This window comes from Microcebus murinus, chromosome 4 (genome assembly GCF_040939455.1).
Source record: "Microcebus murinus isolate Inina chromosome 4, M.murinus_Inina_mat1.0, whole genome shotgun sequence".
Lineage (NCBI taxonomy): Eukaryota > Metazoa > Chordata > Mammalia > Primates > Cheirogaleidae > Microcebus > Microcebus murinus.
In genome coordinates, this window is record NC_134107.1 from 108,759,200 (window position 1) to 108,900,413 (window position 141,214).

A 141,214-nucleotide genomic window follows, 5' to 3' on the forward strand; every position below is an offset into this window, starting at 1 on the left:
GGTGCCGCTGCTCCGCCCTGGGTGCCGCTCCGCTCCGCCCTGGGTGCCGCTGCTCCGCCCTGGGTGCCGCTGCTCCGCCCTGGGTGCCGCTCCGCTCCGCCCTGGGTGCCGCTGCTCCGCCCTGGGTGCCGCCCCGCTCCGCCCTGGGTGCCGCTCCGCTCCGCCCTGGGTGCCGCTGCTCCGCCCTGGGTGCCGCCCCGCTCCGCCCTGGGTGCCGCCCCGCTCCGCCCTGGGTGCCGCTCCGCTCCGCCCTGGGTGCCGCTGCTCCGCCCTGGCAACTCTCACTCTTTTACCAAGGCGCTGGGAAGCCCCAGCTCTCCGGGGACCCTGTGTGCCTCGCCTGGACTTCCATGGGCCCTGTGGAATCTGTACTTTAGCGTCTACGCGTGGTATTCAACCATACCTGCTTAGCTTGGAGCCCTGCCGGCCCCCGCGGGCGCGCCGGAGGTGGGGACCCACGGTGCGCGGAGACGGGGTCGCCCCCCCTTCCGCCACTCGCTCGCCTTTCCGTGCCGGCTGGCGGTTGACACCCAGTTTAGGAAACACAACGATCCTCCTGCTTTACTTCCAAGGGCTGAAAAGCATCTGCGCCAAGACTGGTGGGCGGGACACCCCCGCGGGGCGGACCTCTGCGGACCTGCCGCCCGGAGCCGTCTGCTGCGGGCTCCGACCCTGCCGTGGGCTGCAGCCCCTGCCCCGGGCCCCGTCCCCGTCCCCGTCCCCGTCCCCGTCCCCCGTCCCCGTCCCCCGTCCCCGTCCCCGTCCCCAGGCCCCCGTCCCCGTCCCCCGTCCCCGTCCCCGTCCCCCGTCCCCCGTCCCCGTCCCCGTCCCCCGTCCCCGTCCCCCGTCCCCCGTCCCCCGTCCCCGTCCCCGTCCCCCGTCCCCGTCCCCCGTCCCCGTCCCCCGCTCCCGCCCCCGCCCCCAGGCCCCACCCCGGGCCCCGAGCCCCGCCCCCGCCCCGGGCCCCGCCCCGCCCCCGCCCCCGCACGGGCCCCGCCCCCGCCCCGGGCTCCAGACACCGGAGCGCAGACCTGGAGCGCCGGCCCGCTGCGTCGGGGGCTGCGGAGGGCGCCGGAGCAGCGCTGGACCTGGGACCTCGGCTCCTCACTCGGCTCCTCGCCTCGCCAAGATGGGCTCCCCGCCCTTCCTCAGGTGACATCCGCCTTCCGGGCTCCGCTGTCCTCATGCCCCTCCTCGGCTCCTGCTCGCCCTAGGTGTACCTGGAGCGCCCTAGACTTTCCCCTGGGTTCTGTTGGCCAGCCCGTCATCGACAGGTATTTATTGCGACGAGTATTTATTGTCTCCAGGCCCTGGGGACATTAGGATTGGGACACCCTCCTGCTGAGACTCTCCTCATCAATATGCCTTCTCTCCCCCAAGCTCTCTCCTGCAGATGCCTTCGTTCCCGCCACCCTGCTGAGGGGCTGTCGATGGAACCCGACGGAATAAATCAGGGCTGTGGATGCAGAGGAGGCGCTCAGATGGACGCTGGGTCCTTCCGGAGCCTGGTGGTGGCCGTGCTCCCACCTGTCACTGAGCCTCTTCTCCTTCTCCTTTCTGAGGACCTCGTCCCCTGGCGCTCAGCGCTGTCCTGCTCCTGTCTGTCCCCAGCCTCCAGTTCTGACCGAGGAGGACTGCAGGATAGCCCAGGATTGCAGGACAGCCTGGCAGCGGCGGCCTTAGGCCGGCCTAGGAGAAGACCCCTTCCCCCCAAGACCTTCCTGGCCTTGTGGCCGGCTGAGGGCAGTGCCTCCCCCTCTCACTGCCTCCCATTTCTCCTTTCAGCCAGTGTCTCTCCTGGAAGAGAATCGTCGGCGTCTTTTTCCTGCCATTTATCTTACCTGGTTTTGCTCCTTGGCATAAAGAGGACCTTGTACCTGGAAGGTTACATCAGCTCCAGTCCAGGTTTGCTTGAGTGGGGAAGGGGAAAGCAATGTTGCAAGTGTGCACAGAACATGTCCTGCTAACAAGAACTTCCTGTTCTGGTAAGATTTCAACTGTCCACTTTCTCTCTCTTTCTTCCTCTCTCCCTCTCCCTCCAGGTTTAATTGGTCTCATTTGACCCCGCTGGAGCTAAAGGACAGATCTGTGGGACTTCAAACTGAAAGCACTGGTCAGGGCAGGCCACACTTCACCCTGGAGGGGCACAAGTTCCTGATCTTTGGGGGCTCCATCCACTATTTCCGGGTGCCCAGGGAGTACTGGAGGGACCGTTTGCTGAAGCTGAAGGCCTGTGGCTTCAACACTGTCACCACGTGAGTGCTGGTTCTTCACGCTCCATGACCTTGGTACCCTACAGGGGCTCCTACCATTGGCATCCTGGCTCAGAACCGGAGCTCTGGTTTGGGGACCCAGCGTGAGGATTCACCTTCTAAGTAGTTTTTCTAGCACATGCCTTTTATGCTTAAGTGTCCAGCTGCCACTTACGCCTCATACTTAGTTTTCTCTGTGATCAAAGCCTTGGAGAAGGGCTAGTGGGAGAAATATAAAGGGAGCAGGCAATTTCCTCAGGAATCTCTCTGTCTAACGGGCAGTACTGGGAGCCCTTAAGGGCACTCAGTTCAGTGGCGTAAACCCAAGGCATACTTACTGATAAATGCATACTTACAGATGCACACGTTTTAAAACAATTCTTATTTTTGTATATAGAGATGGACATGTAGAGGGATAATAGCAATATCAAAAACTGAACATGTAATGAAATACCAGTATCACTAAAATGAAGTATAGTGGCATAAAGAAAGTGAACACTGTGGGTTAATGAGTAAGATCATAGGGATTTAGTGTCAGGTAGATCTGGCCTTCAGTCCCGGCTTTGCCTCTAACCATCATGTCTAGGCCCTGGGTTCTCATCTGTGAGTGGGCAGAATAAGAATTGCCTCAAGCCAGGCTCGGGGGCATATGCCTATAGTCCCAGTTACTCAACTGACTAAAGCAGGAGAATCCCTTGAGCCTAGGAGTTTGAGATCAGCCTGAGCAACATTGCAAGACGCTGTCTCTTTAAAAAAAATAGCCTCATAGGGTTGTGTTGCTTAAAGAAAATAAAACCTTTATCTTATTTATATGAAAAAATGCCTGTCACAATACCTGGCACACATATATACTCAATAATGGTGGCAAAAAGAAATACAAACCCAGTTTAGTCTATCAGAAGAATTGAGCATAAATTTAACATGAGCATAAATTTAACATGACTATGTATACAAGGTAATGTGTATTTAGAATTTCAAAGTGCAGGCACTTACTAAGCCTTTTCACAAATCCCTTAATCCTCATGGCTGTCCTGTGAGATGGATAGTGCAGTTCCCACTGTGCGGGGGAAACTGAGCCCGCAGGGGTAATCACTTGCTCAGGAGCATGTGGGCTGTCTGAGTGCGGGCGGTGCAAGCAGTGTGGCTGCAGAGCCCACAGCCCACACTACGGTAATTCCCTTCCTGGTGTGACCTCCTCCAGGCGTGGCCACGTAGACATGGGCATGGAGGTGACTGATGTTACACATTGAACAAAGGCTCCAGTCAAATAAAAACCATGCCCAAAGCCAAAATCACATTTGAATTAGGAACAGTGGAGTTCCCTTCCTAACGAACATACTCCAGAAAAATCTTGAAACTCAAAAAAACTGGGAGTTATATACACTTAAAAGTTATGTATCATATTATATACTTGGGCCATATTTTCTATTTTCTTAACATTATCATTTTTAAGTCATTTAAAATAACTAAATTGTAGCTTTGTTAATCTCTATCTTTTGGTTTATATTTCAAAATTTCTGAGTTATGTATAATTTCCTTTCTTCTAATTTATTTAATTTAGTACCTTCTCATCCTCATTCTCTTCCTCTTCCCTCTTCTTCTTGTTTTCCGAGTTGAATATTTAGCTTTCTTTCTTTCCAGTCTTCTCTGTTTTCTAATATATTCATTCAGAGATATGACTATTCCTATAAATATTGCTTTGGTTATATATCCCACAGCTTTTGCTATATAATGCTTTAAATGTCATTTAGTTTCAAATATTTACTAATTTTTGTTGTAGTTTCCTCTTTGACCCATAAGCTATTTGGGAATATACTTTCTTATTTATTTATTTTAATTTTTGCTAATTTTAACTGTATTTTTTTTAAATTTTTCTTATTTCTGACAAAAGAAGGAATGCAATTAACTGTATTTTTAAATTTAGTTTAATTTGTTGTGGGATCATGGACTGCATGATGCAGATTTTTTGGAATTTGTTGAGATTTACTTTGTGACATAGTATATATCAGTATTTTACAAGTGTTCCATGCATTTTTACAAAGAATGTAAATGCTCCATCTGTTGGCTGCTGGGTTCTCTATTTATTAGAGAGCTGTATTTATTAGATCTAGCCTTTTAATTTTGCTGTTCAAATTCATATCCTAACAAGTTTTTTTTTTCTGCTTATTATCTTTGTTTCTTAGAGAAGTATTTTCAATCCTCTCACTATGACTGTGAAATTGGTTTATCCCTTTTCTTTCTATCTCAGTCAGCTTCTCCTGAAGCTATGGTGTTAAGAGCATAAGAGGTCATGGTTAGTATATCTTCTTGATGAATCATTGGTTTTATTTTTACTTGACATCACTCCTATTAACCTATTTGTGAGTTTTGCTTTAAAATCCATTTGCCTGTTATTAGTATTGCTAGAATCATTTTGACTCATCTAATCTTTTCCCATCTTTTTTTCCAACTTTTTCTAGCCATTTCCCTTAAAGTTACTTGTAAGTAATATTTAGCAAATTTTTTTTGTTCTATTCTCTCAACGTATAGCAATAAACTTTACTGTGCATATTTAGTCTTCAGCAAAACAATTATTCATTCCTCCCCACAACAAAAGACCTTAAAATGCAATGCCTTCTGCTATAATGAAATACATATATTGTCACAAATCTCTGCACTGCACAAAATTGTATAATAAAAAGCACAATAAAAACATGATGTTAAGGGCATAACACTCAAAAACCTTGTCGGTGACACACAATAACGATAGTCCCTCATAAGAATAGCATCTAATAAAAATTGGACACATTCTTTTGACTTTCCAGACTCATACCCTGTGGGGGAGGCTGGCAGGGGCCCTCCTTGCTATGTGCTAAAGGTAGTGCCCTCCTCTGTTTTGTCACCATCGTCTTCATAGAAACGCCTCGCCTCCTCTATTCTTATGTTGATGAATTCAAAGCAATAATTTATTGGGCAGATATAGACATTTTTGTTTGTATTCTTTTTCCTTTTCTCTATATTTTTAATGAGTGTTACAAAAAAGAAGGCGGTGAATGGGAGAATTTATATATAAATACAAGAAATCTAGACTCATAGGAAGGGTGGTAGTTTGGACCACAGTTTGGTAATAGAGCAAGTAACTATTGCGGATAGTCATCATTAGCACAACAGAGGTTTGATTTCCATTGGAAAGTCCAACTTATTCCAAAACAGAGATACCCCAGGTTTGGGGTTGGGTTTGGGGCTGACCTAACAATTTGGAAGAAAGAAATGAGAAGATGCTTATCACCCATCCCTCTTCCCTCTTCCAGCTACGTTCCGTGGAACCTGCACGAGCCAGAGAGAGGCAGATTTGACTTCTCTGGGAACCTGGACCTGGAGTACGTGGTGTTGCCGCCTCTGTGACCTGGCCGGGCGGGCGCAGAGAGGTGGCTGCTCGGGTGGAGTAGGGACTGTAGAGAACCAGAGAGGGGCCTGCGCATGGAGCCTTGTTCTCAGGACCCTGCGAGAGGCCCTGTACGCAGGACCCAGCACTCCCCAGGCGAGACCTGTCACCCCACGGGGCTGGGCTGCAGCCTTGGCCCCACTCTCCACGGCAGCCCAGAGGGGCCTGAGGACCCCCCGGTGCTGCTCGACTCTGCAGGGGTGCAGCACCTGTGCTGGGACGGGGCTGCCTCTCTAGGGGAGCGGGGCCGTTGGGGTCAGGTTCACTGTTAACCCCGATGGGCTGTGCGGATGGCGTGAGGCTGGGAGCAGCCGTGGCCTCAGGCCTGGTGTGGGACTCCCTGTCGTGCTGGCCTGGCGGAGCCTGGCCTTCGCCCGGTCAGTCTGCCTGGGTGAGAGAGGGGCAGGGACAGGAGCTGGGCTCCACCTGCGGCCTCTGCCCTGGACGGACACGGCAGGCGCGGACTCGCTTCCCTCCCCAGGGCCTTTGTCCTGACGGCTGCGGAGATTGGGCTGTGGGTGATCCTGCGTCCAGGCCCCTACATCTGCAGCGAGGTCGACCTCGGGGGCTTGCCCAGGTACACGGGGCTACAAGTCCAGTTGGGTTATAGTGAAGTATTTTGCTTTACAAAAAGTGAAATTTCAGTCTAATAATGATGACCTTTATTTATAAAAGTAACCTTTATTTATTGAGCCCATATTGTGTGTCTGGCACGACACCATGCATTTTACCTTCATTGTTTCATGTGACGCCTTCAGTAATGTGGGAATGAGGCGTGGGTACCAATGTCGTCCCCATTTCACAGATGAGGAGCTCGAGGCGTCGGGCCTGGTGCTTTGCGCCGGTGTTCAAGAGCGAGTGCAAGGGCAGAAGCAGCCACGGGGTGTTCATACTCTTCTTTTCCCAGAGAGGAGGCGCTCTGGCCACCTCTGTTCTTCCCACGCTCTGGGAAGAAGGGAGACAGAAGCTAGCACGTGCAAGGTCTGACACCTCTGATCTTTCTCCTGTTTTGTTGAGGGAAGGCCGCCGTCTGCACGTGCTGAGACCCTCAGCTCCCCTCCCTTCCTCTCGCTTTTCTTTGCTCATTTCTTCCTCTGTGCTGCTGGCCCTCTGCCTGCATTACGAGGGTCAGGCTGGGAACCCAGGAGTCCTCTCCCTGGCCCTGCGTGACGACAGCCCCCCTGGCCAGCCGCCGGTGGCTCTGCCCCAGAGTGGCACTTCTACCCCCAGGGTCAGGGGAAGACTTTGCTTGTCTCCTTGATGGGCTCCTTCTCCCATCCAGCTTGGAGGCAGAGAAAGTCTGAGCTTGGGGTAAGTGGGAGTTTCCGGGAAGCGACTGCTCCCTGTGCAGGAGGGGACCTGGCCGGGCGCCTGCCCAGTGACCTGCACAGGAGGAGGTGTCACTGGCTTTTAGGCTCCTGTCCTGCGCGTGAAGTCTTAGGTCTCAGTGGAAATGTGACCCTGTGCCTAAGGAACAGATGCTGTCCTCAAGAAAAATGTTCTTAATAAACTCAAAAAGAATAGAGCATTCAGTAAAAGGTAAAAGGAAAAGTGCATTCAGGTATGGGTGTGAGAGCCGTGGGGCTCAGTCCCTGTCTGGCAGCGGGGCTGACGGCGCTGCCGAGCTGCGGGGGCCTTGGAGACGGGGACCCGGGTTTTCCTCTGAAGCCCACCAGTCTGTGACAGTCTGAAAAGCTCGCACAGCACGGATCCTTCCGGAGCCTTGAGTGCTCTAGGAGCAAGGGCGTGGGACCTGCGGACAGATGTGAACTGAGTGGAGGCAGCTCCGGGGAGGGCTGGCCCCCGCCCCGGCCGCCTCCTACTCCTCCCGCCTTCCTGTCCCAGACGCCAGCCGCCTCTCTCGCCCGCAGCTGGCTCCTGCAAGACCCCCAGCTGCAACTGAGGACAACCTGCAAGGGCTTCGCTGAGGCAGTTGATAAGTATTTTGATCATCTAATTCCCCGAGTGATTCCTCTCCAGGTAAAGCCACACTTCCTTGTCCTTCTTGCTCACGTTCGTCTTAGGGAAACAGTTTGTTCTGGCTCGGTCACCGAATAGGCCATGAGCAGTCTCTGTGAGAAATGCAGCTGGCTTTCTCGTAACAGAAGCCTCTGCTGTCATCTTAAGGACAGAAGCCTTTTCCTGTCCTGACTTTATGCCTTTTCCCGAGGGCTTCCGGAAAGACTCTGGTCCCACAAGACAGGGACTGCATGAATGGGTGTCAAGGTTGTGACATGTACGTGATAGTCACAGAGCTCACTGCTTGCTTATTTTGACTCTTAACTTGGCAAAAAAAAAAAAAAAAAAAAAAAAGCTTAAAAAGTACAACAGAGTTTATGGTCAAATAAAAGTCTCCCCTCCCACCCTCTCCTAGAGCTACTTAGTTGCCTTTTTAGGAGACAACCAATTTTTACCAGATTTTTGTGTATCTTTCCGGAGATTTTCTATACATATAGAAGCAAATTACACACACACATATGTGTATATATATTTTTTGTATAAAAATATACAATTTCCACTGGGCATTTTTCTTTTGTCATCTGAAAAAATAGTTTCGAAACCTGCCACTCTTTTTAATAGCTGCATAGTATTCCATAGTATGGATATATCATAATTCACTTAATTAGTGCCCTAGTCATGGACATTTTGGTTTTCCAAGTTTGTTATAATAACTGGGCTCAATTTTGTATCTGTGTGAATGTACTTACTACTGTCTGTATTCCAGTTTGATTTAGTCCCAAGAATGGGAAGAACACAGATGCCATGCATTTCCTGCTTCATGGAGTTCCCAGACTTCATGCACTACATAAGAAATTCCTTCATTTTCATAATGTCAGCCTGTAGCACACAGGCAGGTCTGTGATTAAAAAACTGAACATTATAGCCTGAAGTCTATAAGACAGCAATTGTTTAATCATTGTGATATTCTTTTGTTTAATTTAAAAAATATAGATATTTTAATTTATATTTTTAAGTTTTAATTTATATTTCTCTCTTCCAAACAAGAGGATGCACACTGTTATTATTTAAGTAAAAATAAATCTTAGTTTAAAAACATATTTCTTAATGTAGCTTGAGATGGGATAAAAACTGGGATTATTAGGTAGTAGACTAATATCTTACTATTTTAGATTCTTCTGTTTGGGAGAAAACATGACAGGCATACAGAGCCAGCCGTGTATAACTAACCCTGAATTGTGAACTGTGAGTTATTCCTATTAGGATAATTATAAAGAGAAGAACTGGGGGATTAGAAAGGAAAGTGAAGGATTGTTTAGGAACAATATTCCTAAAGCAGTACAGCTTTTGAGAGAGGGGCACTGCAGAGGTGAAGAGAACCCCGTCTCCAGGATTAAACTCTGGGTCTGTTAGGTGTACTCAAGATACATCTTTTGTACCAAGGGCTGAAGCCGTATGTTTCTGGTTGCATTTCTGTAATGTAGATGGGACACAGTGGCAGAAGTGAGCCTTAAAACTAGAAGGACTTTGAATATTTGGATGGAAGTTCAAGCACAAGTACAAATGTCACTTAACAGTCGTATGTATACAGCAAACAAAGCAAATTTATAAACATCCCATTGATATTATGAGGGCGATAAATCCTAGAAAATTTTTAAGATACAAGGAATTATATATAAGTGAAATGTATAGGGCTCATTATTGATAAATTATTAGTATTTTAAAGTCTTATTTAATTGATCGTCTTCATTGTTTTAATTATGTAAAAATAACTTTTAGAGTGCATTTACTGGTTTACTTGGGTCTTTTATTCTTCTAATACTGTTTATTTAATAAATTCGACTGTGAATTCTACAACGAGGTTTTTAGAAATGTCCCCCTTTAGGTTGGAGTTAAGATACTGTTCAAAAATGGAAACGATTGTTCTCACTTCACTAGTTCAGGATATTTACGTCCACACAGTAAGTCATTATCAAGCAGGGGAAGTGCTCATGAGTCCCCAGTATGGGTGAAGCAACAGATGGTGAGAGACAGAACGAGGGGTTTGAAGAACTGCAGGAAGTTCAGCGTGCCTGGCCAGAGAGCATGAGGTGGGAAAGAGGCAGAAGGTGGATTTGCAAATGAAAAGCTGCCGGTCACACTCCTTCTCCTTTGTTGCCCACTCGGGAGCCAGCATCCCTTTGCCCCCAAACGGACGCCACACTCCCCGGTTGGCATTGCTCTGTGGGCAGGAGGAACGGTGCGATTGCATTACGTTGAGAGAGTAAAGACCAGACCTTTGCTTCCGAGAGCTCACTTCGCCTTCCGTGTGGAGAGGCTCTAAGAAGAAGGAAATGCACTGGAGTGCGGAGGGACATTGGAGGATTGAATTAAGCTCTGAAAAATGCTTTAATTTTAGCACAGCTAGGTCAATGTTGACGGTTTAGGGGGTGCGAGGGGCTGGAAGCTGTACTAAGGTGCTTGGGGGGTGAGTTAAAAGTGAGGAAGCAGAGCACTGGCGCATAGATGACTGGTAACTCACGGAAAGTGTGGCTCCCAGAGAGGAGAGAGCAGGAGGACTTTGGAGCCCTCTCCTGCATGTCTCCCCAGTGTGAAGATCCCAAATACGTTGCCATGGCAATGGGAGTCAGTCAGTTTGGAAGGAAGGGTGGAAGGCACCAACAGAAGAGGGACTGTGCAGAAGCTGAGCTCCTGAGCAGGTGGTCCAGGGCAATGGGACTGGCACACCAGCCACTTGGTGACAATACCCTAGGACGGGGGTGGGGTGGGGGGGAGAGGGTGCGTCTCTTTGATTCGTCAGTGGGAAGTGGATAGGATGGGCCTGGAAGCAGGTGAGTTTGTAGGTTTGAGAGATTAAATTTAAGTAGCTAATTAGTATGAGAAATAAAGGGGAAGGTGTGACCGCCTGTCTGCAGCGCTCCCACGGAGGTAGGACTTCTGCAGCAGCTAAGTGCCTGAGGGGACTTTGACCCCAGGGTGGGGAGGAGAGAGAGCAGAAGACGGCAGGCAGGAGCCTTGCACCAGAGCATGCCACACCAGCCGGGTGTGTCTAGCAGCAACCCGGTGGCTCCAGGCTTATGGCCCTAGTGGCATCCAACTTTCCTCTGCTTGTCTCTCAGTACCGCCAGGGAGGCCCTGTGATCGCAGTGCAGGTGGAGAATGAATACGGTTCATTTAGTAAGGATAAAAACTACATGCCCTATCTTCACAAGGTAAGGAAGGCTGGGTTTGTCTCCACATTTACATATCTTCTTCCTTAATCTCTTCTCCAGCACACGATCCTGATTCCCTGCTGCACGGGCATCTGTGCCGGGCACGGTGCATTCTGAGAACATACAGCTGACCCTTGAATAACGTGGGGCGTAGGGGTGCTGACACCCAGTACAGTCGAAAATCTCAGGATAGCTTTTGACTCCCCCAGAACTTAACTGCTAATAGGCTACTGTTTGTTGGAAACCTTACTGGTAACCTAAACAGTCAGTTACCCCATATTTTGTACATTATAGTATGTATTGTAGTCTTACAATAAAGCAAGCTAGAGAGAAGAAAATGTTATTAAGAAAATCATAATGAAGAGAAAATATTTTTACTATTTATTAACTGGAAGTGGATCATCAGAAAGGTCTTCCTCATCTTCACATTGAATAGGCTGAGAGGAGGAGGGGGAGGGTTGGGCTTGTTGTCTCAGCAATAGCAGAGGAGGGAAGCAGGAGGGTTACACTTGATGTAACTTTTATTGAAAAAAATCTGCATATGAGTGCAGTTCAAATCCATGCAGAAGATCAGGTTCAATTTCTTTGTGAATGTACAGTATAGTCAGGATAATAAAGATGTACTTCAACAAATCTATTATGATACAAAGCATGGTATCAAAGATTATTCCTTTCTATTTGATGTTTCTATGACCCACAATTCTCATGAAAGCTGGGGGCTGGTGAATCTACACTTACAGTAAATAATGCTTCACGAACTTAATGACAATGGCTAGCAGCTAGCAGCTTTCTAGCCAGTAGTATTAACATCCTCTCTTCTGCTCCCTTTGCTTCTTCACAGAAGGGCTTCTCAGGCCAGGAAATAACTGCAGTTCTGCCCGCTGTCCTTTCTGGGCTCAGCTCCTCCTGGTCCCTGACTTCGCACATTAAGGAAGTTGATAAGGGCCCAGTCTCAGTGGGACCCCCTCCTCAGGGTGCTAAGAAGGTTGCAGGGGCTGCCCGGTCTGGCCTGACCCCTCCCAGCTCTGCCCTTGCCGACCTAGCTCTGCGCGCACAGAGGCCTCTGGCTGAATGGCTTGCAGGGGAGGGGTCACCAGCTGGGCAAAGAAGGGGTCAGGAGGGCAGGGCTGGGCTCCAGCCACCTGCTGGTTCCTGCTCTGTAGCTGTGGCTTCTCGAGTTGAACAAGGTCTGTGAGTAATTCCCCTCCTATCGTTACTCAGAGGCTAGCTTGACCTCCCCAAATCAGTCTTAGTCAGCTAGCATTATTTTTTCTTGATTTAAAAATTTGCCACTCAACTCTACTCCCAGGCCTAGATCTGGCTTGATGACAGAGGAAACACACAGACGTGGTCCCCTGGTCCCTGGCCTAGAAAATATAATTTTTCAGACTAGGCCTCCTCTCCTCCCCACACCAGTTTCTCTGACAGTGTCTAGGTGGGACCCAAGCTTTGCGAAGTTGATCTCTGATCTTTCTCAGACCCTCAGCCTCAGCTTCTCCCTCCCAGCACAGAGTGTTTCCCAGCCTGTCTTCCTCTTCCTTCCTGTGGTGTGCATCCTCCTCAGGGTGTTTCCTGATAAACTCAGCTCTTTTCCCCGGAGGCTTTGACCATGGGTGTCAGAGCCTATACTCAGCTGATTTTAAGGCCATTCCCCACAAAAAAACACAAGCTGAGACAGGGACAGAGACTTTCTCCAATCACTGAGATGCAGGTGGTCAGACTCCAAATCCAAACCCGTCTCTAACTCACACCTTGCCACCTGAACCTTGCTGTGTCTATTTCCCAGTTTCCTTATACTCATCCCCTGGTTGACTTGGATCCCCAAAGATACCAAAATCTTTAGGTGTTCAAGTCCCTGACTTAAATGGTGTAGCATTTGCATATAACCTATGCACATCCTCCATATACTTAACATTGTCTCCAGATTACTTATAATACCTGACATAATTCTGTACATGTTCAGTACAGATGCAATGTCATTTTATTTATTTATTCATTTTTTTGAGACAGGATCTCACTCTGTCACCTGGGCTGGAGTGCAGTGACCTGATCATAGCTCATTATAGCCTTGAACTCCTGGGCTTAAGTGATCCTCCTGCCTCAGCCTCCTGAGCAGCTGGGACTACAAGGCGTGCTCACCACCATGCCCGGCTATTTTTAAAGGTTTTTGTAGAGATGAGATCTTACTGTATTGCCAGGCTGGTCTCAAACTCCTGGCCACAAGTGATCCCCCCACCTTGGCCTCCCAAAGTGCTGTGATTAAAGGTATGAGCCACCACACCTGGCCTGAAAACTCAATCTAAAAAAAATATTTTTGATCTTCAGTTGGTTGAATCCATGCATGCAGAGCCTACAGATCCATAGGGCCAAAGGTATTTCCTTCTTCCCCTGGGAGCCAGGGAAGTGGGTTCATTCTGTTCAGTTTTTTCAACAGACCCTGCTGCAAAGAGGCATTGTGGAGCTGCTCTTGACCTCCGATAGTGAGACAGCTGTGCTGAAGGGCCACATCAAAGGAGGTACAAATCTAGAGTTATTTCAAAGGAGAATGGAAGCTCTTAGCCAATTCGTTTAAATCCTGAACGAGCTTCAGAGAGAACCAAGTGTACCTCTGATGCCTCTCTTTCCCATATCCATTGACATGGATCCCAGAGATTGGATATTACAATGGACAAGGACTCAAGGTCAAAGCTCGGAGTTCACTTGCCAACTCTATCGCCTGTCCTTGCTCCTGTTGTCTAGAACAGCAGTGGCGGAGCGGCGCTCCCCGGTACGCCTGTCCGTGTCTCATACTTTCCTGTGGCTGGAGCCTGCATTCGTGCTTGGCGTGGCTTCGGATAGGGCCGCCCCCACCAACGTGCGGAGCCACACGGGGAACCAGACGATCGCAGAGTCCCATTCCTGGGATCCTACAGCTTCGGGCTTAATAGACCCTAGACAATAAAGTAGCAGGACAATTCAGGACAGAATCATAAGATGACAGAAGTGAGGGAAATGACCAAGCAGGCCGACGGGTCCAGAGGAGGATCTGTCAGGCGATGTTTCACTGGAGAGCAGCTGCTGTGCTTTCCTTCGCAGTGGCTCTTCCCAGGTTATTATGGTGCCCTGGGAAGGAGGCTGAGCTGGGGGCCGGGCAGCCTGCGTTCACCTTCTAGGTCTGATCAAGTCAGATGACCTTGGCCTGGTTCACTTCTCTGCACAAAGTGTGGTTAATTTAACTGCTCTTCTCAGTACAAAAGATTGTCCTGGCAAGTGTCCAGGGTCGCGGCGAAGGCTGTGGCAGCCCTTTGTACGCTGCAAGGTGGGATGCACGCAGCGTCCGTCAGCCTCACCGCGCAGCCGCCTTCCCTCCCATGTGCAGGGTGGGCCTCCAGCCCTTCCCTGATGGCACTTGTCACAGTGCCTCAGTAGGGCCTCTCCTTCTCTCTGCAGTGTTCGCCACTGTCAATCTGGAAAGGCTTCACAAGGGTGCTTTCAATCAGCTCTATAAAGTCCAGGTAAGACATCCTAGAGACGAAGAGCTTTGCCTGTCCTCCTGCCATGACCCCCTTTGTCTGTGCAGTTGGTGTTCACTGGAAACAAAACGTTTGACAGGAAGTCTGCAGCTTTTCACCCTGGGGCTCCAGCATGTTCCAAAGCCATTTCGAGAGTGCGCTGCGTTTTGGTGTGGGGAATGAGGAGGAACCTGTGGGTCACATCGTGGAGAGGCCGAGGGGGTTATGTGACCTAAAACCCTGTTATGGAATCAGAAGGGGCGATGTTCTTTCCCTCTGTGAGGACAGAGCTCAGAAGTGGGCCGTGTGTATTACTTACAGACAACTCACTCCTGGTTTGGGTGGGGTTAGCCTTTTTCAGCCAGGCTGCGTGAGTTATGGGAGCAAGTGAGTATTGCACGTGGTTTACTAAACAAACGTGCATTGAGCAGCCCTCCTTTCCTTTCCTCTCAGTGGGTGACCCCCTGTGACAGTCACAAAGATGGACAAACCATAGTCCATGCCTGCAGGAGATACACAGATCCTTTCTCCACAGAATAGCAGTGTGCTCCGTGAGCACCACTGTGATCACAGTCTCCACTCAACACCCTTCCTTTGTGCCCAGAGCCCAGGATGGCATCCAAAGCCCGGACACGGCCTGCTGGGCCTGGTGTGGCACCCCCTTCATTCCTGGCCGCGCCCGTGCCGCTCCTCCCCTTGGCATGAGGCCTTCCCTGCTCCCACTGGCCAAAGAATCCACAGCGCCAGTGCTCTCTGTCTTACCTGCCCCCAAGTTATAATTAAGAGCTAATTAATCTTCTTTCCTTTTCTCATCATTTTCTACACAGTTTCCAACCAGGTAAAAGGAAGGGGCTCTGCCAGAGTGGACCCGTGGCTACCTCTGGTTTTCAATACCTTTACTAAGTTGTATTCTTTTTCTTCTTCCTTCTTCCTCCTTCATTTTTTTTTTTTTTTTTTTTTTTGAGACAGAGTGTCACTTTGTTGCCCAGGCTAGAGTGAGTGCCTTGGCGTCAGCCTAGCTCACAGCAACCTCAAACTCCTGGGCTCAAGCAATCCTACTGCCTTAGCCTCCCAAGTAGCTGGGACTACAGGCATGCGCCACCATGCCCGGCTAATTTTTTTTTCTATATATATTAGTTGGCCAATTAATTTCTTTCTATTTATAGTAGAGACGGGGTCTCGCTCTTGCTCAGGCTGGTTTCAAACTCCTGACCTTGAGCAATCTGCCCGCCTCGGCCTCCCAGAGTGCTAGGATTACAGGCATGAGCCACCGCGCCCGGCCATCCTTCTTCCTTTTTTAAGAGTCGGGGTCTCACTATGTTACCCAGGCTGGACTCAAACTTCTGGGCTTAAGTGATCTTCCCACCTCAGCTTCCTGAGTAGCTGGGACTACAGGTACACTACCCTGCCCAGCTCTTGTCATTTTCTTTTAACAGTTTCATTGAAATCTAATTTATACTTCATTACATTCACCCAATGTATGTAAGTCAATATACAGAGTTCTACCACCATCTCTACAATCCAAAATGTTTCCTCATGTTCATTGCTGTTTATGCCCTGCTCCACGCTCTAGCTCGAGGCAACCACCGATCTGCTTTCTACCTCTATGAACTTACCTTTTCTAGACATTTCATGTAAATGGAATCACACAACATCTAGTCTTTTGCATCTGGCTTCTTTCATGCATCATGATGCTTTCGAGGTTCATCCATGTTGCAGCATGAATCAGTGCTTCATTTCTTTTGATAGCTCATTGGATCATGCTTGACTGTCATACATATAAAATCATAGTCAAATCGAAAGGTCATGCAGCTTTGCTCAGACGTCCTTCTTCTTTAGTGTGTTCATATGGTTAATATGGTCTCTGAATGTTGAACCAGTCTTACATTTCTGGTATCAATCTCACTTCATTGTGATGTGTTATCACTTTATATATTGCTAATTCAATTTGTTCAATTTTGTTGAGAATTGTTGCTTCTGTCTTCATGAGGGATGTTGGTCTTGGTTTTCTTCTCTTGAAATGTCTTTGTTTGGTTTTGGAATTAGGATAATGTTGGCCTCATAAAATGAGTTTGGACATATTCTCTCCTTTTCCGTTTTGTAGAAAAGATTGTGTAGAATTGTTAGTTTTCTTTTTAAAGAAGATTTTAATCTAGAAATTTCTCTAATAGATATAAGACAATTCAGCTTATTTCTTTCTTTTTTTTTTATTTCAGGATATTATGGGGCTACAAACATTTTGGTTACATATTATGACTTTGTCACACCCAAACCATGATTTGAGGTGTGCCCTTTCCCCCCTACAATGTTACTGTGTCCATGAGTTGTGAGTTCACCCCCCACCCCCCAATCCCTGAAGAATATTACTACTGTGTGAGCACTATAGGGTTGATCAGTTAGTGCCAATTTGATGGTGAGTACATGTGGAGCCTATTCTTCCATTCTTGTGATACCTCACTTCGGAGGATGGGCTCAAGTTCTATCCAGGAAAATAAAACGAGTGAGTTTAGGTAGTGTGTATCTTTAAAGAATTTATTCTATGTATTCAATTCTATTTCACTGAAGCTTTTGAATTCATGGGCACGAGTTGTTTGTGATAATGCCTTGTTATCCACATAATGTCTTTGTTGTCAATAGTGTTGGTTACTCTTCATTCCTGATGTTGGTAATTCTGTGTCTTTTTGTTTTGATCAGTATGTTTATCAGTTTTATTGATCTTTTCATAGAACTAGCTTTAGGCTTCTTTTTTTCTCTATCATTTTTATTTTATATTTCACTGATTTCTGCTTTGACCTTTAGCATTTTCTAACTTTTTCTTCCTTTGTATTGCATTTGCTCTTCTTTCTCTAGGTTTTTTTCTAGTTTTTTTAGACTTTCCTTCCTTCACTTTTTTTTTTGTTTTTTTTTTGTTTTTTTTGAGACAGAGTTTCGCTTTGTTGCCCAGTGAGTGCCATGGCGTCAGCCTGGCTCATAGCAACCTCAAACTCCTGGGCTCAAGCCATCCTACTGCCTCAGCCTCCTGAGTAGCTGGGACTACAGGAATGCACCACTATGCCTGGCTAATATTTTCTATATATATTAGTTGGCCAATTAATTTCTTTCTATATATAGTAGAGACGGGGTCTCGCTCTTGCTCAGGCTGGTATCGAACTCCTGACCTTGAGCAATCCGCCCGCCTCAGCCTCCCAGAGTGCTAGGATTACAGGCGTGAGCCACTGCACCCGGCCTTCCTTCACTTTTAATATAAGTATTTGTTGACATAGATTTCCCTGTGTGCACTGGTTTTGCTACATCCCACTAATTTTTGTTTTAATTTTTATTTTTAGCGTATTATGGGGGTATAAGTATTAAGGTTACTTATATTGCCCATGCCCCCCTCCCCCCTCGAGTAAGAGCTTCAAGCATGTCCATCCCTCAAACGTTGCACATCTTACTCATTGTGGTTGTATATACCCCTCCACTCCACAGCGAGATATGCTGTGGGGGAGAAATTGCCTTTACAAAAAGGAACCTACATTATTCTGCAGCCTTGAAAATGCTAAGCTAGAGGTGGAATGCAGGTATCAGGCTGAAAGCCTATGGCATCCGACAGTTTGGGTCACCCATAATACAAATATTGGAAGAAAGATCTATATTTATAGGCAAGAATTAAATTCAGAAGTCTTGAGAAATGTATTTAATATGACTTTTGTATGTTTTCTTCTAGTTTTAGATAATAAGTCGTTGTTAAGCCAGAGGCAATACAGTATATTGGTTTAAGAGTATGCATTCTGGAGCTAGCTGGAACAGTTCAAATCCCAGCTCTAGTACTTTCTAGCTGAGTGAACCTGGATGGTTACCTAAGCTCAGTTTCTTCATTTGTGAAATGAGGACTGGTAGTATTTATCTCTTGGGGTTGTTGTGTAAATAAAATGTAAAATGTAAATGAAATACTCCCGTCTGTGCCCAGCACAGATAAAAGTTAAGTAATTATTAGTAATTTTAATATGATAATTATTTGTTATAAATAAAAGGTATAATGCATAAATATGTGATAACATTGATGATTTTTTATATACCATATTTTTAAAACTAACAAAAATATATAGAATAAGAACTGTTAGAAGTAGGGAAAAAAGGAATAGAAACACCATTTCAATGGGCATTTCAACACAGATGAGGTAGAATAAAATTAAATAAAGATACAGAAAGTGAGCACTATATTGGACAGACAGCATGACTCAGTGCTGGCAGCTGGACTCAGGTCTGGACTTCAGTTGTGGTCTGTCCCTGCCAGCAGTGTCATCTCAGCCTCTGTTTCTGCATAAGGACTGGCAGTCAGGTCCTTGTGTGTCCAAAACCGGTTCTTTCAACACCAGCCTCTGCTAAGACAAGATTGCACTTGCTGGCGTTGCTTTCCAGGTGTAGCAGGGAGGCACACAAAGCTGGAGTCTGGAGACCAGAGTTGTCCGGGAGTGGAGGACACAGAGCCGTGGATGATGGCCAAGGTGTAGTGGGCACTGGGGAGGGGTAAAGAATTTTGGATGAAAAGGGGAAAAAGCATGAATTCCTCAAGTTCTCATATGTTGTATTCAGGTTTTCTGATTTTTCTTTTTTGTTTTTTGTCAGACGTAGTATTTGATTTTATTTGTTTCTAGAGGGGTAAGCCAATTCTCGTCATGGAATATTGGGTCGGCTGGTTCGACAAGTGGGGAAGTCCACACCATGTTACAGATGCGAGTGGTAAGTGTTCCGCAGTGAGTCGTGGATTACTCACACAGTTCTCTGCTAATTAATTTGCTCATTGAACCCCAAATATTCATCCGCTCACCCCCTGTTAGGTACCAGTACCCAGCAGGCCCTGAGTATGTGCTGAGAAATAAAAATTACACAGTTCCACCAACCCCCAACAAGCTTATAATTTAGTGGAGTCAACGAATCATTGAAAAGCCAAATAATCAATATATAGTTCCTCATTGGGCAGGTGCTTTGAAGCAAGCAAATGAGGTGCAGTGATAGAAAAGACAGGGGACAGACTTGCCCAGAAAAGGGAAGATGGTCACAGAAGCTTCTCTGAAAAGATGACTTGTTTGAAGAAGGCGGTGCTAAAAGTCTTAATGATATCTGGAAAACACAAAGTCCCTTTCCATGGAGTTGTCAACCACGTGGGAACGATGGTCAGGAGACAGCAGGCAGGCGGCTGAGACCAGGGCTCCCGGAGCGAAAGCGGCAGGGTGTTCATCCCCGTCCCCCACCTAGGCCTACGACCGGAGACAGGCTGCCGTCACTGCTGAGTCTCCGTGTCCTCGTGCAAGACAGGGCTGATCCTGGGACCTGCCTCACAGTGGTCATGAGGACTAAACGCAGTCTCGTAGAACAATGCCTGGCAGTTGTTGTTTACTTAATAAAACTGTGTTGCTACTAAATATATTTTGCTGTAGCTATTATGAAAACAAGCTCACTTGCATATGAAGGAAAACTAGTGAAAAATACTTGGTGACTGAAAAAATACCAAAGAAAACACTACTACCACCACCAATACCGCCACCACCAAAATACCACTACAACACCACCAGCAACAATACCAACTACAATAACACCACCACCAACACCAAAAACAATAACACCACAAAATAACATCACCAACTATAATAACACCACCAACAATATCACCACCACCACCAACTATAATAACACTACAACCACCACCACCACCAACAACAATATCACCACCACCACCAACTACAATAACACTACAACCACCACCAGCACCAATAACACCAACAACAACATCACCACCACCAAAAACAGTTTTCAGATCTCTTGTATGTCAGCCACTCTGCCGTATTTCATATATGTATTATCTCATCAATGAATTTTCTTACCAGTCCCATGATGTAGTAGGAATGAATACCTTCATTTAACAGGTAAGGAAGCAGAGGCTCTGAGAAAGGCAACAGGCTGTCCAAGCTCGTACAAAGAGTAAAGAGCGTGGCCAGAATCGAATCCCGTGTCTAACTGATTTTGAACCTTCTTGCTTCTTATTGTGCCTGTGGAAAGACGATTGTGAGTGTTAAAACAGGTGGCCAGACAAAAGCTTCTGTGGCTAAAGACTGAAGACAGCCATTGACTATTGCAGTGGTTCTAAGCCAGTATGCCCAGAGGCATTACCCTAAAAGGTAGTGATGAGGGTATGCTAGTTATTCTTACAATTTCAAAAAATTTAAGGAAAATTAGATATTTAAGTGACATAAGAGTTCTTAGGCTTTAAGGAAAATGATGTATAACAAAATCAATATGTTTTCCCCCATTAATGTTATATTGAAACATTGAAGGATAATCATTGTTCAAGGACCTGCTTTATGTCATTCTGCTTAGAGTCAGTTTCCAAGAACTGTGGCCAATGCAATGCGAGGATTTACTGTAATTGTGGGCTGGGGAGTTGGAGGTAAGATTTCACCAGAGACTTCTGCCTCTCCCTAATTTCTAATTTTCTCTATGTTCTCTTCTTCCCCTTCTACAGACGTTGAATACACTGTGTCTAGATTCATCAAATACGAGATCTCCTTCAATGTTTACATGTTCCATGGTGGAACCAACTTCGGTTTCATGAACGGGGCCACATATTTAGGGAGGCACATTGGTGTTGTCACTAGCTATGGCAAGTGTCTGCTGTGTGGCTGCGTCCCCAGCAGGGCCGGTGCTGGGGGTCCAGGGGGAGGGTCCGGACGCGTGTCCTGGCATTGTCCTGGCCTGTTCTGAGCACCAAGGACTTCTGGATCTATTTTCCTTTCCTCTGTGACGTTTGTACTGCCCCGGCAGGCGGCCATGGCAGCAGACGGCTTCCCACGCCTTAGTGCGCCACGTCATGCACTCATCCACCAGCCCTTTGATTGAACCTTCTTAGAGGGACAGGAATCCCATGGTGGTGGCTGCCAGGCACGGTCAGGCACGGCCAGGGAATCCAGACTGAGGAGAGAAAGCGGATCCACCAGAAAGTGAATGGAGGGAGGAGCCCAGTGTCCCCAGGAAGGGCTGTGGGGAATGTCCCTAGACGGGTGTGACATGTGCACACCCCAGCCTGGGATGGGACACAGGTGGGGACATGTGTCTCCCTTCCATCTCACTCTCAGTGGCCCTGGCCCACCTTGTGCCAGTGGTGCTAAAATAGGGCTGCGGTGGGGGACCGCATGGCCCTGACAGGCGGGTGTCTTGCAGACTATGACGCTGTGCTGACAGAGGCCGGAGATTACACAGAAAAGTACTTCAAGCTTCGAAAACTCCTTGAACGTGTCTCAGGTACTCAGCAACCACTTAAAGAGAGGGCTAGCCCTCCGCGTGGTGCATCTGCGTGCTGTGAAGAGTGAGGAAGGCAAACATGTGCCCTATGGCAGTAACTTGATGAAGCTCTTGAGGACAGTGGCAACCTTAAGTTCAAATCCTGGGCTTGCCACTTAAAATCTGTGTGGTTTTCTTTTTTTAAAGTGTTTCTAAGCCCTTTAAGCTTCAGTTTCTTCACTGAAACATGAAGGTAAAGATACTGGTCTCCTGTGATGATTGCAAAGATTAAGTAAGTCACTCTCTGTAAAGCTCTTAGTATCATGTATGGCATAGTAACCCCAAACACAAAAGCAAAAATGATCCTGTTTAATTGTATTTATTTAAATGAAGTTAGTTAAGCATCTACTAAGGGCTAGAAACTAGTGAGCACTGGCATTGCCTAAAGTTGTAAGGCAAAATCCTTGCTCCCTTGCTCTGAACTCCAAGGACCTCACCCCTCAGAGGGCTCCGTGTCTATTGGGTGCATGTGGCTACAAAAGGGTTCTAACTTAGTGATTGCATGTTTACCATCACCCTTGGAGAAGCACACCCATGTCCCAAGGTAGGACCCATTTCTCTTATTGGCTCTGGGATGTAAGAGGAGGGGATGGGGATGGGAGGAGGGAAGGCAGTGGTCATTTCAGGCACTTTTCACCCTGTGACCCATTTTCATTGCAGGAAGCCCCCTGCCCAGCTTACCTACACCTACTCCCAAGGCTGCGTATCCTCCTGTGACGCCATCGCTCTACTTGCCACTGTGGGATGCACTCCAGTACCTAGGTGAGGTGAGTGCTGCTTGAGAGGAGGAATAGGAGTGGCCACTGGAGAGATGGAGCAGGGATTCCTTCAAGGAACTTTTCATTGGGAAGTGGGATAACTAATCCTCTACATTTTGTCCAAATTTAGAACCACCAGCTCCTTCCAGCTGGACTGTGAGGGGCTCGAACTTGAAGACTCAGTGTGTGTAGGGGAGGGTGGTGGGATATTAGAGGATCTGGCGAAAGCTGTTTGGAACTGCATGGGCCACATGGGACCCACACAGGACAAGCTGCCGTGCTGGGAACCCATGAGACCGAGCGCCTGTCTTCCCTGCACCATCAGCTAGGCCACATCACCCAGCTCTGTGGGTCTCTGCTCCCCTCTAAACTGAGACTGCCTGTCCTATTTTGAAGAAAATGTGAAAGCTGTTTGAAACTGGAACTCTTGATATTGGTTTCACTTCTGCTATCACTATTTTAAATAAAAAATAGTGACTGGCCCATTGTAAAGGCTAAATAAATGATTGCTTAGTGCATGATTCACCACTCGACTTCAGCTATTTTAGAACACACTTCACTCATTCTGATAATCAATTCTTTTTTTTTTTTTTAAGTATTGCACATAGTCCTTTTATTTCCTGCAGCAAAAATGTGATAATCAATTCTTAATGGTTATAGCAAGTGTTCCCTCTTCACCATGCCCTACCATCCCCTGAGCTGCCTGGCAGTAGAGATCTGAACCATGAGAGCATCATTGGGTAGCATCTGTTTTATTTTGTCCCGTTCAAAGAACCCTGGGGGTACCACTAGGTGGGACCACACAAAGTGACAAGGATCTTAGGAAGAAGGACCCTGACTTCTCATCACTTTGGCTTCTGTTCCTGCTATGTCTTCCTCATAGCCAGTCAAGTTGAATCAACCGGTCAACATGGAGAATCTTCCTATAAACAATGGAAGTGGCCAGTCCTATGGGCTCATCCTCTATGAGACCCCTGTCTGCTCCGGAGGTTACCTCCATGCTCTTGTTCATGATACGGCACAGGTAGGTGTCAGCAGGCTATCTGGAGTGACACGCAAAACGTTTAGCCTGACTCTGCTGTTGGGAAAGGCAGTTAGTCACTGGCCCATGCTCCTGTTTGATAGTATTCTGAAGCACCTACTATATGGCAGGCATTGGGAATAAAAACTCAAGTCAAGTAGATGCTCTTTGTGCTTTATCATGACTTAAACTCTGCTGAGTCCCCGTAGCTAGCTTCTAGATGTCTGTGAGCACTGTGGCTAGTCTCTGCCTTCATACTGACCTCTTCTGCCCCAGCCACAGCCTCTTGTCTCCCTTTCTTCAGGTGGGCCCAGCAGTCTGACTCCTGCTTTTCTTTTGCAGGTATTTTTGAATGAAACAATTGTAGGAATTTTGAATGAGGATATTCAGGATCTGCAAATTCTTCCATTCAAGGTATGTAATTCAAGAGTCCAGGTGATCCCTGAATCTCCCACTCAAATGCAAACACCGCCTGTCCTGAGACAGACCACCTCCTCTCTCCACCACAGCCCTCTGCTGCTGCTCCCCACTTAGGGCCGCAACAGGGAGAGTGCAGGGCTGCAGGCGTGACTGCATCTCCCAGGCCTGGGTGCTCGGAAGCCACAGCATGCACCCTCTAGTGGGAATGCAATTCCCTGCTAAGCTCTGAGTCAGTCGTTGGCTCCTGTTTGCGTCTCTGATTAAAGGCATGACTGAGTCTCCCTGCTTTTCCTGATGGGATCAGCAGAGGAGAAAGGGAAGACTATGTGGACTAGGAGCACAAAGGGGTCCTTGTGAGACAGGGAGACCTGCTGGGCTCAGGAGCCTCCTTTTCTCCCATTTGCTCGTCCTTCCATCTGGGACTCAGAAAAAAACACGGGTTCTAGAGTAAGAGCCCCGCGTGGTCATGTAGTCTCTGTGAACTGGTCTGTTCCAAGCAGGGCTGTCAGCTTTTGAGGATCCTCGTGGAGAATCAAGGACGAGTCAATTTTTCCTGGAAAATGCAAAATGAGCAGAAAGGTGGGCTCTGGGCCTGAGAAGTGGGCCGTGACTCCTCTTCAGTGACTTGGAAGCTAAGACTGGGGCTGTTGGGGTTGGGAGGAAAAATGAGCCCCTCAGCAGTGGGAGTACCTGGGTTCTAGGACCGAAGATGCAAACTCCTTTCCCGTCCATATCCTGCCTTCTCTGGTTCTCCACGGCAGGAAAGCAGAACAGCTGTGTTGAGAGCTGGCTTTTCTCGGAGCAGGGCAAGACTCCTTTTGGGAATTTCAGGGAAGTTCCAATGCTAACAGGGGAACTTCCTTAGTAGTATAGAAACACAGCAAGAAACCCTCAGCCATGGCAGCTCAGAAAAGCGTGTGTTGTCCCCGCTGAGCCCTTGTTGCAGGCACATAACTTGCCTGCGCTTTGCCCCGGACGCTGGAGAACAGCCCGTCCTTGTTCAGATTCTCTTTCCCGCCTCCCATCTGCAGGGTTAACCGGGCCTGTCACCATCAGCAACACTCCCCTGGGAAACTTCGCTGTCTATTCTCTGGAGATGAAAACGAGCTTCTTTGAGAGGTACGCTAGCGTCTGCCCCGGGAACGCTTTGAACGCAGGGAGCCCAGAGGCTTCAAACCCTCACTCACTTTGCAGATGAACGGCCGGGATCCAGGGGACTGCAGTGATTTACTCAAGGTTATCAGGTGCTTTGAAGTCAGGACTGGAGCCTTGCCTAGAGCAAGTCTTCTGATTTCAATGTTAATGTTAATGCTTCCAGTCTAATCTAATATATCTCCCTGAACAGAGTCCTAGTGCCGGCTAGGGAAACCCGGCGTCAACGCTGGGACTGGAGTTTGGAGGAGTTTTCCTCTCCCTCATGGCTGGGTCCTTCTTCCAGGCTCCGCTCTGTCCCCTGGAGGCCTGTCTCCGGTAGCTATCTGGGCCCTGCCTTCTACCGTGGCACCTTGAGGGCTGGCTCTTCTCCCAAGGACACCTTCCTGAGGCTGCTGGTAAGCGAGACGCCCTCTGCCACACTCTCGTTCCAAACAGCGAAGCAAAGCCATAGTGTTCCCGGCAGGAACACTGCCCTTTCTTCCTTTCCTCTTCTTCCTCACCTCCCGCCAAGCCTTCCAACATTTCTCAGTCTTCCTAACTTATTGTCTAGAAAACAGCACATCAAAACACAGTCAAAACTTCAAACAATCACAAGATGTAGAGAGCAGGGTGTGGAAGTTCTCCTTCAGATTCACCCCCTTCCAGTTCCTGCTTCTCAGGGCTGACCGCTGCCAACGGTTTGTGTGTTTTTAAAATAACTTTACTTAAATGCACACAGACAGGTTTTTTTACACTAATGGTGTTATATGATAAATTATATCCTGCAACTTGCTTTTTGGGGTGGCAGGTTAGTTTTTACCTAGACTATTTTTATGCATAAACACACAAAGATGACATAAATGCACAAAATATGAATGTACAAATCAACAAATTATTACTAAGTGAACATCATCAAATTATCATTGAGATTAAAAAGTATTGTTAGCACCCCTCCCAATTACTGACTCCCTTCTCCCCAAAGGTAGCTGCTATCTTGACTTCTAACACTCTAGGCCAATGTTTCCTTTTTTGACTTTATGTAATTGAATCATATGGCATGTGTTCTTTTTTTTTTTTTCTTTTTTAAAAGATTTCATGTCTAAGCTTATTTTTTTTTTCTTTTTTAAAAGTGTTCTTTTTTAATATGGCTTCTTTCATTCAATGTTGTTTGAGAGATTCAGACATTTGTTGATGTTGCAGTGATTTATTCATTTTTGCCATTGTATATATGTATTCACCTTTAATAAATATTCCATAAGTTATTTAATGATGGGCATTTGGATTACTTCCAGTGTTTGTCTATGATAAATAATTAAGTGAAGGCTTCTTTTGTGTTTCTATTCATGACTGAATATCTTTGTCAGGTTTTGGTACCAATGTTTAGGGTCTTCACAAATGACTTGGGAAATGAAGTTTGTGCAAAACTAGTATGTCTTAAACATTTGATCAGTTTCATTAGTGAAGGCTTCTAGAGTTGGCATTTTCTTTGTGGGAAAGTTTCTAAGTATGGATTCAATTCTTTCAAGATTAAAGTATTATTCAGATTTTTCTGGTTCTTTTAAAGTTAGTTTTGATAAAATATATATTTTTAGGAATAGTCTCATTTCATATAAATTTTCAAATATATTGGCTTTAAATTTTTTGTTTCCAATGTCTTCTAGCTCATCTATAGTAATATTTTCTTTTTCATTTCTGTTACAGGTTATTGGTGTACTCTTTTCTTTTCTTGATAAGTCTCATCAGAACATTATCAATTTTATTAATCTTTCAAAGAGCAGTGTTTGGCTGTGACTCTTACTATATTATGTATCTCTTTTCTGCTTTTTAAATTTCTGTTATTATCTTATTATTGTATTTATTCTATTTTTTTGTTTAGGAATAATTTGTTAAATTTTGTTTTGTTTTGTTTTGTTTTGGTGCCTAAACCTGGGAATGAACCTGCTTGATTTTTAATATTTTCTTGAGATAGATACTTAGATAATGGATTTTTAGTCTTTATTCTTTTTTAACACATAATCTAGGCTATTGATTATCATATAAGCATGGATTTGGTTGAATCCTATAACTTATTACAATATTTTTTTATTGAGGTGAAATTCATATAACATTAACTCTTTTAAAGTGAACAATTCAGTGGCACTTAGCATATTTACAGTGTTGTAACCACTGCCTCTAGCTGCAAAACATTCTCATCACCCCAAAAGGAAATGCTATACCCATTAAGCAGTTACTTTCTTCATTTCCCCCTCCTTTTACCACCTGGCAACACGAGTCTTCTCATCTTTATGAATTTGCCTATTTGCATATTAACCTTATGCTTTTTATTTTATTTTTACATAGAATAAGAATAAATTTAATATTATGTTTCATTTTTATCATTTAGAAATTGCATTCTTCCAAGAATCCAGAATGTACATTATCATAAGCTATGTTTCATATCAGTGCATTAGTAATTTTGATATTATAATTTATATTATACAGGTAGTGTTTCATATGGAAGTATAGAAAAAAGTTATAGTAAGAAAAATGATGTTTACATAGAAAGAGATGAATCATTTTAAGGTCTTTTTAATTGGATAATTGTTGCCTCAGGTTTGTCATGTTAGCCCAATAGTTTTGTCATAGCTACAAATTCTATTTAAAAAAATAAAAAAAATATTTAATAAGAAATGGCTGATACTAAAGGTAAGCACTTCACACATAGGTGCTTCTCTGTAGTTAACAAATTGACTTCAGTACTGGCATTTTATAACATCTGATTTGGTAAAGAACTGGCAGGCAAATTAAATCCAACCATGAAGGAAGGTCTGTAAAATATCTTGCAGATTATGGCCAATCTTCTTGAGTCTGCTGGAATTACAAAGTATCTACTCTTGCTCTTTTACTTCTGAATTTTAAGTTTGAACTTCACTTTTCCTTTATATGGCTGTGGGCATTGTCAAAGATCATGTGCTCCACAAGGATGTGTACATGATGACAACTGCCATGTTCTTGGGGACATTGAGGGGCTTCCCTGGGACCAGAAGTTTTCTGTAGTGGCACTGTACTTCTTTCCTGCAGTAAGGGAAGTGGCGTTGTCTGAAGGTGCCATTTGGCAGTGGTACACAGCCTGCAGGGCTGCATGTCCTGGTGCTGTTGTCCAGAAAGGTGCAGTCTACACTGCGGGCTGTGCGCTTGTTGGGGAGAAACTTGATGATATTTTACCAATGAATTTATACTTTTGTATGCTTCCCTGCTGCTGTTTAAGGTCATTTCTTTTCAACTTGAAGGACTCCCTTTAGCATTTCTTGTAAGTCAGGTCTAAGGTGATGAACTTTCTCAGTTTTCACTTGTCTAGAAAAGTATTTATGTCTCTTTCATTTTTAAGAAAAATTTCTAGGTATTATGGGGGTACAAATGATTTTGGTTACATGGATTATTTCTGTAAGAATGCTCAAGTCAGGGTTAAGTGTGCTCATTGCCTAGATAGTGCTCATTGTACCCATTAGGTAGGTTTCACCCCTTCCCTCTTCCTCCCTCCCCTGCTTGATTTCCTTTGAGATTTACTTCCTTTCGTGCACATGTGTGCTCATCAGATAGTTGCAGTTTAATAGTGAGTACATGTGGTTGTTTTTCCATTCTTCAGATACTTCACTTAGGATGATGGTCTTCATTTTTGAAGGAAAGTTTTGCTGGGTGAGGTATTCTTGGTTGGCAGTTTTCTTTCTTTTAGCATTTTGAATGTATCAGCCCACTCCCTTCGGGTCTGCAAGGTTTCTGCTGAAAATTCTTTTGATACTCTTATACTCCACAAATATTTATATATTTTATTTTCATCATCAATGAATTCAAATATTTTCTAACTTTCCTTGTGATTTCTTTTTTGTGGGTTGCTTAGAAGTATTTTTCTTAATTTCCCAGTATTTGGGTATTTTATAGTAATCTTTGTACTATCAATTTCTTGTTTAATTACACTGTAGTCTAAGAACTAAAATATGTGAGGACTTGATTAGTTCAACATGAAATCAAACTTGAAAATATGCTGATATACACGTGAAAGAATAGGTGTATGCTATAGATGTTAGATCAATGTTCTATATATGTCAACTAGTTCAATTTTGTTGATTATCTTGTTTCAAATGTTTTATATCTTTATTGATTTTTGTTTGTCTATCAGCTATTGAAAGGCTATATGGAAATTTCCCACTACAGTTGTGAATTTGTTTATTTTTCCTTATTATTCTGTCAATTTTGCTTATATACTTTGCATTTGCACTTTTAGCTTCCCTGTATATGACATATACATTCATGGTAAATTAAGGATTTTATTATTATAAAATGTTCCTTTTTATCTCTAATAATGCTTCTTACCTTAAAGTCTCATTTTTTTCTGATATTAACAGAGCTGTAACAACTTTCTTTTGGTTAGAGTTTATACGTTTCATTTTTTTCCACTGTTACTCTTTTATTTTGTTCAATGCCTTTATGTCTTTGATGATTCTCTTATACATAGCATATAACTGCTTTATTTAAAATCCAATCCAGCAATCTTTGTCTTTTAATGTAGAGCATTTCAGAGATGCCAATTTTATGTTTTACATTTTGCTTTAACCCTGAATAAGCAGAGACCTCTAGTGGAAAAACTACCTGGTTGTCTCCTTGTCTCTTATTTTCTTTTCCTAGATCTTAATCCTGTAATTCTTCATTTTATTGCAAGCAGATTTTAAAAAACTGAATATATTTTACAGCTGTTGTCAGTAGTGGTGTTTATCTCTATTACCAGTATTTATTTCTGGAAGTAGAAGACCTGCTTTTTAAAAAATATAACATTATATATTATAGGATAGGAACAGTAGTAGTATTACTGTTCAAGTGTTAGTTCCATTCATGTTTTTCTCTTTCATCCCTAGATAGCAGGATAGAAGTTCTAGAACATATCCCATTCTAAACTCACTTCCATGTTGAGTGCCATAGTCCTATCAGTCTTGCTCTCACTCCCCAAGTGCCATAGATTTTACCTTGCCAGTGTTCCTATGTCTTAAGTCATGATTCCTTTCAGAATTGGACTTATGGATTTGTGTTCATCAATGGACGAAACCTTGGGCGATATTGGAATATTGGGCCTCAGGAAAGACTTTACCTTCCTGGTACCTGGCTTCATCCAGAAGATAATGAGGTGTGTAATCTCAACTTCTACCTTGAGATCTCATAAAATTTCAGGTCAAAATGCAAATTGCAGCATCTTTCCCCTCCTGTACTGAATAGGCATTGCCTTCTCACTGTCAACCTTTCTTTTCTTCCCAGATCATCCTGTTTGAGAAGACGATGAGTGGCTCAGACATCCAATCTATAGAGTAGCCCATGCTGAAAAACTGTCTTTTAACATATTTCCTGGATTGTTGGAATTCATTTATAAGTTGATTTTGAGGAAGAAGATTTATGTGAAGACCATCAAACACAGTAATGCTTACGATAGCAAAAATGTGAAAACCTAAGCAGTCAACAGATGAATTGTTATATATTTTATAGTATTTCTACATGATGCCCATTGTTAGGATTTAAAAAGTCTTCAAAATATTTAATGACTTATTTATCTAGTTAAATGCTTACTCCTTAGTAGGTTCTTATTCTCTAATTAAATGTAACTTTAGCCAGATATGAATAAAATAAAAATAAATTTTACTTCTACTTCCCATACTCAATTGGAAGGAAGAGAGAGGGCCTTAGCCTAGGGGAGAGTAAGGATACTGCTCTTCCCATGCCAGAGAGTATTGCATATGCTGACTGGCAAACTTGTGGTCTCTCTCTCTCTCTCTTTCTCTTTCTCGTGTGTGTGTGTGTGTGTGTGTGGGTGTGTGTGTGTGTAGGAGCAGGGGAGAACAGAGGGCAATGAACAACGTCTTTAGGCATGTCCCTGCAGCTGTGTATGCGTCTTCAAGGTGAACTGGGGGGTCCAATCAGAGAAGCAACCACAATTTGGTTGTTTGCTTCTGACATGTGTGACAGCAAAGCCCGGCACAGAGTCCTTTGTGTTTTCTTATTCCTTGGCTATCTGGGTATAGTCAAGGCTACTACTGATTAATGAATGGGTGGAAACCAATCACATTCTTAGAAACAAAACGTAGCACCTGACCTAAATTCACACCAGTGTAGTATAATAAAACCTTCTCACTTTATTAAATATAGTGCCTAGGAGGTTCAAGTAATTTAGCAAAAAATCTGGTGTCCGAAGGGAAGAAGAACCTCCTGTTTGGAATGAAGACAAAGGCGTCAGATTATCTTCTCTCCCACTAATCTGAATGGCTATCTCAGTGAAGGAGAATTCCGTCATGTACCTGCACCATTCCTATATTCACTGGGACTCCAGGCTCAAACCTATGAACCTGTAAAATAAGGGAGGAAAACAGAACTAATAATCATAATGACCAAGAGTACATATTATATTTCAGATGTAACATACACAACACCTAAACTTAACAACAATCATGCAACATATCCATTTTACAGAAGGGAAAACCAAGGTTCGAAGAGGTGTTTGAATATGTCTTTCTGATTCGCACCTCCTCTTTTGCTATTTTAATTTACCAGCTCCACACCTATGTCATTCTTTTTCAAATATAAATGCCAAAATGCTAGCCAGAAGATATAATCCTTTCAGTGTGCTTAGAGAAAAAAGCTTGCAGCTTAGAATTCTTTACCCAGCAAAACTGTCTCTGAATAAAAATTAACATAAGAAACCAAAATACAGAACTTTTATTAATAGATAAAAAAAAGCCAAGAAAGTTTATCATGAAAAGATCTACACCAGAGGATGTTCTGAAGCAGCCGTTCTCAATGTTCCCTAAGAGAATTAAACCCTGCAGAAAGTGTTTTCAGTAATCAGTTTCTGATTGTGTCATTTGGATGTATATTAGAGAAGGTAACTCATTACATACCACAGCTTCTTCAGGGCATTAGAGCTTCATGCTCTCAGGGAACCTCAGTTGAGAAGAGATATTCTAAATAAAATACTACAAGCAGAAAGAAAATGATTGCGAATGGAAAGTCTAACACTCAAGAAAGAATGTGGAGCCAAAGAAGGATGCTGACAAATATGAGAGTGAATATAACCAAATGTTAACTCAATACAGGTAATGCCAATGTCTAATTTGAGCTAACATCAGCATAGAACTCTAAGACAGGGCAAAAATATCCAAGCTGAGAGGAATGTGACGGCAAAAAATGTGATCTAAGGTTTCTGTAATTCTCAGATATTAACTGAGAATTATTAATATCTCAGATATTAACTGAGAATATTTAGACTTTTTCGAATATGCATGTTAATAAACTTAGCTTAATTGTTAAAAAATACATCTGGTTTTTAACTTTCAAAAAAATTAAAGTGATAAATAGAATGAGAAAAAATAGTAAGAACTCTAAATGATAAAAAGCAAAAAAGAGTACCAGTAGAAGCACAAACTAACACAGTAGAATACATACATATGTATCAGCAACCACAGTAAATTTTATAAATGAACTAAACCCTCTAATTGAAAGGCAAGACTTGTCAGACATGACTTTTTTAAAAAAAACTAAGTATTTGAGTTTTGCAAGAGATACACCTCTAACATACAGATGCAAATTGATTGAAAGTCCAAGGCTAAAAAATATACCATGCAAATTCTAACCAAAGAAGCTGGAGTAACCATATTAACCTCCGGCAAATAGATGAAAGGACACAAGGTGTTACTAGATATGGAGGGTTACTAATAATGATGAAAATTCAATTCGTGAGAAAGATATAATAATTTTAGACTTGTCTGTTCCTAAAAATTTAGCTTCAAAATTTATAAAGCAAATATTTCCAGATCTATATATGGAAATAGATAAATAGAAGCACTTTGCACTGGAGAAAATTTTGTGCTACTTTTTAAAAATTGAGATATGATTCGTACACCATAAAACCTTTTCATTCAAAATAATTCAGTAGTTTTTAGTATAGTATGTCACAGGTTGTGCAACCATCACCAGAACATTTTCATCACTCCAAAAAGAAACCTTTCATTCATTAGCAGTCACTCCTCATTCCTGCTTTCCCCCAGCCCCTGGCAACCATAAATCCACTTTCTTTCTCTATGGATTTTCCTATTCTGAATATTTCATGTACATGAGATCATACAATATGTGGTGGCCCTTTGTGTCTGGTTTCTTTCACTTATCATGTTTTCAAGCGTCGTCAGTGTTGTAGCATGTATAAATACTTCATTCTTTTTCGTGGCTGAATAATATTCTACTGTGCAGATATACAATATCTTGTTTATCCATTCATCAGTTGATAGATATTTTACTTTTTGGCTATTATGAATAATGCTACTATGAACACTCATGCACAGGTTTTTGTGTAGACATATGTTTTCAGTTCTCTTGGTTATATACCTGGAAGAGGAATTGCTGGATCATATGGTAATTCTATGTTTAATTTTTTGATGAATGATCAAACTGTCTCCAATGTGTCTGCACTAATTTACATTCCCACCAACAAGGTGTGAGGGTCCAAGTTCTCCACATCTTCGCTGACATTTGTTTTTAATCTCTCTTTTTGATTATAGCCACCCTATTGGGTGTGACATGCTATCTCAACTGTGGTTTTGATTTGCATTTTCCTAAAAATTTGTTCTCTTAAACATTGAATCTAAAAATGTAGCAACGAAGTAATGCAATTGGATTTTAAGATAACAACAATCATCTCTGAAATTTCATGGGCATCTCCGCTTTCATTCAGAGAAAGATGTCAGTGGCTTTCAGCAGGTGTCATGGAAGGGTAATTTTTCTTCTCAAGGCATATCAATGTATTTACTTCTTCAGCAGGTTCTAGCAGATAAACCATTAGTCGTTCATAAGGCTTCATATGTTGCTGTTATTTTCTGAAAAGTATGGTATTAAGACTTTTTTTGCTGAAGCTTTGTTTTTAAAAAATATGTTAGTTGCTATTCAGCCTTTCTAAACATCTTGCATAAAGTAAAGAGGCAGGAGAGTTTTAAAATATGTTGTATGTCATGGACTTTGTTTTTGGTTAAAGAGTCCTTACCTTATACTGTGCTGGAATTTCTTTATAAATACAGAGCTGAAGGTGGTGGATGAAGCATTTGTAATTCCTAAGACATTTATGGCCTTAGCTATGTTTGTTCTTTCTTTGTCAGTGGCAATTGCATTGCACCTTTATTTTCTAAGTTTTCATTTTATGAATATTTCTTAGCTTTCTGTGCTAGACTCAGGAATCATGGCAAAAAAAAAAAGAAGCAACATTGTTAAATTCATCATTAATCTATCATATGTCAAACTTAAATAAAACTTTGATTTGTTTCTGTATGCCCAAATATCTGATATACAAGATATAGATATTTAATAATATCACTAACCTGTACACAGCAAAATATAATTCAGGAAAAAAGATTTTAGTAGTATGTTTTGTGGAAGAAACTTTGCTCCTGGGATTCATAACTTGAGCAGATTTCTAAAATTCTTCAGCAGCTCCAAACTACTGAAAATAATGTGATATAGCAATTATACTGAGGATCTTTTTATAATATTTAGCCTCAATAGACTCAAAACTATAATAAATTGTCTTCTTGAAGTATTATTACAAGTCTATCATTTGAAGTTTGATTAGTGCGAACAAAATGTGCCTAATTTTTATCTAACACTATCATTTTTCTTCATATGTTATCTATTCTATCTGAATAAAAAATAATTTACTACAGATGCAGCTGCTCATAATTTTGGTAATTTTCCTCTTCATGAAATTTTGAGGTGGCAAGAATTCCCAAAGAAGCCTTTTTCTTCAAAGACTCATGGCCTGAATGAAATAAAGTAATAAAATTAAATTTGGTTTATAAAAGAAATGTTTAATGTCATAAATGACATTCATCAAACAATTCTAAAATTATAAAAATTGTGATATAACATAATCTTTATATGCCTTTTTATATATTTAAATTTATGTTAATGATATACGATATAATATTTGGATATCATATCATATGTATTCTATATATAAAAATTATATATTTTATATACATATATTGGCTTAAAAAGGATATCATATTCTTCCTAAAGTTATAAAACTAATGTACTCTATTAATATTCATATGAACTGCCAAATCTATTTTCCAATGTGCTTAAATATTTGAAAGTTCTTAACAATTGTTTTTGGATGTTAAATTAATAGTTTTCATAATAATCTTTAATCATTGCTTTATTTTACTTTAACCTATTGATAAAATTTTAATGTTTCACTTCATGTCACATCTCAAATGTATACCTGCGTTTGGAAGTGAATACAGTTGTCCCGTGGTATCCGTGGGGGGATTGGTTTCAGTAACTCTTGAGGACACTAAAATACACGGATGCACAAGTGCCTTATATAAAATGGTGTAGTGTTTGCATATAACCTAGCATACCCTCCTATATACATTGAACCATCTCTAGATTACTTATAATGCCTAATATAATGGAACTGCTCTGTAAGTAGTTGTTATACTGTATTGTTTAGGGAATGACAAGGAAAAAAAAGTTTACGTAAGATGCAATTTTCTTTCAGAAAATATTTTTGATCCAAGGTTGGTTGTATCCAGAGACACAGAACCCACAGGCACGGAGGGCTGACTGTATTCAGATACTATCAACAAATTCCAACAACATGCTCAGTCCTCATTTCTGGTAGTGTTACACTGGGGATTTGAAATTAACCTCAGTGATCACTTTATTGCCACCAATGCAGCGATGCCTAAACTATCTCACTTGGTCACCAGGTCGCCTCCATATCACCTACTCAGGAGTTTCCAGAAATTCTCCACGGTCTATTTCACCTCACTAGTTGCCGATCAAGATCACTACAGGCATACAAGCATGCTGTGGTTCCTCTAGTCTAAACAAAAATGAAAATACAACGCTGGCCTGGACTCAGTTTCCTCTTTTGCCCCAGCTACCAACCCATTTATCAGTTCTCCTTTCTAGCGCAGATCTTTGACTGAGTTATCTCTCTTCCTGCCTTAGATTCCTCTTCACCCTTCCTTCCTCAACCCATTCCGGTGGACTTCCCAAACCCCATGACCCCAATTCCACCCAGACTACCCATGTCCAGTTCACCTGTATCTGCCACATACTGTGTTTCCCTGAAAATAAGACCTACCCATAGAATAAGCCCTAGCAGGATTTCTGAGCATTTGTGCAATATAAGCCCTACCCCAAAAATAAGACCTAGTGATGGGCGTGGCTACGCAGCACATCTGCACAACCCATGCATTTCGTCACCCAGTAAAGAAGACGAGCAGCCCTTCTCATCTGCCCCATGAGAGCTCTATGGCTCGACATGAGAGATTGGGGCCAATGGTTCTAAAGGAAATAGAGTTGCAAGAAATTCAGGATGGAATTCGAGGTTTGGAGAGTTATGATGATGTTCCAGAAGAAGACGACTTAACTATATTTGAATAAATGTAGATTGTTGTACTATACTTAAAAAAAATAACACATCCCCTGAAAATAAGCCATAGGGTGTCTTCTTGAGGAAAAATAAATATATGACCCTGTCTTATTTTTGGGGAAACACGGTACTAATTCCGCTGGTTAAGTCTCAATCTTTCTTTAACTTGGCCTGGCAGCAGCATTTAACACAGTCGATTGCTCCTTCTTTCTTGGTAGCTTTTCTCTCCTAGCACTTGGGACACCCCATTGTCTGAGTTTTCTTCCTCCCTCTGTGCTGCTCCTCCTTGTGCAACTTCTGGCTTCTCCTCCTTTCTCGGCGTTACGTGCTCCAGGGCTTATCCTTGGTCCTCTTCTCTGTCCACATTCCGTTCATTGGTGATCTCATCAAACTCCATCAACTCCTAAATTTATATCTCCATCCCAGATCTTTTTCCTGACTATCAGGCTTGTACATTCAACAGCCTACACGGAATCCCCCTGGTACGTCTCCTGGAAATCTCTAACTCCACAAGTCCAGGCTGAGCTCCTGACGCCCCTGTAAACTCATTCCCCCTGCAGCCTACCCCATGTCAGGTCATGGGGACGCCAGTGCTTCTGGTTTCTCAGGGCCAACATGTTGGGGTCATTCCTGAGCTGCCTTTATTTCTCCCACTCTGCAAACAATCCATGAATTGCAATAATCCTCTTGCCTCTGCTTTCTAAATATTTCCAGAAATCCAACACTTCTCACCACCTCCATCACTGTCCCCTTGTCTGATTCTGCATCACCTCTCACACAGACACTGCAATCGGCTCCTCACTGGTCTCCTCTCCTCCACTTGTGCCCACTCCTGAAGATTCTCAGCACAGTAGCCAGAGTGATGCTTCCAAGGCATAATCAATGTCATGTCCACAGGCTGTGGTGGCTCCCATTTCATTCAGTCAAATCCCTATTCTTGCAGGGCAACGTGACCAAGCCCCTCTGTTTCTCTGACCTCATCTCCTGCATTCCTGACCTTCTCCTCCCACGCTGGTCTCCTTGCCTTTCCTTGAACACAGAGTCATGCTTCTTGCTAAGGGCCTTTGTACTAGCTGTTCTCTCTGCTTGGGTAGCTCTTCCTCCAGCTAGCAGCTTGCACGGCTAACTCCCACCACTTTCAGATCTTATCTCAGTTAACATCTTCCTGGTGGGAGCCCCTCTCTGCACACCCCTCTGCATTATACTCCTAATCCTCCTTCCTTTATCTACTTTTCATTTTTGCAATGGAATTTATTACCTTTGAACATATTCTGCTTTTTCATTGTGTTAATTTTTGTTGTCTTTCTTCCCTTGGTAGAATATAAGTTTCAAAGGGAAGAGATCTTTGTTTTGTACACTGATGCATTCCAAGGACTTAAACAATATTCAGCATGTAATACATGGTCATTAAACATTTGTCAACTATTTTTTTAATAAATAAAATGTTGTTTAATTTGCTTTTTAGCTATTTGGTCTTCCAAAGCCTGAGGCTGAAAACAGATATTTTTGGACTACCAAGGCCAAAGATCAAGTTCAGTTGATCCCTATGGGATGTGCACAGGTCTCTCCTAGTCTCACTAACATAGCTTTTGGCCTCAGAAGCCTTGTCTACTTCTTTTAACTTATATCTGTCTTCCTTTTTCTTTTACTAGGACCAAAAACCTCCTTTCTAGGACTTTCCATTTTCTTTTTGTTTGGGGTTCAAATTGTCCTCATTTATTCTCAGAAATTCCCCCATGTTAAATTTTTTGCTCAAGATTTCTGGTAACTTCACAGCCTAAGTGGACTTTGCTCCTCCTGAGTGGAGGGTGGGTGGGAAGGGCAGGCCAGAGGGGTCTCTCTGTAGGGAGGAAGTGAGGGGCAGGGAGTGTACTATCACAGTGAATGTACTATCATAGAAGACACACTGTGCATCTTATCCTCATAACTTTAAGAGAGATTTTGTCAAATGTTCAGATCTGTCAAAATTCAGATATACTGTATTTAAAGCATTAGTACAGTGCCCTCAAAAATAAGTTATGTGAATGACTGCATAACTGATCTATAAACATATTACCTATTAAAAATAAAAAGTGTAACAGCAAATGAGATTAGTTTGATAGGACTATTTTTTTTGCATGACTCCATTGTATGGACTGGGAACGACCGCAGCTTTTATTCCCGTGTGCATTTTTGTGTATGCCATTGCCTACGTGGAACAACTGAATTCTCAAAGAAGGGATTGTGCTCTCCAGGTCAGCTGGAGCTCCACCTTAGAGTGGTGGATTCAGGATAGCAATAGGACTTCATTTTTCTTTTTTTTTTTTAAAAAAGCATTTCTTGTATTTTCTAAACCCTTGACAGCAGGAAGATGGCCTGGGAAGATGATGATTCCTGTGTGTCAGGGGTGCATTACCAGAGCAAGCACCTTGCCAGAGCACTTTGTTTATATCACTCTCATGCCAGTTCATTGAAACTGCAGTTTCTGTTTGGGATTTGAGTATTTTCATTGTCCACTAAACATCTTGGAAAGGAGAAATTGAAGGAGTATCTTGCTAATATTGTAAAAAACAAAAGTCAGCCACTTAGCAAAACACATCTGGGGTCTTTCTAGCACTCTGCGTTATCATTAAGCTCAGATGAAGTAAAAATTTTCTTAAACTGTGGGCAGGGTGTCCATAGTTCTGGACTTCCCAGAGGCTAAGGGGTAATTTTTTTTTTTTTTTTTATCACTTAAGTATATATACTCTTCTCATAGAAATAAAAACAAGAACACAACGGAGGGCTAAGGAGTCTGGGATTTTTATAGCCCATGTTTTTACTAATATCTGAGAAGAAATGGAGATGCTGGCATGATTTGAACTTGAGGATAATCCGAAGCTGAATAGATTCCGCTACTGCTCAGCGGTGGAGAGGGGCGAGTGTGGGACGCGCCTTTGGATGGTCTGCAGGCAAAGGGCTCAGCTGTGACACTTTCTCCACACAGCTTTGGGGCTAGCTTTTATCCCAATTAAACCAGAATTTTTTCGTCAGAGACTTAACAGCCATCAAGCAATCATATGCCATAAAAAATGGAGAGAAAGATACTGATTTGGGCCCGTGAGTTCAGGAGAGCTACCGCTCCGCCCGCACCTGGGAATGCGCCTGGCACCGCTATCAGAACTGTACCGCGAACCCTCAACTTGTCCTTTCTAATTCTGGCGGGTCCCCCCCCCCCGTTGTTTTTTCTTCTACTTGGTTCAACTCTTGCTACTTGACTAAATATTTGCTTAATGCTAGACGAAGGACACTTCACACCAAACTCTGGGAGTCTTTGTTCCAAGAACTAAAATTTCATTTTGTTCCTGTCCGTTTTAAAAGTTTGAAACTATGTACAGATATAAGAAATGTATTTAAAATATGCAATGAGGGGAAGAGTCTAGAAACTCTGAATTTTTGAAAACAACATTTGCCTTCCTAGAGTTTCCTTCAGTAAAGTCTGAGTTTTGTCACTGAGAGGAGTTGGGTTTGTGATTGCCACAGAGTTTCAATTTCACCCCAGTATTGCATAATGTTCTTTGGGACACAATTCTGTTTAAGAATAAGATTTATATTCATCCTTTACTAAAACAGGAGGGTTTTATCAGGACCTTTTAAAAATAAAAATTGAAAGTGCTTGGAGTCAGGGCCAGAACAAGGCCTGTGGAAATCAAAGACAGAAAATATTTTGGTTGCCCCTCCACCCCCATTTGAGACAAGAACCACACTAAAATATGTACTAAAAAAATTCTTCAAAATCCTGGCTTTTTACATGAGTTACTTCAAATTTTTTTTTCTTCAAAATTTGAATCGTTTTAAAAGATTTTGTTGCTTGCCCCCGCTTTGCAGGCGCCTGTCCTACATGCTTCCTAATGCAGCGCTGTTGGGGGTAACTTTACCCCGCGCCCGAGGAGCATGCACGGCCCGGGCAACACACGCCCAGTATTTGTGCACCTGCAGGATCACGTGCAGGAAAACAGCTTCGGAAACATAGAGCGCAAGGCCTCCGCGACCCGGCCGAGACCGGCTGGAGCCACCCGGCCAACCCACCGCACCCTCCCCGTGAGGCCCCGCCCCGCCCCGCCCCAGCCCCTGCTCCTGGCCCTGAGGCCCCGCCCCTGCCAGAGGCCCGGGGGGGCGGGGCCGTGAGCCGCAGCCAGTGAGCGCTAGCGGGCCAGTTGCCTGGGCGACCGGGGCGCGACCCCGCCCCCCGCGCCGAGGCGCCGGAGCGCGGCAGAGTGCGGCTGGAGTGCGAACCCGGGTCCCCGCGCGCCGCGAACGCGCGATGGCCATGTGTAGCCTCCGGCGGAGGCCGGGCCGCACACTCGGACTCCTGCTGCTGGTCATCTTGAGCTTCCTGGTGCTCCGCAGGTGAGAGAGAGCCCCGCCCGGCACCGGCCGGACTGCGCGCACGCCGGCCCTCCACACCTCGGGTTTTCGCCTCCCGCGCCCCGCGAATCCTGAGTGCCCACGGGAAGAGCTCCAGCCTCTTCTTCCTTGGAGCTCCCTACGCCCGTGTGACCCCGCGCCTCCAAGCACTTTGCTTCTGCCTGGAGACCCAGGCCTCTGGGTGACACCAGGCGCTGCCCTCAGAGACTCCGGACGGCGGCGCCGAGCTCCCTCTCCTGCGCGCCTGAGGTGCCCGGCTCTGCTGCTCGAGGACACTCCCTGCCTCTGGGCGGGTGGGCAGGACCGGCCTCCACCCTCCGAAACGCCCCATCGCTGCCCTGGCCCCAGCTCTCCGCGGGGAGCCCCTTTCTGCTCGGCTCCTAGGCCCCCACATTGCCTCCCAAGCCTGCTGGGGGGCTCCTTATTCCGGAGGCCAGCGCTCCAGGCTTCCGGCGACGGTGGCGTAGCGCGCCACGCGCGGTCCTAAGAACACTTGCCCCACAGGCCTCCAAGAGCCTCAGTCACGATTCCTTGCACGGTGCTAAAACTGACACGTTGTCTCTCTCCACTTTCCCACCATTCACCGGTTACCAGCTCCCTCCTCCTCCTCCCCCAGTTACGAAATGTTGGTTAGGGCAAGTGGTTGGGTTCAGTGGTAGAACCCATAGTCTGCGTAAAAGTTTTCTGGGTGTCCTAGCCTAGAATTTTTCTAAACTGTAGCTGTTTATAGGATCCCGCAGCTCTGCTCCATCTTTCAGGCCAATGCCTGGCACTTTCCATATTCAAAACCAGGGGATGGTTGGTGCTGGCAGCTGTTGAGGAGCGGAAGGCTGAGCCATTGGAGCAGGTGGCGGGCACACCACCGCCCAGCTTTGTCGTTTTCTTCTTCTCTGTGCCTCTTCTTGGTTTCTCCAAATTTCCCCTGAGAGATAGGCAAGTTTTTGATGGAGATAAAGATCTGAACATTTTTTTCCTGCCATAAGAACACACTGGAAATGCTTTACATTTATTCCTTTTTAAAAATAGGCTTATACTTGCATCTCTTTTTTTGTATGACAGTGAGGATGTCATAATATTGTTTGGGAGAAGGAAATGGTTCTCTTGTCACTTTGGGGCCCAGAAAATCTAAGAGGCATTTCATTTCCCCAGTTGTTCCCAAGACTTTCCCATCCTGTCTATGATCTCTAACGCATTTAAGATTGGTCCCTGCTCTTGTAAGGATGTTCAGCTTTCCTCCCTGTGCAAGGCTGATGCAAACCCCAGAAGAATTACTCAAAGCCTCTTGCACACAGCAGGTGTCAAGGAGCCTGAGCTCCAGAGGGAAGGGCTGGGTGTGTGCAGGCAGCGTGCTCTCATCTGTTGTTGATCAGGGATATAGCAGTCTGTGGGGGACCTAGACAGCTCACTATGAGGGGCAGCACACCGAGGATCTTGAGGTGGACCAGGTGGCACACCTGAATAGTCCCCAGGAAAAGGTGTGGGAAGGAGGCTGGGTGTTTGCTGTTGTCTGGCAGGACAGAGATGAGGTGTCAGCGGCTGACCTCGCTGTGAAGAAGCCTGAGTTCTCTCAGGTGAGTTAACTGTGCCCCCACCCAGGGGCAGTGGCTACAGTAGGAGTGACATGAAAATGGCAGCAGAGAATCAGAGCTGGACTCATGCCCATAGAAATAGTTTGACAGGCTTAGGAAAGTCGTTGTTTTTCCTGTTACTCCTTCTTTGTCAGCAGGTAGGACAGAGGCCATCTCTTAGGATCCCGTGGAATTCTAAGGGTTGCTTTTTTATTTTATCACCCTCAGGGTTGCTTTCTGCTCAATTTCTTCTGTCCAACTGGGGCTAGACACCAATGATTATGTGTTGCCCTAGTGTCTCAGGAGGCCAGAGGAGAACTTAGCCTTTGTCTCTGCCTCTTCCTGCCTTGCTCCAACTATGACTGGGTCATTAACTGAGTGGGAGGTGGGGGCCTCTCCCAGCTGTTGTTGGGGAATGTTGATGTGGCCAGTGGAATATAGGTCACATGGAAACTGGCTACTCAGCTCACAGCATTGTGGAGCCGTGCTGTCAGGATCAGTCCTTTCCTGTACCCCAGAAGGCAGGTATTTGGACTGTAGTGGGTATGGGGTAGGGGGTAGGGGGTGTTTGGCTGCAGCTTTCCTTTTTCCCATAATTGTTTCCTCAGGCAGGTTTTTGGGCAATCATCGCTGTTGGATTACATCATATCTAAAAAGTACGAGGACCAGGTTGACTTTTGCGGTGGATTTCAACCTTAGGTGTTTTTTTTTTTGCTTGAACAATGGTCTTTCTTAAAAATTACCTTTATGGAAGTATAATTGTCATGCAACAAACTGCACATACTTAACGTGTACAGTTTGATAAGCTTTGACATATGTAGCCACCTGTGTTACTACCATCACAAGACAGTGAAAATGTCCATCAGACTCAGAAATTTCCCGTGTCATCCCTCCTTCCAAGCCTCCCTGCTCCCCAGCCCCAAGCAGCCACTTACCTGTTGCTTCCTGCCACCATATACTGGTTTGCATTTTATAGAGGTTTATGGAAATGAAGTGCTAGAGTGTGTGCTCTTTTCTGTTTGGCTTCTTTCATTCAGCATGTTATTTTGAGATATGATGTGTGTATCAATGTGAAGTGTGCCTTTGAGCCAGTTGCCTTTCATTCTTTTTCCTCCTCTCACTGTGTGTGAGCACAAGAATGCCTGCTTGATGCTATCGAAAGGCATGGTTCTCACTCATGAGGTTTTTTTTCCTTAATGTAAATGCATCACTGAGCTCATCACTGAGCTCTATGTCTCTCATACCTGAAGTTTTAGCTGGCAAAAGTTGGGAGAGAGGACAGCCAGCATGATGCTCCTAAAAGATAGATTCATCTCTTTTCTCAGCTCTGTCTCACTCACTGTGTGTGCCCTGCCATTATCTGGATTCCAGACCTCAAACTCTTCTTGTAAGAAAGAGAAGAAAGAGAAGCTATCAAACTCCTTCTCCTGAGTAAAGGTGGATAATAGCAATGCAGGTCACGTTCTTTGATCCAAATCATGGCCAGTCCTGTCTTCCAAGGTGTGTGGACAAATCTCTGTGCTTCTGGGAGGTAATTGCTTTTATGAGCTTTGTGTATTCTAGGAGGCCTGCTTGAGACCTGCATCATATTCCCTGGAATGTTCAGACTCTTTGAAGGGTATCCCTTTCATCTTCTATGGGGAAGTTTTCAGCATCTGGGAAGTGTCTCTTATAGCAGATAATCACCTGTCTGATACAGGTGGTTAGGCAAGGCCACCTGGGCAGTGGCTCATAGTCAGGAAGAGGTGGGATGTCTGAGCCACCTGGTGCTAAGAAGATAGAGTTGACACTCAGATTCTTATAGGATTATTCTAGCCAACAAGCAAAGGAGACCGGAATTGTCTTGGAGCATTAACAGTATTGGTGTGGTTGTGAGTTAAGAAATCCGGATACCCAGAGTTGAGGAAAAAGAGCCTTGGCATAGCTGTGGCAGCAGAAATATCAGAAATTTGGCCAAAGGGTTTTTGGCACCTTAAGTCAAGGAAATGGCAAGTGAAATAAAAGCACTTAGTCTTTGATGAAATGACACAGAGTTCCATTAGGTCATGTCTCATGTTATTCTGTAGAAGAATTCAGGAGATGTTGGAGTTTGGGGAAAAAGAGATTTTAGAACTTTGGGTACCTGGAAAGGACCCAGTGCTGCCTCCTTCCCTTCCTCCCTGCCTTCATCTGGCAGAGGCAAGGTTCTTTTGTTGTGGGGATATTTGCTGCTTCCTCTCTGCTCAGTTTTAACTTTTGCTTAAATCTATTGCTCTGGTTATTCAAGACCATATTGAAAAAGAGTTCTCATTGTGCAGGACTATTCCTGGTATAGAAGGCCAAGAGGGGCTTTTTGGCTCATGGTAATGAAATAGGTATTTCTTGACAGGTGTCTGCCTATTAGAGACTCTTGGTTGATACTCACTGCTTCTGTGCTCTGACACTCAGCAACACAGTTAATTAGGTTATTCCTTTCAAGAACAAATTGTGTTTTTCTTTAAAAATTTATTTTGTTGGGAGGGGACGGAGGGGATAGGTATATTCACACCTAATGTATGTGGTGCACACCGTCTGGGAGATGGACACACTTGAAGCTCAGACTCAGGGGGGTAAGGGCAATATATGTAACCTAAACATTTGTACCCCTATAATATGCTGAAATAAAAAGAGAATAAATAAATGAAAATTTTATTTTGTGAGTAGGTAATATATGAGCATGATGAAATATTCAGAGTATAAAGGGAAATACAGTGAAAAAAACTCCTACTTCTGGCTCTAGATACCCCCATCCCAAGAGATGATTACTGATAATGGTTTCTTTGAGGCATTCTATACATATACAGGAAGATAGCTATTCATTTTACTCATTTGTCCATTGGACACATAATTTATTCAAATAGTCCTCTATTGATGGGCATTAATAGTTTGCAATCTTTTAGCTACTGTAAACGAAGTTGCAATGAATAGCTATTGGGTATATTTCTATAGATAGAATTGCTGATCATTAGAGATATTCATTTTAAATCTTTGACTCCTTGACAGAAGTTTCTAAAATAGCACATTCTATTTCTGTTGGATCAGTGTAAAGGAGATTCTTAGCTCAACTCTATAGGGGCAGTATAGGTTCTTTGTGCCTTGTAAGAACTAGCTTATCTCTTGTGTACCTTTGTAGATAAGTCCCATGGGGTCTATTTAAAAAAATATTTAACATAGTTATGTTGTTACCTATTTCATGAGATTATTTCATTTAGACTCTACAAGCATATCCAAGATCAGAGGCTTGTTACCTAGAGCCCTTTTGAGCTATCTAACAAAGTTTTCACTTCTATCTAGGTTGAGAGATAATACTTTCTCTACTTATGATGCTATCAGTGAAAAAATTTCCCAAAGTAGTATAAAAGTACAGCATCCTATAACATCAGGACATTTTTTGTTGTTGTTATTGTTGTAATGTGGTTGATTACTAATGAGGGGTTTTGTTGTTTCACTATTGGCTCTCAAGGTTTTGGTCTAGTAAACTCTGCTTCAGGTACTCACTTCCTGCAATATTTAGAAAATGTGTCCCTGGGTCAAAGCCTGGGTGCTAGGCCAGGGTTCCCGGATTATCTGGGAGCATTTTTGGAGGGAAGAACAGAGGTGCTACAACTGCAGGAGGGCTGTAGACTGCTTGCTGGGGGCCTCACATCTCTGAAAAATGTGTGAGCTTGTTTTGAGAGTGGAAGCCCCAAGCTATTTGGGCATATTTAATGCCTCTCACAGCAAAACAGGAGCCCACAGCATTGGGCCCAGACTGAGGAGCAGATCCAGGAAGCTGGGCCAAACACCCCTGTGTTTGGCTAAGTTCCATTTCCCTGGGACTGAAGTTCTTGGGGCCCAAGACTTAGTCTAAGAGGCAATATTTTGGAGCGGCATGTTACGGGTACCAGGCTGGGCCAAAGAGTTTTTTTCCTTAGGCCCTCAAAGTCCCTTGTTGAGGGCAGAAATAACAGGGCCACAGCTTGGTGGGACTGAAATATCTCTGAATGGACAGTTTAGGGGAGCAGGATATCCAAGGAAGTTGGAATCTTGAGAAGGTAAATAGAATTTTGCATTTTAGACCCAAGTGAAGAAATTTCTATGTGTGATGGTGTCTTGTGGGCAGTTTAACATGTCTGTCATCTAAATAATGGTCTCTGGCATGGCCACTTGGATGAATGTAGAGGTGAGGGTTTTCTTTGTCAGCATCTTAATATGATGCCCTGGACCTGGATTCAGCTGAAGCTCTGCTTAGGGAGGCTTTATTAGGGTCACAGTGTACCTGGAGATTTAATTTGTGAGCTGTCATCTAAGACAAGGAAGTACATGTTATATATAGTGCCACAATAACCAAACCTCGGGGCCAGCAAGGACTTATGTTCTGGGAACCAAACAGCTGTCATTGCAGCTCTTACCTCAGGTCCCCTGTTGGCCCATACCCCTGGCCAACCTCAGAGTGCCTGAGTGTTGCCTGGTCTCTGCTAGGGGTCATTGTACTCCAGATGTTCACAGTGCCCAGCCCTGCTGTGCCTGGTTGCATGGATCCTGGCCCATCTGTGTCTGGCCACAATCTGCATGGTAGAACAGATTACTGAAGGAGGGGACTATGACCCAAGGAGGCCTCCCAGCCCCACTGATTACTGATCGGTGTTTGCAAGATCTACAGGTGAGGCAAGCGTGCCTGCTGGAGTGGCACGGAGCATCAGGACTGTCCCGATTAGCACACCTCACTCGAGGAGATCATTCAAGGAAGTGACTGGGTGTGGCTCTCCTCCTACCCATCTGCCCTGCAGGACCCTCTCTGAAACTTGGCAATAAATCCGTGGGCTCATTCTAAGTCGAAGAGGCGGTGACCTTGCACCTTGCATCTGCCTTTTTCCATCCACACACATCCACTAGCCCTTTATATCACACCTGTGGGCATCCTGCCGACTGGAGCCTGCCCTGTACTCTCTGTCCTCATGCTCCACCTCAGTGATTAAGAATAAAGTACCATAGGAGGCTTCATCCTCTGCCTTTCTTCCTCACCAATACAGCCGGGTGAGAATTCCTTACCACAGGTGCAGTGGAATTCAAGACCTATGTCCTCTATTTAATGTTTCCATCACAACCCACTTTTTTGTGTCTGAAGCTTGCACAGCCTCCAGCATGAACAGTGTGTGCTGTTTCCACTTGTCAAAAGGAAATTGGTGCAGATGGGTGTAGAGGGCTTGTTATATTGTGTGAAGCCCACTGGAAGTCCTGACACACATGCTTCTTGCAGGAACGTCACCTCAGAGCGTGACCGTGGCTGCCCTCCTCACCTGGTGGAGGAGCAGACCAAGCCTGAGCACTGAGTTCAGGTCAGTGGCCTGGGCCTGCTGTCCAGTATATTCTAGGCATAAGAAGTCACCCTAAAATGAAGCCAAGATGCAAAGACAACAGAAATTCCAGAAGATGTTAATATAAGCTCCAGCTGGAAAGAAGGCTGGTTCCCTGGTTTCATCAAAGAAAGATTCACCAGGAATAAACTGCTCACTAGGGAAAGTGACAGAAACACTGGATTTCCTTAGGATTGTGTTATCTCCTCGGTATCAAGCCTAATTTAGGAGTAAAATCTCTCTGAGCTTTAAACCAACCAAATATAACCACATAGTTGATACTTCTTTTATTTTATTATTACTGAGTTGCTCAGGAAATTATGGGGGTATTCTTAATATTATGATCATTAGCATTAATGATCATTATTAGTGTTAATAACCATTTGCATGGTGCTTTGTTGTTTATGAAGCTCTCACTTGTATCATCTCATTTTCTCACAGTGAATTCCTTGGAGAAACCCAACATTTATCCTCATTTTCTTGGTGAATTTATCCCTTTTATTAATGGATTGACAACTTCTCTAGTAACCTACCAGAAAATTTCCAGGAAGGAAACAGTTGAATTCTCCAAAATTTGAATTTGATAACGGCTAGATTTTTTTTCATTTGCAATGTTTACTCCATGCCTTTTGATAAACACTGAGAATAAATATGTTTTCAAAGATCCAGAAAATGGTAGGATATAAAGACAATAGCAAAGAGAAGCTCTACCCAGGGTGAGACTGTATGTACATGTATCAAAGGAGAAAATATAGATGGGTGTTTCTCAAGGTTTAACCTTGGGCTCTGGTTAAAATGCAGATTTTGATTCCGTAGGTCTCAAGTAAGGCCCAAGTTTGTACATTTCTAATAAGCTGCAAATGAAGATGCTCTGCTGTTTGCAACCATACCTGGAGAAGCCGGCCTACAAGGGGGTTTCTGGTGATTAGTCACCAACAAGGGGACAAATTAAGGGTACTTGTTACCAGCAGAGACTATATTGGAATGAGGGTCCCAGAGAGGCCCTCCACCCCCACCTGCACCTCTGCACTTAGCAGAGTGGGGAGGGGAGGCTCTCATACCCATAAACAGAAATAGGGAACAGTGATGTGTGTTTTGGTGATTAGAGATTGTGCTGATGAAGTTCTGGCCAGAAAACAAGGATTGCTGCCCACTGGAGTAATCACTAAATTGTATTAACACTGTTTTTAAAAACAATGTGAGTGTGTGTGTGTGTGTGTGTGTGTGTGTTTTCACCACCAAAATGCCAAAATGCCCCTATTTTTAAGAAAAGAATTTGCCCATCTGGTTCTTGCTGACACTAGCCTGGAGTGAGCTCAGCAGGTACCTCGGAGGAACCTCAGGAGCAGTGGGGAGGGGCACCTGGTGAGAGCTTGAAGCAGGGAGGGCTGGGCAGGAGGCAGAGCGTTCTTTGGAGCAGGTGTGGTCAAGACCAAGGGAGGCACAAAGTCCTGTGTCTGAGGTGTGGGCAACTTCAGACAAAGCGAGGACAGCCAGGAGCTTGTAGCCAAATGGAAAGAGCCTAGTGAGAAGGCAGGAAGTGTCAAAGAAGACCCAGACATGGCCCATAGGGGGCCCCGAGCCCTCATCTTAGCAGTCCAGGGCTTCACCTGCGAGAGTGGGGTGAATGTCTCAGCTTTGCGGGCGCACAGTCTCTGTCACAACCACTTGCTGTGCCCCGAGCAGCCGCCCATGTCAATGCATGGCTGCAGCGGCATGCCAGTAAAACTGGGAACTGAACTGTGAAGTTCATATAATTTTTGTGTCCCCAAATATTATTCTTTTGGGTTTTTTTCCCAACCACTTAAAAATATGAAAACCATTTTCAGCTTGCAGGGTGCACAAAGACAGAAGGCTGACTGGATTTGGCCTGCAGCTGGAGTTGGCCACCGCAGTGGAGACTCTGGGTTGGTCTGATAGGATTCCAGTGTACAGATTCTTTCACTGTAAATTTTTAGAAATTGTAATAAGATGGGTTGGCACAAAGTTTAGCACATAAAATATATATTAAAATGGAGAAAATGGAAGGGTTGGGATTATTCTATATTTGAGATGTAAAACCCACTGAGGCTATTCTCTCTGATATGCAAAAGCATGCTAAAATAAATTTATTTTGAATAATGATAAGAGTCTTGCACCATACGTATCTTGTTTCTACCTGGCCCTCACAGCAGCCTTTCTGAGCAGTTGGGATAGGCATTGGCCCTCCTGCCCTCAGAGCTGGTATCACTAACCCAAGGTGACAGTGCTACCAAGAGCAGGCCAGGACTCACATCCAAATCTTCCTCTTCTAGATATTGTTTTTGTTTTACTCCCCTGTATAGGTTGTCCTTTGGAAGAACAGTGTCTTAAAATGTCATTTGCAAGTCATGCATGGAACATGGACGCTTTTACTTTAGAGAAAGAACAACGTGCTGATTAGGAGCCACAGGTGGCCATTCTGTCTGCAAAGCAGCAAAACTGTGGTACTGTAGACTCAGTGTGAGCTTCGAAGCCTGGGGGCTGTGAGGAGGAGGAAGGAGTAGGTTAAAAATAAAAATAATTTTCTTTGCCTGTGAGTGGCCCTAGACAAAAGTCCCAAGTGGTCCCAAGATATCTGAGCTGCCGGCCTGTTGGATTCCTGCTCCCCCATCTCGGGCCGTCTGGGCTCTCAAACGTGCCCCAGTCCCTCCTGTAAAGCTCGGAGCAGGGGCTCTTCATGTGGGGGAGCCCTGCCGGCAGTCTACTCTCTAGTGTCAGGAACTGCAGTGAGAACTGGGTGAGGCAGAAGCCACCAGCTAACATCTGCTTTTGCTCCAGACTCACACTCTCTTGTTTTCTGTCTCTAACTCCTAAACTTCCTGGCTGGAAATTGCTACCACCCTCCTTCTCTTGCCAGCCTCCTCTCACGGCCTTTAGGAGACGAGGCGGACAAGAGGGAGGGCCTCTCTGGGCACCGAGTCGCTGGGATCAATGTGAGGGGCTCCCCTCGGCTGGCCCATGAGATGCCAAGAGGCGCTCTGCCACGGGCTGGAACTTTCCAGCAGCCTTCTCGGAGGGGACTGTGTCATGCCAGGTTATCTCTTGGCAGATACTTGATCTTCAGAAAATAATTAAGACCTGGAAATCTGGTTGATGAATAGATGATGATGCTGTTTAACACAGATGCCTCTTTCCAGGTATCTGCACCTCGAGTCGGGCAGCTGTGACCGTGAGGGGGCTCGGAGGTACTGTCCGCAGTTGTTGCTGCTTTCGTGTTTAGTGCAGTGGCCCTGAAGAGCTGGCCATGGTAGCTTGCGTGCAGCGCCTGCTCTCGAGTCACCACTAGACTGCAGCCTTTCCTGCGCAGTGCAGCCTGCCTCGCCCTCTCTCCTCTTAGCACACCAGTCTTCATGTTGAGTGTTGTGTTTGTCTTGTCCCTGGCTGCGGCGTCGGCTTGTCCTTCTCCTGCAGCAGGGCTCAGCCGAGTGAATGGTGCTGGAGAAAGACCCCTTCCAAGGTTTGGCCGAGTCGGAGGGTGGGCAGTTTTCCTGGCTACCCTGGAAACAGGCCCTCCTTAGAAAGAATTGCTGAGGGCCTGTGCAGGAAGCCGATCTCCTTCTGGGCCCCAGCCCCTGCTGCCGGGAGTTCCGAGGCTCCAGGAGTGCCTTGTCTCTTTCCAGGTGGGACTGGAGTACTCTGGTCCCTCTGTGGCTCCGACAGCGGCAGTTCGGGCTGCAGGCAAAAGGCCAGAACTTTATGCTGGAGGACTCCACCTTCTCGATCTTCGGGGGCTCCATCCACTATTTCCGGGTGCCCAAGGAATACTGGAGGGACCGCCTGCTGAAGATGAAAGCCTGTGGCCTGAACACCCTCACCACGTGCGTGCCCTGCCCCACCCCCGGCCACCAAGCCCAGTTAGCGAGTAGGGCGCCCGATGTCTGCGTGTGGAAAGATTTAAGAGGAGGAGCCAGCCCCAGCCCTCTGCTTAGTGCTCACCCCCACAGAACTCCCCAATGATGGGCATGCAGGGGTGTGGACATGAGGTGTAGGGGAACCAAAGAAGCCACGTACGAAGGAATATAGTGAAGGAGGTGAGTGTAGGTGTAGGAGGTGATTCAATGATAGTGAACAATTTTTTTTTTAACAAGCAATCTCCGCACCCCAGTTTATACAGCAAATGAGTGTGGTCTTCTTCAGAAGAGCTGCCCGAGCCGCTCTCTGCCGGCAGGTCTCGGCACTCTTCTTGTGGAATAACCCTGAGAAAGCTGTGGTTCTCGTCCCAGCAGCTAGCGTGATGACTGGCACGTGGCAGGCACTCAATGAAATGTTCAGTGTGTGAATCATTTACAAAATGTGCTCAGGTGTGAATAATCACGGTATTTTCATGGATTTTCTTTTTTTCCAAATTGCCAACAGATACTTGGTTCTCAGTCTGTAAATTAGAATGGGTGATCATGCTGGAATGGTTCCATTCTCAAGCTAAAATATGTGATTACAAATCACAGAAATGGATTTTCTTGGGTGGTCTATGAACTGATTTTGAAGACATTTCCTAAAAGAGTGATAGGAATGTTCTGAGCCATGACTTTTCAGAAAGGACTCCTGAAGGTCGCAGGAACACTGCAGGGGGCCTTAGGAAGCAGGGCAGTCTGGGTTTGCTGAGACATAGAACTCCAGAGTGTGAACTGGAAGCCGGACAGCCTCTCCCGCCTCCCCTGGGCTATTCCTTGCAGTTGGAGGGGCTGTGGCAGGAGCCAGCAGTGGGGTGGGGTCTGGGAGAAGAGTGGCTGTTGTCCCTCCAGCCTCTGGAGTTGGGCCTCTTCAAGAGCCTACTTCATCTCCTTATCTTCTCTTTAGAGTTAGAACCCCCATCTTGTAGCAGGTTTTGGAATTCTGGCTGCTTCAGTGAAGGACAGGACTGATAACTAAGGTTTCCTCTTCCAATAAAGTCACTTCTTCTTCTCTAATGGGGAGTGGGGATGGCAGGCTGACCTGGGGTCACAGAGCTGACCCCAAACCTGTTGACCTTCTCCCCTTCTGCAAAAAGACATTAGTCCCGCCGGGCTGGCCTGGATTCTGTTCAGTCAGTTCCAGTCCTAAAGTCATAAGAACACATCTGCAGCCGTCATACTGGGTTTAAGGATAAAGAAGCTAATCTGGGAGGTTAAAGTGGAAAGAATGACAAGCTCCTGCCTGTAATTATCTCTTTTGTTACAGCTACGTTCCGTGGAACCTGCACGAGCCAGAGAGAGGCAGATTTGACTTCTCTGGGAACCTGGACCTGGAGTACGTGGTGTTGCCGCCTCTGTGACCTGGCTGGGCGGGCGCAGAGAGGTGGCTGCTCGGGTGGAGTAGGGACTGTAGAGAACCAGAGAGGGGCCTGCGCATGGAGCCTTGTTCTCAGGACCCTGCGAGAGGCCCTGTACGCAGGACCCAGCACTCCCCAGGCGAGACCTGTCACCCCACGGGGCTGGGCTGCAGCCTTGGCCCCACTCTCCATGGCAGCCCAGAGGGGCCTGAGGACCCCTGGGTGCCGCTCGACTCTGCAGGGGGTGCAGCACCTGTGCTGGGACGGGGCTGCCTCTCTAGGGGAGTGGGGCCGTTGGGGTCAGGTTCACTGTTAACCCCGATGGGCTGTGCGGATGGCGTGAGGCTGGGAGCAGCTGTGGCCTCAGGCCTGGTGTGGGACTCCCTGCCGTGCTGGCCTGGCGGAGCCTGGCCTTCGCCCGGTCAGTCTGCCTGGGTGAGAGAGGGGTGAGGACAGGAGCTGGGCTCCACCCGCGGCCTCTGCCCTGGACGGACACGGCAGGCGCGGACTCGCTTCCCTCCCCAGGGCCTTTGTCCTGACGGCTGCGGAGATTGGGCTGTGGGTGATCCTGCGTCCAGGCCCCTACATCTGCAGCGAGGTCGACCTCGGGGGCTTGCCCAGGTACGTGGGCTGAGGGGCTCCAGTGTGGCTTGAGGGTCCTGTGTGCTGGTGCCAAATGCTTACAGACATAGGTCTAGTTTTGCTTTTAAATTAGTTTTCATTCTGTACTGAATTTCCTTTTCAGAATAAGTGGTACCCAAGGGGGTCATTTTGGATGCTGTTGCAGTTACTGCCCTAGTAAAGTCATGCGGATTTCTTTGTGTGGCAGACAGCAGGAGAAGGGTTAGCCCCCCAGAGGGATTTCATTCTTCCAGGCTCTGCTGTGGAGCTGGGACCCCTGGCGGGTCATGTCTGCTGTGGACCTGTCTTCAGAAGGGGCAAACCAGCCCTGCTCTGTGTATTTTTGGGGGATGTTATTAAACATGTTTTGAAGAGTCCAAGTGTTTTGATAGAGTATGAGAGAAACGAATTGCGCTTATTGTTTCATCTGCACATCCCAGGCGCTAGCTAACACTCTTGCTGGGTGTAGCCTTGGCTGATGTGGGTACAGTATTCTGCGGCTGGACAGGAAATCTGGTCAGGAGTGAGTTGGGACCACATTCATTCCTCACCCTCATCATCACTGCCAGGAAGATTTCCTTGTGAATGGGCATAATCTTTCCCTTCTCACTGTTAGACCGGGCTCCCACCCAGCGCTGCCCCAAGGGGGAGATGCTGATGCTGTTCCCTCTGCGCTCCTGTTTTCCTCCTTGTTTCCAGCGCGACCTGCCCTCGGGGCCACAGCGTCTGCTCCAGGTCCTCCATCCCCAGGGCTGGTTCCTCGCTGGCAGTCATGCCCTGGACAAGGCTGCGAACACAGCCAGAACGCCATGCCCTCCCTTCCCCTTGGATTAGCGATCTTTGTGCCACTGTCAGCGATTTCCTCCGGCTCAGCTGGAGCCGGGACAGGAGGACAACAGGGTTTAATGGTCTTAGCTCAGAAGCAGAGGGGAGCGCTGGCACTCAGACCCCGCACCCCCCGCTGTGGCACCTGCCCGTTCATGAGAGGGGCCTGTGGGGCACACCCTGGGAGAAACCTGCCCCCTTTGATGCGAAACAGAAAGTGCAGGCGTCGGTCTGGAGGAAACTGCTTGCTCCTCATCTTTTGTTTTACCAACATTAACTGGATAATTCCCTGGCTCTGTTCAGGACTCCCAGATCAGAGCCAGGGTGTCCCAGAGCCTTCCATTAGAAAATGTGAGTGTTTTCTCAGAACTTCACATGAGAAGAGGTCCTTTGACTCCAGCTGGGGAACCACTCCGTGGTGTTGTGGTCCTCTGGGCGGGCTGGATCATGACAGACAGGCTGGAGCAAGAGCCCTGCGTAGCCGGTAGGGGCAATGCCAGGAGTCAGTGTGCTGGCGTGGACAGCAGCTAGACCCTGGGCAGCTCCTGGCAGCCTCCCTGTCAGGCTTGTGTTTGTGGCTGATGCTGGAAGGCTGTGTCTGTGTCCTTCTCCAGCCCCAGTGATGCCTAATCCTTTTACCTTCCCCCTTTGCACTGGGATCGTAGAATAAATGCTTGAAAACTGGAGCTGGGAAAAGCTTTTCTCCCTGCCTGGCAGCCAGCCCTGTACCCGTGAAGCTGGAAAGGAGCTTCCCTGCAGGCTGTGTCTTTGGGACAGAAAGACCCAGGAGTGCAGGTGGTGGCTGCACACATTAGTTTGTACAGTCTCCCAAATCCAGGCTGAGTGAGGTGGGGGTGGGAACGGGTCATTCCTAAGCACTCCACCACCAGCCGGCCATAGAAAACCCACGGTCGTGACACTAATATCCTCTCCCCTTCCTTTTCGCTCCCAGCTGGCTACTCCAAGACCCTGGCATGAGGCTGAGAACAACCTACCAGGGCTTCACCAAAGCAGTGGACCTTTATTTTGATCACCTGATGTCCAGGGTGGTGCCACTCCAGGTACAAGCAAAGCAACTCTTCTTTGATCCTCATCTGTCTTCCCACTTTTTTTTCAGCAAAGGAACACACATTTCCCCCTTGACTGAGATTGCAGTCAGTTGGAAGGGCTTGCAGTAGTTGTCTTTGAAAGATCTGTGTGTTTCAGTGTTGTCTCAGGTGGGTGCAATGATGAAAGGACAGACAAGTGTAAGGCTCACGTGGCTTCATGCGGTGCTGGAGCTGCCCTTGCAATGGGTAGACAGGGTTGTCTTGATAACTGAGAATACCTGTCTGTCAGTGTCCCAGTAGTACAGTGGCTCAGTTCTGCACAGAGAGGAGCATATATGGATCAGCCCATGTGTAAAAGACAGAAGAACTTTTTGTAAATTCTTCTTGTAAATTATAAAATTCTAGTTGATAACTTTTCAAGGTACTTTCCTCTGCTACCAAAAGGGTGCTGTATGATATACATTTGCTGTTGAAAACGTATGTGTTAAAATAAATTTTAGGGGGAACATATTTGAACATAATAGTTGAAATCAATAAAAAATCAGGAATGGTAAAAACCAATCCAGTTGCTTGTATAAAAACATGAATTGGGGGTGGACATGCTTGAAGCTCTTACTCGAAGGGGGAGGGGGCATGGGCAATATAAGTAATCTTAACACTTGTACCCCCATAATATGCTAAAATAAAAAAAAACATGAAGAGTGACTCTGAGAAATTAGTACCTCAATAAAAGATGAGTACATCAGTGAAAATTGCCCTTAAGTCAGTAGTTTGACCCTGCACACATAAAGGGAACTGTCACATAAAACACAAGATACCTAGTTAAGTTTGAATTTCAGATAAGCAAGCATTACTTTTTTTGGGTATAAATATATCCCAAATATTGTATGGGCCATGCTTACACTAAAACAGTTATTCATTGTGAATTTAAATTTAACTGGTTGTCCTGTGTTTTTATTTATTAAATCTGACAGCCCTAGTCTTGAAAGAATCAAGTAGCCGGGAAGTTTTTAGCCAAGGTTGTGCAGGGAAGATGGGGTGGCAGACATGATTCAGCAGGTTATAGCAGCAGGGGCCAGTGCCCGAGGTGGGTGGGGGACAGTGGGGAAGGCCACTCTGGGAAAGTGGCTTTGAGGCACTCATAGACATGGAAATGGAATACCAATGCTTCCCCCCACCCCCGTATGACATATTATTTTATTTCATTTGTTTTTATTGTAGTAAAGAACTAACATAAAACTTGCCATTTTGACCATTTTTAAGTTTATAGTTCAGTGGCATTAAGTACATTCATGTTGTTGTGCAACTATCACCACAATCTTAGTTCGGGCTACTGTAACAAAGTACCACAGCCTGGGTGGCTTACAATCAACAGACATTTATTTCTCACAGTTCTGGGGGCTGGAAGTCCAAGATCAAGGCACTGGCAGATTTGGTGTCTGGTGAGGCTCTCTTCCAGGCTACAGATGGCTGTCTTCTTGCTATATCTTCACATGGCAGCTAGAGAGCGAGAGAGCTTTCTGGGGTCTCCTTTATAAGGGCACTAATTCCATTCATGGAGGCTCCACCCTCATGACCTGATCACCTCCCAAAGGTCCCACTTCTCAACACCATCACATTGGGGTTAGGATTTCAACATATGAATTTTGGGGGAACACAAACATTCAGTCTGTTGTAACCACCATCCATCTCCAGACCTTTTCCATCTTCCCAATTAAAACTCTGTACCCACTGAACTCCCCATTCTTCCCTTCCTGTAGACTCTGGCAACCACTGTTCTGCTGTCTGTCCCTATGAATTGGACTTTTCTAGCTACCTTATATAAATGGAAGCACAGTATTGTGACTGGCTTATTTCACTTGGCATAGGATAAATCTCAGGATTTATCCTGGTTGTAGCATGTGTCAGAATTTCCTTTCTTTTGGAGGTTGAATAATATTCCACTGTATGTATACACCACATTTTGTTTATCTATTTCATCCATCGACAGACACTTGGGTTGTTCCCATGTTTTGGTCACCATGAAGAATGCTTCTGTGAACATGGATGTATAAATCTTTTTGAGTATCTGCTTTCACTTCTTTTGCAAATATAGCTAGAAGTGAAATTGCTAAATTGAATTGTAATTCTATGTTTAATTTTTTGAGGAACTGCCATACTGTTTTCCACAGAAGTTGCACCAGATTACATTCCTACCAGCAATGCACAAGCATTCCAATTCCACCACATCCTTACCAACACTTGTTATTTTCTGTTTGTTTGGTGAGAGCCTTCCTAATAGGTGTAAAGTAGTATCTCATTGTGGTTTTGGTTTGCATTTCCCTAATGACGAGTGATGTTTAGTATCTTTTCATGTGCTTATTAGTCATTTATATATCTTTGGAGAAAAATTTATTCAAATGCTTTTCCCATTTTTGAACCTAGTTTTTTTGTTTTGTTGTTGTTGAGTTTTAGGAATTCTTTATATATTCTGGATATCAATTCCTTACCTGATCTGTGATTTGCAAATATTTTCTCTCATTCCCTGGGTTGCCTTTTCCTTTTATGCACAAAAGTTTTTAATTTTGATTAAGTCCAATATATTTATTTATTTTTTGTTGTCTTTGCTATTGGATCCGTATCTAAGAAATCATTGCCAAATCCAAGGTCATGAAACTTTTTTCTTATGTTTTCTTTTCGGAGTTTTGTACTTTTTGCTTTTATGTTCAGGTCTTTCATCCATTTTGAGTTAATTTTTATAAATGGTGCAAGGCAAGAATCTAAGTTCACTTTCTTTTGCACGTGAATATTTAGTTTTCCCATCATTTGTTAGAAAGACTTTTCCCCTTTGAATGGCTTTGACACCCTTGTCAACAATCATTTGACCAGAGCTAGGTGTGGTAGCTTATGCTTGTAATCCCAATGACTCAGAAGCCTGAGGTGAGAGGATCACTTGAAACCAGGAGTTCAAGACCAGGCTGGGCAACATATCAAGGCCCTGTCTCAAAAAAATGAAAAAAATTAGCTGAGCGTGGTGTTGTGTACCTACTATAGTCCCAGTTACTAGGGAGGCTAAGGCAAGAGGATCGCTTGAACCCAGAAGTTCAAGATTACAGTGAACTATGATCATTTACTCTAGTTTGGGCAACAGAGTGAGACCTCTTCTCTAAAAGAAAAAAAAATTCACCATATGTCTGTCTTTATGCCAGTATCACACTATTTTGATTACTGCAGCTTTGTAGTAAGTTTTGAAATCAGGAAATGTGAGACCTCTAACTTTGTTCTTTTTCAGCATTGTTTTGGCTATTCAGTATCCCTTGAGAGGCCCCCTGAATTTTAGGATAGCTTTTCTATTTCAGCAAAAACATTTTTGAGATTTTGATAGTGATTGCATTGAGTCTGTAGATCACTTTGAGTAGAATAGACTTCTTAATAATATGAAGTATTCCAATCTATGAACACAGGATGTCTTTCCTTTTATTGGTGTCTTCTTTATAGTCTTTTAGCATCATTTTATAGTTTTCTGTACCTTTTTGGTTATATTTATTTCTAAGTATTTTATTATTTTTAATGCTATTATAAATATAAATGTTCATTGATAGTATATACAAACAGAATTGATTTGTGTGTATTAATTTTGTATCTTGCAAGTTTGCTGGATTCATTAGCTATATAATTTTTGTGTGTGTATGTGTAATCTTTATGATTTTATACATTTAAAATAATGTCTGCAAACAGAGAGTACTTTTTTCTTAACAATTTGGATGGATTTTGTTTATTTTTCTTGATTAATTGCTCTGGCTAGGGCTGCATGTACTATGTTGCAAAGAAGTGGCAAAAGCAGGAATCCTTGTCTTGTTCCTGATCTTAGGAGGAAAAGCTTTCAGTCTTTCACCATTGAGTATGATGTTGGCTATGGGCTTTTCATAATGGCCTTTATTATGTTGAGGTAATTCCTTCGATTCCTGGTTTGTTGAGTGTTTCTTATCATGAAAAAGTGTTGAATTTTGTAAAATGTTTTTTCTGCATCAATTGAGATCATCAATTTTTTTCATTTTGTTAATATGGTGTGTTACTTTGACTGATTTTTGTATGTCAAATCAATCTTGCATTCCAGGAACAAATCCCACTTGTTTATGTTGTTAATAATTCTTCTAATATGCTGCTGAATTCATTTTGCTAATACTTGGTTGAGGATTTTTGTATCAATATTTATAAGGAATATTAGTTTTTAGTTTTCTTATAGTGTCTTTGTCTGGTTTCGTAGTTCTGGCCTCACAGAATAAGGAGTGTTTTCTCCCCTTCAATTTTTGGGAAGAATTTGAGAAGGACTGGTGTTAATTCTTCTTTAAATATTTGGTAGAATCTAACAGCGAAGCCATCTGGGCCTGGGATTTTCTTTGTTTGAGATTTTTGGTTACCCATTCAATCTCCTTACTAGTTATAGGTCTATTCAGATTTTCTCTTTCTTCATGATTTAGTCTTGGCACATTGTATGTTTCTAGAAATTTGTTTAATCTAGGTTATTCAATTTGTTGATGTACAATTGTGCATATTTTTCTCTTTTTATTGCCATAAAATCAGTAATACTATCCCCTATTTTGTTTTTGATTTTAGTTGAGTCTTTTATCATTTTTTCTTAGTCAGTTTAGCTGAAAGTTTGTCAGTTTTGTTGATCTTTACAAAGCACCAAATCTTGATTTTGTTACTTTTTAAGAATTATTTTTGTATTCTCTTTTTATTCTCTGCTCTAATCTTTGTAATTTTCTTCCTTCTGCCACCTTTGAGTGTAGTTTGTTTTCCCTTTTTTCTGCTTTCTTAAGGTATAGAGTTAAGTTATTGGTGTGAGACCTTTCATCCTTTAAGTATATTCACAGCTTTAAAATTTTCTCTTAGCACTGCTTTCACTTCATCCCATAAATTTGTTGTGTTTTCACTTTCATTTGTCTCAAGATATTTTCTAGTTTTCTTATGATTTCATCTTTGAGCCATTGGTTATTTAAGAGTGTGTTAATTTCCACATATTTGCATTTTTGGTTTTCCTTTTCTTATTGATTTCTAGTGTTATTCCATTATGATTGGAAAAGAAACTGTATAAATTCAATCTTTTAAATTTATTAGGGCTTGTTTTGTGGCCTAACATACTCTATCTTGGAGACTTGGAGAGTCTTGGAGAGTGTTCTATGTGCCTGTGAGAAAAATACATATTGTGCTGTTTTAGGATGGAGTATTGTATATATATATATCTGTTAGTCCATAGTGTTGTTCAAGTCCTCTATTTTGTTATTGATTTTCTGTGTAGCTGTTCTATACATTATTGATAGTGGGATGTTTAGTCAACTACACTACTATTGTTGTTGAGCCACCTTATATTTCTCCCTATAATTCTGTCAGTTTGGTTCACATACTTTGGAACTCTAGTATTTAGTGCATATATGTTTATAATTGTTATATATTCTTGGTGAATTGACCCTTTTATCATTATAAATATTATATCTTTCCTTTTCCTCTTGTAAAAGTTTTTGGTATAAAGTCCATTTTGTTTGATATTGGTAAAGCCATCCCTACTCTCTTTTGGTTAGTGTTTGCATAAAATATCTTTTCCATTCTTTTGCTTTCAACCTTTGTGTACCCTTAGATCTAAAGTGAGTATCTTATAGACAGCATATAGTTGGATATTGTTTTGTATCCATTCTGCCAGTGTATGTCTTTTGATTACAGTTGGGGGAGGAGGTTAATCCATTTACATTTAAAGTAATTACTCATACATAGAGAAACACTTACTTTTGCCATTTTGTTTTTTTGTATATGTCTTATAGCTTTTTCATCCCTCATTTCCTCCATTAATGCCTTCCTTTGTGTCCAGTTGTTTTTTTTATAGTGATACTTTCTTATGGTGATTCCCTTTTAAATTCATTTTGTGTATATTTTATAGATATTTTCTTTGTGTTTACCATGGGATTACATGCAATATTCTAAAGTTGTAACATTCTATCTTAAATGGATGTCAACTTATCTTTAATTGCATATAAAAACTTTATTCCTTTATAGTTCTGCTCTTCTACTTTATACTGATGTTACAAATTATGTATTTATGTATGACATTACATTGATAATTATTTTTATGCATTTGTCCTTTAAATCTTATAGAACATAAGTTGCATTATAAACTAAAATTATAATAATGCTTTATATATTTTTCAAATATTTGCCTTTATTAGAGAACTTTATATTTTCATATAGCTTCAAGTTACTGTACAGCATCCTTTCATTTCAACTTGAGGCATTTTTTTATAAGGCAGATCTAGTGATAATGAACTCCCTCAGCTTTTCTTTGTCTGTGAGTATCTTAATTTCTTCCTCACTTTTGAAGGAAAATTTTCCTGGGTATAGAATTTTCAGTTGACACATTTATTGTTTTCTCTGAGCATTTTGATTATATCATCCCACTGCCTTCTGGCCTGCAAAGTTTCTGCTGAGATATCCTTTATAGTCTTATTGAGGATCCCTTGTATGTGACAAGTTACTTTTCTCCTACTGCATTCAAGAATCTCTCTTTGTTTTTGTCTTTCAACAGTTCTATTATAATGTGTCACTGTGTGGCTCTCTGGGTTGTCCTCCTTGGAGTCTATTGAGCTTCTTAGATTCATGTAGTCATGTCTTTTCTTGAAGTTGAGAGGCTTTAAGCCATTATTTCTTCCTTCAAATAATCTCTCTTTCCCTTTTCCTCCTGGGATTCCCAGAATGATTATATTGGTCTGCTTACTGGTGTTGCACCGGTCTTTTTTTTTTTTTTTTTTCATTTTTGCTCCTCAGACTCAATGATTATAAATGACCTATCCTCAGCGTCACTTAGTCTTTCTCCTGCCTGTTTCAGTTTGCAGTTATACTCCTCTAGTGAATTTTTAAATTTAGATATTATAATTTTCAGCCCCAGATTTTCTATTTGCTTCTTTTTTTTTAATAATTTCTATTTCTTTGTTGATATTCTCATGTTGTTCATATATTCTTTTTATGATTCTCTGTAGTTATTTGGTAGTTTTTTTCTTTAGCTCTTTGATAATATTTTCAAAAGTTGTATAAAATATTTTTCTACTAAGTCGAGTATGTGTGTTTCTTCAGAGACTATTTTTGGAGATTTGTTCATTTGAATGAGTCAGATTTCCCTGTTTCTTTGTATGTGTTGTTTTTTGTTGTTATTGAATGTTGGGCATTTGAAAAAGAAAAAAACAGCTCTTTCTGTCTTTGCAGACTGGCAGGGAAAACTTTCACTAATTAGTGGGCCTGAGTCTAGAGATTAGCCCAGGGTGAAGACTTAAGATCTTAGATCTTTTTATGGGCATGTGTCCTATCTATATCTGTATATGTGCTTTTTTTTTTTTTTTTTTTTTTTTTAAACCCCATGGCTGCTTTTAAATGTCTCATCTCACTCCTTGAATTGATAAATGAATTCAGGAAAGTCTCAGCATACAAAATCAATACACACAAATCAGAGGCATTCATATACATCAATAACAGTCAAACTGAGAACCAAATCAAAGACTTAATACCCTTCACAATAGCAACAAAGAAAATAAAGTACCTAGGAATCTATCTAACTAAGGAGGTAAAAGACCTCTACAGGGAGAACTATGAAACACTGAGGAAGGAAATAGCAGAGGACATCAAGAGGTGGAAAACCATACCATGCTCATGGATCAGCAGAATCAACATTGTTAAAATATCTATACTACCCAAAGTGATCTACAGAGTCAGTGAAATTCCTATTAAAATACCATCATCATTTTTCACAGATACAGAAAAAATAATTTTACGCTTTGTATAGAACCAGAGAAGACCCCATATAGCAAAAGCAATACTAGGCAACAAAAACAAAATGTGAAGTATCAATTTACCAGACTTCAAACTATACTACAAGGCTATAGTAATTAAAACATCTTGGGACTGGCACAAGAACAGGGACATTGAGCAATAGAACAGAACCGAGAACCCAGATATAAAACCATCCTCATATAGTCATCTAATCTTTGACAAAGCAGACAAAAACATACACTGGGGGAAAAAAATCCTTATTCTATAAATGGTGCTGGGAAAACTGGATAGCCACATGTAGAAGACTGAAACAGGAGCTACACCTTTCACCTCTCACAAAAATCAACTCACGCTGGGTAACAGACTTAAACCTAAGGTGTGAAACTATCAGAATTATAGAGGAAAACACTGGAAATACTCTTCTAGACATTGGCCTAGGCAAAGAATTTATGAAGAATACCCCAAAGGCAAGCACAGCAACAATAAAAATAAATAAATTGGACCTGATCAAATTAAAAAGCTTCTGCACAGCCAAAGAAACTGTTACGAGAGCAAACAGACAATCTACACAATGGGAGAAATTTTCGCATGCTACACATCCGATACAGGGCTGATGACTAGAATCTGTTTAGAACTCAGGAAAATCAGCAAGAAAAAAACAACCCTGTCAAAAAGTGGGCAAAGGACATGAACAGAAACTTCTCAAAAGAAGACAGAAGAATGGCCAACAAACATATGAAAAAATGCTCAACATCTCTAATCATCAGGGAAATGCAAATCAAAACCACAATGAGATATCACTTATCTCCAGTGAGAATGGCCTTTATCAAAAAGTCCCCAAACAATAAATGTTGGCGTGGATGTGGAGAGATAAGGAACACTCCTACACTGCTGGTGGAACTGCAAATTAGTGCATACTCTGGAAAGCAATATGGAGATACCTTAAAGGGATACAAGTAGATTTACCATTTAATCCAGCAATCCCATTACTGGGCATCTACCCAAAAGAACAAAAGACAGTATAAAAAAGATATCTGCACTCGAATGTTTTTAGCAGCACAATTCACAATTGCAAAGATGTGGAAACAACCCAAGTGCCCATCAATACACGAGTGGATTAATTAAATGTGGTTTATGTATGGAGTACTATTCAGCTTTAAGAAACAATGGTGATATAGCACCTCTTGTATTTTCCTGGATAGAACTGGATCCATTCTACTAAGTGAAGTATCCCAAGAATGGAAAAATAAGAACCACATGTACTCACCAGCAAGTTGGTTCCACTGATCAACACCTAAGTGGACATATAGGAATAACATTTATCAGGTGTCAGACAGATGGAGGGGGAGGGGATGGTATACACATACGCGATGAGTGCGATGCGCACCATCGGGGGGTTGGACATGCTTGAAGCTCTGAGTCCAGGGGGGAAGGGAAAAGGCCACACACATAACCTAAACATTTGTACCCCCATAATATGCTGAAATAAAAATAAATAAGTAAATGTCTCATCTCAGCTTCTTGGGTCCTTAGATGTTCTGTCATATTCTTCTGCCCATAATTCCTTGCCCCCAGCCATCCACAAATTCGTAGACCCCCAGCAGTTTTCACATGCTGTGGCACCTGCCGCTGCTTTTGCAGCTTCCAGACCAAGGTCCAAATTACGCTGATGTTTCCTGTCTGAGCTCCACATCAGATGAGACAGAAACCAGTCCACTGGGCAGTGCATAGACAAGCCAGAACATTGTGAACAAGTCCTATTTTGTGCTTTTATCCTGAGGGAGGGAGCTGGGAATTAGCACACTTCCTCCTGACCACCCCGTGCTACACTGAGGAGGGGTGGGGCAAGTACAAGTAAAACATAAAATTTCCCACCATTTTGCATGTGGCTTTTTTTTTGATTGGGCATTCACCTGTTTGGTTAGATCTTTGGGTGGTTGCCAGAGCTCCTATAAAGTTATTTTAGTCCATCTGTAGTTGTTTCTTTGATGTTTCCATGGGAGAATGAGGGCCTGGTGCTTCCTACTGCACTGTCTTACTGACATCACTCTCAATTATATACCAAACTTTTTGAGACTTTTTTTTTCAAAGGGGTTATGTTGTAGTAATTAATGAATTTAGATCATCCAGTTCCCACTAGAAACTCAACTTCTGAGTGTTCACCTCTTCTCCCCAGTACAAGCATGGGGGACCCATCATTGCTGTGCAAGTGGAGAACGAATATGGCTCCTATGACAAGGACCCTGCGTATATGCCTTACATCAAGAAGGTAAGAGTCAGCTACGGTCCTTTGTTATATTCCTTCCTCTGCAGTGTATTATGGGCTATATTGTGACGTGTGGCTCTAATATTTTTCTCATATTAATAGCACATCTCCAGACACCATTTATTAATCACTGAATCTTTCTCCATTGTCTTATTTCAACAGGGTTATCACTTATTTACCTTTTATTGACTGAGTTTACTTTGGGATTGTAGTACACATCTGGTGTCAGGGGCCAAGAATAAGGAAATTAGCTCGATTGAATAGTGATGATTAGGGAAGACTTTTTGGAGAGGCTGTTCTCATTCCAGCACCCAAATCAGTGCTTCTCATCCTTGGTTGAACATTGGCTTTGCCTGGAGAGCTTAAAAAAATCCCTGTGCTGAGGCCACACACCACACCAATTAAATAAGAATCTCTGGAGTGGTCTCAGACATCTGATTCCAGTGGGTGGGGGAAGTTGAGAACCATGGATTTAATACACAGTAAATCAGGGAAGGGCAGAGTAACTTAAAAAAACAGGCTAATAGATCTGGTTTCTGTCACTTAGTAGCTAAGACCTTGAACAAATGCTTTGATTTTTCTAAACCTCTTTTTTCTCTTCTATAAAGTAGAGCTAATGAGAGTATTTGCCTCTCTGAATTGTGAGTATTATGTGGGATCATGCAGCTTGCTGCGGTTCTAGGTACACAGTAAGTTGTCAGTCCACAGCCCCGTGACAGCATCCATGGCATCACTTCGGCGTACCAGGAGGTCTGGCTGTGGTGTGAGCTGAGGACATGTTAAGCAGCCTCAGTGAATCCACCTGATTGAAGGCGGGACAGCTTTGCCCCTTGAAACCCTGGGCAGCGTCTTTTCTGTGTCATGTGCAGTCATTTTCCATTTGGAAATCATTTCAGTTCTTAGAGATGATACTGAGGCTCAAACACTCCAGCTTGCAGGTTCTTATCCTTCTTCCCACCTGCAGAAAGCTCTCTTAGTAGGGGACAAGGCTGTGTCCAGAGGGTGGCATTCCTCTAGCTGGAAAGGAGCAAGTTCAGTCCTGATGGCCAAGCCCAGCCAGAGTCGGAATTAGGGGACACCTCTGGTTTCCCGTCGTCTTTGAAGCACAGGAGTCGAGAGCTTCTCCTGCGACATCTGGTTCTCTCAGATTCTCTCAGCTGCTGGGGCTTCTCCAGCAGTTGTGACTGAATTACTCAGCTGTAGAGAAGTGGAGCTCCGCTGAGCAGACAGAGAGGAGCAGTGGCTCCTTCAAGGACCTGGCCCGTTCAGTCACGCTTCCCTGGTTTGGGGCAAAGGTACCCATGTGTCTCAGGTGGACAAAGAGAAGTAGCAGTTCCAGTATTGAATGACCTTGGGCAAGTCACGTCACCTTTCTGGGTCTTAGTTTCATCATGCGACAGGGGAGACAAGAATGCATTTCTCTAAGGCCGCGTGAGACAGTGTGAGATAACAGGCACAAAGCCCCTGGCAGCACTTGGCGGACTGCTGGTGTCTGGGGAAATGGTATTTATCCCTTATGGGGTGGGGTCAACACACCAGTGCCCAGGAAAAGATAAGTGTATGCATATATAGTAGGAAGCCATGTGAATGCTCGTTAAATATCAGTGAATCATTAGTGTAGGGACCAAGGCCCTTTGCCCCCAAAAACTTCACTGAAAAAATCACTGACATAAGGCAGATTGATTAATAGGAGAAAAGTCATATAAATTTATTTAACATGTGTACAAGGAAGCCTTTAGAATGAAGACCCAAAGATACAGGGGGAATTGCCCATTTTTATGCTTAGGTTCAACAGAATGTGGACAGTCATGTAGAAATATGATTGGACAAAAAGGTTATGAGCTAATGCTAACAGACTGAGTGGGGAACCCAGCAAGGCCTGTCTGTCTGGATTCTTCCTGGCCTCTCTGAGCGGCATTCCTTCCTCTGGGCGTGGGCAGGGCCCTCTCAGGAATGGAGGTCTTAGGACCTACAGTCAAACAAGGTAGGTCAGATAGCTTCTTTATGGCCAATTTTACACAGAACAATTTTAGGTTTTATGGCTAGATTTTGAGAAAAAGGGTTGTGGTTTCCATGGCTTCCTTGGGGAAGAGGGATTCTAGTTCTTATAGCTAGCCTCAGGGAAGAGTGGGACTGCGAGACAGGAGGACAGGGGAAGTTGAGAGGAAAACTTTTGCTTCTGAGGCTGCTTCTGAGGCCTTCATCCCGGGGTACTGTGTTCTGAGCCCCAACATGAGTTAGATAGTTGTGAGGCAGTAGATCTAGGGCTTTTGATAACAGTCTCCCCTCGTGGACTAAACTCTGCAGTGTGTTTCATGCCTGAGAACTGCAGCCCCCCACCTGGTTCCTTACAGCACGTGGGGTTAGACATGAGCTTTGTTCACCCACCCACCAGATTATCTCTCTGCCACCCCAGTGTCCAAAAGAATTCAGTTGAAATAAACAGTTTTGTCATATATCTGGAGAGGAAATTAGAGGGAGGTCCACCCCCTTTGCTAGGGTTTCTGATGCGAAAGAGCCCAGAGCCCCAGAGCAGAGCCTTTGAAAGAGGATGGGCTCTGGGTTCAGGCCCATGCTCTCTGTAGCTCTGCAACCCGTGACACCTGAGTCAGCCTCGCTGAGCCTCCTCTTCGGTTATTACGATATTAATCATGAAGATCAAATGGGACAGTCTGTGTAAGGCCTGGCACGGTAGTAAATGCTCCATAAATGTCAGTGGTTATTCTGAGCGTAGCAGCCGTCATTGCTGGAGCGCAGTGTGTTTCTTGCGCTTCCTCCCCGGCTGAAGCACAGCCTCCAGCTCCTCTGGCCTGGGGCACACCTGGGCCGTGACCGGGCATGGCTGTTGCCCAGGCCTTGCTGCTCGGCATGGGGAAGGGACGGGCTGCCTGCTCATGGTGTGGGTGAAGGGAAGGTGTGGGTGTTGTCCCAGAGGCCTGCCCCGTCCCCCTGCTGGAGCCCAGCACCGTCTCTGGGGCATGGTGTAGCTGCGGGCTCCCCGAGGAACAGCAAACCAGCCAGGCCGGCATTTTGCTAGATTGGGATGACTGAGGGCCACCTCGTCCCTGACGTGGCTGGAATTCAGCTGTTTGGGGTTCTGCTGAGTATGGCAGGCACAGATGGGGTTTTTTCTATTTTCCACAGAGAAATAAATGCTTTATTTAGAATCTCTCCCTCTTTTCAGGCTACCCCATCCCCAGTTGTGTGACACTGCAGAAGCTCTGAGGAGTGAGGCAGACCATGACTTATCTTATTTCCCCCCACAGGCCTTGGAGGACCGCGGGATTGTGGAGCTGCTCTTGACTTCAGACAACAAGGATGGCCTGAGCAAGGGACTCATCCGCGGAGGTAGTTGCGGGCAGGCGTGTGGGGAGGCAGCTGCCTGCCGGCCGTGCACTCCCCGGGGCGGGGTTGAGACACAAGCAGGACTATCCCTGGTGCACTGGGCCGGGGTCCTGGACTGCAGAGGGCTGGAGAGCCGTTCCAGAGACGGAGGGGCCCCGGTCAGCCCTGCGGCTGGGCTCCCCCCCTGCCGGGCACTCGGGCGCTGACAGCGCTCTGCAGGTCACTGCCTGCTTGCAGGCTTCCTACTGCCAGGAAATTGCCGCCGTTTTGCCTCAACTGCGCAGGCCCCAAAGCTTGTTGCCTCTCTCAGCCCTCCACTCCCCTGTGCTCGGCACAGCCGCTGCCATCACATCCTTTTTATCTTGAGCTCTAACTTCCTGATACATCCGGAATCCAAACCCATCTCGCCACCTCACTCGAGACACCGTTCCTCGCTCACGTTGCTGCAGTAGCATGTGGGCTGACCTCCCTTTTATTCAGGGACTCCTCTACAACTCTTCCCAACACAGCAGCCTGTGTGTGCGTGCCTTGGAAAATGTCACCCGGATTATCTTACTTCCCCACTCGAACTCCAGGTGTCCCCAGCTCAGAGTGAAGTGCAGGTTCCGAGAAAGACCCAGAGGGCATCCCCACTGGCATCCGGGCCAGCTGAGCTCACCTGCTGCTGCTCCCACTTTGCCCACTCTGTCCCACCCTCCTGGCCCCCACTGCTGTTCCTGGCATACACTGACCCGAGCCCTGGGGTCTTTGCTCTCTTTCCAGAGAGCAGCGGGGCTGCCGAGGTCATTTCCCATCACAGGGAGGCTTCCTCTGAGTGCCCATGTGGAATAGCACTTCTCCCATGACTCCCTAGTCTTCTCCCGGCTTGCCTTTTGCCTTCTGACATTCGGGGTAGTGTATTCCCTGTGGGGGCTGGGCTTTGCCTGCCTTGTCAGGCTGTGCTCCCACGCACAGACCTGGGTTGTGGACTGAAAACCTGAAGCGCCCTCCTATGGGCTGCGGCGGGGCCTCCCGTGGACTCCTGCGCTGCGCCACAGCGTGTCCTGCGCTGTGCTCTTCTGCATTTGTCTCCATAGCCTGAGCTGCTTGAAGACGGAGACTTCTATCTCTGAGTCCTGCAGCTGTGCCTGGCGTGTGGCTCAGGGCGTGACTGTTGGATGAATGGGGAAGAGAAGGCTCTTGTCCCCAGGCAGAGCAAGTTGGCCAAGGGACCAGAGCCTGCATCTCAGGGCAAGGGCCAGCAGCAATTCCCGCTCTGTCCACGCGGTGGCACTGCCTCCCCGTGGCTGTGTCCACGCCCTGGCGCAGGCCTGGGCCCGCGATGGCCACGCAGGGGAGACTGCTTCGATGCCGGCGCACATTGTTAGCGCTTGGCGGTCTCTTGATTACAGGCCCTGCGAGGGTGAGGATGCTGGGCGTCTCCCAGAGCCGGCTGCCTTCTGTGGCCCCCTCCTCCCTGCAGGCAGTACCCTTGTGCCCCTAGTGCCACCTGCTGCCTGGAATTTTTTTCATTATTTTAAGTAATTAAAAAATTAGTTAAAATAATGCATCCACATGGACTAAAAATAAATGATACAAAATGCTTACAGAGAAACACAGTGTTGCCTGCTTCCTCATCCCATTCACCAGAATGACCGTTTTCAACTCTTCTGACTTTTTCTGCAGCTATTTTCCTTCATATTTCTTAACAACATGCACATAGAACTCTGCATTCGCTGCCTCCAGTTCTGCCTGTTGGCGTCTTGCTCCAGCGGCGACTTGGCTTTCTTTGCCGCGGTCACCCGTCTTTCCTGCCGCGTAGCTGTTCGTGGTCTTGACTGCGCAGGCTTCACAGACACGTGCGGATCCCTCCTTGCGGCCTGCCGCCTGAGGTCACCTCCTGCACGGCGTTGGTGATTGCTCAGGTGCCAGCCCACGCCTCGCTTTTCAGTGTGCTTAGTTTTCATCTGCAGAGTCATCATCCCATTTGCTTTTCTTTTCATTTCAACTCTTCTCCTTTTTCCCCTTTCTCCCTCACCCCCTCCCATTTTGTCTTTTAACCACTCCGGTGCAGCGCTCACGGCCGCGAAGCCGTGCCCACGGCCGGCACTCGCAGTCGCACGGTGGCTTCTGCTGCGCATTGACGGCGCGTGTGTTTTGCTCTTGTGTGATGAGGAAAGCTTGAAAGCACTGAAAGCTTGTTTTACATTACAAGCAGCTTTACTTGTAATGTAAATCAGAATAGGGAACATTATACACGTTTGTTTTCATTATGTTATTTTTAAATGTTCACAATTTTATTTTGATAAATGAAAAATTAGAAAAGTCAAGTTTTGTTATTAATGCTAAAGTCAATGCTCAGCTGTGCGCCTCCATATCCCAGCTGTCAGCTACCGTCGACGCTCGGCTGTGCGCGTTCATCTGTGGCTGTCGACTATAGTCGACGCTCGTACCGAAGTGGTTAAACAAATACTTTACCAGAGACGTTCCCAACACCGGTCACAGGTGTTTTTCAGATGCCTGTACGCATCAGCCTTCATTGCAGGTCTGCTCTGGCTGTCCGGGACCTCCCTCTGGCGTTTCTGATCTGCCTGTGGCCTGCTGCGTGGCTTTATCCCGGGACTGAACTCCCGTGCGGGTCCTCCTCCCTGGCACTTTGAAGGCGCTGCCCCGTTGCGTCCTGCTCCGCCGTGGCTGCGAAGCACGCTGCCGTTCTCGTCCGTCCCTCCCCCACTGTGTCTAGAACAAAATTTTCTTTTTGTCCTTGGTGTTCTGGCCCTTCACAGTGACGTTGTGTGTGCGAGGCTTTCGTCACCTTCACGGGTGCTTGTGGTCGTGTGCGTCGCAGGTCTCCGTCCTCCCGTGGAGGCCACCGGGCCATCGCGCTTGTCTGACAAGGCTGCGCCTTCTTTTCCTCTCACCTTCCCATCTTCCTGCTGTTTGTGCCCTGGACTTTCATGTCGATCCTCCAGGTCTCTCACCTTTTCTACTTTTTTCTCTGTTCTTTAGTTCTACTTTCTGGGTGACTTCCTCAACTTTTATCTTCTAGTTCTTCTGTTATTTCCTGAATATATTTCTCTTCTCAGAGTACACTTTTTTTCACTAAGTGCATACTGTCTTTCTTATGTCTCCCTGAGGATATTTTACTTTCTAAAAACACCGTGTTTGTTCTTTTCATTGGTTCTGCTTGCTCTGTTTGTTGTGCTCAGTTTCCCGCTCTTGAGCAGCGTGAGGAGGGGGCAGTGATCGCTGCTTAGGGGCTGAGTGTGGCAAGGCTGCTGATGGGAGCGCTTCTCCACGGGTGACGGCTGTGGCGGCCCTTTCAAGGAGGGAATGTTATCTTGGCACTACCGAGTGTGTCTGGAGAAGAAGCTGTTGGTATTGGGACAGCCCTTGTCCACACCACCCGCCTCTCACGCTTCACCTCCCACCTCACCGTCTCACCCTGGCCTGGAGCTGTGCAGGTCTGGCTTTCCCAGACAGTGTGGTCCCTGAGGAGGGGACAGGCACAGGTGGGAAGGAGGCCTGAGGCTGGGACAGGGCTCTGGGCTGGGAGTGGGGTGAGGCCTGGGGCTGCAGTGGGAGGTGGCTGTCACTTCTCTTGCTCTGCTGGGCTGCCTGCAGCCCTGACATCCTTTTCCAGTTTCCCGGGATTTCTTAATGTCTCCTCTCCCTTCCTGTTCTTGTGGCTGTCTTCCTGGCCATCCTCTAGTGTTTTCGTGAGGTGTTGGGAAGGGTAGGAAAGAGACGCTGTGTTCAGGAATCCTTGAACTTGGGGATTTCTGCCTCATCAGTTTCAGGCAGGCCCCAGTCTTCTAGGGTCTTCCAGCTGAGGCAAGGGGGATCTGAGTGCAGAGTCTCATCAAGTGGGTGGCTGGGGCACAGGGACGGCACCAGGCGATGGTCCTGTCAGGTGGGCCGTGTCTGTAGCTCTGCTCTGCCCTTCACTGACTCTGTGACCCTGAGGTGAGTTATTGCACCTCCTGGAGCCCAAGCCGTGCTTGTGTTTCCTCACTGCTAGTCGGGAATTTACCTCCCGCAGGAGAGCCACCTCTGTCTCTGTCCTGCCTTCCTAGGCCAACTGGAGCCCTAGCCCCGGCCTGCACCAGGGAGGCCAGCTGTTCAGGTGGCCAAGCTCTGCACCTGGGGTGGGCTGAGGGGTCTTTGGCCATTGAACAAACTGGAGCATGTATTTCACTGATGGAAAACCACTGAAAACAGCAATTTCTATTTTAAAAGGAACACATTACAGAGTAGAATGGAAGATTAGCCCTTATCAAGAAATAGAAGTCTTTGTCTAGGTCATTGCCCTGTAGTGGATGCTTAGGGTGCCAAGTACAGTCCAGGCTCTGGTTCCTACAGAAGAATAATTAGCAGAAGTGCATGCTCTGCTTGTAAAAATCACAGCGAGTCAAGGACAGACGCCTACACGAGTGGCCGCTGCGTCAGCTCCGTGCTGAGTGGTGGAATCTCCGAGATGGACCAGACGCGTCTCCTGGCACCAGAGGCACCCTGACCTCTAGCTGGAGGCGGAGCAGCGTCCAGACCAGTTGTTTCATTGTGCCGGTGCGCTGAGGGGGCTGGGGTGACGCAGGCAGTCCGTGGCTTTCCGACAGTATTCTTCTCTCCTTTTCCTGGACAGTGCTGGCCACCGTCAACTTACAGTCGCCACAGGAGCTGCCGCTGCTGACCAGCCTTCTGTCAAGGGTCCAGGTAAGTCTGGCCCAAGGGAAGCTGCCGGCCCTGCTCCGCACCTGTTCAGGGACTCCAAATGCCTGTCGCTGTGCTCAGGGGTCCACAGAGCAGGCAGGAGGACTCTGGGCTGTCCCAGCCTGTCAGCTCCCAGCCCATGCTGCCTTGTGCCTGCAGGGATGCAGCTCAGAAGCTGCTCCAGGGGGTGCCGCGGTGCAGCCTGATGCAGTGTGTGTGAGGTTCGCTGCCCTGGACAGAGGGGCCCCTTCGGTACACCATGGAGAGCTTGTGACTTTTATGGACCCACTAGCCCAACTTGCTACCAGGGACTGAGGGAGAACAGAAACACTTCCCTGTCCTGTGCTACGTAGGTGTCTGACCTTAACCTGTAGGACCCTCCAGTCCCAGAGAGATTGTTGCCGTCAGCAGGACGGGAAGCCTGGTCCACTTCAGGTCAGAGGAGAGAGAGAAGAGTTTCTGGATGTATCTCAACGTCCGTCAGATGGGCATTCACAGAGCCCTCCTGATCTGACTGACCTCTCTGGAGTTCGTGTTTCTACCCCTAGGAGACGGATGTGACCGGGGCAAGTTGCAGCGCCCCTGTCACCCGGCTCACCGAAGGGTGTGATGCCCCCAGAGCTGCCCACCTGTTGCATGTCCACATTGGCCCCCAGACTGAGAGCAGAGCTGCTGGCGTGTCTGCATTGGCTGAGCGCAGATGCCATGGAAATTCTGAGTGTTTTTCCATCCCAGCTGACGGCCTTTTAGAGCCAGGGTCGTGCCTTCAGGCGGGTCCGCGTGGAGCCACCACAGCAGCGTGAGGTCGCGTAGGATGAGTGCCACCTGGGTTTGATGTGACTACTACTGCAGTGTAGATGACAGAGGACAGCTGGAATGGGCGGGGAAAGTTCCCACGAGGAGGTGGGACGGGATGGGACCTGCTCCCAGGCGGACTTCTGTGTGACAGACCAAGCGAGAGTTAAGGGATCCAGAAGGGTCCAGATTGAGTCCCATCCTCTGTCCTCCCTTCTTCCAGCACTTCCCGAGTGCCCGCCCATGTCTGGAGCAGTGGTACTTTGTCACTCAGACGATGGGCTCTGTCCTCTTGGGGCATATAACCTACTTGGGAACAGAGAGACATAGGAAATATACAATTTCCCCATAATTAAGTAGACTCGAGCCTGAGTGCTGCCAAAGAGAAGTACAGGATGCTGTGAACTGTCCCTGCAGCCACCTGGCCATGCTGCAGCATGTGATGGGGTAGTTACATAAGCTCTCTGGGCATCTCTTCCACTAGTGGGATGATGGGAGTCATCTGCTCATGGTACCCACTCACAGGGTTGCTTAGGCTTCAACGAGGTGATATTTAGAAAGCACCCAGTTCAGCAGTGGATGCAGCTGAAGCCTCAGGTTGGTTCCCTCACGGTCATCCATGGAGCAGTAGCCATACACCTGTGTCTTCCCAGGCTGGTTGTCCTATTAACGGAACGGCACTGCTGAAGGGCTTTCTGTGTGCAGTCCAAAGATGTCTATTTTTTTGTAAGGAAGGGGACCTGGGTACTTCTTTGATTAAATCAAGAGCTCTCTATTGCACAACACAGGCCCTGGGTCTGCTTAACTTTGAGCTGTCCAGTAGCACCTGGCTAGTCCTGAATGTCCATGCCCAGTGGGTAAGAGAATGATAGCGGTGTTTCTTGAGCACTGCCTATCTGCCAGGCACTGTGTGCTGAGGGCTTATGTGCCCTGTCTCACCTGGCTGTCCCTTCACCTCATGGGCTAGCTACCGTTACCATTGGACACTGACAGAGACAGCTGCAGAATGGACAAGAGCACCCAGGAAGCAGGGATTAGGGATTCCAGTGTCATCTGAGAGCAGAACCCCAGCTCTTAATGCCACTGTCCAGTGCAGTGACCTGGGCCATGGCAGACACCCACTTTCCTTGGGCCTGGCACCCTTAAGCCAAGGAGCCCACTCCAGGCCCTGGAGACTTCTGAGATGTGGGACTTAGAATATGCTTCTTCCTTTTTAGTGACTTGAATGGGGCACAGTATGCACCTCCCTTCTTGGGAGGTAGATAGTTTATAAACTAAACCAAGCTCTTGGAGGTAGATAGTTTATAAACTAAACCAAGCTATAGTCCTGCTAAGAAATTACTGGGACTACTTTGCTTTTACCCAGGTATGGCTGGTGCCTTCCACTCAGCAGACCACAAGTTTGTCCTATGACTCTGGATCAGATTTGGTTGCTGTGTATACAGTTGCCTTCTAAATGTAAGGCCATTGCTGACAGAGAACAGACCTGATACACAGTTACTGAGTGAACGAGAAGGGCTCTCCAGTGCAGAGCCTGAAATACTAGCATATTAGTGCTCACACCTCGCCCAGGTGCTCTGGGGCTTTGGCAGACATGGTGGAGTACAGCATGGTCCCAGGAATGATCTCTGCCTCCCTGCGGCCATGCTGTGGCAAAGTCAGTATTCTGAAAGAACATTTGTTGAGTGCCCCAACCAAGGTGTGAGTCCAAATTGTGGCTGCAGAATCTGCACTTATAGCTGTGCTGTAAGATCCCAATTTTCTCATTCAGAAAATTGCTGCAAACTGCTATTTAAAGAAAGCTAGACCTTGGGGAGGGCCTACTCTGTAGCGGCTGACTCTTCTGCGTAAAGGGAAGCAGCACCCAGGGGGTGCTGTGTTCCTGATGTGCCTCTCAGCATCTCTGAGAGTTATCCTTGAGTTATCCTGGAAGGAGATAGGCAAAGCTTGTCTTGATCCAGAAAGCACACCAGTGTCTTCTTGCTAGCATGTATGCAACATTAAAACCACATCAAGCCGTCAAGGTCTATTGCATTGACTTTTGTGGCTGCTTCTGCTCTGCACCTACAGGTGTGGAAGCCACGCAAGGTGGGTGAGCCAGTGCAGGTGCGTTCAGCCCCCATCTGTGCTCTGCTTCCAAAGGCCTCTATGGCAAGGGGTCCTGGGGTGCTGTCTTTCTCTTTGGGCCAGCCTGCCCTTCTGACTGTCACTTTGTGCTGCCCAGGGGATTCAGCCCAAGATGGTGATGGAGTACTGGACCGGGTGGTTTGACTCGTGGGGAGACCCTCACAATATCTTGGATTCTTCTGGTGAGTGTTTTGTGGCACCAACATCCAGCATATGTGTCAACCTAAAAAGTAAGAGTCAGTTTCAAATAACCTGCCAGTGGATGTGGCTCAGCTGTAGGGTGTAGTAAGTAGTCAGCTCTTGATATTCCAGAGTCATTTAGAGTGCATGGTAAGATTTTTAACATTGCTTTTTAAATGTTTTTATAATTAGTAATGCATGCCCTATCACAAACATTCAGAAAATGTACAAAGAAGTATAAAGAAGAAATACAAATCTCAGAGCCCAGAGAGAACATTTTGCTGTATACCATGCAGGCAGTTCACTGTACCTCTACCTGTATACACACACAGATGTAGACAGGCTCGATCATGCTGTGCTGTGTGCCACCTGCGGGTGCCAGTTAATGACACCTATGGCCAGCTTCCTGCACTACTAAATGTAGACTTATATCACTGTTTAAATCATGTGAAGAACCCCATTCTAACCACAACCTATTGACCCTGTCTCATAGGTCATTTCTAGTGGTTTTGTTAATTGAATGTGATTTCAGCGAATGTCCTTGAACATGTGGTTTTGCACAGCTGGTGTATTATTTCCCTATGATAAGCAAAAGAATTGCTGTTAGTTACATTCTGCCATGTATATTTACCAAACTGCCCTCCAGAAACATTGTAGCAATTTTTACTCACCATTACAAAATGAGAGTACCCATGTCCCCCACACTCATCAATACTGAGTATTAAGATAATTTTTAATATTTGCCTGTTTGAGATATCATTGTTTAGTTTGCATTTCTTTGATTTATATTAATAAAACATGTCCTTAGTAGCTATTTATGTTTCTCCATTGATATTATCTTTTCATACCATGGTTCACTTCCTAGTAAAGGTAGGGTAGGGGAGATGGGAGATGGTCGGAATTAGATCTCTTCCGAGGAGCCCGTCTTTTCTCGTTCTATTGAGTGAGAGGCGCGGGGAGCAGCCGCTGGCTGGAGGGCCCATTCTCTCCCTCCCCTCCGTCTCCTGCGATTGGGGTTTTAGTGAGCACTGACGGACAGGGCGGGGATGCTGGCCTTGGTGGTGGGGGGGGGGTTTGGAAGGACGAGGGCAGCGAAGGGACCTGTGGCTAGCTGAGATGCTGACTCACCCCGCATGTCCGTCTCTCCCCTCCTGTAGAGGTTTTAAAGACGGTGTCCACCATCATCAATGCTGGCTCCTCCATCAACCTCTACATGTTCCACGGAGGCACCAATTTTGGCTTCATAAATGGAGCCATGCACTTCCATGAATACAAGTCAGATGTCACCAGCTATGGCAAGTACCCCCTGCGCTGCCCTCCCTGCCTGCCCCAGCATGTGTGTGGAGAGGCCTTTAGGGACAGCTCTGGCACTCTTAATGTCGTTGGCTATAATGTATGTGGGAAGGTAGAGGCCTTGCCTGCGTGGTCTCTCCAGACTTCAGAGCAGTGGGAATGCAGGCGGTCGGTGTGCCACGAGCCAGCTGCTCTGCCGAGAGGCTCTTGCAGGTGAGGGGAGGCCGCCAGGGTGACAGGAGGGATGCAGCCTCCTCTCCTTACCTGGGCCCTTGAGAGCATGTGGACCTCCCCCCACTTTAGGTTTAGAGTCCCCAGAAAGTAGAAATTCTACCTGCAGCTAGAAATTTAGAGTCATGCTGTGGTCGTGGGCAGTTTTTGTAGTGTTTTATAGTATTTAGTATTTAGAGTGTTTTGACTGAATGGCTGAGTGTTTTGGCTCCCAAACTGTTGAGATGAGAACCCTGCTGCCCCACCCCGGCTCCTTCCTTTTCTGTGTGTTGCTGTATGCACATCCTGGGGACAGGAATGACTGCAGCAGGCCCCGGTGTCTTGCAGACTATGATGCTGTGCTGACAGAGGCCGGAGATTACACAGCCAAGTACATCAAGCTTCGAGACTTCTTTGGCTCCCTCTCAGGTACCCACTATATTGCAGATGTCAGCTCCGACTCAGGCCCTTGCCCCTGCTCTGAGACCCCTGATGAGTTCTCTCCTGCTGTCCACCCCAAGCCCGGCCAATCTGTGTGCAAGAGCATCCTAGACAAGGACAGGAGAGTCTGAGACACTCACTGTTTCTACTGTAGTTTGCACCTCGCCAGCTTCACTTCTGTACTTGTAGGTGTCAAGGCTCCTTCTCTCACGTGGAAGATTTGAGACCCCCCTTCCCCCAAGGCATTGCTTTCTAACCGTGGTCTAGGTGTGCGCTAACACCCATCCTGTTCCTGTCATCTCGAGGAGACGGGCACACCAGCCTGTGGGCAGGAGCCGGGTGGGAGGCAGAGGAGGCACTGGCAACCTGGGTCATTTGGGGACAGCCCTGTTGTGTGTCTATGCGGCAGGTGCCCCTCTCCCTGCCCCGCCCGACCTTCTTCCCAAGACTACGTATGAGCCGATGATGCCAGCTTTCTACCTGTCCCTGTGGGACGCCCTCAAGTACATGGGGGAGGTAAGTGCTGCGGGCAGTCATGGGGGTGCTGGGAGGAGGGAAGCCCACTGTTGATGGCGTTGAGTCCACTTTCCAACTTAGAACTCCGGGTGAAGAAGAGCAACTCATGCCAAAGTATGACGTGGAAGGAACAGGAAACTGGGAGAAGAATGGGGCACCCCATGGGCCTTTCCTTTCTCCAGCCTCAGAGAGGAGGGGGAGGGGCAGAGGAATGGCCTATGAGGCGTCCCCTGTGAGGGGCACCTGCCACAGCTGGTTCAGAGGGTGTTATGGTGCAAAAATGACCGGGTTCCAAGAGCTAAAAGTCCACTCGATTGCAGGGCTCTACCCTGCTATTGCCCGTGTGTCCCATGGCTCATCCCTGTGACCCTGGAGAGCCACGGGTATAGTGTGATGCAGAGTCAGAGCCCCTGCCTCTCGCCCCGTGTGCCGCTCCCGGGCGGGGCCTGTCTGCTACCCCGCACCCTAGAAGACGCTGCTGCCACTCCCCTCCTGAGCCTGGCCCTGGGCTCCTGTCTCTTCTGTACGTAGCCAATCAAGTCTGAAAATCCCATCAACATGGAGAACCTGCCAGTCAACGAGGGGAATGGCCAGTCCTTTGGGTACATTCTGTATGAGACCACCATCACCTCGTCCGGCGTCCTCAGCGGTCTTGTGCGCGATCGGGGGCAGGTAGGATCACCTCTTTAATTCCTGTGACCTCCTAGTGACCAGCCCTGCAGTGTCCATCTGACTCTGCTCTCAGTGTGTAAAAACTGCCCATGCCTGTTGCTTAGATCCTTCTCAGCCGTGCCTGTGGGCATTCATTTATACCCCACCCAGCTGACTCCCACCTTGGCCCGCATGACACTGCTGCCTCCTTCTTGGCTTGGCAGAGGTCCCTCTTGCCATGCCTCCTGGTGACCCTGGATGGTTTCCTCTGTTCCCTCCGGCAGGTGTTTGTGAACACGGTATCCATCGGATTCTTGGACTATAAGACCATGAGTATTGAAATTCCACTGGTCCAGGTTTGTTATCCTGGGAGTGGGGGATGGCTGGCCCAGCTACTTCCTAGGGAGTTTGGTGGGAGTCACAGAGAAAAAGCTGGAAGACAGGCAGCTCCTTAACTACGAGCTGCAGGTGGAGAGGGGCAAGCATGACCATCTGACCAGCGGGGGCACTCACTGCCATCCTCAGAGTGGAGGGAAGGACTGGGCTTCGGAGACACACAAGTTCCGAGGTGCAGCTGTGACCATCTGGTCAGGTAATCGGGCAGTCATCATCGGCCACTGTGTTCCTGGCAGGGTCACACGGTGCTGCGGATCTTGGTGGAGAATCGTGGGCGAGTCAACTATGGGGATAATATTGATGACCAGCGCAAAGGTGGGTCCTGGCACACGCTGGGGAAAGAGCAGCCCATGCATGTGCAGCACATGTGGGCTGTCCCATCTCCGTGCCAGCATGCCAGCAGGCCGTGGAGGCCCGGGGCAGAGGTGGAGGCTGGCTGTCCTACCTGTGAGGACAGGTATGAGTGGGCCAGAGAAGCCCGCAGGTTCCGGCCTCTTTCCCTTCAGCACTCCACGCCTGGCATGTCCGTGTGCTCGCAGCGAGCGCGCCTGAACACCGAGCTGGCCTCCCCACCTGCCTGGCCGCAGTCGGCTCTGGCAGGGGATGTCTGCGGGGCGGCGGTGAGCAACGGGAACGGGATTTCCAGGAGTCCAAAGCGGGGCCCAGGACCCTGCCTTCTCGGGCCTCCACACTGGATGCCTTTTCTCAGTCTGTCTTGGGGAGCCCATAGATTGTCTCGGGTGTGGTGGAGGCAGGAAGCAAGACATACAGTCCGCAAAACCCCTTGACAACATGCCCTCTGGGAACATCCCATCAGTTCACTGTATTTTTTCTGGCCGACTAAATCTTATGTGTTAATTTAGCCCTTCCCTTTAAAAAAAAATCTATCAGTCTAAATGTGGGTGGTTTCAGGTAAGTTATTAAAAAAAAAAACTCAGACAAAATAAATCCTACTATGGCGAACAGAATCGGCCAGCCCCCACTGCTCTCGGGTGTTTGTGTCTGTAACGGAGGAACTCGCAGAGCTCTTCCGTGGTCAGAATTTCCGCCGAGAGCCTTCCTTCCGGTGGCCAGCCAGGGAAGAGATGTGGCCCAGACAGGGGCCTCCGGGATCCTGGGGGTCAGGGCCTCTCTGGAGAGTAGCACTCTCTGGGCTCCCCCCTGCCCTGGACAGTTGCCACCATTCCTCTGGTGTCCCAGCACCTTCCTGGGACCCCTCCCTGGGCCCGTCCTCATGTCCTTCCTTTGTTCTCCTGGGTTGGAAGGAGCTGCCAGCCTCACCCCTGCTTAAGACTTTATGTCCCCAGAACCCTCATCATGGGTGCCCCGGCCCCTCCCCGCGGAGCCCTGTCCTCTGACTCTGGTGCACGGTATGAGTCACAGACCTCCCCCAGGCCCTGTGACGCCTCTACATGGTCCCCAGGCTCTGGATTCTGCCCTGGCAACTTAGCAGCACCGTGGGTGAGAGGACCGCGGGAGCCACTCTGGGACCACCGTGGCTGGCCCAGGCCCCAGGGCACTAATCCGCGCTATTCAAGTGTGCGCAGTTCCTCAGTGTTAGATACCCAAGTGGCAGTGCCCTCTGTTCACAGTTTACTGCCAAATGTGTTTAATCCTAGGTCCGTTTAGTCTGGACCCCACTGAGCCTGACCCTGCAGCTAGGTCAGAACCCCAGTGACCTTTGGTCATCCAGAGCATCCCTCAGGAGAGACTGGAGGTTGTTCTTGCCCTGTGACACCCTGTTCTGTCACTGATCTCAGATGTGTCCTTCTTCCCTGGCAAACCCTAGGGTCTTCCTCATTCTTGCCCCACTTGGGCCTTCTAGGGAGGTTTTGTTCCAAGGGAAGAGCTGCTTGGGCAGCCTGCCTATACTTCAGCACCTGCACTTTCCGAGAACTTGCCCCGGTGGCCCTGGCCTGGCCGGGACAGCTGCTCCCACCTCAGGGCCTGCTCGTGTCTCCTTGCCTCCCTCCCACAGGTTTAATCGGAAATCTCTATCTGGATGATTCTCCCCTGGAAAAGTTCAGAATCTACAGCCTGGATATGAAAAAGAGCTTCTTTCAGAGGTGGGTCCCTGCCCTGTGCAGCGTGTGAGCTCACAGCGTGTGGGGACAACACTCCTCCCCACCCCACTGGGCCCACGCGTGAACGGACCCTGAGGCCGCAGTGGTGTGCCCACGGGAGGGGAGGGTAGCACCACGCAAGCAGACCCCGAGTGGGAGGGGTGCCTTGGGGGCCTTGGATGGGGAAGAAACGTGCTTGGGAATTAGGTGCAGCCCTGGAAGCAGATCTGAGACAGTGCCTCCCCTCCCCCTCCCACCCCCGCCCCTTGTTCTGCCTTCAGGTTTGGTATCGACAAATGGAGTCCTCTCCCAGAAGCACCCACGTTTCCTGCTTTCTTCCTGGGCGGCTTGTCAGTTGGCCCATCCCCTTCTGACACCTTTCTGAAGCTGGAGGTCTGTAGGCCCACTTGTAGACCCCTGCCAGGGTCCCCCTCTCCCTCTCAGAGTGCCCTGAGCCAAAAGCCCCCTGTGCTTGGCCTGGCTCGGTCCCTCTGCAACCTGTGCCCAGAGGGCCTCCCTATTGGAAGGCTCGGGGCACAGGCTCAAAGCAGAAGCACCACCTGCTGTTTCTCGGGGCCAGCTTCCTACGTCAGTCTGAGCTTGGGTGCCCTGCTGGGGATGCTTAGAGCTGGTGGGACAGGAGACAGACACCCCACCCTCAACCCTCACGGTTGTTCAAACCTTGGCTCACTGTGGTCTCTCAGAACCTGAGAGAAGAATGCATAGTGTCTGTTTGTCTCTGCCTTCCTGTGCGCCTGTATATTTGGTGGCTGTCGTGGGAGACTAATACCCTTCCTACTCTGTTTGAAGGGCTGGGAGAAGGGGGTCGTATTCATCAATGGCCAAAACCTTGGACGCTATTGGAACATTGGACCCCAAAAGACCCTCTACCTCCCAGGTCCCTGGTTGGACAAAGGAATCAACCAGGTGGGAACACGTCCAGCCTCCTTCCCTTCCCCTGAGACACCTTGCCCATCCCTGCCCTCCCTGGCGTCAGAGTGCTTCCCTGGGAGCCTTTGGTGAGGGCAGAAGTTTCAGTCGGCTTCTTCCTCCCTCTTCCTTGGTGCCGACAAGGGCCCCTGTTCCTTCCAGCCTGGTTCCCAATCCCTTCCCTTCCCCCCCTGCCACCTCTCAGCACCCTTGTCTGGCACCGGGACCATCTCAGTGCTCTCATACCCAGCCCTTCTCTCCCCAGGTGATCATTTTCGAGGAGACCATGGCAGGCCCGATGGTACAGTCCACCGAAACCCCCCACCTAGGCAGGAACCAGTACATTAAGTGAGCAGCACCGCCTAGGCCCAGTACCTCTTGCTGGGGGCGCAGGCGAGCCCGCCTCCTCCCGCAGCCCTAGCCCCCTGCACCCTCCCCTGCTGAGCGTCCTTAAGTAGCAGCCTCAGGGACCTTGGGGCTCCCGTCTGCCCCGGCTCAGTTCAAAGCCCTAAACCTGAAGAGAAACGTGGGATGGCGTGGAGCCCCCCATACCCAGGTGGCTTCTCAGGCCGCTTTGTTGGTGGCGCCTTTGCTACTTCCCTGTTCCTCTGGGAGGAGTGGAGGTGTCTGTGTGCTGGTGGGAGGGTAGTTTCATCAGAGCGCCAAGTGCTGCCCACCTGGGCCCTCAGGAAAGGGGCTGAACTGGCTGGGCAGCTTCCCTGCGCCACACCCCACCCTGGGCCCAGGGTGCTCCTCGACTGCTCTCGGTGGGGCCACATCCCTCCCGCCCCTCTGTGATCCTGAAATCCTGTGTTTGTCACCGTTTGTAGAGGATAGAGAAAGGGGCGTCTCACCTGTGTTGACTTTGTTCTTCCTTCACAACCTTCCCTGGACCTTCTCTGGGATTCTTGAAGAAACTCCATTTGAAAAACACGTGATTTCGCCTTTCCATTCCCGCTCTGGCTGCATCTGACAGGTGACAAGCCGAGCTTGAGACACAGAAATGCTTAGCCGCGTCTTCTGCTAAATTATCGAGTATTTCCAGTTTTACTCAGTGGAGACAAGCATCAGTTGAGGAGTGAAGGTGGATCCCACAGAAACCGCAGCCCATATCTGAGCATCTGGGGAGGGAGAGGACAGGGGCCCAGCTCAGTGGTGTTGGGCAGGTTGCCCCAGGAATGTTGGGGTGGCCACAGGGCCACAAGCTCGGTTGCTCACCCTGTACCCCCCCCTCCCCAAGCAGCAGGGAGGAGAGGCCGCCCTCCTCCACAGCTGTCCCCACGTCCAAATGTGAGAATGTCATTCTGGGGATCAAGTGCAATGGCTCGGCTCAGGCTCACTGTCCTCAATTGCAATAAAGCCAGGTTGAATCAAACCCTCTTGGGTGATGTCTCTGGCCTCATCTGTGTCACCCTAAGCCAGTGGAGAGGCAGGCTGGGGTCAGGCTCACGTTCAGGTCCCTAGTGGTGGATGGTCCACACACCTGGCCACCCCCACACTTCCTGCCACCCTCCTTACCTTGATTCCCCTTGAAATGCCGCTGGATTGGAAGTGCCCTGGAGAGGAGAGGTCAAATACAAACCCACTCTTGCGGGCAGTGGTAAAAATCTGCCAGAAAGCCGAGAGTGCTATAGATAAGTTAGCTGAGTCTGGGAGGTGGGGGGCTCGGGGAGGGGGAGGGAGATTTTCTTCGCAAACTACATCTGGCATCTACTGCCCCTAACGAATTATCTTCGGTCACAGCACATGGCTGCCCAGCACAGTGCACATACTGGGAGCCCAGCACAGACAGGCTGGCGGTGCTGGCCGTGGGGCTCCTGGAGCCAGCAGGCTTGCTTCCTGGGTGTGGCGCACTGGGGGACACCTGTGGTATGCAGTCCTGGGGCCCAGGGCTGAGCAGGTCAAGGGCAGATGGTTGGAGGGGGGCCCACACGCCCCATTTGGGGCAGAGAGATGGAGCTTACCAGAGTAGAGCTTGTGGACAGAGTGGCTAGGGAGCAAAATGGGGGCAGAGTGCCTAATTTTGCCCAAACTTACCAGAGCTTCCAGATCTGCCTCGGAACAGCAAGCATCAAGCCAAGATGTGGATGAGACCAGGGCTACGTGGGCGTGGCGTGAGCCAGGGAGCAATGGGAGTGTGTTTCTGCAAAGCTGTGTGTAAGGTGGATTCTGTTGGAAGATGTAACAGGAAGCTGGAATTTAAGGGAATCTTACTGTGAATCCTTTTGTAAATGAAGAATCCCCTTGAATTATACTTTTATGCAGACTTGAGCAGGAATGCACTACTGTTTCGTTTCTTAAGGTGAGGTCTTCCCGCACCAACTTCTTATTCTTGTTCTTCTTCTCTGCCAGTTAACCCCGCGGCTTCTCTGTCAAAGTGCTACTTGGCAGAGCTTATTCTCCAGAGCTAAGTAAAGATTTGCCCAGAGCTACACTGCACAGCCTCATCCTAGTCTCTTCGAAGACCCTTCCTCATGCCCCAGCCTCTGAATTCTGGGGGCCTCTGTCCACACTGCATGGGGTCTCGCCTGTGACACTGTGGCTTTGTAACAGCCTTGACACTAATGCCCCTGAGTGCTGGCCTGCTTTGAGCTCCAGGTGTGTGGGCAGCTCCCCTCACCTGCTCTCCTGCACATTCTAGCAGGTACCTGGGACAGAGCTCTGAATTCCTCTGTGTTGCCCCCCGCACCCTGTCCCTATGGCAGTTCTGTGCCTTGGACGATCCTTATCTCCCACCTCCAACCCACTGGCAAATCCTCCTGGCTCTACCCCTTAAACACATCCGGAATTCGATCACTTCTCTCTGCCCCAAGCTTGCGCCCTTGCCCAGCCTGCTGCCACCTCGTGCCTGGATTGCTGCAGGTGCCACTTCCCCACCAGCCTGTGCTTGGCGTATCGGCACAGGAAGCAGGGTGGCTCTCTGAAAGGCAGCAGACCCTGTCGGTCCCCTGTGCTGAACCCTCACTGCCTTCTCACTGTGCTCGGATTTGAAGCTGAAGCTCGACCCTGGTTCCTGGGCCGACACCTTCTGGACTCTCCTCCCATGCCATCCACCTGGTCTCCCCCCATCACTCCCACCGCCGCCAGTCAGTGACGCCACATAGGCCCCTGTGCTGATCTGTGTGCACGCTCAGCCCTCTCCCGCCTGGGGGAGCCCTGGGAGCTGCGAGTGGGGTGTTGCTCAGATGTCCCTCGTCGGGCAGGCCTTTCTGACCTCCCTCTCCACTCTGCGCTTTGTCTCGCCGATTGGCTCCGTTCTTCTCCTCACAGCGGGTCACATCTGAAATGCTATTCACCTGCTATTGTCCATCTCCTCTCATTAGAAGGTGGGCTCTGTGAGGGTGAGGGCTTTGTTTTCTCACGGCTGTGCACCAGCTCCTAGGGGCAAGCCTATTCATAATAGGCACCTGATAAATATCTGCTGGATGGTTAAATTAATAAATGAGAATAAGGCAGGGCTGAAGAGGATTAGGACTGTTAAAAACCATATTTGACTTTTAATTTCAAAAGCAACTTAAATACAGTTAAATTAAACAGACCAGGTGCAGCTGCCTGGGCACCACCCTCACCCCAGTCTCTGTCCTCAGAACTCCTGTCTGCCCCTGGCCTCTCACTCCTGTGTGCTGGGGCTTGCCATGGAGGGGGTAGGGCACAGACGGGGCTTGGAAAACAACGCTTCATGGACCCAATTCTGATTTATAACAAACTCATTCCCAACAAAGATGAAGGCTGCAGTCCACCAGGGTTATACTTATAAATAAATATACATGCAGCTAAAGGAGGATATTAGGTGAAAATAACTGACCTAGCATCTGCCAAAAAAGGTCCCCATTTTATTGTTCATTATCGATTTCCTGAAAATAAGCCCTGGGTTTTTGGCTAAGAAGGTGGCCTCAGACCAGCCAAGCTGACCTTGGCATTCAGGGCTGGTTTCAGTGAGTGAGGCATAGAGTGCCCAGACATAATTCACTCATCTGATGGATGCCCCGTGCCTACCTCCCCCCTTCTCTCCCGTGCCACCCCACTTGACTCCAAGGGGCCGATTTCCAAAGTGACATCCAAAGTGTAAGAGGTTGGGGAAAACGTCCTGCAAGGTGGCTCAGGGATCTGCTTCCATCAGATGCTTTCTCGAGTACTGTGGAAGGTTAAATCCATTTGAAAATAGGCAACCAATGCTATACTCTGTATGTTAGGTCTCTGGACTGAGTTCCACCCTCCCACCCTGCAGTGGGTTCTGAATGGTCCTCAGATGTGTCCTGTGAGTTTAATGGAGGGGGGGCTGTTAGCAGTTAAAAAATAAACACCTTTGCAGTAGGCTCAGGCCCTTTCCTTTTCCTCCACTAGGAGAAAAATTGTGCTTCCAACTTGCAGGAGTATGAGCAAGATCACCATCAGAGGGCCCGTCCTGGTCAGAGAGCCAGGGACCTCCCGGTGGCCAGGGAGGCTCAGGGAGACACTCTTCCCTGGGGGGAGGGCAGCAGCTCGTGGCACACTGTTCTTTCTTTGGGCTGGGGACGGGGCAGCGGGACATGAGGCTGCCAGCTCTGCATGCTCCCAACTTAGGGAGAAGTGAGATTTTCTTTCCCTTTTTGTGTTTAAAATAGAATGATTTCCAAAGCAGTGTGTGCTCAGGTCTCCTTTCCCCTCAGTGTCAGCTAATCCCCGCCGCTCTCCCTCAGTCCCTCTGCTACGCCAAGGCCCATTCCTCCTTAGCCCAGGGACAGAAAGGAGTTGGGGGTTGCCCTGGCCTCCCTCCTCTTTCCAGGCTGGAGGAGAACTCCCTTCCCCTGCCACTAGCCCATCCAGTCCTGAGGTCTGTGGTTCTCAAAAGCTGCGGGAGGAGGGCGCCTCTCCTCCCCGGGCCAGTCCAGGCGAGGGCCCTGCAGCCCAGCTGGCGGCGAGGAGGCAGTGTGTGGACAGTGGGGTCACATGGTTCTTAGTCCAGGTCAGGCAGTGACCTGTGCTGCTCTAGGGCCCACCTCCTGGCCAGTGCTGGAGGAGAAGGCGGAGGGAAGTGGGGCCAGAGGAAGGGACTCCGCTCCCGCCACAGCCTGAGGTATAGGGGACGCCTGTTGGCAGGCCCAGGCCCCCACGCAGGGCTGGTGCCTGCTGGGATCAAGACAGCCTATGCTCTGTAAACATGAACCAGAGGAGAGCCAGAGAGGTATGTCTGATTTGGGAGCAGCTCTTGGGAAGAGCAGGTGCTGAGGAGGGGTGCGGGGCATTCGCGATGCCCGGGGGCTTCTCCTGGTCTTCAGAATTGCCTGGCGGGGTGTCCTGTGTGGTCGAGCTGGCCCGGGAGCAGAGAGCTGGGGAGGGCCACGCTCCACTTGACTCGGGGTCTTCTGGCCCCTCCCAGCCCCACGCCACTCCAGGCAGGCATGGGCGCCACGGCGACTGCTCCTGCAGCCCTGTTGGTGCAGGACGCTCCCGGGAGGCACCCTGGGGCGCCGGCTTAGTGGCAGCTGCACCCCACTAGCCCTCGGGTCTCTCGGGCCTGGTCACGTTGGACGGAGAGAACAGGCCTTGGATTTCTGTGCTTAAATTCTCTGTCTTTTGTCCTGGCAACAGGCTGGGCTCTCTTGCAAGCCCCAGAATAGAAAAGAGGGTGATGGTGATTCCTTAGTGTCTGCCTTGGAGGGACCATCGCCGTGGGGAGAGGATGGAAGGCCGAGAACAGGGTCAGAGGAGGAGGCTCCTGTGAGGGAGAGGAGGAGTGAGTAAGGGTGGGGCTGGGGAGGGAGCGGCCTGCCTGGCCAAGCCACTCTATCCTGAGTCCCTAACGGGCCACCAGGTGCCACAGAGCCTGGGCCCCACAGTCCTCTGTTAGACCTCTCTGGGGCAGGTGGGGAAGACCTTTCTGAGGCAGGTTCTTCCAGTGACTCCATGGGAGCAGGAGGCAGGGAACGGAATGAGGACCGTCCTGCTGCGCTCTAAGTGGCACGGCCAAGGCAATTTTTTAAGTTCAGGGAGACAAATAGGTAGAGTGGCACCCTGCAGTTTCCTGTGGTTGCTTAGCTCCAGGGCCAGAGGACAGAGGTCTGTCCATGGTCTGAGCTCCCACCTGTGTCTGGCTAACCTAGAGTAGGCAGTCAGGAGTAGGAGGTGCTTTTAAAAGGCAGGATAAGATCACAGAAAAGCCCCTCAAAAATTCTGGCTTTGCCAGTCACCCAGCATAATTCACTTGTGCCAGTGTGTCACCTTGGAAAAGTCCTTTAGCTTTTCTGAACATCATTTTTTTATCCCTGAAGCACAGATAGGCCCCGTGGCCCACTTCCTCAGGGGGCTTTAAGGAAGCAAAGAAAAGTAGCAACACTTATATGGGACTTATTATGTGTCACAGACTGTTCTTGGTGCCCTCAACAACCCACTTTCCAGCTGAAGAAACTGAGGCACAGAGAAGTAAAGCACAAATGGCAGGAGGTGCAGGCCTGGGAGCTGAAGTGGCTCCCGGCCCGGGTTCTCACCCTGAGCTGTGCCCACTGTGGAGGGCCGCGCTTGCAGGTGTGGAGCCGTGAGCTGGGTGTCCTTGTCCTGGCCGGCAACAAGCAGGGCCAAGGGGAAAGTGGCACCTCAGGAGGCTCGACTGGGCAAGTGGGCCTACACAGCAGCCCCTGCAGTGGCACGGGCGTCTCGGCCAGCACGACAGCAGTGCTGACATAGCGCAAGCAAGGCGGACAGCGATGCTTTCTGAAGTGGCTGGTGGCAGAGGACCCAGCCGTGTGAGTGAAGGTGGCACCTGAGGACGTTCAGTGGGCACAACGGGAAGGGGACCTTGGCTATGCCTCTTCTACTTTTGCCCACATTTGCCCTGTCCTCCCAGAATTAAAGACCAAGAGGAGAAGCCTCTAGAGATTGTGCTGCAGCCAACGTGGTATCGCCCTGCCCAGTTCCCAGCCCCCTGGTCCCCGTACCTGCATCCGAGGCTCAGATCTCCACCGAGGGGTCGGTGAAGCCCTTCTTCCCCTCATTCACCAGCACGGGCTTCTCTGTCCGTGTGTGCCATACCAGGATCTGTGATCAGGGACACAAAACAAAGTGGAGCAGGTCCCTTGCCCTGCCACCTCCCTGCTCCCTCCCCACCCTGCAAGTATTTCTCCTGCTCCTCCCTCTCTGCCCATGTTCCACCAAGCTTTCGTCAATTGTTCTTTATTTCTACCCACTCCTTGGTTCCTGCTTTTTGTGCACATGGTGCATTCAAAATACCTGTTGGGAATGGGAAGTCAAGAGTGACAGTAAATAGACAAGTCTCAGGATTTCCCAAGTGTGTGTGCATAAATATGTGTGTGCCCACGTGTGGTGTGTGCCTGTGTCCAGCAGGGGGCGCGGAGCACCGCTCGCTTAAGGAGGCTGTGACTCCCTGATGGCTATCTCTGCTGCCCTCCCTGACTTGGGGAGGGAGTGGTTCAGAAAAGCAAGGCTATCTCTAGATAGGCCTCTAGGCCTCTAGGCCTCTATTTCCTTTCCCTTGATCTGTTGGGAGGCTCTGGTTTGACACAGAAACGCTTGCATCCCTGTCAGCGGTTCTGCATAGGGTCTTACCTTGGTGCAGTTGGCTGCCTTGGGCTCCAGGTCATTGAGGGTGACAAGTTCTCGAAGGAGGCTGCTTTCCTGGTAGCCTCCCTTCACGCCACGCAGCTTGAAGTAGGCCTGGCTTCGCTGCAGAATGAGCCGCAGGTTGACCGCAAATCCAGCCATGTCTATTGCAAATGGTCGGTGGGGGTCGAACACTGTCTTCCAGCCGACCACCTTCCCTGCCGCATTCACCCGCGGGGCCTCGTACCGCAGGCCACCGACAAAGGCCACGGGCCACACGGACACCCTTCTGGTGCTGCGCATCTGCAAGTGGGGATCTAGCATCAGGACACCAGGCCTGCTGACAGGGAATGACGCCCGTGCCCATGGCCGGTGAAAGCAGTCCACGAACTCCATGGGGATGGGCCACCTGAAGCCATCCAGAGAGATGCCGCCCAGCCCTGCCCCAGGCACGACTCCATGATGGGCACCTGCAGAAGAGCCTGCTCCAGGCAAGACCAGACCTCTCAGAGCCGCAGGCCTTCACCTTCTCAACAGACCCTGCTGCTGTCCTCTCCCTTGCACAAAACCCATCTTCCCAGCCAGACTCCTCCCTCTCCCTCAGACCGACAGGGCCCATAAACCCCAGGGAAGCTGTTTCACCAGTGAGCATTCTGGCAGCCACACTGAACGCTCCCACAAAGCCCCCATTCGGGCGGTGCCCCTAAGGCCAGGACCACCGCTCCGCGCCAGACACCGCCGTCTTGCCCGTCCTGGCGGAGGACCGGCAACCTGCACTGAGCCTCTGCTCCCTGTCCTTGGCGCTCCGCGGTCTGCCCCGCCCCCAGCCTGGCAAGTCCCGCCCGGTTCCCTCCCGGATGAGTGTCCCTGCCGCCGCGAGGCCCTGCCCAGGAAGCCGCCCGCGCCTCTGCCCCCGCGACAGAGGCCCCGCACCTCCTCGAAGAGCTCCAGACTGTAGGTGTTGTCGTCGTCGGCGAAGTACACCACGCCGGGCTGGCTGGAGTTGCGCGGGAAGGTCTCGCGCAGCCAGCGCAGGGCCAGGTTGCGCTGCATGGTGCCCCGCGGGATGCGCGGGTCGCGGGCGTCGCCGCGCAGCTTGTAGTTGCGGGGCGTCTCCACGTGCAGGTGCGTGTAGTTGAGGCCGGTGTCGCGCAGCAGGCGCGCCGTCAGTGGCGTGCGGCGCGGCGCGTCCTCCACGACCAGCCAGTGCAGGTTGGGCACGTGCAGCAGCGTGTTGGCCATGCGCGTCAGCTCGGCCTTCTGCACCGGGCGGCTGTAGGTGGGCGTCACCACGTGGATGGTGGGCAGAGTGTCCGACCACGGCGGGGGCCGCGTGTACACGTACTCGGTGCGCACCACCTCCACGATGTCGCGGTCGGACATGCAGTACTCCCTAGGGTCCGCGCCCAGCGGTGCGTCGCGCCGGGGGTCACTGCCTTCATCTGCAGAGTTGGGAGGTGGGCGCGTGAGGACCGGAGCGCCTGCCTGCCTCTGGCCCGAGATGCAGGGCTCAAGGCCACCCACCCTGTCAAGATCATCTCCTGCCCCTTTGCGGAAGGGCTTCAGGCCCCCGCCTCCTCCCCTACCCTGTTAGCGCTAAGGTTGAAATCTGCATCCCTGGAAGTCTCATAGGGATTTGCCTCGTTCTCACAGGGATGACACAGAAATACCTCTAATTTGTCATACAGAAAAATAACATTTGCAGCCCTGTACTTATTCGAGTGCAGCTGGCCATATTCCAAGATTGCACCCTCAGTTCCTGAATGTATCTGTGTTTTACATGGCAAAGCGTCTGAGAATCCGTAGCACCCTAGGGCCTTCCTCATCTGGCCAGGGCTGAGCACGCCGCTGTGCACGGGCCGGGCTAGCACCGCACAGCAGCACCGCACGCTGCGCCATGTCCCAGTGCCCGAGGGCAGGGTTGGTGTGTTGTGGCTGCAGCACACTGTGGACTTCGAAGGAGCCTCAGAGGCTGGCTTGCCCTAGATTTTCACAAGCCTTTAGTCAAGTGTGGCCCTTCCCCTCCTGGCCTTATGTAATCAAGTCTTTGAATCTTGGTGCAGAACTTCGTATTTAACTGCTGCATTTCATTCCAGTGGGTTTTGCCATAGTTGTGAGTTCCTCCTCTCCTTTCTGTCTGAAAGACTCATGCACCAATGATGGTCTGGCCCCCGCTGCCCTACCTCAGTGGAGGGTGGCAGTGGTCAGAGGACAGAGCTGGACATTTACATGCTTTTAGGCTCAGACCCTGCCCAGTTCTGTCATTGCTGACTATATGCCTTTGAGCAAGTTGCGAAGCTTCTGGTGCTTTGATTTCAACGACAGCAGAGATAACAGTCTACCTTATCGAGCTGTTATGTGGATTAATGAGTTGATACCCATCAAGGGTCAGGGCACTACTAGACACAGCTATGGTCACTTCCTCATGTGTGGAAGGGCAGTGACCAGCCCCACTTCCTCATGGCTTCTGGCAGTTATGAAACGATGAAATGGGCAAGTCACATGACAGAGTAGGAGCATGGTCCCAGGGAGGATGCACCAGCCCCTCTGTTTCCTCTCTCTGTCCCAGCACTGTCATTAGCAGCATGCGGGTGTGTGGGGTGCTTGTGTGAGGCACCTGCAGTTGAACTCAGAGGAAGACAAGGCTAATGGCACAGCATGACACATGGCAATAGCTGGGGGCCAGTGACCCAGGCCCCAGACAGGATGCTGGGATGGGAAGGGGACCAGCACAAATGCAGCTGATTAAAGGGGATTATTTGAAGGAGCTTTAGGTCAAACTGTGCGAAGAGAGCAGGGCTGAAGAAAGAGGGGCAGGTGTCAGGATTCTGACTCGAATGTAAGTTTTAATTTACCCTGCAGTCAGTAAGGTTTTGGAAACCAAGGCCTGGGGAGGAGATTTAGAGTCATTTTCCCCAAGCTCTCTTCCACCCAAATCATCCCAAGTGCGTGGGAGACCTGTGCTCTGGGAAAGTTCCCCACATACCAGAACTCAGCCTCGGCCTGAGCTCTGCCCTTCCCACTGGCTTCAGGACTTCTGCACCTTTGAGTCATACCGGCCTCCTGGTGACCCTAACTTCGCTTAATGACAGCTTTCATTCTGTCCCTCTTGGCGCACTCTGGAGGGACAGAACGCCAAGTCCCTATCCTTAGGCACTACCATCAGTGCTTAGCAAAACAGCCTGATGTCTTCAAAGTTAGAACTCTGCCAAGAATGCAATCGACACACTATCATGTCACTTTATGTATAGTAGTTCTAACCCCTCCAAAATGATGTAGGATAACAATGATTCTAAACTGAGAGGTGTCAAAGAGAGGTATTGGAGTTGGAAGGATTCTGTCAGGAGAGAGGCCCCAAGTGCCCAGCGTTAGGGAGTGAGCATGAAGCCATCGTGAGCTTGACCCTTCCTCATGGAAACTTCTGGAACTGCTAGGGGTTTTCGGGACCTGACATTTGACTGTATGGAGCAGCACAGCTTCAGGCGACAATCTTAGGACACTGCCTACATCTTGGGGTTACAGGCCACTGTGTATTCCCAGGTGCCACCCCACCTCTCGCTGGGATGGGTCTGGGAGCCTTCCTGTGTTGTCACTCTCCCTGTGATATGTGTGATGCCATGCACATCACAGTGGGAGAATGTCTGCTTGAAAGTGTCGAATCTGTGCATGTGTGGGGTGGGGGCAGGGGCAGAAGACAGCATGAGACCAAGAGCCAAGGACTGAGCAGTAGCCAGCTGTGGGGCACATGGAAGGCTGGGGGTATAGGGAGCTTTGTGTGAGAGGGACAGCAACTTCAGAACTCGAGCTGGGAGAAGGTGGCTCTATCCCCACTAGTTCTTCTTGGAACTCTCTCTTTCTAGCCCTATTTCCACCAGGTAGGACTAGACCAAGGTTTCTTAAGCAGGAAAAGAGGAGCAAACAATATGCTCTCCTAGAAAGGCTTTAAAATGCAATACAGGTCAGAAATCCTATCCTACTCCCAGCCAATGCTAGGTGGTTGCATGTCTTGCACATCATGAGATTGGATGCAAAGTTGTGCATGTGTGTCTCTATACGTGTGTGCACTAATTCTGTTTGTTTTTAAATTTTTTTCTGTATTTTATGACACTATAACATCTTGGGGCCCTGCAGACCTGGGGAGGGACTGCCCCTCCTAGGGCTAGCTAATTCCTAGAGATAGTAAACAACTTGCCTGCAAACATACCTTTCACACACAACCTAACCCATCCGGAGCCCACACCCCACCACCTCCTTTGTGGACCTCTCACACCCAAGCCAATAAAGCGCCCTGCCCTAAATCACCCACGGCCAGGTACCCCACAGTAAGAAAACATCTGTGTACCCTACATCACACCAAAATTATTCAAACTAATTTTGAGCCTGCTCAGCTGCTTATTGTGCCTTACTGTTTCCTTCCTTCGAACACCACACCTGTGGCTTTGCCCATGCCTGCCTCCCACTCCTTCCACCTCCTGACTGACTCAGTCTTCCCCATGTGGCCCCAGGTGGCATGGCGTGCCCCTCCTCCTGGGCATCTCTTCAGCAGTGCATGTGGCAGCTTCAGCAGACTCCCAGAGGGGCCCAAGACTCCACAAAGGGCAAGATCATGGCCTTGGTGACCCTATGGTTTCTCCCTGCTGTTTGGTGAGCAAGAACAAGAACCCTGCACGTTAGCTGTGGCCACTGTCGTTACTGAAGCCCGGCTAGGGGTGCGCAGGCGGCTCACCCTTGTGTACAGCGAGCAGGGGTGCGAGGGTGCTCTGGTGCCACACGGTGATGAGCAGCGTCCAGGGCAGCACGATGAGGACGATCGCAAGGATGTCCCGTCTCTTCGGCATCTCCAAGGCTGGCTGCGCCCACGGCTCCTCATTACCTGAGTGGCGGTAAGGTCAGGAGAGGGGCGGCCACGGGGGCGGTGGCAGCACAGGGGAGAAAAGAACAGGCATGGGCCGGGCTGGCCAGGCAGGGGGACAACAGAGAAGCCGAATGTTGGCTAGCAGGTCTTACCAGCGCTCACAACCCACCCATTGCGGAAGCAGGTTTGGAGAGTCCGGCCCGAATGGAGTCTGAGAAGCGGTGGCTGTCTGGGGCGGGGTCAGGAACCCTGGGAGGTGGACACCTGCAAGAGAGAGCAGAAGAGGATAGCCAGAGACCTGGGCATGGGGACGGACGCCCAGCAGGCTGGCCCTGCGCTGGGACGTGCAGTGTTGGGTTTCACAATGGAGCCTCAACTGTCCGTCTCCCAGGTGGAATGGCATCTGTCCTTCTCATGGGCACAGGGACATGGCACAGCTCCATGTATGAGGGTCAGTAGGGTGCTGGGGTCAAAGGCACAGACCCTGGAGACACCTGGCTTCAACTCTGCCACCCACAGGCTTTAGACCTTTGCTCAGTTATGTCAACCCTCTGTGCCTCAGTTTTCTCATCTATAAAATGGATGAGATAATTTCTATAAAATTTCTCATCTATAAAATCTGTGCCTACCTAGCTCACAGGCTGGTCTCTAAATTAAATGAGGTACACCACAAGGCCCTCAAATGTTAGCTGCTAGGTTGTCAAAATATTTGGACCCACATGGTTATCTTCAAAGCCTGGATAAAAGGGCTAGAATTCAGGGGAGTCTTCTGTGGACAGAGGGAAGACGTGTGAAGGATGGGCCTGGGGAAGAAACGCCATGAATGCTTTCCTTCTCCAGCATCCACAGGAAATTACTGTGTGGCACAGCTCTGTGCAGAATGGAGTGCCAGGGGCTGGGCCGGGCCAGCCCGTCCAAGCAGAAGACGCGGTCCCAGTGGGGGCCACCGCATCCTAGGGAGATGGCTCTCAAAAATGAAAACAGGGCCCCCAGCTGAGCAGGGGGAGAAGTTTCCTCTCAGTCCTGCAGAGGGTCCACTGGCAGTGTCCCCTTGGGGACCTGTTCTTTCATGTGACAAGGACAATTGGTGCAGAGACCTGGAGAACACCTTGGAAACTGTCACATCTTCTCCTCCTTCCTTTTTGCCTCCGAGCCAAGTGCTGTGCAAGACACAGCTGGAGGTGGAGGGAGGGAGGCCAGCCCTGGCCAGCCCTTGGTGAGCCCACTGCCCCCAGGGCCCAGCACTGTGCAGGGACACACCCTCGGAGGCCCCGCTCCAGCCCCAGCCAGCCTGTGCTCGCCATCTCTGGCGGAGTCCAGAGCCATGGCTGGGGAGGACTTTTGGCCCCTAGTTTTGGAAATAGTGTGCTTTCCTCTCCTTGTCGGGTCCTCTCTCTAGGTAGTTCTGACACCCTGGGGAGGCCCATTGAGGGCATTGTGGTCTCCTGGGACGGCCAGCATCCCCAGCCCAGCCCTTACCACCAAAGGCCCACTCTGTCCCCAGTGTCCCGCCCTCACTCCCTGGGGAATTGAAGCACCACTGGAGTTTAATGTCACAGGCAGGGACCAATGGTGTGGGCACATGTAGGCGGGGCCCTCACTCTCTCCCTGCGTGTACTCTGCCCCCTACAAACTCCTCCTCGTTGGTCCAGCAAGTGACAGAGCCAGCATCTCTCACCGGCTGGGTCTCATGTGAGAAGTGGAGTGACCTCATGCCCACGTGCCCCAGACCTAGCCCCTGTCCACCCACACTCAGGCCACCTGAGCTGCACAGGGCTCTGTGTCAAGGCCGCGTTTTGGCTGGCGTGATCTTAGGCCACATCTGATGAAGGATGGGGAGGCTAGGCTGGCCAGGGCTGCAGAGATGCCTGGGAAGAGTTCTGTGTTCTCAGAGACCCCTCAAGGAGCTTTCTCAGCTTTGGTGAGGGTTCCATTCTGGGAAGGAGAAAGCCCAGGAGAGAAGGCGAGCGCCGTGACAACTCGGTCCACCCAGGCACGCCCACGTGCTGAGCACGTTCCTGCCCTTTGTCCTGCACCTGCTTGGGCACCTGCCCATCTCCCATTTGTCCGTGTGGGCTGTAGATAACAGCAAACTGTCCTGCAATGCTCACGGTGTCCAAAGACGGTGCTGGACACGTCACATGCTGCCCCGTGCAGCGCTCGCAACAGCCCTGTGCGGCCGGGGCTAGCTACTGTGATCCCTGTTTCACAGCTGCACTCACAGAGGCCGGAGATGTGAGGAACTTGCCTAAGGAGCCAGAATGAAACCGAGGCCATATACACTGTCACCAGGAGTGTGGGATGACAGGTCCCAGGCCCCTAAGGCCCCAGAACCTGGGCCAGGTGCAGGTGGCCAGGGGACACATGCAGGCCAAATGCTTTCTCTGGCCGGGATTAGCACCACTTCAGAGCCACCCTCCTCTGCGACAGCTGCCTCCACTGCAGGGTCCCAGCACCTGCCCGGGGCTGCAGCAGGAAGGAGGGGCAGGAAGGAAAACGGGAAGGACGGAGGTGCGGGAGCAAGGGCACCATAGGGAGCGTTCTGATCCCATCCAGTCTTTTTGGTCAAAACATCCATGAGAGGAAAGGGAGGGGGGAAGAGGGAGAAAAGCTCTAAAAATAAACTTAGCAATAAACCCAGTTGTGCATTAATTACTCTGGAAGCCATTATGGCTTGAAAACCCCATAACTTTAATGGAGGCTATTATAAGCATAGTAGCAAAATCGAGGAGCTAATTACCAGGCGGTTATTAAGCAGAACACAGAGCGCCCCAGCCCTGGGGGGAGCCAGCTGGCCAGCAGGGAGCGGGGCGTGGGAACTGGTGCCTGGCCTGGGGGGTCTGGGGTGGGTGGTGGGGCGCACCGCCCCCCCCATCTGCAGCCAAGTCTGAGATGGGCTGCAAAGGTGACCAGTGTTGGTGACTCCACAGCCTGCGTCTGCCTCAGGGAGAGGCTTGGCCACACCCGAGAGAGCCCAGGAGACAAGAACCCAGGGGCAAGGGTGGGGGGAACGGGGTGCTGGAGGAAGAGTGGGAGGCTGGGAAGGGCGCTTCTGGGTGGGACAGGAAGAGGTGTGTGCAGCTGTGAATGAGCCGGACCCTAATGCTGTGGTCACGCCTGGCAGCCTGACACCTGGCACTCGGGGCTGTGACTGACCCGTCAGTGGCATGTCTCCCTCAGCAATGTGGAGCCACGAGGCCCCACCCCGTGCTCTCAGAGCCTCTGGTGGACAGAGACAGGCCGCACCGCGGGCGGGACGTGCACCGCCCCACGGAGGGCGATCACTGCACGGGCCGCAGAAGCAGGGTCAGTGCGCGGACGTCAGAGGGCGGCAGCCTGCCTTGTCCTGGTCCTCATCTTTGAAGTGTGGAGGCCAGGTTGGAAGAGCACTAATGAATTTCCAGTGCTGCTACTGTAGCAGCTTGAGTTTTGGACAGTCAGGGCTGCGTGAGGACGAAGAAATGCCCGACCTGAGAGAGGTGGGGCTCAGGTGACATCAAGGGCCAGCGTCACACTGCCCGTGAAACGGAGCCGTGACTAGGGGTCAAGAGGCCGTGGAGGTTGGCCTTGTCTGGGAAGACCTCTCTGCAGGAATTTGAGGGTTTCAGGGTGTCATGGGCTGTGAATGAGACCAGGTGCCTGGGACTCGGGCGGAAGGCTCTGACAGGCCCAGGCTGGGGCGGAGCACGGGTGGAGTGGCCGGGCCCGGGAAAGCCAGGCTTGTGCGAGGATCCTCCAAGGCTGGCCAATTCTCAACGCACAGAGAGGCTTTCCGCTGAGCCTGTGGGTGTTCAAGCCTCATCAGTGCCCAAGGCCACAAAGAGGGGGCTTATTTGATTTCAGTCCACAAATATTAATTGAGCGTTTGTGGTGGGCAAGGCACTGCGTTAGATTCCCAGCAATGTGGGAGAGGAAGCTCTCCCAGCCCGGAGGGAGGAGTGGCTTCACGCGCCCCCTCCAGGCACTGATGTACAGAATGTGCCCGCGATGGTGTGTGCACACGCCTGTGACAGAGATCGGGTGCAAACAAGCTCAGGAACCATCCGAGCCACTCCTCTCTGGAGGATAATAAAAGCTTTTTACCCAGTAAGACTGGGAACAGTAGTTAACTGATTAGTCAAAAAAGTCCCTTACGGTGAAGAACCTTTCAAAATGACACATACACGCGGCACGCATTATAACGTGAGTAACTTCTGAAGAGCCAGTTGTTCAATAGATGATGCGTCCCCACAATTACACATTCCATGGACATTTTCCCAGCATCCAGCTCCCCACTGCTGGCCCCCCTTATCTTCGCAGGGCCGGAGGTCTGCGCTGACCTTCTGACATCGGCCTCACGCAGCACGCCGCCTGCGAGCTCCAGTTTTCACTTCTTTAGAGTGATTTGAGAGCCGAAGGGCATCTGCTGAGCAATCTGACGAGTGCAGTACCCTTTAGAATTCTTACGACTTTTCCCCGCCAATCTCCACCTAATCCAGAGGACTTCTTTCCAGATTCGTCTTACGAAATTTTCAAAGAAGCAACACTTATTTCAACACACGATTTCAGCAGTTTGCGTGTGATTCCATGCCGACGTTTGCAAGCAGGCTGGGAGCTGACGCCGCTGACTCTGGGGAGCAGGCCCGGCGGTGCGGGCAGAGGGCGCCCAGCATCACACAGGCTCTGGTCAGTGCTCCCGACCAGAGGGAGAACACCAGGCTGTCTGCTGAGTGGATCGAGGACAGGCTGGGTAAGAAAGCTTCTGCTGTTCATGCCTGGTAGCCTGAATGCCCCAAAGAGGGAGGCACAGACCTTGTCCCACAGATCCGCAAGAGCCCCTAATGGGATCAAGGGATTAGTATTGATTCTGCAGGCGCTGCTCAAAGCCCAGTGCCCAGAGCTCGTCAGCGCCCAGTCGGGTCAATCCATACCTCATTAACTTAGCCCCGGCCCTCCAGCCCAGACCGCTGCCACCCGGGCCCACCACAGCCTTGCTGCGGGGCAGGACACAGGCGTGGACCTTGTGCACACACTGGCCCCCGGAGCACACGGGGTGTCCAGGGAGCCACTCTGCTCAGGCCTCTTAATCCTCTTCCTCTGCCCTTGCTCCTGCTCCCCAACCAGGCTGGGGGGGGCCCTATAGCAGATTCCACTCTGAATCCTGCATCGAACCAGTAAGATGCCCTTTCCTGCACAGCCAGGCCTCTGATCTCCGCAGCAGCCCGTGAGGTAGGCAGGGAGGTCTCATCCCCATTTTGCATGTGAGGACACTGAGGCTCAGACAGGCTGTGTGATGGGCCCAGCGTCACAGCATGAGATGCCAGCAAAGCTGCTCAAACTCAGGCCTTGGACCCTGGATCCACTGTGCCTCCCATGCCCACATGGCTGCCTCCTGCAGACCCAGTGCTTGCCTCCCAGCCATCCTGGCCCACCCTTGTGCTCACCCACTGGGCACTTCAGCTCCAGGGCCAGAGCTGCCTGGCCTTCCTGGGTGGCTCCTGCACTGCCCACCTCCTTGGTCAGGCCATGTGCCCCCAGGAAGGGGCTCCCCGTATCCTGCCGTCATGGTGCAGCATGGAGCAGGAGAGGAGGGCGAGGCCCAGCATGTGCAGATCCTGCTGCAAGCCTGGCTCACTGCTGGCTCACAATTGTGGGTACTTCTGATAGAAAGGGCAGTGTGGATTCCAGGTCTTACATCAACTTGTTCCTTCCTAATTGGAAAAACCAAGCCAAGGACTCAGGCGGAAGACGTACTTATTCAGTTTGCACTTGGCATAAGGAATACTTTAATGTTGCAGACCCCACCCCCAGGCTGCAGAATGGTACTGGTCCGTGGCCAGTTAGGAATTGGGCTGCATAGCAGGAGGTGAGCAGCATGCAAGTGAAGCTTCATCTGTATTTACAGCCGCTCCCCATGGCTCACATCGCCGCCTGAGCTCCGCCTCCTGTCAGATCAGCAGCGACATTAGTCTCCCAGGAGCGCGAACCCTACAGTAAACTGCACGTGGAGGGATCCAGGTTGCGGCGCCTTGAGAGTCGAATGCCTGATGGTCTGAGGGGGAGCTGAGGTGGTGTTGCCAGCGCTGGGGAGCAGCTGCAAACGCAGATTATCATTCGCAGAGAGGTTTGACTGCATAGTAAATGTAATGCGCTTGAGTCACCTGGGAACCGCCCCCAGCCCCTCCCTGGTCCATGGAAAAATTGTCTTCCATGAAACTGGTCCCTGGTGTCAGAAGGGTTGGGGACCTCTGCTTTAACACTTTGGTTTGCCTCCAGCATCAGAAATGTAACTCATCAATTTTTTTTTTTTAGGTAATTCCTTCGTTTTTCTTTTTGTTTTTCAGAAATAGCCCTTGATTTAGTTTAGTACTCTGTAAGCGACAGTCCATTCTGGTTCACTGCAGGAATCTGAACAGAATAGCATATTGGCCCCAGCTGGTTTCTCAGATGTTCCCTGAATCATGCAGCTGGTGGTCTCCAGGCAGAAGTTCATCCTCCTACCCCAGAGCCCCCATGGAGGAGGCCCTGAGAGTGAGAATCAGGTGCTTCATTGTGGTGACACCATGTGCTACTTGCTGTCCGCTGTGGCAGGCGCAGGTGGGGCACCAGTGCACACGGGACCCACTGCGTGGCTCTTCAGGAGCAAGGAGAGCTGGGGAGGGACTGGCAACCAGGCAGGTGGCTAGCTGGAGGACACACACCCGAGGGTGCGCTGTGCGCAGTTGGACAATGGCTGGCTGGGCTTGTGGAGGACCCCAAGGGAGAAGCCGTCCTGCATCAGGTCATGATGGGTGCTGCTCCATGGCTGAGTGCAGGAAGGGATTAAGCAGGAATGTGCTGGCCACTGAAGGGACAGTGGTGGAACAGCCATGCCTACTTGACACCTTGCTGCATGATGGGGACCTACTGAGGGTCATGCCTGTCTGCGGGGCTTGCGAGACTGGGGAGCAGTCCCTGCAAAGAGTCCTGCAGCCCAGCCTGGGGCCCGCAGAGAGGTTTGGTCTTGGAAGTCGCTGCCTCCCCTACCTCCTCTGCCCTCCTTCCTTGCTATCTTTCCATCTGTGCCCTAGGCCCATTCCGAACACCAGGCCAGCTTTCAGAAGGGAACATCGCTACTCTCAGGACAGGTGTGTTCATTTTCTATTGCTTTCTAACAAATTGCCACATTCTTAGCCGCTTAGAATAGCACTCATTTGCCCTCTGCAGTTCCTATGGGGCAGGAGTCCAGGGTCTCATGAGGCTGCACAGAATTGGCTGGGCTGTGTTCTCATCTGGGGGATTGACTGGAGAGGACCCAGGCTCACTCGGGTTGCCGGCAGAATCTGTTCCTCTGCAGAGCTGAGGGCTGTGGCTTCTTGCTGCCTGTTGGTTGGGGGTTGCCTCAGCTCCTAGGGGCTGCTTGCAGAGCCTTGCCACATGGCTGTCCCCAACTTGCTTCATCAAGCCAGCAAGGAGGGAATCTAGAGCCAGTCTGGTAACAGACAGAGTCTTACATAACACAGCATAATCGTAGGAGTGATGACCCATGGCTTTTGCCACGTTATGTTGGTTGGAGGCTAGTCATGGTGCCATGCACACTCCAGGGAAGGTTACACAAAGGTGTGAACACTGGATGTCAGGACTGTGGGGGGCACCTGAGAGTCTGTCCCCATACCAAGGCAGATGGGCCACATCTGGCCCTCAGCTTCTGCCTAGCTCCAGGATCCTGAGGGTGACAGTGGGGCCAAGCCGAAGTCACAGCCTCCTGCCACCTCCCTCCTGCCCTTTTACTCTCCACTGTCCTGGAAGAACATGCTGGGCCCCGGGGTCTGACAGCTTCTCACCCTCTGCTAGGCTCTCCTCTGCTGTGTGACTTTGGCAAGGTGAGCTCTCTGGGCCTTGGCTTTTCCATCTGTAAAATGGGAATAAAAATAGTGCTTTCTCCCACTAGCTTGTTAGGATAATTAGGAAAAAATCAGTGTAAACTAATCGGCACAGGTGCCAATAAAGAGAAGCTGCTATAATTGTCAACCTCACAGCCTGGTAGCCTGGGATGGGTCTGCTTGGCCTTGCTCCCCCGACTGCTGCAAGCCACAGCCCCTGACAGCCCCACGTCCCCTTGAAAGCAGAGGCAGTGGAGAAGAGAGGGCTGGGATAGTCAGAAGGACAGCTCCTTCCTTTGACTTCTCTTGGCCTCAGTTTCCCCATCTTCAACATGGAGCTGCTATGTCCCTTTTGTTGTCTGGTATGTCCTACCATGACCTTGAAGACAACACATCTAAGAGCCAACCAGTACCCTTCTTCCCAGAGCAGCCCCCACCCCGGCCTCCTTTCTGTCATCATCTCAGTGGCCAACGTGGACCCGGGCTCTCCCTTCTCCCTGCATCAGCTGGGCCTCGGCTCCTTCGATGGCTGCCCCAGGCCCGGGCTCCGTCTCTCGACACTGGTCCAGGTCAGATGTCTGCCTGCAGTGGTTCCTCATGTGATCTCTCTGGCGCCTGCCTTCCCTCCTCAATTCAGAATCCATATCACCACGACCACCACACGGACTCGATCCTGCTCAGAATCCTGTTCCCCTGCTCACTGTGACTCAGCCTGGCATCCAGGGCTTGCTGCCCCCTGCCACACCCCCAGCCCTGCATGCCCTCCTGTTTCCTTATCACCCTCTGCCCTCCACAATCTCCGCCCTCTCCGTTCCGGCACGGCTCCCTTCTCCTCACCTTGCAGAGAGGGGCCTGCCAGGGCCCGTGCCAGGGAGTAATGCCTCATTCCCACCCAGACCCAGGGAGAGAGGTTTTTAATTGTGTCAAGATGCCTAAAGAGCAAGCCAGGCCTGGCCCATGCAGACAGGCTTCCACGTCATTTCCTTCCAGCTGTCAACCTGCTTCCTCGCCGTGGCTTCTGAGCCCCACCTGCTCCTCCGGGCCAGGACTTGGCCATGCCCTGGCATGTGTGGGAGCTTGTACCCAGGCCTGAGTGGCTGTCACGGGGCCAGGTCTGTGGAAGTCAGAGCATCAGTTTGGTCACTGTGCCCTACTCCCTCTGATCACCGCCCTCTTGAATCTGGCAGTCTGGAGGATGTAGTCTGGCAAAGGCAATGCAGGCACCTGTTCCCCCAGCCTCCCACATGTGCTGTTTGGAATTCAACTCAGGAAAATGGCTGGGGTTGAGTGTTCCATTCTGACAACTCACCGAGGCCATCCTGGCAAACCACAGAGCCTCCCCACCCTGGGTGACTTCACAGGGAAGCTGGCCCGCTTCTGGACACACATGTGCACGTACTTGTGCTCAAGGTCAGCACCCCATTGAATGATCGCACATGTGTTCATGGGTGCGTGTATGCATGCCCTCAACCGGGTTTGGGTTATTGCTCCTGAGCCCTGTGGGCAAATCCCGTGATTTGGTCTCTGTTCAAATAAAAGATTATCTCATGTGCCCTTGGCACCCAGCAGCCTCCAGTCCCGCAATATCGATGGGATGACGCAAGAGGCCAACGCACTGTCTCTGCTGAGCTGAGCTTGCGGGGGCAGCGGCTCTCAAAACTCCTGGGAACACACTGGCTCACACTCACAGTGATGTGTGGCTTCCAAAATGATTTCACACCGCCTATCTCATTAATGATTAAACTCTTGTTCTTGTGTTACAGATGAAGAAACTGAGGCATGAGGTGGTTGAGTGAGTGTCCCAGGTGTCCTTGGTCCACTTAGAAAGCAGCACAGCCACACCCCTGTGCTCCTCTGGGCAGCGGTGGCCACACAGGGCCCTGGCTGTGCTCTGTCCCACCTCTCTGGGCTGAGGGATGCTGCTGTCCCTGTCCTGGGGCACTCTCCTGCCTGTGGGCTTTTGCTAGCAGGGTGAGGCCAGTGGGGCAGGAGAGGGCTCAGCAAATTCTGCTACCAGACCAGCAGCAGGGGTGGGTGGGGCAAGACATAGAAGCTGCTGCTGTCAACTAAACAGCACAGCAAGGGTGGCCTGGCCCCTCCCTCTGCCAGGCTGCTCCACAGTGGCAGAGAACAGTCCAGAATCCAGCAAGACTCTGATAACCCTAGAATCTCGGTGCTCTGGTCAGCACCCACGGCATCGGGCAGCTTTTCTAGCAGATTCCTCCTTCCCCAGGACGAATCGGTGCAGGGGCTTGGACCCCCTGGAAAGCAGGCACGCCGGCATGCGTGATATGCGTGACAGACACGGTGGCCTGGGGAGGGCAGACAGACCGCATATGGGGAGTCTGGTGCCCTGCCCCTCACAGGCCTGGCACAATCTACAGAGCACTGGCACCTGTACTTTCCCGCTGCAGCCGCAGGGAAGCTCCCTTAAGTGGGCACTGCTTCTGCCACCCAGGGAAACTGAGATTCGGAACTGAAAGGCCATGCTACGTTGGACAGCAGGGCTGTCCTGGGGCTCTGACACTGATGATTGCTGCTTTCCTCCCCAAGCCATGCACAGGTTGGTTCTGTGTCCCTGCCAAGCACTCAGGGAAGGACTGGGGATTCTAGACGGTCACATGTCCCCTTTTCTCGTCTCCTGCTTCCAGAGCTGTCAGAGCAGCTAGGGTCCAGGGCCAGCTTGCACCGGGCACTGCCACTTCCTGCCTCTTCTCCACTGGATGCAGTCTCAGGCTCCTGGAAAACTTAACTCTCACCAACTCCCACCTCCCTCTTTCTGCCTGCCTGCCCCTAAAGTCCTTCCCCTGGGGCGTCAGCCAGCCAACCCTACCGCCAGGACAAGAAACAGTTACCTGTTTGGGGGGGCCTGGGTGGGAGCACAGCCCTAGAGCGCCTGAGAGCCGGGTGGGCAGCGTGTGTCCCCAGCACAGCAGCTGTGGACGTGATGAATGGAGGGCTCCTAAATCTCAGTCCTCCGACGGCAGATTATGCTGACACTATCTATACGTTTCCCGGGGCCGTTTATTACACAGTGAGTAGCAGGGTGGCTATGGATCACCGGTCGATTGCCCAGATGGAGCCAGAACGTCACAAAGGCACATGCTTAAGGCATGCTTGTCACAGATTTCTCTCCCAGGGTCCCAGGAAGGGCAGGGCTTGGGTTGCAGGCACCCCCCCCCCCGGGTCTGTACGGCCACTTGGGAAGCGTGTTCTCTCCCTCAAGGTCCCTCTGCCTGCTGGGGAAGGGAATGTCATCCTGGGGCTTCACCCATGGGCCTGAGGATGCTCGGGTAGCACTGGACAGAGGAAGGTGGCACCCAGAGGCCTGACCGGACACCCTATGAGGGAGGCTCCTTCCTTCTCTGCTCCTGCACCCCGAGCTCAGACATGCTCTGAGTGGAAGGGCAAGGGGAGAGCACTCAGCACTTTCTGCTCCACAGCCTGGCACCAAAGAACCTGTCAACTGGATGCAAGGGCAAGGAAAATGTGGCACACACCTGCAGTGGAATATTCCTCAGCCTTGCAAAGGACGGAAATCCACCTGGATGAACCTGGAGGACATTATGCTAAGTGAGAGGAGCCACACACAAAAGGACAGACACTGTGGGGTTCCATTACACGAGGCATCTAGAATAGCCAAATTCACAGAGGCAGGAAGCAGAACACTGGTTCCCGGGCTGGGATGAGGGCAAAGTGGGAGGTGTTTAAATGGCGCAGAGTTTTCGGCTGGCAAGATGACAAGATCTGGAGATCTGTCTCACAACAACGCGGACACCCTCACCACCTCTGACTGTACACTTAGAAACGGTCAAGGTGGTACATTTTACGTTATGTGTTTTTTACCACAATAAAAAACAGCCTGCTGTTCATGGAGAAGGTCAGGTCAGGTGCTGTCCGTGAGCACAGGGCCCGCCCGCTGGGGGGGATCCGGGGCTTTCCTGCCGTGTGGGGCTGGGTTGGCACCTGTGTGTGGTCACAGGTGGCCGCTGCGTGCACCTTCCAGGCACTGTCATTTGGAGTGACAGGGACAAGGCATGCTGGGGGAAGCCCCCACAGACGTTCGAGGGGTGCTGCGGGGAAGAACGTGCGCCCCTCGCCCACGGCAGCCCGCAGCCATCTCCCCCGTCAGGCCCGGGAGCGGCGAGGCAGACAGCGGCTGGGACGCTTGTTCTGAGAGGTAGATTTATATGTGGGAGAAGAAGTTAATATCGACAAGTGATGAGTTAGGAGAGCAATACTTCAGCTTAAGTTCAGAAACTCTCTGACAGAGAAAGAAAATAACATGCCCAGAGGCTGTACGTCAACCTAAGCAGGCTGGCGAGGCGAGGCCCTGCCAAGATGGTCAGTCGTGGTGTGGGCGCCGGCTGGCGGGCGCCCTGGCCTCTGTGGGCTCGGAGGCCCCCGGCCCCCCAGTGCAACCGGGTCTGTGGATGAAAGGAAGGCCAGGGAGGGAGAGATGGGGAACCGGTGGGAGTGGTGGGAACTGAACATACGCCCGCAGCCCCTCAACAGGGCCAGTGGGGCTGAGCTACTCCACTAACCGGGCAGGGGCCCAGCCCTGACAGCGCTGGAACCGGTTCTTACCTTCAAGGGTGTCGGGACCGTGGGATGGGGATGTGGCTGAGGGCGGCCCCTGGATTTCCTCAGGCTTATGAACGTACCTCCGAGGGGACGCCCACTCAGCTGTGGGAACCCAGAGGGATTCAGGTCTGGGCTAAGTAGGAGCCAGGCAGCCTCAGAACCCAAGTCTTAAGCCACTCAGAGTCCCTGACAGCTCACCCCGCCTAGTTATTTTCAGGCCAACCTTATTCCTCTGGTCAGAGTGTGCATGGACACAGGACAGCAGGCTAATGATTCACTGATTTAATTAAAGTTTGTATGTATTTTTAATTCATCGCCTGTGGCCTCAAGGATCTGACCTTCCCAAGGGCCCTGTCAGAGATAGTTTAGGTTGGCCGTCCGGGCCCAGCTGTCTGAGAGAGGAGAGAAGGCTGTCCCCTCCTGGGTGAAGGCCCCTGCCCAGGGGAGGTGGCTCCTGCTGGCCCTGCACATCTCTGTCTGCCAAGAGGACAGGCGTCTCGCCAGAGAGGGGCTCGGGGTGCTGGGTCATAGTCTAGGAGGCACTAAATCGCTGTGCAGCCTCAGACAGCAGTGGGCTGCTCTGGGCCTCTGTTCCCTCAACTGTGAAAAGAAGGGTGTCGCCCAGAGTCACAGAGTCCTACTTCTGGGAGAAGCCACGCAGGCCAGATAGTCTGGGGCATCGTCCCTAGTCTGCGGCTGATGATGGCAAATTCCTGCTCCTCAGACAGTCCCCTCTACACTTCTGCCCCCCACAGCCTAGCAGGCCCCTCGCTTTCACCTCTCTCTCCTGGGCGCTTTTCCTAGAGCTTCTGGAGGCAAGTGGTGTGATTTCCCAGTGAGGTCCAGGCCCCTCCTGTCTTAGATGAGGAAACTGAGTCACATGGAGTCCGCCACACAGTGAGCTGCCCCCCCCCACCCAGTTGCACCTGGGTCTCCCGTCAGCAATGTCAGCTAACCCTGGGGTCCTGCAGGCCCAGGGCCTCCTCCCCCTGCTTCCCTCCACTGAGCCCGGGGCATAGCCTCCCGGCTTTCTGCCTCTAGACCAGGAAGGATGAGCCCAGGCAAGGGCCCCTCACATCCCTACGCCATCCTTCTCTGCACCATGCCGGCCATGGCTGGCGGGTGCTTCTTTTGCTGTTTTTACTTTGAACGCATGAGGGCTTAGCAGGTGCTTTTTGCTGAGAGTAGTCCCAATAAGACAGAATTTGTTACTCCCACCTCCCCAAACCACCAGACCCTCCTCACCTGGCAGCATCCATGCACAAATGAGGGTACATTCCTCATCTTATTCTATCTCACAGTTATTATCTGGCCACATTCCCATCACAGGTGAGGAAACTGACGCTCACAGGAAGGGTCAGAAAGGTAAGCAAGGTCATGTGCTGATAAATGAGTATTAAACAGAATTGTTAAATGAAGCTTTTGATTTTCAAATAAAAAATAAAGAAGCACTTACTACTGCATGCTCTGAGTGATGAGCATGATTATCTGTAATGACTCATTTCCTCCTCACAAACATTCCATTATTATCCTCATTTTAGAAATGAGAAATCTGAGGCACAGAGAGGTTAAGTAACGTCCCAGGGCCACACAGCTAGTAAACAGCAGAGCCAGAATCTCAGTCCAGCCAGTCTGGCCCCGCGGCCATGCACTTAACCACCCTGCCAAACCATCTGTGCAGAGTCAGGTCTAAACAGCTCTGTCCACTAGAACTTTCTGTGCTGCTGAGAATGTTCTGTGCCTGTGCTGTCCAAGATGGTAGCCACCAGCCAGATGTGGCTAAGAAGCACTTGAGATGTGGCTGGTGTGACTGAGGATGGGAGGAGAGCAGCTCCCACACCCAGGGCTGGGCTCTGGTTTCTTAACAACGGCCACATGAATAGCCAGAGTCTTGAGCGTAAAGAGAAACTCATGGCATCACAAGCTGGGTGGCCCACCTGCCCTAGAAAGAAGGAAGCAAGATGGGCAGAGGTGAAGGAGCAGACCTGCCCCGCAGAGCCAGCCAGGGAGGACAGGCAGAGCCAGGTCCCCCACTCCAGACCCCCACGGCCTGCCTTCATGTCTCTGCTCTCTCTCCGCCCGCATCCCTCACCCCTCTCCTGCGTGTGAGCAGACAACCGGCTCACATTCCCCACATATATAGAGAGAGATCCTGCCCATGGCTCTGAACACTGAGCTGTGGAACCCACGGCCCCGTGGCAAGGTTAGTCCTCAAATCCGGTCAATTCCTGATCTAGACTTACACTCTCCACGTTTGGGCTTATGGGTGGCAAAGCCTTAATCCCCACCAGGCACTTGGCGCGGAGGCCGCCTCCTGCCCTGCTGTCAGCTGGTGTGTGCGCAGGGAGCGCAGACTCATTTTAATATTGGCTGGGGATAAACCTCATTAGAAAAGTAAATTTGCTATAGCTGCAAAAAAAAAAAAAAAAAAGCAACCCACACAACCCTTCCAAAGCTAAATAGAAAACACTAATTTTGGATTATTTGATTATTTGATGTGATTTGGTGCTTGATGTTCCCAACACCTGGTGCAGGGCCTGGAACACAGTAGGTGCTCAGTCAGTGCCGGTGCCAGTGAGCTGAATTTTGAGTGATCCCTGACTACCCTGTCTCCTTTCAGCATGGATTAGAAGAGGTCATGGATTTGAAGTTTGTAAGTTTCACAAATTTTTTTAGACATCCAATTGCTGATAAATTGGAGCAATTACATTTAACAATAATTAGACATGAAAATATTATTGTTGCTTGGCAAAGACAATATCAGAAACACTGAGGGGTGCTAATGAGGGGTGCTCTGGGTTCTCTGGGCCTGGTTAAGGAAGGGCCGGGCCCAGCCCAGGCCTGGAGGTATGGTGAATCAGGTGAGGGCAGGAGGTGGGACAGACTGCAGTGATTCCAATGGGATTGGCTCCAGTGCTGGCCTGGCCAGAGAATTGCTACTCCAAATTCTAGAGCCATCCAGATCCTAGAAGAAAAGGGGAAAGGGAGTAAATTAAATTAAATTAATCTAGCATTTCCTCTAAAAACCGTCTGGTGAGATAAGGGTTCCCCAATTTATAGACCTGCAGGAAACCAGGGCTCAGAGGACTCAGTTTTTCCCAAAGTCCACTAGACTGGCCATAGATGGAGCCAAGATGGGACCCCAGACAGTCTGGCTGAGGGCCTAGCCATCTGCCCCACTTCCATGTCCCCTTGCTGGTCTTCTGTAGGGACCCCAAAGGTCTTGCCTGGTGGCATGGGGAAAGGGTATCTAAAGAATTCTCTTCTTCCTTCTCCCCAAATGCCAGGTTTCCCCAGACCCCACACCCTTCCACGCTGCACAGCATTCCAGGCCCAGGAGGGAAGGGGCAGGGGCGAGAGATGGAGAGAGCCCTCAGTACTGGGAGATCGTGGAGCGCAAGGGGTGCCCTGAAGGTCCCTGCACAGTCTCCTGCTCCTGACCTCACAGCCTAGCCCCCCTTGCCTTTAAGCCTCCCTCTGAATGCCCTGCATTCATCAGAGCCATGGGAGGGAGCCTTCCCAGCAGAATGTCCACCTGTTTCACCGAGGGGCCTCCTGTAGGGCAGACGACTGCCCCAAATCACTGCTCTGCATGCCCTGACTGCTGTTCATGTGTCTCCCCCGTCATCTGCCTTTGTCCCTTGTCTCGCTCTGCCTCCTCCTTCGCTGTCTCAGGCTCTCTCAGATTCCTTCTCCTCCTGGATCCCTGTCTTTCCTGCCCTCCACTTCTCAGCAGAGAGGCGTGCTCAGGCATCTCTTCCAGCCACACTGGGCCACCATGCTCATCTCCCCAGAGCCTGGGCTTCTGGTCAGTGCATGCTCCTTCATGTCCCACACTTGCAAAGCTCCCGGCCTGCCTCATCACCATGTGTGCCACAACCAGGGAAAGTGCAAGTGACTGGGTCCCCTCACCCCCAAGAAACAACTGTGAGAAAACCCAGGTCTCTCCAGAAGCCCAAATGGGAAACTGGGCTAGCCCCAAGGCATTTTCCTCTGAAGCCTCGGTCTCTGCCCTGGGCTCCAATCCTGTTCCTGAAGCTGCCCCCAGCACCCATGGCCCAGTTATTTACCTGCCCCATGGAGCAGGGGGGACAGTTAGTACCTGCTCACCCAGAAACATATGTGCACATTTTCAACCCAGCACATGTGAGCTCCTAGCATGCCCGAACCTGGAGTGATTCTCAAGCATCTAAGGATCAGGTACAGAAATAGGAGAAGCAGCCACTGGCTCCAGTGCTGAATGGGGCACAAATATATTAACTGTCCCTGTTCCATTAGCCTTAGCAAGCATTTTTTACTTCCATCAAAAGGGGCAGTGGGAAAATGTCATGCAGGTCCAGAATCTTTGGGAATCTTCCCACAGACTAGGCAGAGTGGGAAGTCTCCTTGAGGGACTCGTGGGGAATGGTCTTCCTTCCATGTGTTTGAGACTTGCTCCAGTAAGGCTGATAATGGGAATAGGCTAAGCAGGTTCTGGGAGGAAACCTCTCAGTCTCTGTAGTGGATACTGGCAGAGGTAGGGGGTAGAAGACACAGAAGACATGTCTTAGAAAACCCTAGAACAGCCACCCTGTGCAGCAGCATGCCCCCATGACCCAGTAACTTAGGAAGCTGTGTGCCTCCCATTGCCACACAAACACACACAGTAGGTTCACGGTTCTATGCACTAGAACATCACAGCCCATCACTTTAAACAGTGCATGGCCACACAACCCTAGCTCAGGGCTCCACTGAGTACCCCGCCCACACTGTTACCCATGCAGATAGAGCAACCTCCACCAGCATGGGGCTGGCAACTGCCAGCAAAAGGTCCCCTTCAGAGTCTGCAGTAGAAATGTCTGGAGTCCCTGAGCTCCAGCTTCTACAAGAAGCCATCCAGCTGGTGCATGCCTGAGACCAGGCCTGGCCAGAGGGCAGGGATGGGAATGGAGGATGTCAAGCCCCCCTGCGTGTGTAAGGGAGGACGATGGTGTTGGTCTCTTAGCTGTTTGATAGGAGGCTTTCACCCCCTTTCCCTGGCACTGCGGGATCTGGTGGCTTCCTTCTTTCTTCGTTCCTGCTTCAACTCTAAGCTTCCTTTTTTAAAGTTGTATGTTCTGACTTCTGACTTCGGAAGGATCAGGACCTCAGGCCTGAGTTCAGATGCAGCCTGGAGGGTGATGAACTGGTCATGCCTCCTTCCTCCTTGCTACAATGAAGGTCCCAAGGACCCTTTGCAGCCCTTGCCTCCTCTGGGCCCCTCTGCCTGCCCCGCAGAGCTGGGGCTCCCTGAAGAGAGTTAACTTGGCAGAGCCCAGGAGCTGCAGGTCAGATGGCGATGGCTGTTGGGGGACAGGGGCGGCGCAGGGGTGCGGGGCACCAGGAACCACCTGCTGAGGTAGCCAGGGACCGCCAGCTAAAAGCCCAGGGCCAATTATTAGAAGCTGCTAAGAACCAGCTCTTCCCTTACCCCCATCCGAGGAGGGCAAGCAGTGCCCAGGTTTTGTTCCGCAGCCCTTGGGAGGCAGCGCCCCCAGCCCGGCTCGGTTCTCGGCCCCCTTTCCAGCTGCCCCCACTGCGCGCACAGCACACACACACACCACGCGCGCGCCCGGGAGGACATGGCGTGGGTACTGATGGGGACGCATAAAGGAGCTCTGTGCGCGGCGCGGCGCCCGCGGGGGGCGCGGGGCGCGGGGAGCACTGACCTGCGGCAACGAGTCCGGATAGTCCCCGGCGCGGTCCATCGCGGGCGGCGGCCCCTACGCCCCGGCCCCAGCGCCCCCAGGCTGCAGCCCCGGGCCGCGCGCGCCTCCCTCCCCGGGTGCTCTTGGGCTCCGGGCCCTCAGCGGCCACTTCATAGCCGCGGGGTCCGCTCGCCCGCCGGCCAGCAGCCCCGCCCGGCCCCGCCGCCCGGCCCGGCTCCTTCTGGGCGCAGCGAGGCGGCGGCCGAAGCCTGGAAGCGCGCGGGAGGGCGCAGGCGGGGAGGCGCGGGGAGGGGGCGGGGAGCGGGAGAGGGAGGCGGGGGGCGGGAGGGGGAGGCGCAGGGGGCTGCGGGGGAGGCGCGGGGCGGCCGGGGCGCGCGGTCGGAGCGGAGCCGACCGGGCCGGCGCAGAGTCCCCTCGGCCACGGCTGGTGCGCCGGTGCCGCGGCGGCTGTGACAGCGCTCCTGCCCCGCCCCCACCCCGGCTTCGCGCCCCCGCCCCCGCCCCCGAGCGAGCGCGAGCTGCCGGCGGGACCCGCACCGCTAATGGTCTGTACCAAGCTCGCCGGCTGCGGCGGGGGCGCGAGGAGGGAGCGGGCGAGCAGACCCCCCCGGATTGGTATCACCCCCAGCCTCCAACCCCCAACACACACCCTCCCCAGGGGAGGAGGCTGCAGCTTCAGGCGCTGGACCAGGGGCTGAGGGCGGGGGCCGAACGCAAAGGCCTTGGCTCGGTAGAGTTAAAGCTCTCCCGGCCCCTGCTGCACCCCCATGCCACCCCGCCTCCATCCTGGCTGTTCCTGGCGCCCAGCTTGGCAGCCTCTCTCAAAGGGTGATTGTTTCCGGGCTGGGCGGTTGGGGGGCGGTTCTCTGGGACCGAGAGGCAGAGCTGGGGATCTGGTGGTGGTGGGGGCGGATGCAGCTCCTTCCTTGGCTTCGGGCACCCCAGAGTGGAAGGTGGCTGGTGGGGCCTATGGTACCTTGCCAGGATACAGGGGTGCTGGTGTAGGGTGCGGTGGGGGTCCTCAGGCGCCAGGCAATGGGGTGGCCCCACCTGTCTGCACTTGTTCACTACTGCCTTGTGGAAGGGCACGTGGAGCTGCTGTCAGCCCTGTCTCCTCTGCCCGGCCCGCCCCAGGGCAGTGCACTGGGCATTCCAAAGAGAAGGCGGGGAACGGAGAGGCAGGGGCAGCTCGCTCTCCAAGAATTCCCGGGTGCCCCTTGCCTGTGCGTGCGGTGGGCTGGGGGTGTGGCCAGCAGTGGATGTGGATGTGTGTGTATGTACGTTGCCGGTACACATATAAGGTGGCGTGGGGCCATCTGCGGAGATATTTCCAAATGCTCTTCCGTCAACTTGCCAGAGACTTAGAATCTATCCTTGTACTCATTTTAGAGCTTTGCATCCTCCCTGCTGTTCATCCTGGACACCTGTAGTGAGGCCCTTGCCAGCTGTGTCCTCTTCACCAACCCAGAAGGGCAGCTCTGCAGTGTGGTTCTGGCCCCAGCATTGACAGCCCCAGCCAGGGGCTGTCAATGCTTTCTTCCATGTGTGGGTCTGCCACCTCCATCCCTAACCCGGTGACCAGCTTTAGACCACTGCTAGGCACTGCTGCATCAAAGTTGTGCCACTGTTCTGTGAGCTGACGCTGAGAATCACAGGCCTTTTCTGTTGCCTTTTCTGCCCCGTCAGGACAAGCCAGGTCCTGCTCTTTCCACTGAGTATGCTGGGGGTGGCAGGAAAAGGCTACAGAATCAGCCACTTTGGTCACCTTGAGGTGAGGAAGGGACCCCACCATCCACATCATCCCACATTTGAAAATATGCTTAATTATTCTCTCTAGGGACAGTTGTCCCTTCTTCTCACTCCCTCTTTTATTCCTGTGCTTAACAGTCCTCTTTGTTGGCAAGAAGTTCCTCCAAATCTAACCTGAGTACTTCATGCTGCAGTGCAGGCTCATTTCCTCCTCTAAATGAAGCATGAATTACAGCAAGCCCTGCATTGCTTTTTCCTGCCCCACTGGAATAACCCTTGCTCCTTTGGCCTCTCTAAAGGAATGTTTCCTGAGACCATGTTTTCCTTGTGATATTTTCCTTGCCTCCACACTCTGCTCGTCCTGACTCCACACCAGCCTGAGGGAGGGGAAGGCAGGTGTGGGAGCAGGACGGAGGCCCCAGAGAGTACAGAGCGGGGCCAGGACATCCTGGAGGGCAAATTGCCTCTGTCCTCTGCTGAGCCAGCCAGTCCCAGTCCCAGGATCACTAAACAGTAAGGTGGAAATGACCCTGAAGACTGCCTGGTTTCAGCCCCTCATTTGACCAATGGGGAAACTGAGACCCACAGAGGGAATCATCAGTCTGTAGGGTCACACCCATTTTTAGGGTCTTCCCCCAGGACAGGGCCCAGCCCCCAAGTGGTGAGCTCAGGGAAGATGGCAATGAGGAGAGCTGGGTTTCAGGCCAGTTTCTAAGGCACCACTGAGTGAATGGGCCAAGGACCTCCCCTCTTGGCCAGCCTCCTCAACAATAAGGCAGGGGTTGGACTAAGTGGTCTGGCCCCTCTGGTCCTGCTGGGCTGTGGGCTGTGGGTGCTCCCTGCAGGTGTTTTCAGGGGTGCTGCTTCTCAGCTCATGGGAGCCCAACCAGATGCAACAGGAAGAGTGACAAGCTTTACCTCAGCGTTCTGTAAGAACAATAGTGATAATAAAACCCCTTTCTAGGGATCTGTCTTGCAATTTAGCCCCAGGCTCTGTTTACAGAATTTTTTAATATTAATTGTTAGAGCCAACTTAAAACAACAATGCGAGATTAAAATTAGCACGATAAGGCTCAATGAATAGATAACAGCCTGCCATTAGTTTCGGTGGGAAGTTTTGGCAGCACCCCAAGTGTGTGGACATACACAAATGCACTAACATCTATGTAGACACAAAGCATGCATATAGAGGCAGATACACGTGCAAACGCACCAGAATGAATGCACAAATATGCTCTCATATACCTCATGTGCACATATAAATGCATGCACATGCACATACCCACACCCACCTGTACCCACAAAGACTCGTATGTACACACACCAGTCCCCACTAGGTAGACTGAGCCATTGCTGCCCTTTCCTACCCCGGTTCTTGGGCTTCTTGCTTGACCCCTGCTGGTCTGTGCACATCCTTCCCTTCCACATCTGGATTTGGTACATTTCTACAACTTGGCCCTTACTCCAAACATCTGGAGCAGCCTCTAGGTCTCCCTGAATGATTGATCTTCCTTTCCTCCCTGCTTCTCACAGCAGCAAGCCCCTCTTCTCAGAGGCCCACAAAGCCTAGCACCAGAACATTTAGTATGCAAAGCCTGGGTCTGTCCTCTGGGACAAGCCGTTATGTGTTTATTGTGTAGTTAAGCAGGACGGAGCCCTGCCCCCCGCTCTGGTACTGGCCCAGTTCCCATCATTGGAATCCCAGAAGAGTCCCATAAAACCATCATCTGCAATGCAAAACCCGCAAAACATCTGGGAGGGTCTGTAGGTTTTCTCCAAATCACCTGTGCCCTAATTTAATATGAATAACAATTAGTTTACTCTTATCAGTTAATTGTTCCCCTCGTGGATTCTCTCTGCCTTGGCCTCTCTTTCAGCAGGAGCTTTGGTTTGCTCTAGACTCCTAATGACGCTTCCTTTCCCGACCAGCCTTCTATCTCAGCTAACCACCCCCGAGAGGTGATGCAGCTGAGCTGCTCACTGCCCTCCGTCTGTCTTTGCTGTCAGATTGCTGGGGCCTCAAATTTTAGGGGGCTGTCCAATCTCCCCTCGCCCCCACCAGGAATCTACAGCAGTGGTTTTGCCAATGTGAGTGGAAAGCTCCGAGGAGGAATCCCACACCACACAGCGCACATGCTCATCCGTCATTGCCCCAGCAAGGACAACAGCACATGCACACGCGTGTGCACACGCAGGCACCACCAGAGTGCAGGGAGCAAGAGGAGGAAAAGCTGCCCTCTGCAGCAGTGTGGCTCCCTGGGGACCCAGTCATGCCTTGCAGCGTCTGGCAGGCAGGCCTGAAGTGCTCCTGGCTGGATGTATGTGGATGTGTTGTTTTGAGTTCTTGGCCCAGATAGAGAGAGGGGAGGAGACCTTTAGCTCTTCCCCTTCATCAGGAGGCTTCTGTCCCTCCTTTGGATCCTGAATACTCTTGTTTCCCCATAGCAAATTGGAAATGGCCACTTGGTCACAAGGACCAAATGTCTCAGTTCCCTTCTCTGCCCTCTCCCCTCCTCCGAGGCAGTGCCAGCACCCTTCCTGAGCCGCAGCAAAGGGGCTGACCCCTGTGCCCTCTCAGCTTTCTGCAGCCAGGGCAAGGGTGCAGGTGCATGGCCTTGAAACATTTAAGTCCCTCAAAGTTCATTTTGCTTTGTTTTTCTTATAGCCAGGGAGGCATGAGAGGTGATGGGAGCAGAGCCCTGGAGGAGCATCTCTCTGAGGCACACTGGAACTGTTCTCTGTCCTCTTGCGGAAGTGAAAATGACCCAGGTTGCCCCTTGACCTCCCCAGCTACCACCTAATGGCTCCCTGAAACCCTCCCAACCCACGAGGCTCTGCGGCTCCTGCTCCCTCCCGCAGCCCTCCTGACTGCTGACACCTCAGGCAGGGAGCTGCCTCCCACTGCAGCACTCTGTCCAGGCTCCTCCGGGGCACCCGCTCGCCTGTACTTGCCTTCACTTGTTCCGGTAATATTTGTTGAGCTCCTGTCATATGCCAGGCACTGTCCTGGGCAGGAGAGACAGAGCAGTGAACAGCAGCAATCAGGAAACTTAACTTTGATCAAGCCCTTTCTGCACATCAGGTAATGTTCTGTGTCTTCATGTGCATTACCTGATCTTATGGCATGAGGTGTTATTTATGAGGTACCGTGTATGAGAAGGTTTTATTATAGTTTCCATTTTATAGGTCAGGAATCTAGGGTGTAGTATTTAGGTAATTTAATCAAGGTTGCATGCTCAGTAAGTGACAAATTGGCATTTGATGCAGGCACTCCTGTTTCAGGACCTGCACTCTTCCTCACCAGGGCTTACGTGCCAGTGGGTCCGTGGACAGACACGGAACACACACAGCTGTGGATGAGGTGCAGGAAGGAAACCAACAGGGTCAACAGCTGGAGGGAAACCTGGGAGAGCAGCAGCAGGGAAAGGAAGCCTCTTCAGAGAGGCCACGTTTGAGCTGAGCCCTGCAGGAGGGGAGGGGCCAGCAGCGTGCGGAGCTGGGCACCAGCTCCAGGCAAGGCTGGGTGTGAGCGAGAGGCCGGGTGCGTGTGGGGAGCAGCACACTCGGGTGAGGCTGGACTGCGGTGAGTGAGGAGACGGCTGTGAGGAGGGGAAGCTCATTCTCTTTTCTGAGTTTGAGGATTTGTGTGCATGACTGACCTGCGCGCGTGGCTTCCAGAGAGTAGCCGTTCAATAAATATGATGGATGGAGTTGTTTAATTTCCTGCCTAAACTCCCCTCCACAGCCAGGGTGATGGGCAAACATCTTAGACCTTTGGGTGTTAGAAGAGCTTCTGCAGAAGTGACTCCTCACCCTTTGCTTTACAGATTTGGAAGACAGAAAGAAGGTGCTAGGAACCCTCCCTCATGGGTTCTTTGATTTCACTCATTCATTTTCAGAGAGCCTACTCTGGCCAGGGACTTTGCAGGGGGCTGAAAATATGGAAATGAAGGACCGGCTCCTGCCTGCAGCCTAGAGGGTTGTTAGGGGGCAGCCGGAGACCCAGGCAGGGGCTGCAGCAGGTGCCAAAAATTGGGGGGGGTGGCTAAGAGGTGGGCAGCAGCCTCCAAATTCTTTTTGTTAGCATGCAAGGGGCTTGGGTATGATGACTTTTTTTGGTGGGTGGAAAGAAAAAGAAAACGACAGTTGTAGGTAAACTTCAGACTTACAACACTGGCTTTTTATTAGGCACCTTTGGAAAGAAAAGTTTTGTACTAAAAAGTTTGAGCAATGTAACTCAGTGTGTCAAAAGCAGATCTCCCCTCCCGTTCAAGAATCTGCAGGTCTGTGACTTTCTCTTTCTCATCCTTCTTTTTTCCCCCCTTGGAGTCAAGAGGGTGGCAGAAGTTGGGAGGGGGATACTCACAGTGGTGGAGGTTGATGTCCTTTGTCCAGCCTAGACATGGCCTGAGCTATGTGCTCTGCAGGGTAGGAAAAGCGAGAACTCACCCCCAATACTTCCTGACAGACTCGCTGATCATGGGAACCCAGCGGACTGAAGAACATCTCCCCATTGACTTTATGAGACAAGCAAGAGTCTGTTGGGATTTCTGGGAAGTGAGAAAGAGGAAATATGGACCCCTGAATGTTGGGGACAAAGCTTTTCCTTCCTCAGACATTGAGAAAGCATGCTGTAGCAAGGCCACATGGAAGTCTGGACACTGCTCTCAGCAAAACACCAAGCAGTTGGCCCTTCAGTGAGATTCCAAAGTCGGAAGTCCTGGGCCTCCTGCCCAGGCAGTTAGCTCCCAAGCCTCCATGGCTGCACCCATGCCTGGCATGGGGAAAACTGCGCGTTATCTGATGACTGCTTCCTAGCTGAAGCACTCAGAGCCTCTGTAGGGGAACTGGCGATCTGTCCTCACATAGTCTAGTGATGGATTAAGGGTCTAGGGAGTTAGGAAGAGCTCTAATAGGCCCCCTGGGTTTGAGCACACATATGACAGTTCTAATTCTTCAGCTCTGTTTTCTGCAAACGGATGGTCATTTTGGGCTTTCTGGTCTCTAATCCCTCATTCAGCAAAGCAAACACCCTAAATCCTCCATTATGTAGGTTTTACAGACTCATATATACATATCTATGTTTCAGCACCGAGGCCAGCACCACTCATGAGAGGCATATGTTCTTGCATCTGGACCTAAGCAGTATCAGGACTCCAGAAGCCCAACTTGAGCTTGGCAGGAGGGCATCGCCTTGTGGGGGCCAGGCTGACAGCTATGCGGAGCCCTGTCTCCAGGCCTGTAGTTGTGTGTCTTTGAAAAAGACAGGATCTTCTTTAAAGTGACAGCCAGATAAGGCATACGAGTAGAAACAGGACACTCTTCAGGGGAGGATTGGAGGCAGTTAGGAGGGCTCATGTTCCTAATGAGGGGACCGAGCTACATCAGGGTGGCAGGTACATTTTATGTTAGGTGCTGATTTCAGTAAATTTGGTGTGGATGTGTGAGGTGCTGTGCAGTGTGCTGCAGCTGCATGTGGTGTGAGCAGAGCAGAGCACCACAGCCAATCGATGATGTCTCCTTTGAGTGGGTGGCAAGATATATATATATATATATATATAGAGAGAGAGAGAGAGAGATACATTTATGATTACTAGGTGATAGCTATGATCCTTTTAACTTCTAGGATTTTATGTCTTTAAAAATCAGTGGCTCTGTGTTCTCTTTTTTCAGATTTTTCTTTTCTTTTTTTTGTTGTTCACTCATTGAACCAACATTTATTGAGTGCCTGCTAGATGCTTTTTACCGGACAGTACATTTTACTTACCCTCAATGAGCTTACAGTTTAATAGGGAAAAGGGGCAACTCAAGAGACACAGTGCTGGGGATGAACACAGTGTTCTGTGGGACTGGTGACATATTCTTGGTATAGAGCAGTATGATGAAGTACTGGCCCCATGCATTCCCCAAATAAAGTCACAATTGTCTCTACAGAATGGTGACCCAACTGGCAGAACTTGAAAATGGGATTTCTACGAGTTAGTTCTGATGTGCAAAAAATAAACCCCAAGATCTAGGTCATCAATTTTCTGGTAAACCTATGCAAAACTTACAGTGACTTTTGCCTACCGATGCAGCTAAGGTGATCTCAAAGCCCTTTCCTAGGCCTAGCCTTGCTGGGGCCACCCGCAGACCCCTAGTAGACGTCCATAGTTGCTCTACAGGAAAGTCCAGCAGATCCCCAATTTGAAACCAGCTTTAGAGCCCCAAATGTTATCCTGGCAGGGGACTGGAAGGTCAAATTCTAGACTAAGGATTAGGGGAAGAACAGGAGCACCCCGACAATGTGAGCATTTGGAAGGACTACTGGAGATGCTTCTAGGAATCCAGTATGGTGACTTATAGGTGTCTTCAGGACAAGCCATTTCTAATGACCATTCTCCTTGCTCTCTGGTAAACCACTGTCATTGTTGTGAATCTCAGCAGGTTGATTTGTAATAAACTGGACTTGAGAAACCTTAAGCAATGAGAAAGTAGATATTTTAACTTTGCAGCTGGGTGCACAGAGGCGCAGGGAGGAAAGAAAGCTGCCCAGGCCATGTCGCACAGCCCAGGCCTCCTGCACACTCTGAGCCCAGCAGACCTGGAGAGCCAGGACACGACAGGGTCAGGGGCCGCCCCAAGCTGGATGCCAAACCTCACCCATTCTTCCCAGTGGTGAATGGTGAATCTCCCTGCCTCTCTTGAAGATCCCACAATTAAACAGGCAGAGAAATGTATTTCATAAAATATGCATATTGTTTGCTCCATGCAAAAGCATTTTAATGTCTCTTAGCTCACAGCCAAGATGAGCAATGGGAGGAACAATCTTTTACTGCATGTTCAAATCAGACACTAGTCAGCAGTATCTTCTAGGGTGAATGCCTGCCACCATCACCACCACCACCATCACCATCATTTAAACTATTTTTTTCTTAAATTTTTTTTTATTTCAGCATATTACGGGGGTAAAAATGTTTAGGTTACTTATATTGCCCTTTCCCCACCTGAATCAGAGCTTCAAGCATGTCCATCCCCCAGACGGTGTGCACCACACCCATTAGGTGTGTATGTACCCATCCCCTCCTCCCTCCTGCCTGACACCGATGAATGTTATTACTATATATGCACTTAAGTGTTGATCAGTTAATTATTTAAACTATTTGTGATCATTGTGTAATTTCACTTGAGTTCTGTGGAAGTTCAGAGTGTGTATTATTCATGAAATCAGCTCTTTCACCTAGGGCAATGTTTGGCACATGCCTGATGCTTAGTGAATATCAGATATTGTGAGCATTTATTAAAAGCCAATGGATACATGAATGAGGTTTCATATAAAATTATGTTCTTTGTTTCTAAGTATAACTCTCTGAGATGGGCCTGTGTGGGTATCATCACCACCCAATTATACATGAGGAAACTGAGGCACAGACAGGAACATTGTCTTGACACTGGCTGTGTTTTGGTCTGACCTCATAGAGATGCACTGTTGTGCTCTGGTCAAGTTTCCTTCCATGAGCAGAGTCTGACCAGTGTTCTCCCTTCCCCTCCTTTGGTCCTGGCCTGGTGCCTGCCTTGGGGGTCACCTGAACACGGCCCTTTACCCATTCTGCTCCTGTGCTCTGTCGGTCCAGGCTCCCTCCCGTGGATAATGGCTCCTTGTCAGGACGAGAGCCTGAGGAGCAAATCCCTCATTATTGCATGGAGCTGACGTACAAGAACAATTGGACTAAATTGATTGTATTTTCCAAATCATCACCCAGCTTCTAATTCTATCTGCAAGATGGACTAATTTGAACGAGAATTAGTTCCTAAATTGAGAATCCAGGTCCTTGACCAGGAAGGGAGAAAGGGCCCTCGTGTAGTCCGGGTGGGGGGAAGGAGGTTTCCAGGGCTGCAGCAGGCCCGGTGGCTTTCCCAGAAATGGTCTCTGGGCGAGTAGGAAATAATGCAACCAGATGGGCCCTGCCACGCTCCTCTGCTTCACGCCGCCCTCTCCCACTGTCACAGCCGTGCTTGGCAATGTTGTCTCAAAACCAGAGAAGTAGATTAGTGTTCTGGCTCCACTGCTACCCCGGATGAAATCAGGCAATGGGCAGAGGTAGAATTATACCTTATGTCTTATACCTTATACCTCGGAGCCAGAAGGGTGCCCGCAGGCCACACATGCACACCCTGTAGAACACTCCATTCTCCTTCAGGTCCCAGAGAAGTGCCAGTTCTGTTTCTGTGTGAGCCCAGTGGCACAGCCCACTGCCTCCTAGAAATCCCGCTCCATCTGTGGTCTGCTCCCTTGAGTAAAAAGTTCTTTCTGTTGAAACTGGGACTTGTCTCCCTTTTACTCTTTGGGCCACGTCTTTGTGGGCAATGTCTCCCGCTCTGTAATTTAGGAATCTTCTGATTCTGCATGGAGTCTGATTAAAGCGTGGGCTCTGATTCAGTAGGCCCCAGCTGCATTTCTGGAAAGTGCTCAGGTGACACTGAGGCCACTGGCCTGCAAATCTTACCTGCAGTGATGGCTCTAGGGCACAAGACGAGGTCTCAGTCTGAAGGTGGTGATAGTATCCTTCCTTTTATTTCTCTTCACCAAGATAAAAGTCCTACATATTTAAATTAAATTCATAGTAAGCAAGTTTTATAAGTTCATAGACTATCAAGTCTAGATGAGATCTTCTTCTCCAAAAGGGATCTTATCTCTAATTTTACTCATTTTACAGAAGAGGAAACTGAGACCCAAGAAAGTCCAGAGAGTTGACTGAGGTCATAAACTTGGCAGAGCAGGAGTAGATTTGGACGGATAAAATTCAGGTTTGCCGAGCTAGGATCTGCTGCTCTCTCTCTCTCATACGGTGGGTCAGAAGACAGACGGCGCTTAGCTGTGGTCCCTCAGCAGAGGTGGGAGCACAGAGGGGTGGGCCTCTCGGTCATGCTCAGGGGTTGAGAAGAGGGGTTTGTAGCCCCTGCCAGGGAAAGGGGGACAGATCCAGACAGATGGGGGAGAGTAGGGGGGGTGGGGAAATGCCCGTGGAGAGTGAGCCGGGAGGAGGAAGGCTCCCAGCAACTCGTGTTGAATGGGGAGAGATAAATGAAGGTGGAGGGAAGAAAGAAGGAATCAGGTCTCTTCACCCGGGGCCAGAGGAAATGGTGCCCATCCGTCCTGTCCCTGCAGTCCCTGCCCTTATCCCTGTGTGGTGCTCAGCCTTCTGTGCAATACTCCCTGCTAACTTGTGCCTTTTCCCACCTGTATACAATAAGCATCTTGAGTGCAAAGGGCATGATTTGTTTATCATTATTTCCCATGTACCTAACCCAGGGCCTGGCATACAATAGGTACTTAATATATATTGGTTGAATACGTGAGTGCCTGAATAAATAATGAGAAATAAGTCAAAATCCAGGACTGGACAGCCTAGTAAAGAAAATATGATTACTGCAGACGCAGCAAGTACCTTGGTCGGAAAGTGTGGAGATGGGAGCTGGGAGAATGGAGAAGACTGGGTGGGTTTGGGTGCGTGTGACAAGAGAAGCTGGGACTCCAGCGTAACTCCTAGCTATGTGCATCGGAAAAGGGGGGGTCGTGGGAAGGAGAATCTGATTTCTTAGGGAAACCTGAGTTCTGTTTTGGATGTTAAGTTTGAGATGAATGTTAGATATTTCGGGGACGATTCTAAGTAACAGTTGGATATGATTGGTCTCCCTGGATCCAAAGAAACTTCTAGAGGCTGTTTCTGGGTGCTGGGTGCGTCCTTGCCCCTGGAGCTGAGAAGATGCTGTCCCTGCTGTCAGGGGCAAAGCTTCCTCCCGGAGCCTCCGCAGAGGCTGGCGGCTGACCACCGTTGCTCACAGAAACGCAGCAGCCTGCAAGGACCCACAGGCACACACAGAAGAGAACGAGCAGAACACCAGAGTAAGGGGCTTTGCTCAAGGGCGCAGGGAGATCGGCCTGACTGTAGCAACTACAAAACTAGAGCACCAGGGGAGATAAAAACATGGCATAATGAATGCTTCCTGGAACTGGAATTCCTGCTTTCTAGGTTGAAAAATTCAGTAGCTGAGTTAAAGGAGATGGCAACGCTTGAGAAAAAAATTAGTGGCTTAGAAGATCAAGTGGAAGAAATATCTCAACTATGCAGCAAAAATAAAGAGTTGGACAGGATGAGGAGAAATGAGATCTTTGGAGGACGGATTTTGGAGACTTCACATGTAAATAGTAGGAGTTCCAGAAGGAGAAAAGTGAACAGATGGAAAAGCAATAAATAAAGAAATAATACAGAATTTTTTTAGGTTTGCCAAATACTTGAGTTTGGAGATTGAACAAGCTCAACTAGGTGAGAATGACAAAAATGTCCCACCGGGACAAGTATCGGGAAACATGCAAAAAGCATGTCTTTATCTTTACCACTTCCCTCAATCCCCCAGACATGCGTACCTTCATCTAAGCACATGGATACCCTTCATACTGGCCCTGCGAGGAGCTCTGGGGAGGTTCAGCAGGTCCCATCATTAGGCGAAGGGACAATGGCAGAGACTGTGTGCTTCAGACCACACCCTGCTGAGAGTGGCTGGACACAGGCTGGGAATCCATGTGTCCGCAGAAACACAGCAGGAGCCAGACCCGAGGTGCGCACTGCAGAGGTAGGTGTTCTAGGGGCCTGTGTGTGGCTTCAAGCCTGAGCTTGGCGGACTGAGAAAAATAGGCATGGTCAGCTAGAGTGCACACGCCCTTTTGGGTGTGTGGGTGCCAGCATCCCTGAGCGGCCCAGCAACACGTCACGGTGCTATGGGCCAGGTACGGTTAAGAGCCGAGCCCTGATTCCGCACCGCTGGCCTGTTGGGATTAATGACTTGAGGCAGAGACACCACAGCATCGGTTTGTGTCTTGCCTGATATTAAGGTACCAGGCAGAGCTCTTCGGAACAAAACGCATGGGGGCCACAACAAATTCATCAAACAGAACAGGCCTCTACCAAATGCACGAGCACTTCGAACATCCTGAGAATGATATAGCAGCAGACCAGCCAGGATCTATACGCTCCTGCAGCCCCACACGATTACACGTGTTTGGGAGGAGTGGCATCATGTCAGTTGGGGACAGATGAGCTGCAAGTGCACAGAATGTTGGAGTTACATGCTGCAGTGAAAGGACCGTGTCACTGGGGCATTTAGAAATGCCATTGAGGTCTCTCCAGTAGGAAGACTTGGGCCTACCAAGGGTGGGCGCCTGTCGTGCTCTTCACTGTGCTGAGAGCTTGAGGGCAGGTGGGGGAGTGGGTGAATAACAATATGCGGTGACACGCAATCTGGCCTTACAACACGGATTCGGAGAACCCGCAGAGGTCATCTGGTCTGCCACCCTCCTCCCCTTTCTGGACTCAGGTTACAGGAACAACGGTCACGTTAGCTAAGGTCCACATCATCCCATGCTGTTTGGAAATCACTATCAAACGCATTACCTTATTGCATCCTTCTATGATACAGGTAGGGGTGGGGTTACTATATACCCATTTCACAGATAGAATAATTGAGAATTGAGGGTGTTTATAAATGAAGACAATAAAGAACCGTGAGGAACAGTTGGTCCCAATTCTTTAGCCTTCTCTGTGTTGTTTCTCATCCTTCAACTCTGAGCCTTTCTGTGCACCTAACTTCCTTTGAACATGGAGTGGCTGGAGTGACAGTGGCCGGTTCTAACACACGGCCTCAAGAGCCCTTGTGAGTTTGCATGTTGCCTTCGTCCATCTCCCCCACGGCTGTGAGAAGAGTCGGGTGCCCTCAGCCCGGGCCCCACAATGAGCAGACCCCCGGCGACCCCAGCACTCCTAGGTCTGCAGCTTGAAGCTGAGCTGCCTCTGTGGACCTGCGAGAACAGAGAGATTTTGTGAGTTTGTTTTTGTTCTGTAGAATTATCATAGCAATGGCCAAATGACGTTCTTAGAGACAATGTGTCAGAGTACTTCAACTTGGGGTGCAAAAGAATCGCCCGAGGCTCCTGTTAAAACACAGGCTCATAGGGCCCGAGGAGATTCTGATCTACCAAGGCTGGACAGGGGCCCAGGAGTCCCAGTTTTAAGCCGGTGCTTCACGTTTCTTCGAGAGGCTGTCTGCACACTGCGCGCCGGATGGGAAGAGCCGCGCCGTGCGCCTCACGCTCGCCTGTGGCTGGTGCGTGTGCGGTGCACTTTCGAGCCCAGGACTTGTGGCTCTCAGAGTCCAAAATTTCCCCACATCCCACTACAGCAGGTGGAGTGCGCGTGGCGGGGCAGGGCTGCGTGCGCAGCCTGCTAGTGCTGACTCGCGGGCCCCCAGTCCGTCTGCTGGGCACGCTGTGGTTCCAGTCTCGGGAATCCTTTCAGGAACTTGCTTGGTGCGCTTCTCCCAACTGCTTGCAGCTGCAGCGTCTCGGGGCGCACAGCCCCTCCCTACACACGCAGGCGCGCACACATGCAGGATGGCTCTTTTCTTTCTGCAAAGATCAAATTGGCCTCCTTGTTGCCAGCTCAAAGCAGCTGTTTATTTGTTGTTTCTGTGTTTTCAACTGTTGTGATGAGGTTTGCTTCCTTCTCTTTTAACTGAATTACGTGTCATTTAGCTCTTCAGCGCAAGCTGCAGATTGAGCTGGATCCTTCATGTGGGGCTGCAGAGTCCTCCTTGTCCTACGGCCCAGTTAGATGAGCACAGCCATCAGGTACTCTGCCCTGAGGCCAGGGTGGAAGAAAGGAAGGAAGGAAGGAAGGGAGGGAGGGAGGGAGGAAGGAAGGAAGGAAGGAAGGAAGGAAGGAAGGAAGGAAGGGAGGGAGGGAGGGAGGGAAGGAAGAAAGGATGGACGTGAGGAAGGAAGGAAGGAAGGGAGGGAGGGAGGGAGGGAGGGAAGGAAGAAAGGAAGGGAGGGAGGGAGGAAGGAAGGAAGGAAGGGAGGGAGGGAGGGAGGGAGGGAAGGAAGAAAGGATGGACGTGAGGAAGGAAGGAAGGAAGGGAGGGAGGGAGGAAGGAAGGAAGGAAGGGAGGGAGGGAGGGAGGGAAGGAAGAAAGGATGGATGTGAGGAAGGAAGGAAGGAAGGAAGGGAAGAAGGGAGGGAGGGAGGGAGGGAGGAAGGAAGGGAGGGAGGGAGGGAGGGAGGGAGGAAGGAAGGGAGGGAGGGAAGAAAGGATGGACGTGAGGAAGGAAGGAAGGAAGGAAGGAAGGAAGGAAGGAAGAAAGGAAGGAAGGAAGGAAGGAAGGGAGGGAGGGAAGGAAGGCAGGCTTCATCCACAAGGAAGAAGCCAGAAATGCCAGGTGTTCCTTTGGCTGGGCCTGCCGTCCTCCTCCTCTTGCCTCCCGGCGAGCGGCGAACGCAGCTCTTAACAGAGGACCCGGCGGGAAGCTGGGACTGCCCACAGGAGCATGTTCTTGCTCCCAAACTTGCTCTCAGGCCCTCATTCTGTGGGTCTTCAGGAATTCAAAACCCTAGATCTGGTTTGCCTTGGTTTATGGGTCCAGAGGCAGCACTTCGTCTGTCCACATTAGCTGAGTTGAGTTTATAGGAAAGAAAATAGAACAAGATTGCAAGACAGACTGTGAGGATGCGGAGACGGCTGAGGCAGCACTGTGGACCAGATGCCTTGAGAACCTCTCTTGGGACCCAGGTTCCATCCACACTGACGTTGGAGGGCAACGGAGCTTGCCATTGGCACGTGCTCCTTTCACTTCCTGCTCTGTGAAGCTCTGGTGTTCACGCCTGTCTTGTTCTGCCTCCCAGCAGACTGCCCCTAGGCCAGCTATGGGTGCGGAGAAATCAATATTGCTTTTATAAGTGATCTACTTGCTGTGTGGCCACTGGCAATCACTTCCCCTCTCTGAGCTGGAGTCTTTTTAACTCTGAAATGAGGTGGCTGGGCTAGATGCGCTAGTTCTAAGGTTCTTGTTAACTCTGTAATTTGCATGCATGGCTCTGTCTAAACTTCGTTACCTGTTAGTAATTCTGCAGTGAATCAGTTTAGCATCACTGTGGCAAGCACGTTGATCCTAGGGTAGATTAGCATGGTCATGGGCTGGGGAACATTCACAGGGAACTAGGCAGTCTCTGGAACTGAGGCCCTTTAGGCCTGAGGTTTATTTGGCAGTAAATGTGCTTGGGGATGGTAGGGTCAAGGGACTGGGAATTGCAGGGCAGCCATTGGGGCAGGTTTTAGCACCAGGGACACCAGTCAGATCACAAAGGCTGTGGAAAGGTGGGGTAGCTGAATGCTTGGCTCAGAAGCACCCAAGAGCAGGAAGATCTGGCAGCTATAAAACAGGACCTGCTGTGTAGACTGAAGTTTCCTAGTCTGTGGAAGGGTTTTGGCAAATGCAGGGGGGTGGGAGGGAAGGGGACACCCTCCCTAGAGGAGAGAAAACACCGCGTGGAGAACAGAGACCAAGACGCACAAGGGAGGAGGCAAGAGCTGCTGCCAGCGCACGGGCGCAGGGCACACCCGCCACCCACGCCTCGCGCACGTGTTTAGCTGTGGGGACCTTGTGCTCTCCAGGGACAAACACTCTGTGGGCAAGGGCTGGGCACCTTCCCTTTGCTGGGTGTTTGTTGGCCTGGGAGGCCTGCTGGCAAGACCAGGGGTGCTCACCAGGAGGCTGGCTGGGGTCTGCAGGGGCCGTGGGCATTCTTCTCTCTGGCCTCTCTGCACCCAGGAGACCTGCAGGGATGTGAAGTGTCCTGCTAGGAGCCTGGAGGCCCTTCCAGGGAAATTGCAGCTCCTCACAGCAGGATTAGTTGATGCAAGAAGATTATATGCTTTCCCTTCCCAATTCAACCTCTATGAAGAAATAGACCCCAAATAGGATTCTGAACAAAGGAATGCTGTTTCTTAGAAGCAAGAAGCCAATGTTCTCTCCTGACAGGAAAGGAAGGACATCCTGTCCAGGCCGCAGTCCTGTGTGCCCTCGGGTCCCTGGGTCTCCCGTGGTGCTCCTGTGCTCAGCACAACCTCTCGGGGAGGTTCTTCAGTGCATCAAACTGATGTGTAGCCGACCAAGCGTGGCCCAAGGAAGGTGAGGAAGCAAATGTCACTGGGAGGGGTTGCGAAGGAGCCTTTGCCCGTCATGGTCCCCTGCTGAGGGTCTGGGCTGCGGCGTCGCCTGGATCCCGACCCAGCTGCCAGGCCCACAGCCACTCTGCACTGCGTTAGCCAGTGGAGCACTTACCGCTGCCCAGGATCAGCACTCTGCGGCCCCACTCAGTGCTTAGGATCGCCACTGTACAGCCCCACTCAGTGCTTAGGATTGCCACTCTGTGGCCCCACTCAGTGCTTAGGGTTGCCACTGTACAGCCCCACTCAGTGCTTAGGATCGCCACTGTACAGCCCCACTCAGTGCTTAGGGTCGCCACTGTACAGCCCCACTCAGTGCTTAGGATGGCCACTGTACAGCCCCACTCAGTGCTTAGGGTCGCCACTGTACAGCCCCACTCAGTGCTTAGGGTCGCCACTGTACAGCCCCACTCAGTGGTTAGGATCGTCACTCTGTGGCCCCACTCAGTGCTTAGGATTGTCACTCTGTGGCCCCACTCAGTGCTTAGGATCGTCACTCTGCGGCCCCACTCAGTGCTTAGGATCGCCACTCTGTGGCCCCACTCAGTGCTTAGGATTGTCACTCAATGCACACCAACGCTTAATGACTGCTTCCCCCAGCTCCATGTAGAAGCTTTGCCTGGTGGTGTAGCATAGGCGCTGGATTTTATAAGGATTTGTTGATTTCCAATGATTGTACTCATTACAATAAAGTGAATTTCTTAATTGGGATACCGTTTTTCAAATTTTGGTTTAGAAAATATGGCCACTTTAAGTAGACGATCTCAAAGTTCAGGAGTTTCCTGGCGCAAGCAGGGCCTCTGCCCTCCTTTGGGGTGGCACAGAGTGAGGTGGGTGCCCCCAAGCTTCGCTCCCTCCTGCTGCCCTCCTCACCCCCAAAGTTAGTCCTCAGGCTGCTATAGGTCCCGGCACATGGCCATTTGGCGGAATTCAGATCTGTTGGACTCGTTTTTAACTGCGGGCCAGCCACTGGAAGGACACGTGGACGCAAGTTGCAGTCCCTGGCCTCAGGAGCTCAGGATCATGTGAGGAAGAGGACGTGGAACCAGAGAGTCCACACGACGTGGTGAATTCAGAAGCAGCGATGTCGTCTAGACACCTGGAACTGAGTCTTAAAGGAGGAAGAGGAGCGCCTGGGGGTCTGGGAGAAGGCACCCTACCCAGCGGGGATGGCAGGTGCCAAGACCCAGAGACCCAGGGGCACGGTGTCTACAGTTAATTTTTCTCAGAGAGTCAGGCAGTGCGTTGTGGAAAATGACATTGCAGGGGAAGAAAGGCACGCCAGCAGAGTCCCCTGTTGCAGCCCAGGGGCAGCTGCCCAGCTCTGGCAGAGCCAAGCCAGAGGATCGCTCACTGCCGCTGCGAGGGCACCCCGGGGGAGGTTAGCAGAGCATCTCCTTAGCATCGGCAGCAGGCCCAGGCTGTTCTTCAGCCCCTGCAACTGCTGGATCTGCACTAACGGTGGGAATTGGGCGCTAATCACCACGGAGTGGCCCGTGTGCAGCCACATGGCAGCCGCAGGCTGTGGGATCTCTAGGTAAACATTGGAGCCTTACCTTGCCTTTTCACAGCACTTTCCAGTTGATAAAGACGTGCATGTCCTCCAATCTATTTGCGGTGAATATTATTTCCATTCAGTAGTTTAAAAAAAAAGGAGATTTAAGACAGGATTACATTTACATCAATAATAGTTGGGGGAGCTGGGATTTGAAATCGTTTTTTGACCATATCTCTCCTGACTTTTCTCTGCTTCTGGGTTGGGGAAAAAGAAAGGAAGAAAATAACACTTACTGATTACTTTCCACACACGAGGCACTTTACCTATGGTAACTCATTTGATTACTAATACCTATTTTATAGGTGAAGAGACTGAGGCTCAGAGAGGTTAAACAACGTGCCCAATATTGCACAGCGGGTGAGTGGTGAGCTGAGATTTGTCTTCAGAGCTTCTAACTATGCCTTCCTGAATACAGCCGGCCTCAGGACGGGGCTGGGTTCCTTACCAGTCACAGTTCTCTGGATTCAGACGTTATGTAGCTCACTTAGTTCTGTACAATTGAGCCTTGTAGGGGAGTCAGTGACTTTATTTATTTTAGTCAGTGCCACACTTGGTGGGCCCTCTGCAAAGCCTGCGTCCTTGGGCGGGTGGGGTGTCTCAGAATGAGAACTCACCTCCGGTCGGCAAGGCCCTGGGGAATGGGCCTTTCCTCTCCAAGGGCCTGTGGATCGCTGCAGGCTTTGTAGGGGCGTGGAGTCTCAGGGGCCACCAGCATCCCTTCAGTGTCCTCGGCCAGGGCCACTGTTATCCAGCCTTGATCCCAAAGACCAGTAGCCAATGGGCGGGTCCTCAGATTCTCTCTGTCCCCACATTGCCCCTCAGCACTGGGGGAAAGGCCCAGGAATCTGACTCAGCATCTTACAGGTGTCTCATCTCCTGGAAGTCTGGGATATTAGTTCAACTTTAAAGTCACAGATAGTAGTGCAGAAGTTAGATCCTATTTTGTGCAGTTGGAGTTGGGGCCAGTGAATGAGGTCTGCCAAAATTTGCTAATAAGTAAGCAGATGCAGGCATGGTGGTTTGCAAATTGGCTAATAGAAACTCAGAGAACAAGAGGAATTTCAGGACTGTGTGGTCCAACCTACTCACTTCGCAAATACAAAAACTGAGTCCGAGAGGGGAAGCGATGTTTCTGTTTATATAGCTGGTAAGTAGGCAGCCTGAGATTAGGGCTCATGTTTATAGGTGCTTTTTTTTCCTTCCTTTCTTTTTCTTTTTGGTAATTATGCCATGATGTTGCTACTTTCAACATCCTATTTCTCATCTTCATTTTGGCCCAATTTACCAAATTAATTCAGATCAAAATGTTCATCCGGGCTGTAAATTGGCTGAATAATCGCTAGATGGATCTCATAGCGGAAGCTCTGTCAGAGAGCCCCGCAGCTTCAGAGAGTCCTCAAAGCCAGCATGGGCACACTCTGCCTCCAGCAGAGAAAGTCCTGCCAGAAAGGACAGCGCAGTGCTAGCTAGGGCCGGGGCACCCCCAGCTCCCCATGTCCTCGCGCCCCGCCTAGACAGCACACAGCACAGTCAGGAAGAGCCTTAATGAAAAGGGACAATGAGAAAACTGGAGATCATGCACATGTCAGTTCTTCCCACGTTCACTTAGAAGTTTAACTTTTCCTTAGACTCTGATTTTTTCAGAGGGAGAAAAAGACTTAACAAAATAATTTGTAAGTTTATCTGAAAAAAATATATAGGTGAAAATAGCTCAGAATTATGACAGAGTAGTTGAATGACAGGGCTCACTTTACCCCGAGTTGGAACATACTATATCATTACTGACCAGGGCTGGGCAGCAGCTGAGAGCTGAGGGACCTGTCTCAGGGGAACACCCAAATAAGGACCCTATGCAGGTGGGATAGCAACTCAGCGTGTGTATGGGTGTGTGTGTGTGTGTGAGTGAGTGTGTGCTCCCGTGTGTGTTGGGGGGGGGTGAGGGTATTGAATGAATACTGCTGGGAAAATGGCTTGGTCTTTGAGAAAAAGTAAGAAATTTAGAAGCTCGCTTTATATTATAAAGCAAATATGTTGGCCAGGCGCAGTGGGTCACGCCTGTAATCCTAGCACTCTGGGAGGCCGAGGCGGGTGGATTGCTCAAGGTCAGGAGTTCAAAACCAACCTGAGCAAGAGCGAGACCCCCTCTCTACTATAAATAGAAAGAAATTAATTGGCCAACTAATACATATAGAAAAAATTAGCCGGGCATGGTGGTGCATGCCTGTAGTCCCAGCTACTCGGGAGGCTGAGGCAGGAGGATTGCTTGAACCCAGGAGTTTGAGGTTGCTGTGAGCTAGGCTGACACCATGGCACTCACTCTAGCCTAGGCAACAAAGCAAGACTCTGTCTCCAAACAAACAAACAAATAAAAAAGCAAATATGTTAATGGGAGAAAATCCAGCCATATTAAAATTAGAAGAAAATTTAAGTCAGTGCTTGCCCCTGAATAGTAAAGGGTATTCTAGGCATAAACGTGATGGAATTAGTAACAACGGATTGACTATGTATATTTTTAAAAACTTCAGTATATCAAAAGGATTCTACAATGAAAAGGCAAATGTTACAACTGTCAAAGACAAAGAACAAATGATCTGAAGAGCTCATATCTAAATAGGTAAGAAAAATAGTAAGATCCCAATAGGAAAATGGACAAAAATTAAGAAGGGACAATTTGAAGTATCAATGACTAAGAGACATATTTAATATGTTAATTCTTCCTAGAAATAAAATAAATGCAAATTAACAAAAAGCAGATAGTATTTTCACCTCTCAAATTAGCAGAGATTTAAAAGATATACTTTTAATGTGTTTCAACATGTTGCGGACTATTAGTAGCCTCCTTACATGGTGATGGCTGATTCAGGAACAAATTGATACTGCTTTTAACTAAAGCAGTATGAACACACATATTAGAAGACTTTACATATGTATAAATAATTTGATTAAATAATTCTCCCTTGTGTTTGAGATACATGCACGTGAGTGCTTATCAGTGTTATTTACAGTGGCAATACACTGGAAACAATCCAAATGTTTATTCATTCTTTAAATCATTTATTCAATAAATATCAAGATCTGTTATATTCCAAATACTGCATTAGATGTTGGGGACATATTGTTGAACAGAAAATAAGTAGTTTCTGCTCTTGGTGGAATTTCAAGTTTAGTGGGGAAGACAAGCAATTAATGGGTTAACAGACAGTGAAGAATTGCCCAATAACAATGGTTAAACAATGGTATTATTATTCAGTATGTTCAATTATGGTATATCCTTACAATAAAATATTATGTGACCCTTAATAGTGATGTCTAAAAACAAGGACATCCATCCGTCTAACAAATATTTATTGACTACCTACTATCCACCAAGAATCAGGGCAGGCAGAGAAGATACAATTGTCAAAACAGACACAATTCCTGCCCTCCTGGCCCTCACATAACCAGGAAATTAGAATCTGTTGACAAGTACTGTGATGGAAGTACCGGACTAAGGCAGCCCTAGGACAGGTGTGCGTGATGTGGAGGTCAGGGTAATCTTCCCTGAAGAAATGCCATCTAAGCAAGGACACCCCCAGAGGGGGGCAGGAGTGAGGCAGGGGAAGAGGTGCAGAGAGAATGGTGCTGCAGACAGACATGGGCAGCGCCTGGGGTACAGCGTTCGGTGGAAGGGCAGAATACACGACTGTACGCACCGTAAAATCAGTGCCACAAACACTAAAACATACCAGGAAGAAATGCATCAAAGTGTCAACAGTGGCTGCTGGGATATGTGATCTTCATTTCCCACTTTATTCCTTTCTGCCAAGTCAGGCTGCGGGTTTTTGAACGCCGCTGCTTTCTTCTCCCCGACCTCCCGCAGCAACCGGCTCAGCCACCGGGCAGTTGGCTGTGGGCACACAGAGCAGGACGGGCAGTCATCTGGGCTCCAAAGCCTTCGCTATCTTGTTAGGAAAGTGCCCAGAGCAAGAGGGGAGGACGGGAGCCCTTGCCACCCACAGAAAGGAAGTGGAAAATGGTATTCCCAAGATCAGCTGTGTTTAGGAGACTTGATGTGTTCATTTTGCTTTTGATAGAAAAACCTGTGTCTGAACAAAGGACAGCAAAGGTCCCCCACACGGTGGGAGTGCCATCAGAGGCGGGGAGGGAGTGCGTTCGAGGCAGGAAGAGGAGAGCTCCCTCTCCAGGCCTAGGGGGGCCTGGCCTGCCCGCCCCACCCACTCGCCCCAGACATGGACGCTCACACCTGCTTCAATGCGGGCGGGTAATCCTTTCTTCACGCCACTTCCTCCCACCCAGCCTAGCGTTTCAAGGGTGCCGGTTTCTAAGATTCAACCTACTCTGGCCACAGGTGCCCAGTATCCTAACATTTGGCCCTTTTTGACCCTGTTCTCTGCCTAGAACTTACTTTCCCTTCTGCAGCCACCCCAGGAAGCAGACTTGTTTTGTAAGATCCTGCTAACAACCTCCCATTCTCCGAGTCCTCTTCCTGATCACCCAAATCCAAACAAGCCTTTTTCTCTAACTTATCTGGCATTTACCGTCAGAAACACTCATTTGACATTTATCACATTTTGCCCTTTATGGCCAGTTATTTGTTACTGTGTTTGCAACTCTCCTCCCCAATGCGACTGTAATACTATTCTCCTTAGGCAGAAGGCTATCCACTCCCTTTTGCATCCGTTAAACTCCTACTCAACACTCCCAGGCCCAGTTTGGAAGTCACCTCCCGCCCTGGGCATCCACGGTGGCTTTTTTGCACCATTACTCGTATTTGTCCACCAGAATGTGTTTCCTGTGAGGATACAAACTCTATCTGACTAGTCTCAGCATCTCTCGAGGTGCCCAATGAGTGCTGGGCTCTAACTGGGGATGCAATTAAATGCTGAGTCAATGAGTAAATGAGTGAATGAATGGAAATGGGTGGAGAGCTTTGTGCATGGACCGTTTCCGTGTGTTCCAGGCTATAGCCTGGCTGTGTTATGCTTTTTTATATTGCATTGAGAGTACTATGCACATAGCAGGTGCTTAATAAATATGCGTTGCTTCATTAATTTCCATGTATATATTGGTAACTTTATTATGAACATAATCATTCAATACTGCCATCCCTGACAGAAATCTGCCACAAAAGGGCAGATGCTTGACCCATTTCCTTCTCATGCTCAGGGAGGAGAACTTCTGGAGCTGTCCCTATTCACAGAGGAAGGCCCTTATGATCAGCACATAGCCCGCCAGATTTAAACGCAGCGCTTGCTTGCATCTGGGGACAGGGCTCCTGCCTCATGTCCGGATGCTGTCCACAGGCGGGTGCTTTCATGGCACCCGACATGGGGTATGACTCCCATCCAGGCCGTCATGCTGTGTGAGGGCCTCAGGTGGCCTGGGCCTTCCAGTCTGCCACCGGTATGGCACACCCATCTGTGCCTGTGGAGGCCTGATTGGAACAGAGGTCAAACGCGGACTAGTCCCCGGGGGTGCGGGGCCGCTGCCAGTTGGGAGTGCCCGGTCCACTCTGACCGGTTGCCGAGCCAGGGTCCGAGCTCTGGGCCTGGCATTCCCCTAGGGGCCACAGTGGCACCCTTCGGCAGGAAGCCAGCCGCCCTCCCTCCCCCTCCTGCAGCGAGGAGCTGTCTGTGCCCACATTTGCTCCTGTAAGCATCTTAGCAAAGAGAAAAGGAAAAAACAAAACAAACTCCCCAAATCTCCAGCTCAGCAGAGCCACACTGTCCGACTGGCTGTATTTTTCTTGACAATTTTTGTGTCTTGTTTTATCCCCCTGAGTAAAGCTGTTCTTTTGATCCCAACAAGTCTCAGGGAGAGGCACGGCACTGAAATAATTATTTATAAAAATTGCTGAGGCATCACAGCCACGGAGAGCCCCCGCCTCGCTGAGAGAGCAGATTCTGCTAGAGAAAGGCTTCCAGGCTTCCCCTCTTCCTCCTCCATCCTCAGTGCCCGCGGCCTCGGCGTGTGAGTGCGGCCGAGAGCAGAGGGGAGGCGGGCGCAGGTGCCCGGTGGTCCCAGCTCCTGGCCTGTCCTGCTCTTGAGAAGGCCCTCAAGGTGGACTTGGGTCATGCTGGTATGGCACAGTCTGTGGCTGAGTTGTAAAAGGACCTGGGGGTAGATCTGGGGCCACCCAAGAAGGGGCTGCGGGGTGCAGGGACAGGAGACAGAGCCGAAGGTGGCAGTCGCCAGGTGCTGGGAGAGCACAGAGGAGGGAGGGCAGGAGCTGCTGCGGGTTCCTCGAGGAAGCGGTGCAAGCGGAGTTGGGGCTGCCACCCCACAGTTCCTTCCTGTGCCAATCCCCTGTCCTGGAGAAAGAGGCAGACGGCATAAAGTCTATCTGTGGTCAGGGAAGATTCTGGAAAGTGCAAATGGAGCACAGATCCCTTCCTTCTCAGGTATGCCAGGCTTATGGTACAGGGAGCCGACTGTTCCTGACCTTAATTTGGACTTGGCTGCCCAGGGCAGTCCCTGAGTGGGCAGAATTCTGTGGCCTCTATCATGGTGCTGGGACAGTGCTAACCCTTTGGGTCCCAAGGCCAGGGCGCCCCTCTTCCTCTAGTCCTGGGCCTGTCCCTTTCCTACAAAGGCTTCCGGGTCACAAAGATCTGGAATAGAACGTGGACTTGCCCCTTATGTGCTGGGCAGCTCATTGAACGTCTCTGAGCATTCATTTCCTGAGGGTCCCTCCAGGTGCCTTGGGTAACGCCCCTCACAGTTTCTGTCCCCAGTGGGTCATCTTGCTCTATCTAAGGGGTGTCTAGAGTCAGGACCACTGCCTCCTCCCAGTGCACTGAGGTTCTTGCTGCCCAGTTAGGGGCGCGACACATCATGGGGAAGGCCAGGTGGCGTTGGGAGTGCCATTTGGATCTTGCAGGGTCTGAGCCACTTCTGTGACTCTGAGGGAGTGGGAAATGCCTGCTCTGTTGGCGATGGGCTGGGCTGGGCCCTGGGTGGTGAGGCTGGGTGGGCGCAGAGGCCCTAGGAGGCAGGCCCCTCCACCGCAGTCACTCCCCAGCTCTTCCTTCAGGGAATTTCCCAGGGTTGTGGGCCAGGGGTCCAGACTCTGAAGTCCCAGGAGTTAAAGTCTCCCTGCAAGTCAGCCCTCAGCCCTGCAAATCAGCCCTCAGCCCTCCGAACAGCAAACCACCCAGAGATAAGAAAGCCTCCCGATCTAATCTCTGTCTGAATTTTCCCTGAGGCTTTTGCTGCTCTTTGCAGTGCCAAAGCTCCTTTATAAATGGTCTGTGACTTCAGAGGTCTGCTCGCTGATGGAGCCATCTACTTGGGGGATCATGGGTGGAGGGGCAACTCAGAAGCTTCTGGAAAATTCCTGATGGGGTTATATATGTGTCGTATCTCAACACTCAATCAACAGATTAGACAGCTCATAATCACAGGCTCAGAATGCATAGAAAGATGCAGTTTTCTGGATGGATTATAATATCACAGCCTTTCTGTTCTCTGGGTCCCCACAAACCTGGATGAACTTCAAGGTCCGACTCAGAGGCACAGCGAGGAAACATTTGAGCCCCCAGTGACCGTCTGCGGATGTCACCTCCTATGGGTGTCCCGCGGAGAGGCCCTCCCTCGCCCCAGCCCAGCCACAGAGGCCTGGCGTGGGTGTGAGGCCTGTGTGGGGCCGGGGTCTGGGTCCTGGGCGGGATGAGTTAAACCGCTTCTATGGGACTGGCTGGAAAGGAGCTGCCTCTGCCCTTCTGGGAAGCTCAGGAGTGCAGCAGGCAGGAACACCGGTTCTCGCTCCTGTTACTCCACTGACCAATCTCCCTTTGGCCCCATTTCCTTTCTGTCTTCTAAGGGCGGGAAGCCCCAGGGACGCCTCCTAACTGCCCTGGCTTTCCTATGGAGGATCCCATGGAGCACTCTTCCCTGTCCTGAGATTTCAGGCTCCAGAGGTTGCGGCAGTGAGCAGCGTGTGAGCCCTATTCTTAAGCTGAGGTGAGCTCTTCCTTCATGTCTCCGTTCCTGGCTGGTCTCTACCTCTAATTCTACACGTTCAAAATAAAACACAGCATCTGCTAGCTTCCCTGCCTGCCTCGCCCACTGCCCCTCCCCTGGCGCCTCCGGCCTCAGCTGACTGCGGCTGCTGCCTTCTCACCCTGCCACGGCCACGCTGTCCTGACACAGGCCCCCTGGCCATACCTGTGGGCCTGGGCGACAGTCTTGCATGACTCCTTGAGGACTGTAGCCAGATTAATCATCCTGAAGCTCTGCTTTGATGATATCACTTTTATAGACACATAAAAAGAAGCATTTAGGCAGTCAGTCATGCTAAATCTTAACCATCTTTACAGATTTTTTTAGTGCAGCCCATCAAAATTGTCACCACGCCTGAAGGTCCCACGTTCATGGTGTCCATGATAGCACCTGCTACGCAGGAGGTGGCCGGCACATGGAAACAGGGCACGAGCTGGCACGGTGGAGATGTCCTCACCCAGGTCCGATCTCACGTGGCCACTGCCAGCTCTGACTGACCACCAGGCCCATTTTCTCCCGGGCACTGCCCAGAGCCTGTGGTCGCCTCCTGCTCATCCCTCCCGGGAGACATAATCACTCCCTCTGTCCACCGTGTGCACTCCTCTGCCTGAGGGGGCAGATCACAGCCATTAAAGATGTGGGCTGGCTGGGGGTGGTGGCTCACGCCTGTAATTCTAGTACTTCGGGAGGCTGAGGTGGAAGGATCACTTAAGGCCAGAGTTTGAGACTAGCCTAAGCAAGAGCCAGACCCTGTCTTTACAAAAAATAGAAAAATCAGACTGGCGTGGTGGCACATGCCTATAGTCCCAGCTACTTTGGAGGCTGAAGCAGGAGGATCACTTGAGCACTGAGTTTGAGGTTGCAGTGAGCTATGATGATGCCACTGAACTCCAGCCCAAGTGACAGAGTAAGATTCTGTCTCAAGGAAAAAAAAAGATGTGTGCTGCCGGGTGTTTCCTGTTTAGTGGGTGGCAGGAGGCCCAGGGGTCCTAGGCGGGGTGGCCAGGCTTCAGCAGGGCTATTAGCTAGACAGCATGGAGCATGGATGCCGAGGCGTTCCATGCTAGGAAGGCCGCTCCCTGGACCTGCGGGAATGCCTTGCAAAGTCCTGCTTATCCAGCAAGCCCGACCTCATCTCTATTTGCTCCAGGATGCCTTTCTCTGACTGCCT

The 141,214-nt window shown here is 49.4% G+C and overlaps 3 protein-coding genes across 6 annotated transcripts; 2 read left to right on the top strand and 1 right to left on the bottom strand.

Annotated features, from left to right (window-relative positions):
• Positions 1 to 1,013: 1,013 nt before the first annotated feature.
• GLB1L3 (galactosidase beta 1 like 3) lies at positions 1,014 to 30,668 on the top strand. Its single transcript, XM_012739614.3, has 20 exons — positions 1,014 to 1,152; positions 1,786 to 1,905; positions 2,043 to 2,255; positions 5,543 to 5,611; positions 6,158 to 6,253; positions 7,548 to 7,656; positions 10,755 to 10,847; positions 13,282 to 13,363; positions 14,277 to 14,341; positions 18,976 to 19,060; positions 20,841 to 20,978; positions 21,536 to 21,616; positions 22,316 to 22,422; positions 23,297 to 23,437; positions 23,777 to 23,848; positions 24,355 to 24,433; positions 24,886 to 24,973; positions 25,293 to 25,404; positions 30,027 to 30,143; positions 30,272 to 30,668. The coding sequence occupies exons 1-20, from the start codon at positions 1,130 to 1,132 to the stop codon at positions 30,323 to 30,325; spliced, it is 1,944 nt and encodes a 647-aa protein (XP_012595068.2). The 5' UTR covers positions 1,014 to 1,129; the 3' UTR covers positions 30,326 to 30,668.
• A 9,954-nt stretch (positions 30,669 to 40,622) lies between these two features.
• LOC105857312 (beta-galactosidase-1-like protein 2) lies at positions 40,623 to 84,568 on the top strand. 3 transcript variants are annotated; one of them, XM_076002668.1, is made up of 21 exons: positions 40,623 to 40,796; positions 50,895 to 50,942; positions 51,378 to 51,575; positions 52,915 to 52,983; positions 53,531 to 53,626; positions 55,404 to 55,512; positions 65,468 to 65,560; positions 68,824 to 68,905; positions 73,524 to 73,594; positions 76,611 to 76,695; positions 77,851 to 77,988; positions 78,545 to 78,625; positions 79,047 to 79,153; positions 79,685 to 79,825; positions 80,089 to 80,160; positions 80,437 to 80,515; positions 82,179 to 82,266; positions 82,545 to 82,656; positions 83,074 to 83,190; positions 83,459 to 83,541; positions 84,024 to 84,568. In XM_076002668.1, the coding sequence occupies exons 1-21, from the start codon at positions 40,711 to 40,713 to the stop codon at positions 84,028 to 84,030; spliced, it is 1,962 nt and encodes a 653-aa protein (XP_075858783.1). In that variant the 5' UTR covers positions 40,623 to 40,710; the 3' UTR covers positions 84,031 to 84,568. The 3 variants fall into 3 exon arrangements, with proteins under 3 accessions (XP_075858783.1, XP_012595070.1, XP_075858784.1); XM_012739616.3 differs by lacking the exon at positions 50,895 to 50,942; XM_076002669.1 differs by lacking the exon at positions 84,024 to 84,568 and having other exon boundaries at positions 83,459 to 83,545.
• Positions 84,569 to 86,665: 2,097 nt separating this feature from the next.
• B3GAT1 (beta-1,3-glucuronyltransferase 1) lies at positions 86,666 to 114,145 on the bottom strand. Of its 2 annotated transcripts, none has more exons than XM_012739621.3 (7): positions 113,697 to 114,145; positions 95,754 to 95,848; positions 95,456 to 95,602; positions 91,663 to 92,171; positions 90,736 to 91,032; positions 90,108 to 90,207; positions 86,666 to 88,891 (listed from the first exon to the last, which is right to left on the bottom strand). In XM_012739621.3, the coding sequence occupies exons 2-6, from the start codon at positions 95,755 to 95,757 to the stop codon at positions 90,121 to 90,123; spliced, it is 1,044 nt and encodes a 347-aa protein (XP_012595075.1). In that variant the 5' UTR covers positions 95,758 to 95,848; positions 113,697 to 114,145; the 3' UTR covers positions 86,666 to 88,891; positions 90,108 to 90,120. The 2 variants fall into 2 exon arrangements, with proteins under 2 accessions (XP_012595075.1, XP_012595076.1); XM_012739622.3 differs by having other exon boundaries at positions 95,737 to 95,848; positions 113,697 to 113,809.
• Positions 114,146 to 141,214: the final 27,069 nt, after the last annotated feature.

Coding starts and splice junctions, on each gene's coding strand:
- B3GAT1 (XM_012739621.3), bottom strand. Junction 92,172..95,455: donor CCTGCTCGCTGTACACAAGG/GTGAGCCGCCTG, acceptor CCAACTCTGCAG/ATGAAGGCAGTGACCCCCGG. Junction 91,033..91,662: donor GTCTGGAGCTCTTCGAGGAG/GTGCGGGGCCTC, acceptor CCCCACTTGCAG/ATGCGCAGCACCAGAAGGGT.
- GLB1L3 (XM_012739614.3), top strand. CDS start 1,130: ATGGGCTCCCCGCCCTTCCTCAG. Junction 1,906..2,042: donor TTACATCAGCTCCAGTCCAG/GTTTGCTTGAGT, acceptor CTCTCCCTCCAG/GTTTAATTGGTCTCATTTGA. Junction 2,256..5,542: donor GGCTTCAACACTGTCACCAC/GTGAGTGCTGGT, acceptor TCCCTCTTCCAG/CTACGTTCCGTGGAACCTGC.
- LOC105857312 (XM_076002668.1), top strand. CDS start 40,711: ATGGCCATGTGTAGCCTCCGGCGGAGGCCGGGCCGCACACTCGGACTC. Junction 77,989..78,544: donor GTCAGATGTCACCAGCTATG/GCAAGTACCCCC, acceptor GGTGTCTTGCAG/ACTATGATGCTGTGCTGACA. Junction 82,657..83,073: donor ACACCTTTCTGAAGCTGGAG/GTCTGTAGGCCC, acceptor CTCTGTTTGAAG/GGCTGGGAGAAGGGGGTCGT.